Source organism: Cannabis sativa, chromosome 7, assembly GCF_029168945.1.
Source record: "Cannabis sativa cultivar Pink pepper isolate KNU-18-1 chromosome 7, ASM2916894v1, whole genome shotgun sequence".
Lineage (NCBI taxonomy): Eukaryota > Viridiplantae > Streptophyta > Magnoliopsida > Rosales > Cannabaceae > Cannabis > Cannabis sativa.
Window position 1 is genome coordinate 2,494,597 of NC_083607.1, and position 144,179 is coordinate 2,638,775.

Consider the following 144,179-nt stretch of genomic DNA (forward strand, 5'->3'; position numbering starts at 1 on the left):
GTTGCATGCTAGCTAGGTTTGCTCAAGTTTGAGTTTAGAACTCAAAGCTTGAGCTCTAATGGTGATTTTTGAATTCGTGCAATCTGGGTGGTTTTGTTGCCTTAGAAATGTTCTAGGGGAGGTATAGAACAGGTCTGGAAGGTTTCATGTGATTTGGGGTTGAATTGTGCAAGTTATGAATTTTTGATGTTGCCTGCGAGGAACCGGAATTCGGTTGAGCATCCGGAATTCGGATGGGGGTTCGAATTTCCCGAACCGGAATTCCGGTTGGGCAACCGTCTGTAGGTTGGGGGATTTTTCGAACCACTAGTTTTCCTCGTTTTTGGGTTTTTAGGGGTATTGCCATGCTTTTTATCGATAGGGAAACTTTTAGTTTCAAGTTTTAGTCCCCGGGAAGTGATTTAGCGTGTCACTTATAGCATTGTGATTTTTATGGTTTAGGAGCCGATGTCCGCCGTTCGGCTTCGGTTCCGGTCGGAGTTGGACCAAGACACTGAAATCGGAATCCGGGTAAGATTAGTATAACGGTATGCATATGTAGATTACATGTTTAGCGTGCATGTAGGAAGCTTTGTTAGATTACATTAGATATGTATTTAGGCTTCGAACCACCCAACCCCGTCACGTCGGTACGAGTGGAGTATGACCGGCGGCGGAGTATGACCGGTTCGACCGATCAGCCGACACTTGGTTGGTGGTTCAGATCTTTATTGACCTATCCCGTCGGTACGGTGAGTATGACCAGCAGCCGGAGTATGACCGGTTCGACCGATCAGGAGGATACTTGTCAATAGTACCGTCCCCTGAACGTTCAAAACTCAGTACCATGTTGGACATGGCAGTAGCGGGACTCAGTATCGTGTTGGACACGGCAGTCAGTTTTATGTATGATATTATTATGCTTTTCTTACTGAGTCTGTCGACTCACAGTTTACGTTCATGTGTAGGTAAAGGCAAGGCGATTCTTGATGGACCGTGAGCGAGCTTATGAGATTGTACATGTCGGGGCGGTTAGGCTGGAGCGTACGATCCTCGGGACGACGGGCCGAGATTTTTGTAACTGTCGTTAGACGACTTTCATTTTGATGTAAAAGTTGAACAGTTAAAAAGTTTGTAAATATTTTTATAAATCGGGATCCCGAGACTTTTTGCAAAATGGTTTATAAGTTTAATGAAAAAGCAAAATTTTAATTAATCACGTTTTTCCATAAACCTCGTTGACTAGCAACGAGCTGCACAGTACGTTTAAAAATCACGTAATACGCCTAAGATAGTTAGGGTGTTACATACACAGTCTCAGAATCATCCCACTTGACCTTCCCCAGGCGGTGTGGGGTTGCACAGCTTACCCGGTATTTCCCCTTACGGATCACGGGACTACTAACTGTCACAATCACCCCCCCTTACGGGGTCCGACGTCCTCGTCGACCACACTTCCGGCTGGGTCAAGGCTCTGATACCATTTTGTAACGTCCCCGCTTCAAGCCTCCATTGGGTCCTTACACCCACGGAATGAATGGCTCTTATACACGAGTACGTCACTTTGGCTGCTTCCTAGATTGATGACTGACCCTACAGATCAACACGAGTGTTTCTAGCGTGCTTTGTCCTCACTCGCAGGCTTCCTGGGAAAACTTCCCAGGAGGTCACCCATCCTGAAATTGCTCCATGCCAAGCACGCTTAACTGTGGAGTTCTTTCGTGATGGGCTACCGAAAAACAAGATGCACCTTGTTGATATAGGTAGTACAAATCAATCCATTTAAGCTCTCTTCAACTGTGTAGTCCCATACCTACACAATCTCAGAATCATCCCACTTGACCTTCCCCAGGCGATGTGGGATTGCACAGCTTACACGGTATTTCCCCTTACGGATCACGGGACTACTGACTGTCACAATCACCCCCCCTTACGGGGTCCGACGTCCTCGTCGACCACACTTCCGGCTGGGTCAAGGCTCTGATACCATTTTGTAACATCCCCGCTTCAAGCCTCCATTGGGCCCTTACACCCACGGAATAATGGCTCTTATACACGAGTACGTCACTCTGGCTGCTTCATGGACTGATGACTGGCCCTACAGACCAACACGATTGTTTCTAGCGTGCTTTGTCCTCACTCGCACGCTTCCTGAGAAAACTTCCCAGGAGGTCACCCATCCTGAAATTGCTCCCAAGTCAAGCACGCTTAACTGTGGAGTTCTTTCGTGATGGGCTACCGAAAAACAAGATGCACCTTGTTGATATAGGTAGTACCAATCAATCCATTTATGCTCTCTTCAACTGTGTAGTCCCATACCTACACAGTCTCAGAATCATCCCACTTGACCTTCCCCAGGCGGTGTGGGGTTGCACAGCTTACCCGGTATTTCCCCTTACGGATCACGGGACTACTAACTGTCACAACCTCCAACCAAACGCCACCTTAGAGAGCAAATTAAGAGCAAAATTGTGTACGAAAGAGACCTATATATATAGAGAGAAAGTTTTGTAAACCATGTTGGTGTGTTGAGAGCTTGAGTGTCTTTAGGGTGGTTTCTTTCTTAATTGTCCCATTGGTGTACACAATTGGATTATTGGTGTTGGTAATCTCTTTAATTATATTGGAGAAACTCCTTATAGAGAAAACTGGACCTTGACCTTGTTCTTGAGATTAAATAAGGAATAGCAAAACAAGTTTCCACACGGCATATGAACACGAACATGATACGAATTTTATGATTTAGAGTTGAAAAAATTAAGTGCAGGTCGACACGACTTAACACAAAATAAAAACAGATCAAATACAACATGATTCGTTTAACACGAAGTTGACATGTTTGACACAATTTTTTTAAATAAAATAAAAAAATTATTTATAATAATATAACTATGTAAATATATATAGTGTTATTTTTTTTTTTTTTGGAAAGATTCAATATTAAGTTAAAAATTATAATTTTTATTATATATAAAAAAAATTATATATCTATAGATAAATTTTTAATTGGAACCTCAAATTTATTGTTTCCTCTACAACTCTAGCTTCTAGTAAAAGTGGGTCAAAGTGGGTCAATACGAATACGATACAATTTTTTTAGAGATCGGATCAAAGTTTAAAAAATTAGACATGGGTCGACATGTCTATCACGAAATATATAAGCGAGTTAATAAATAAAATATGACACAAACATGAGATAATGACGCATTTTTCCACCCATACATTGAACCATAATAAATTTTCTTATTCAATTGCTTTTACTTCTTTATTTTACATCCATTAATTTAGAGATGAAGGTATTCAAACTCCTTTAAATTAATTTTCATGATAAGTTGAGAAAAATATATATATATATATATTTTATATTTTATTAATAAAAAATATCCTCATATGATATTTTATTAAAATATACCTACTTTTTTGAGTGGGTTGCCTCTCTTTACTTAAGTTTAGCATATAATTTACATTAACATAAAGAATCTAATGGGGATATCATCTATAAAAATTGGCATATTTTAAAAAATATGAAAATAAAGGTCAAAATTAAAATAAGTACAGTAAAGTGAGTATATAATGTAATTTTCTCTTAATTTTCGGCAACAACACCCGTTTAGAGGCGAGGCACAAGAGGATGTACTGGGCCAACATTGTGGCTTTAAAAACTATTTTCAAAAATACTATTTAATAATAATTTTGATTTTACCAATTTTAAGTTCTCTTTTTCTTTTCATATAAAATTTGAAAGGGTTAACTCTATTTTACTTTTCATTTATTTTTATATGATAATTATTTATGGACAAAAAATGTATGGAAAACTAAAGTGAAAAAATTCACCATTATTTCCTACCTTATCCTTCACTTTTATTTGTTTATTAATGCAAGTTGATCATTTTATTTTATTTTATTTTTAAAACAAGTTAGTTTGTAGTCATATCATCTCATGTTACTATACTTTACATAAAGTACACATTTTCATTTGATAGGCATACTTTCCACCACACACATATCAAACTTACATTATGTTTGGTAAAGTGTAAAGAATTGACATAATAAAGAATATATTACATAGTTTGTTTAGTAAAAAGAAGGCATATTTGGTTAATTTATTACAAAATTACTTTTGTATACGTGCATTATATTTAATTAAAATAAATAAATATAGATTAATAAAGCTAATGAGATCGTGGTATGTATGTAGACAGATCATAATTTAGTTTTAGTTCATTCCTATTTATACCATACCAATGTATTCATACTCAATTATCTACCAAATATATAAAGTTAGGGAAAGGTTGATATGGGAAAGAATTTGAAGAGTATTTTTTGTTTTATACCTTAACAAAATTTACATCTAAATAAAATTTAATTTAAATATATTTCTTTTTATAAGTATTATACTCAAATTATCCTCATACTCCTACATAATTAAGACATAATTTCAAACATAATAAATTTATATTTTTTAGAAATAGATGTATAGGTTTGTGAAAAAGTTTGAGCAAATTTTTTATTAGAAAAAAATGAAAAAATATCGTGAAATGATAGGAGTAAAATTAGTAGAATGATTGAAAAAAAAAAAGTAAACATAATATATGTAGTGTAATTTTCTCCATATGAAGTATCAAAAAGACCCATGGGTTTGTTTTTAGTGCAATAAGATAGTGACATGTCATCTAGTTGTTAATGATCCTTTTACTTTCATTGGCCAAAGTGCCAAACTTATTAGTTGAAGAAGATGATGATAGGAAGGTTTTTTTTTGGTTGGTCGGTGTGTTTTCTCCAAACCGGTGAGGCGCGTCTCAATTCAGAGATGAGATTTTTGATTATATCCATTCGGACCTTGAGTTACATCTAGAACAAAAATCAAAGGTGGAGCAAGCTACTTCTTAAGTAGAGTTGATGATTGGGTTTTCTTACTCATTAAGTTTATCGTTTATAAATGATATGATTATGTTATATGATATTGTTTAATTGTGTTGGCTTGCTTTTATAATTATTATTTGGTATTCTATTACTTTTTTTGTTGGGTCTTTGTGACTTACAGATTTTTTGTGGTGCAGGTAAGAGCAAGAGTTATTCGGTTCAACCATGAGTTAAAGAACAGGACAACTTGTGTACATGTTCTGGTCTACTTAGCCTATGAGGCTGAGTTAGTTAAGGAGAACAATTTCTATTACTACTTTTGAAAATCACCAAAATGTTTTGTACTAGGCTTTACATTTGTGAGTCAAAATGTTTAGTTTTTAAAGGGATCCAGAGACTCAAAATTTTCCAATTGAAGTTTTATTATAAAATGTATGATTTATGATTTAAATTATTAGTTTATTTTAATTAAATCACAATTTTACTATTTTAATCGGGTTTATTATTGTTATACCAATATTTCAAGTAGTAAATAATAGGATGACACGTGCACAACAAAGGGAATAAATTGACTCGATTAATTTAAGAGATGAAGTATTAATTGTTAGACTTTTATTTGGGCTTACATTAAATTTTATTGGTTTTATTAAAACTTGGGTTGATTGGATAGTTCTTTGCTGTGTTAGCCCATGTTGTTGGTAATCAATTGTTAATGGGCTTAGCATCTGTGAGTAAAGTCTAGGTGAAGCAGAAGTGTGGGCTTTTCTAGTTGACTGAAGCCTTTGATGAGCAGGCCCAGTCCAACTAGGGTTTTGTAGCTAAGTCCCCTCCCTAACTCTATAAATACATATTGTCTCATCACAATTGTATACCTTTTGATAATCAGATAAAATAAACTGCTTCTGATTTAGAGATCTAGGGAGGAAGACTTAGTTGATAGTATTGCACTATCGAATTGGAGTAACTGCTGTGGATCAATCAGAGATAATTGCTATGGATCAATCAGGTACACATACCTAATTATTATATCTTATTATTGTGTTCTATGTTATATACAAATAGATCTTGGGTTAATTGTTAATTTATATAACATGTGGTATCAGATTGCCTATTGTATATGATTTAGAACCTATAATTAGTATAATTAATTTTTATATGTTAATTATCCATAATTTCATATTAATTTCGTTATTATTTTATGTTGAATTTTTTGTTTTTAAATCTTAAAACTTTAGGGGTTTTGTTTATCATTAAATTCTTGTTCTATTGATATATTATATGCATGAAATCATTGTGTATATTAAGAGAATTTTAAATTTAAAGTTTTAGGGTTTATATGATTATAATATGAAATTATAATTTGTGTTTTTTAATTTTATAGTTTTTGATCTAAAATTGATAATAGATTTCTCATTCTTAATTGTTTAAGAATGTTCCTACATAATTAATTTCGGATTTAACTAAGATTAGCATTACAATTTTTTTTTCTTTTGTGTTCTTCAATTTTGGGATTGATTTTAGCCATAGATCTACTCATTTAGTTTTTAATACACGAAATTAATAGTGTAAATCAACTAGAAATTGATTCCCGATCGAAACCCATCCAAAATCCCCATCTTTTCGTCGATTTTTGGCCGGAAAACACAACCAGACCCGAATCGGAGAGAACCGGGTCGCGTGACCCGCTTTCAGACCGGTATGCAGATGCTGGAGGTTGAAGGTGACTCCCAGCCGCGAAGCCCACTCGCGCAGGCGGCGCGTGGGGGCGCGTGGGGCCGGCTGGGATGTCGTTTTTCGACGTTTTTTTTTCAGCGTTATTAGAATTTAATTTCTGATTTTTCTATGATTTTTAATTAATTTTTTGACTCCGTTTAATAATTATTATTATTTTAATGATAATTATGTAGTTAAAAAATTATTAAAAATATTTTTTGATGATTTTTTGAAATTTGTCAATCATAGAAATTTTTTTGAGTTTCTTCTCGTTCCATAAAACATAGTCACTCTCTTATTTAATTTATTTTGACTATGTAGTCTCCACCAATTTTCTTATATTCACATCTTTTAATTATTTGTTGTTCTGACATTATAAAACTTGGTTGTTTGATCCAAAAATAATGTGTTATGGTGGACACTTTATTTTTTGCTTATCAATATAATAAAAGCAATTATATATCTCTTTTGGAAATTTGGTTGAAAATTATTAATTTTCAATGATTGTTTTATCACCAAATTTCACATGTTGAAGAAAATATTATTTTTTTGGTTGACTATATGTGTAATTACTTGCCCAAAGGTAGTATTTACATATATTAGTTCACATTCCATGAAGTGAGTTAATATTAAATGTATATATTTTAATTATTTGCCCAAAGGTAATAATTTAAATATATAAATTTATTATTATTTTTTGCTTGAATTAATACATATTTTTAAGAAATTTATTTGCCCAAAGGTAATAAAATTCTTAAATGATATGTATTTTTTCTTTGTTGTTAACTTCATGAAGGTAGATCATGTGTGTGTTATATTCTCACCCCAAAGGGGAGTTTATAATGACCAGTTGATTCTACAATATTTTCTAATACATTGCTCATATTGCTTATTCAAGTTTTAATTTTTGAATTTTTCAGTCTCCTTTTCTGTGAACAACAATAATGCTTCCATCCATATTTTGAATGCTTCCAACTACAAGACATGGAAACGAGATGTGGAATTTACTTTAGGCATAATGGATTTGGACTTGTGCCTACGAGAAGAAAAACCTGCTGATCTTACTGACTCAAGTACAGCTGCCGAGAGAACTCATCATGCACAATGGGAAAAGTCAAGTCGTCTTAGTCTTCTTACTATGAAAAGATCCATTCCTGAACATCTATTGAGTGGTTTGCCAGACACTACAAATGCCAAAGAGTTTTTCAATGCTGTAGAAAAATTATACGACACTGGTGAAAACGCTGAAGCTGGACATCTTATGGATGAAATGACAACCATTAAGTATGATGAATTAAAAGGAGTGCGAGATTTTATTCGAAATTGGTGAATGTTCGGTCCAAGTTAAAAGATCATAATATTCCTCTTCACGACTCTTTCATTATTCATCGAGCTCTTCATGCTCTTCCCGCCTCTTTCACCTAATCAAGACGACCTACAACACTTACAATCAAACATGGACTATCAGCGACCTAATTTCTCAGTGTGTAGCTGAAGAAAGCAAGCTTAAAAGGGAGAAGAATGAATCTGCTAACTATGTTTCTCACCTCAAGCCCAACAAAGGAAAAGGAAAATTCAAGAATAAAAATGATGGTGCTACAAAACAGAATGGTAATGGTAAGGAGCATAAGAATAAACAGAAAAATAACAATGGAAAGTCCAAATACTCTAATGTGAAGTGTTACTTTTGTGAAAAATTGGGGCATCGGAGAACGGACTGTCACAAATTTAAGACTTGGTTAGAAAAGAAGCAAGCACAATCAGGTAATCCATTAGCATGTGTTTGTTTTGAATCTAATCTAGTTGATGTTCCTATTGATTCTTGGTGGTTAGACGGTGGTGCTACACTCATGTTTCGCTTCCTTACAGGGGCTAAGGGATCTCAGGAAGCCAAGTGAGAGGGAGTCCAAGCTTAAAGTGGGCAATGATGTTGGAGTTGACGTTATCTATGTTGGAACATTTATTCTTGAATTACAGTCTCGTGATAAGATTATTCTGAACAATACTTTTTATGTTCCTACTTTTAAAAGGAATTTAGTTTCGCTTCCGCTTTTGGTTAAACAAGGATATTCTTTTCATTTTGCAAATGATAATGTTGACATTATGCTTGACTCTCGAATTATTGGAAATTGCTTTTATTCTGATGGTCTTTACAAGTTGTCATTGGCTCCTTTAGATTCCTCTTTTAATGTTGTGAATACTGTGGGTAAAAGACCTCATATTAAGGAAACATCCTTATTGTTATGGCACAAAAGATTGGGTCATATTTCCAGAGAAAGGGTTGATCGTTTAATTAAATCTGAAATACTTCCTCCTCTTGATGCTTCTGATTGGGATACTTGTGTTGATTGTACTCGTGGAAAATTAACTAAAACAAGAAAGAAGACTGCAAACCGCAGTCAATATTTATTGGAAATTATCCATACAGACATCAGTGGTCCTTATTCCACCACGTTGTGCAGAAATAAGTATTTTATCACTTTTATCGATGATTTTTCTCGTTATGGATTCACCTATTTAATTAAAGAAAAATCTGACGCCCTTGATAAACTCAAAATTTTTCGAAATGAGGTTGAGAAACAATTAGGAAGAGTCATCAAAGTTGTTCATTCTGATCGTGGAGGAGAATATTATGGTCGTTATACAGAATCTGGACAACACATGGGGCTTTTTGCAGAGTACTTACAAGAAAATGGTATAGTTGCTCAATACACCATGCCTGGTTCACCAGAGCAAAATGGCGTTGGTGAAAGGAGAAATCGCAATCTCATGGATATGGTTAGAAGTATGATGAGTAGAACAAATCTTCCGTAGTTTTTATGGGGTGAAGCACTTATGACCGCAACTTATATTTTAAATCGTGTTCCCGGTAAATCTGCTCCCAAGACCCCTTTTGAGTTGTGGGTAGGCGGAAGCCTAGTCTAAATCATCTTCGTGTATGGGGTTGTCCAGCTGAAGTAAAGATTTATGATCCTAATTTGAAAAAGTTAGATCCGAGAACAAATCGCTGTTATTTCATTGGTTATCCAATGCGCTCATTTATGATCCTAATTTGAAAAAGTTAGATCCGAGAACAAATCGCTGTTATTTCATTGGTTATCCAATGCGCTCAAAAGGCTATCGCTTTTACTGTCCCACTCGTGGTACGCGAATTGTTGAATCTCGAATCGCTAAATTTCTGGAATTTGATGTTGCTGAAAAAATTCCTTCAACATCTCTTGAAATGGGGGAGTCATCTAAAGGAATTTGTATTCCTATGTCATTTTCAAGAGATGATAATAGTAGTCTCAATCCTACTCCAGTTGGTAATACTCCCATTGTTGATGAATACATTGCTCCCGATATCGAAGATGATGAAGGTCCTATTATTGATGAAGGGCCTATTAATGATGAAGCTCCTATTGTTAATGAGAATCCTGTTATTGAAGAAATTCCAGTTCTGGAAGATGTTATTCAAAACAATGATCAACAAAGAGAAGTTATTCCAGAAGTACCTCCTCTAAGAAGATCTCAGAGACAAAAGAAGTCAACAAAGTGTCATGATAATTTTGTTTATCTTGGAGAAGGAGAATATGAAATTGATCATTTTGTGGATCCTGTCACTTTTAGTGAAGCACTTAATAGTCCACAATCTTCAAAATGGTTAGCAGCTACGGATGATGAGGTCGACTCCATGAAGAAAAATGGTGTATGGGAGCTAGTTTTATTACCTGATGGTTTTAAACCAATAGGTTGTAAGTGGATTTTAAAGGCTAAAAGGGATAAAAAGGGACAGATTGAAAGGTTTAAAGCGCGTTTAGTGGCTAAAGGCTTTACTCAAAGAGAAGGTATTGATTACACTGAAACTTTCTCACCTGTTTCCACTAAAGATTCATTCAGAATTATTATGGCCTTAGTTGCGCATTTTGATTTAGAGTTGCATCAAATGGATGTTAAAACTGCTTTTCTGAATGGAGAATTGAATGAGGAAGTCTATATGTCTCAACCTGAAGGCTACAAGGAGAAAGGAAAAGAACACTTAGTTTGCAAGTTGAAACGATCCATTTATGGTCTCAAACAGGCATCTCGCCAGTGGTACTTGAAGTTTGACAAGGTTGTGACTTCGTTTGGTTTCGTAGAGAACAAGTCTGATCAGTGTATTTATATGAAGATCAGTGGGAGTCGTTATATTTTTCTTGTTCTTTACGTAGATGACATTTTACTTGCCAGCAGTGATTTGTCACTACTAAATGAGACCAAAAATTTTCTGTCTTCCAATTTTGATATGAAAGATCTTGGAGAGGCATCCTATGTTTTGGGGATTGAGATCCATCGTGACAGGAATCGAAAAGTTCTTGGCTTATCTCAAGAAGCTTACATTAATCGTGTGCTCAAAAGGTTCAACATGGATTTGTGTAAAGCTGGTTCTGTTCCTATTCTGAAAGGGGACAAGTTCACTAAGCAGCAATGTCCTAAGAACGACTTGGAAAGAGGAGCAATGAAGAACATCCCTTATGCAAGTGTAGTAGGGAGTTTGATGTATGCTCAGATTAGCACTCGACCTGACATAGCTTTCGTAGTCAATGTTCTTGGGAGATATTTATCTGATCCTGGCCATGATCATTGGGTTGCAGCCAAGAAAGTTTTGAGATATTTGCAAAGAACGAAGAGTTTTATGCTTGTGTATAAGCATGTTGACAATCTTCGAGTTGTTGGTTATTCAGATTCTGATTTTGGTGGTTGTGTAGATGATTTAAAGTCAACTTCTGGCTATATTTTCACCTTGGCAGGTGCTGCTATTTCTTGGAAGAGTATCAAACAGACTTTGATCACATCATCTACTATGTATGTTGAGTTTGTTGCATGTTATGGGGCATCTTTGCAAGCTTTGTGGCTGAAGAATTTTATTTCGGAGATACGAGTGGTTGATTCTATTTCCACACCTATGCTAATCTATTGTGATAATGATCTTTCTTGTTTTCTTTTCAAAGAATAACAAGATTAGTAGTGCTTCTAAACATATGGAAATAAAGTATCTCACTCGTCGAGACTTGGTCAAGAAAGGAGACATTGTCATTGAAAATTGCAAGACCGAGTCGATGTTAGCCGATCCTCTAACCAAAGGGTTAAGTGCCGTCTTTGTTTAATAAACATGTTGTTAATATGGGCATTTTAGAATCTTTTGATCTTTTGGGTTAGTGGGCGTTTTGTTTTCTGTTTGTTTTTAGAAATTATTATTTATAATTTTCTGAATAAAGTTATGAACTACATTTTATGTTTCAATATTTTTTATTATTGAATGGATATGTTTTCAATTATGTTTTGTTATATTCTCGAGAATGATTGAATTGAAAGCATGTGGTTCATATTGTTGTGATCATTGTCTTTTAAATTTATTTGCTTAATGACAATGATATGTTGTTGGCTTAATTCTTTAAGCTAGTTTAGTGACACTTACTTATTTTAAGTGGTGTATGTTTAATTTCACTGGCTTATTTATTAAGCATCACGGTATCAGTGAAATTGAGGACTGATAAGGATATTATGTTATTTTAAATTGATCACATGTTGAACATAATTCCTTACCACACTACTAGACTTATTGACCATGTCGATTTAATACTTTGGTATTTGTGATTATGAATGTCTTTTGTTGAGTTAAAAACAATATGACTGTCATAGTTCATTATCAAAGGTTAAATTAGACCGGTATGTTGAGATGCTATCAGAGAACTATCATTTTTTAAAGTGGCCACAAATGTTTTCCTGTTGTTCAACCCATGAGTCGTTTTCAAATAAAATTATTTTGATATATAATATATATGTATTAAAATCAATGTAGCCCAAGTGGGAGAATGTTAGACTTTTATTTGGGCTTACATTAAATTTTATTGGTTTTATTAAAACTTGGGTTGATTGGATAGTTCTTTGCTGTGTTAGCCCATGTTGTTGGTGATCAATTGTTAATGGGCTTAGCATCTGTGAGTAAAGTCTAGGTGAAGCAGAAGTGTGGGCTTTTCTAGTTGACTGAAGCCTTTGATGAGCGAGGCCCGGTCAACTAGGGTTTTGTAGCTAAGTCCCCTCCCTAACTCTATAAATACATATTGTCTCATCACAATTGTATACCTTTTGATAATCAGATAAAATAAACTGCTTCTGATTTAGAGATCTAGGGAGGAAGACTTAGTTGATAGTATTGCACTATCGAATTGGAGTAACTGCTGTGGATCAATCAGAGATAATTGCTATGGATCAATCAGGTACACATACCTAATTATTATATCTTATTATTGTGTTCTATGTTATATACAAATAGATCTTGGGTTAATTGTTAATTTATATAACATTAACCTCCTCGCAATATCAAGCCCATACATGTTCTTCTCAGAGTAAACTGATTTCTACATCATTAAACGCGAGACACTCAACGTAATCCTATTGTCTAACTGAAGATGCTAAATTTGTCAAGGCATTAAGGAACATTTTTGGTGTTGACATTATTAACGTTGAAAAGCTTAATTTGCTTAAGCTTAGTCTTGATCATCACCCCAGAAATATAATTAATATGTCCTCCTAGCTCCTCATGTCTTCTGTGTGCATAAGCAATGCACCCAAAAGCCCTCAAGTGATCAATTCCTGATGCATGACCTGTCCAAAATTCTTGTTGTCTTTTGAAATTTTAAGCTGTAGAGGGACACCTATTAATGAGATAACATGTTGTCTTCAAGGTTTCTCCCCAAAATTGTTTCCCTAACCCTGCACCATTTAGCATCTATTAGATTCTTTCAATCAGGGTCATGTTCATCCTCTCAGTTAACCATTTTGTTGATGGGTCTTGATAACAGTTTTGTGTCTTTTAATCCTAACTTCTTGACAATACATGTTAAACTCATCAGAACAAAACTCCAAGCCATTGTCAGTTCTCAACATTTTAATTTTCTTACCAATTTAATTTTCAATTAATGTTTTCCAATTAACCAAGGTGCTAAATCAATCCTTTTTATTTCTGAGTAAAAAAACCCAATCATCAACATATAATCAAACTTCCATGTTGTTGTGTGCCTTGCTTTTGTGAACTTTATATTGCAACTTTGACCACAATCACAATTTTCACAAAATTTTAGTTTATTACCAAGTTTATATTTGTTGAGAATCATGGAGTTCCATCTCAAAACCAATTGGCAATGATTCGAGTAGTCCATGTTCTTTATATATGACTCAATACTTTTACATTTAATCCATGTGGGATAATGTTCTCCAATAATATTTTAGAATACCTTATTTCTCAAGCTCATACAATCCTATTTCACTAACATGTCCAAACCTCATGTGCCATCACTTTATTTGATCCATCCTTGCACTTTTGGCTACTTTGCAGCCTTTCCAACCACTGTCTGACCAGATTTTAGGATTATGTTACAAATGACTTTAAGGCTTGACTATAAATAGCCTTTAATCTAGCTATTAACTGTTATAAATGACAGTTAGTTAGTATTTCATCTAGATAATTAGTTGTCTTGTGGCCAAAAACAACAATGGTCAGACTAAATATAAGCATTAAATATGAATCCATAACAGGTATAATGAGCCATATCCAACATGGATGAAATGTTTAAAGAGGATAATGTTTCTTTCTCCAATTAATTAATAATTTCACTAAAATATATGAAAATATATATAGTCAGAACATACAGAAAGTATATGTATATAAATAAACATTGCTTTAAATTCTACTCTCTACATTTATTAAACACTAAGCAATCGGCCACAACTGGTTTAAGTTTAAGAAGCAGTAACATTCACTCTTTCTCATCAATTTTTATTAAATACTGTTTTTTTAATCACCATTATTTTATTCTTTTTATATCTATATAAGTTGTGAATAAATTAAGGATTGTTTGATTTATTTTACTTTTATAAGGATACGGCTGAGATGAAAGTACATAATAATATATCTTGTTAAAGAGTAAAGTATATATTTTTAAAGAAAAAAGTACTATTTTAACATTTAAATTTTAATCAATTTCAAAAAAAAAAAAAAAAAAAAAACAACTACACCTTCTACTCATAGAAAAGTACACAAAAATTTCACTTCTAGTTCTATTTATATAATGAAAAATAACAATTATTTTGATTGAAAAAAAAATTAGGTAATATTGTTTTAGCTTAATAGTAATTTCAAAAATTATTGAGGAGAGAGCTGAGAGCCTAAGATTTATACACAGACTTTAAGATGGTTGCTAGCTGATGGCCTACCCTGTAAGGTACATTGGCACCTATTGCTCCTAAAGAAAGTACCACTTTGAAGGCAAAGATTAAAGTGTTCCAACTCCAAAAGATAACCAAGTGAGGAACATTTTGCGAAGTATCTTAACCATTATACCATACACTTGGCAAATAATAACAATTAAAATAGAAGTTTTGGTGTTTAAGGTAAACATTTGGTGGGTTGGTATCAGAGTTGACCTTGAGAATATAAGAATTTAAGGTGAATTAGATTTTAAGCCCTCAGATATATAGATATAAAATATTGAAAAAGAGTATTATGGGATTTGAACCTATAGCATATGTTATACACCTCAACTAACTAAGTTATGAATATTTGTTGTTTACAATAAACTTAATTTTACTTAAATAAAAGTTCTTTTTATTTTTCATTTTAGGCACGGGCCCAGTCCGCCTATGCTTAAAGTCGTCCTTAATTAGTATGAGAAACTTACAAAAATACTGAAATTTTGGTTAACTTTTACAAAACTACTGCCACAGGATGCTTTTTTTTTTCAAAAATATTGTGTTTTATAAAAACAACAGTAGAACACAAAATAAAACAACTAAAAACAACAATGAAACAATTAAAAAACAACCGAGAACAACAGTAAAAACTGAATACAGTACACAGTATAAAATTTCAGTATGTGATGTAAATAATTCTATATATTTTATTAAATAACAATTCATATTGTATATTTTACAAAATAAATTAAATTGATTTATTAAACTTAATTTCGGTAAAATAATTATAACTAAATTAGAATCTTATCAACTAAAATTTGTTAAATAATTGTTTAATTAAAATGGAGCTAAGGTATCAAATATTTAATATATTTTGTAAAATATAATATTTAATAAATTGTTATATAATTTTACACTAAATACGAATGCCAAATAAGTATTTTCCCTATAATAAGATGAATTGAAATACATTATATATATTTAAGGAAGCTATATAATTAAGCTAGCACAGCAAAATACATACATGAAATTAATTAATTAGCAAGCTAAGTACAATTATTGTTTTGAATTAATAATACAAAATGTGGCATTTTTTTGTTCACATGAACAACAAACGGCGCACCTTACTTAATTTGATTGTAACATTATTAATAATAACCCTTTAATCAAACCAATTCTTCCATGTCTAAGCTATATATAATATCAATCACTATATATACACACATATAATTATCATAACATATATTATACATACCAAATTTTAAGTTTTAATTAGTGTCCAAAATCTATATGGCCACCAAACTAAGCTTGTCACTATTTCTTTGCCCATTACTAATATTGATCAACTCAACCCTATTTTGTGATGCTGCAGCATCTTACAATGTTGTCATGAGGTTCGGGGCCAAATCGAATGGCCAAAGTGACTCCACCGAGGCGTTTCTTCAAGCATGGGCTGCAGCGTGTGCCTCTACTGAGTCTGCTCTTATATATGTCCCGAAGGGTAGGTACTTGCTTCGGCCTCTTATTTTCTTAGGGCCATGCAAAAGCCCTCACATAATGTTTAGAATCGACGGAACCCTAGTGGCTCCGACGGACTACCGTGTGCTTGGTGGAGTTGAGAATTGGATTAATTTCAAAAGAGTGAGTAGTGTTACTATTCTTGGTGGCTCACTTGATGCCAAAGGACCTGCCTTGTGGGCTTGCAAAGCTAAACCCAACAACTCTTGCCCTACTGGAGCTACGGTACGTATGTAGATTCATATAATAATTACTATATAAGTAAAATCCTCATAGATCTTTTTTAAGTAGTTTTAGCTAGATAATGAAGAGTGTTTATATCCAATCTATTTTTTTTTTTTTTTGTGAAAAATATTTCATTTTAAATTTTTTTGGTAAAAAAATATATAAGTATATATTTTTAGTATTTTCAATATATAGCTAATTTTGTATTAAACGATGACAACTAAACTTTTTAGACTGTTATAAATTTTTTTTTATTAAATTATTGAAATTATCTAAATTTTAGTATGTATCAAATTGTACCCTAAATTTTCATTTACACTAAAATTTTTCTTTAATAAAATTGAATAAAAATCCTTAAATTCAAAAATTTCAATAGTTCAGAAAAAAAAAAATTTAACGACTTGAAAAATTCAAAAATAAGTATGATTTTACAATATAGTACATATCAAACTTTAGAGAGCAACAACTTAAATTAGCCTACTTTTTTTTATATATGTGAATATTCAAAACAGTTAGTCCCATCTTAGATAAATATAATTGATTGATTGGGAAAAAATAGTATGGTTTAATGTATATTTTGGGTTTATATGGTTTAAATATTACGATTTTAATATATATATATATATAGATTGACTAATATTAATCTATATTTACAGACTTTGACCATTACATACTCAAACAACATCAAAATCGTGGGACTCTTATCATTAAACAGTCAAATGTTCCACATTACAATAAATCATTGTGAAAATGTAGAGATAAAAGGAGTTAGAATATTAGCTAAGGAAAATAGCCCTAACACAGATGGCATTCATCTTCAATTTTCAAAAAACATAGCAATATTTAACTCTTCAGTTAAAACTGGTGACGATTGTGTCTCAATTGGTCCGGGCACTCAAAACCTTTTGATTCAACGCATGGCATGTGGTCCTGGTCACGGCATTAGCATTGGAAGCCTTGCTAAAGAATTGGAAGAAGAAGGTGTTCGAAATATTACGGTTAAAGAAGTTGTTTTTACTAAAACCCAAAATGGGGTTAGGATAAAATCATGGGCTAGACCTAGTTTGGGATTTGTTAAGGAAGTTCAGTTCTTCAATATTGTCATGAGAAACGTTCGAAATCCTATTATTATTGATCAGAATTATTGTCCTCACAGTATCGATTGCCCTAATCAGGTATAATAAACTAGTAAGTTTATGCATTATTGTATTTTAGAATCATATATCTATACATATTAGGGGCTCAATGCATTTTTTTTTGTCTCTCGTAACTATTTTGAACTCTATTTTCTTTTATAAATGTGTAATTAATTATTTAGAACTCTATTTTTATATAAATTATATAATTTTTTTTAAAAAAAAATGGTGAAATATTTATTATTCCATCATATAAAATAATTTAAGTTATTCCTATTAGTAGAAGCAAAACTGCGATAAAATATCCTATAATAATTTTTTTTTATGTTGAGTCGGTCTTGAAATTGAATGGACTTTAAGAATAAATAAAATTATTGAGCCCTTTATTATATAAATATATAGTATTTTTAAAAACTACTAAATACTATGTATTTATTTTCGGTTCCTAAGTTGGGTAGGTCATAGACACAGACTTAGCCTAATTTAGCCCAAGTATCATCTAATCAAATACAAAATACATTATATATGAAACTAATTATGTCTTTCTTCTTCATACTTTCGAATTGTTAGGTATCAGGTACAAAAATAAGCGATATAGTATATCGAAACATCAAAGGAACATCTACAAAACCGATTGTGATGAAATTTGATTGTAGCAGTAAATATCCTTGCACTGGAATTGTACTTGAAGATGTGAATCTAACAAGTTATGATGATACTAAGGTGACCCAGTCCATTTGTGCCCATGCTCATGGAAAGTCTGTTGGCCTAGTTCTACCAAGTAGTTGTTTATTAAAGTGATAATCATAATTAGTTATTAATCATTGTCAAAATGCAAATAAGCTTTTTTATTTATTCTAGTAATTTGTTGTGTATTGTTATTTATTTATTTATTTATTTTTTTTGTAATTTTAACATCATATATATACATATAGATTACTTTTTATTATGAAGTAAATATACTTAATTTAAATTGAATAATTAGGGTTTTGTTCCCGAATTTACGATAGTACCAGATCATGTCCCTTAAAGTATAGTGAAAAATAAAATATGGAAAAATAGTATAGAAAATATAAGATCCATTTTATCATTTAACAAAATAGAGAATCCAATTAGTAACTTTTACAAAACACGGAATCTAAAATTGCTGATTTGGAATCATTAGTAATGTGATTTTTTTTTTTCCAAAAAAAGAATTCATTCAAGAGCAACCAAAACAAAATCACAAGTTACAAAGGAAAATGCAAAGTCAATATCAGCTAGATGATAAGCAACAGACGAAAGATTCTCATTCCACCTAGCAATGCTTTAATAAGATCAATAAAATTAATTAATAATGTCATTTGTCAATACTAAAACTCACATCAAGAATATTAAAAATAACATGATCACACAATAATAAGTTATAGAGTAATTTGCGTCGAAATTTCTTTATGTTTTAATTTTTATAAACTTAATTTTTTTATCTTTATTTTTGGTGGTCAAATTCCTTTAATTTATTTTCCTTTACAAATTTGAGGCGCCAATTAAATATAATTGTTAAATATTATCTGAATAACTATTGTATATAATTGTGTATATGTGACAATAAAATCTCGAAACTAATATAGTAGTAATTCAATTGGTATTTAACAGTTATATCTAACTGAAATTTCAAATTTATGAAAAAAAAATAAACATAAGGGGATTAAGTATATAAAAATTAAAACATAAATCGCAAATTACCTTAAGTTATATTAATCTAATTCACTTATCGTGGTCTCTGAAAATGCTATCAAGTTGAAGGATACATAGATATGATAATTGATCATATTTTTTCCAAATAATAATAATAATAAACTATATAAAAACATATTTTTCTTCAAGAGTAAAATAACATACGAAGAGATTTTAGATAACAAGATCTTAAAAAAAAGAAGAAAGAATAATTCTTGAAAGAACGACAACATTCCACACAAAACGATAACTTCATAAAAAACGACAATACATCTCGGTTTTTTTTTTCTTTCTAATAAAACGACAGTATGTTGGGAAAAACGACAAGTTCCCGTCTGAGAAACGACATTCTTTGGAAAATAAATAAGCCATAATATCTGAGAAAACGACAAAAATAGTTAAAACTAAAATAATATTTATTATCTATCTTGTTCAAACAAAAAATTATCTATATCTCTCTTCAATTTGATTTATTTTATTAATATTATATTTTTTTTTCTCCTTTATTAGACTAAAAATATCCATTAATATTATTATTAATAATTAATTTGAGTTTCTTGATAAATTTGAATGAAACTTGTTAAAAATATCTGCTTATTTGACTGAAAAAAAATCATGAAAATTAAATAACGTATCAAAATTATATAGCAAAATTAATATATATTAAAAAACAAACCCTATCCTAGCTATAATTATATAACATATATCTATCACCCCTTATATGAAGAAATGCTAATCCTTTTCAAATTCAAATTGTTATACCAAATAATCTTATTAATATATATTAAAAAACAAACCCTATCCTAGCTATAATTATATAACATATATCTATCACCCCTTATATGAAGAAATGCTAATCCTTTTCAAATTCAAATTGTTATACCAAATAATCTTATTAATATTTAACACACCCAAACCATAATTAATTAATAATTTTAAAAATCTTTTCTAAAGCAAGAACCTAACAATGGCCAGTGTTTAAAGAGAATTTTGAACAATTGATGTCTAAGTTAAAATTAGGGCACAACAAGAAGAACAATGCTCATGGAAATTAGGGCATAACAAGAAGAATAAGGCTCAAGGAAAATTTGTCTCGATTTTCATTGGTGATGAACAAAAACGATATGTCGTTCCAATCAAATTATTGTCATTAAAATTTTTCGAAGAACAATTCAATGAAATTAAAGAAGCAATATCAATATGTAGTGTTGATGATGAACCGATCACTGTACCATGCTCTACTCACATGTTCGAATCTATATTACACTTTCTTCAATCTCAAGAAATTATTGTAACTGCTACGGCTGCGATTACTGATGGTTTTACCCATGAAGATTTTTTATTTGCATGGAGAAATTCTAATTTATATGATCACATTAAAATTATGATTTAAAAATACATTTTATTTAGTTATATATAATTGTGAAATTAAGATTTTTTTTTGTACATGTTTAAATTATTAATGATACTTTTTAATTCATACTTTTGTTTATTGTATTTTTTTTTGTTATCTTACAATTAAGTTTAGAAATTATATATTTTTCTGACTTTACTACCATACAGTCGTAAGTCATAACAAAGATATATAATCTTGATTTTTATTTTTTTTTTTTGAAAATCTTGATAATATTTTTGGAAATATATATTTTGGGCACTAAAATTTGGATATATAAAAATAAAAATAAAATAAAATAGGAATTTCATTCATTTGTACATTTCCTCTCCAGTTGATGGGCTTCTCTTGGGCCTTGGACATACGTTTCGGGTCGGAAATGATATGGCCCAAAATGATGTCAAGGCCTTCTCTTCTATTAATTGATGACGTTATGGATCAATATGTGATAATGGGTAAATACAATTTTACACTGCATTTTACATAAGTTAATAATTGGAGTTTTTACACCAAGTACTGAAATTATTAATTTTTCTTTTCTTATTGTGAGATATAACTTTTTTAAAAATATTGTGTACTGTGTTAAGTTTTTATTATTATTTCACGGTTATTTTTTAGTTGTTTCACTGGCTTTTAATTAATTGTGTTGTTTTGTTGTTTTACGGTTGTTTTATAAAAAGATAGTATTTTTATAAAAAATTCTGTATGACAGTAAAATTGTAAACTTTTACTCAAAATTTAGTATTTTTGTAAAAACCCTTATTAATTAGACTATCTATTTTAAATCGGACTCTATATTTTTCCAAATAGTACAAAAAAATAATAATATCATGATCTCAATTTTCATTATTTTTTTAAATATAAACAACTTGAAGTTAGTCTAATTATAATACTTCCCAATTAGGTTTATTATTAGGTTTTAATTTAATAAAAATTGAACTCAAAGTACTATTTTACATCATTCTGATCATAGTATAGTTTATTTTTTGTGAATTTCGAGTCGTGTTATCGTGTTTGACTCATTTTATCGTCCCTACAATTACCTACTATAATTATAATGTACATCGTCTGATGAAAAACATTTGAGATATAATTTTTCTAAATGTCAAAACTAGAATACATTCTAGAAACAAAAGTGAAGTTTTTTTTTGAAGAAAAGCGAAGCAATACATTCTAGGAACTAAAGTGATGTTACTAGTTAAGATTTTTCTCTCTCATTTATGTATAGGATAAGATTATAGTAGGAACATTATTTTTTTTTTAGCACGTGGGAAGAATTATAATCCAATTTTTTTTATATGAAAATGAATAGTAGGCATTCTGCCAATTTTCAAAATATTCAAAAAGTTTACAGTGTTGAAAGTAAAGTTCAAATAATCAGTTGTATGCGTGTTAGTTTTTTTTTTCACACTTGAACTATAATTTATTTTAAATTTTATTTTTAGTACTTTAAACTATTGAAAATCGATAAAATATGTGATATAACTAATAATGATTTAAAGATTTAGATTATAATTTGTTTATATACATAAACATTCCTACCAATAGGACAAAAATCAATTTTTTAGTTTAGTGATTAAAGTCTTTCTGTTTTTTTTTTTTGAAGGAAAGAAAAAAAAAAACTCTTATGTGTGTTTTGTTTGTGGAGACCAATATATGTCAAAAATTTGTTGTTGACCTATCTATGTTTTATTTCTTAAGATTCTTCCCAATTTAATAATTGGGATTATTTTTTTTAAAAAAAAAATATATTTACAATTAATTAAGGATCTCTTAATTAATTGGTGATTAGTCTAATTAATATAAGATATTATCCAGAAGTTATTGTAGTTTTCGAAATATTATTAATAATACAATATATACTTTATGACAACAACAATGAATTAATTAATATGTATATAAATTTAAAAAATAAAAATGAAATAATTTTAAGTTCAAATTAAAACTATAGCTTATCACATTGAACCTGACTACTTACTTTAATTAATTTGAGGATAATGATAATATATATATAAATTACATCATTGTTAATTAATTAATTAATGTACAAAACAAAGTCCTAAGTAACCAAACCAATATAGTGCCAATCATCATGCTGTTTTTATTATGTTACCCAACGTGTTTTCTGCCTTTTTTTATTATTTATTTATTAGATTTAAATAAAAATATTATATACATTATAGTATTTAATTATTTATTAATTAATAATATATAATCTCACTCTAAGTAGTAAGTAATCTCTCACTCACAAATTCATGAATCCAAAAGTATAAGAATCCAAGTTAGTATTTTATATATAAAAATAATAATTTTTTTTTCTAACATGCATGAGAGGAATTACATATATATATATATAAATAAATTATAAATGTATATATATATATATACTAGGTGAATGTACGTGCCGAGCCACGTATTGCTAGTTTTATTTAAGATTTTGGTCTTTTTAAGATTTTGAATGTATTTTATTTTTAAAGATTACAAATTTTTTGTTTGAAAAAATTAAATATTTATATTTGAAATATTATTTAATAATGTATTAAAAATAATATTAGTGTAATTATAAAATTGTAAATAAATTTATTATTGGAGTAGTAGATTATTCTATTTAGTTCTTTTTTTAACATAGCATTGTAATGTAAGTTTATATCTATAAATATTCTGTAAAGTGTTAATATTATATAAACATCTCCATTTATAAAGCTAAAAAGTGGGTCAATGACAGAAGTGGTATATCTGCAATCACACAAAGATAGAAGTGGTATTTCTGCTTCCTATGCTTATCCAGAGAAAACATTAGATAACGTGAGGTTAACTTTAATATATAAAGATTTTTCTTTTTTAAAAAATAAATAAAAAAAATATTAATATTCTCCCAAGATAGGTTTGTTAGAGAGATATGTGGCTAAGATGATTTTTTTTAATTTAAAAAGAGATTATTAATATTTAAAAGATTGTTTAATTTTTTGGTTTTAATTATTGGGTTTATTTGTTAACGGGAGATCAAACCTAATCGTTAAATTTAACAGAATATTCTTTTTTTTTTAAGTATATTCTGTTAAACCAAGAATTGCCGTTAGATAGACACTTTTAATATATAAAGATACATGTTTTGATACATATGAATAGATATTAACTCTACAAGTTAATCAAAGGCCATTTCCTAAAAAAAAAGCAGATCAGAAAGAAAAGGGATTACGTACTTAATAATATAATTACCAATGTTTACTCTAGAGTTTGCAAGCTCTATAATAATCTATCATACAAATATATATATATATATATAATGTAGGAAATGTATGTAGTAGATCTATTAATGTTAGAAAAAATAGAGAGATTACAATGGAAGAATAAAAATAAGATGAATAAAGACTAAGACAATTACAACTCTAAACAAAATATTACAAGGACAATATATTAAATAAAGAGTTACAATCCCAAAGCACAAAATACAAATAAAAGAAAAGAGTTACAACTCAAAACTCAAAGATACAAGTAAATATAAACTATATAAAAGCATATAGAAATAATAGTGTATATATATATGATATAGAATATATATATAATAGAGTATATATATATATAATATAGAATATATATATATATAATAGATGATATATAGTAGAGATTAGAGGAGGACAAGAAAACAATATAAAACTTGAGAATAGAACAAAATAAGAAAGAAGAACAAACACCCAAAGTGGAGATGGGGATCACCAAAAGCTTGAACAAAGTTTCTACACCTTTGTCCAAGAAGATTATTTCCCCCTCTATGAAACACTTAGGGCTTTGTGGAAATACTTCTAGGAATTATCAAGCCTTAGAACTCTCTAGCTTTGTGTTTGAAAGATAGAAGAGAAGAGTATGTCCCAAAGGATGAACCAAGACCTCTATTTATAGTGTTTAGGATCACAAACTTTGAAATTCAAACATCACACACCCCATGGCTGTTACCATTTCTTAATGGGGTGTAAATGGGATTAAATGGGTGATTTGGAGGTTATGGGAGTTGTTCAAAGCCATCCCAATAGCAAAAAACGTTCTACTATTAATGCTGAAAAAAATAGTAACTAGTTACTAGTTACTAAATTTTTCAGCTTTTGCAAATAACACTCCAACATATTCCAAACCATTCCCACTTTATTTTATATCACTTATACACATTATAAATGATAAAATTCAATCCCCAACAACTATATTTGAATTATAGTTTTTGAATTTCAAAAATTAAGTTGTGTAACCACTCTTTACACACTTAATTAGTGATCATGTGGAAGTTACAAAATATTAACTCCACCTCTTATATGTTACAACTATATGTAACTCCCAATCACATAATATTGTGATTATTACATGCATATAATTCCCAATTATATTATATGTAATAATATATATAACATATCACAATTTTAATCTTAAACATTATATTATATAATAAATAATATAACATTCCCCCACTAGATTAAAATTTGTGATACCTCATTGTAACACTTTATTTAATCAATCAAATATATCATATATCCCCCACTTTGATTGAATAAATCAACACTCTCTATAGAGTCATTGCTTAAGTGCATAAAGTTAAGTGTTTTTCAACTTGAACTTAACCATAGTGTAATCATCACAAATTTTATTGAAAATTTGGTTGACAAAGCATTGAACCAACTTTTCTTTATAATAAAACGGTAATGACACACACACCTTTGCTAGGTTCACCCAAGACCTCATGTCTCGCTTTGCACTGTTAATGGCCTTGTGCACATTCCATTCATTGACCTTGTTGAGAAAATATACTCCCTATTTCTCATTTAGGGCGGCACCACCCTCAGGTCAATATAGGTAGAATTCTTACAGTATTTGTTACCAAAATACTTGTTTTCCAAACTGAATTCTATTAAAGACTTTTAAAAGTCTAACCCTCAAATTGGTAACTCACTAAGTACTTCACAACTTTATAGGATGGGACATATAGTACTTATCACATTTGTTCACACATTGATTTGTTCTTACCTATTGAACCTAACACTAGTAAAGTTACTAGTATTAAGATAGGTTACCCTCAATTGTGAACCGGTTTAGGGAGTTTTAGTCCCATCCCTTTAGAAGTCTTTTCCACTAAATCTCTAGTTAGTGGCTTCGTAAACGGATCCGCCAAGTTTTCACTTGATCTCACATAGGATATTGAGATGACTCCTCTTTGAATCAACTCACTTACATATCCATGTCTTAGACTAATATGTCTAGACTTCCCATTATATACTCCACTATATGCTCTAGCCAATGTTGCTTGGCTATCACAATGTATCGATATTGTAGATACATCCTCTTTAATAATTGGAATCTCAATTAAGAGATCTCTTAACCATTCGGCCTCTTTCCCAGTGGCAGCTAGAGCTATAAACTCCGCTTCCATTGTGGAATGAGAAATGCAAGTTTGTTTCTTGGACCCCCAAGAAACCGCCCCTCCACCTAGGGTAAATACCCAACCAGTTGTGGACAAATTATCCCCAAGGTTGGCTATCCAACTTGCATCTGTATATCCTTCTAAAATTGAAGGAAATTTGGAGTAGTGAAGGCATAGGTTTTTGGTTTTCTTTAGATAACCCAAAACTCTCCCTATTGCCTTCCAATGATCCACACTTGGATTACTAGTAAACCTACTAAGTTTACTCACCGCAAATGATATATCGGGCCTTGTACATTGAGAAGCGTACATAAAGCTCCCTATAGCACTTGCATACTCCAATTGAGCCACTGCTCTACCACTATTTTTAACTAGTGGTTTACTATGATCGAATGGTGTGTTGGCCTCTTTAACCTTTATATGGCTAAACTTATTCAACACTTTCTCAATATAGTGTGCTTGCCCTAAAGCAAAACCCCCACTATGCCTTGTAACTTTGATACCCAAAATAGTATCGACTTCTCCAAGGTCTTTCATTTTAAAGGTTGAAGAAAGAAACCTCTTAGTTTCTTCTATTCCTTTCATGTTATCACTAAGGATTAACATGTCATCCACATATAGGCAAACAATTATCACATAATTTTTACAAGTTTTTGAATACAAACACTTGTCTCCATTATTATGCCTAAAGCCATTTGAAAGAATAGCATTGTCAAACTTGACATGCCATTGTTTCGGAGCTTGCTTTAATCCATATAAGGATTTCTTCAACTTACACACTTTATGTTCATTGTTTGGTAGGACAAACCCCTCGGGTTGTTCCATATAGACCTCCTCATCAAGGTCACCATTTAGGAATGCCGTTTTTACATCCATTTGATGAACATACAAGTTGTGTAATGAAGCCAATGCAAACAACACCCTTATGGTAGTTGTTCTAGCAACAGGAGCATAAGTATCAAAATAATCAATACCCTCCTTTTGCCTAAAACCTTTAGCTACTAACCTAGCTTTAAAGGTTTGTATAGAGCCATCAGTGTGATATTTCTTTCTAAATATCCACTTACACCCAATTGCTTTGCATCCTTGCGGAAGATCCACAACTTCATAGGTGTCATTGGAGAGAATTGAGTCCATCTCATCATCAACTGCTTCTCTCCAAAATGCACTATCTCTAGATTGCATGGCTTCTAGAAAAGTCTTAGGATCATTCTCAATAAGAAGTATTAAAGGAATTTTCCTTATTACTTCTTCTCTAGTTCCTTCTACCACATAGAAAGAAATTAATTGAGAATCTATTTCATCCTTATTTAGACTTTTCTCTTTTCTCACCCTTTGACCTCTCCTAGGTTCAATGGGTTGTTCTACAACTTTAGTAGAATTCTCCTCTTGAGATCCTCTTTGAGAAGTAGAAGCTTGAGAATTATTTTTATATAAAATATTCTCACCTAGAGGTGTAGAATTTTGAGAGTTGTCCTCATACAACTTATTCTCAAAAATTCTACTTCTCTTGATTCAATTACAACATTGGATTCCACATCCAATAGCCTATATGCCTTACTATTGTTGGCATAACCAACAAATGCACATTTTATGGCCCTTGAACCCAACTTGGTTCTATTTGGTTCGGTCTTCTTACAATAAGCAAGACACCCCCACACCTTGAAGTAACCAATATTTGGTTTTCTTCCTCTCCATAACTCATATGGAGACATGTCATTTTTCTTCATAGGTATTCTATTAAGAATATGACATGCGGTTAAAAGTGCCTCCCCCCATAAGTTGTTGTTCAACTTGGAGTACACTATCATAGAATTGACCATTTCAAGAAATGTTCTATTCTTCCTTTCAGCTACACCATTTTGTTGTGGTGTATGTGGTGCCGAACTCTCATGAATTATACCATTTTCCTCACAAAAATGAGTAAATTCATTAGAGAAGTATTCACCTCCTCTATCACTTCTCAACACTTTTATTTTCATGTTAAGTTGATTTTCAACCTCCGCTTTGAAAATCTTAAAAGCACCAAAGGCCTCATCTTTTTGCTTTAACAAATATACATAAGTATATCTACTATAATCATCAATAAAAGTAATAAAATACCTTTTACCACCTCTAGTTAGAATACCATTTAATTCACATAAATCACTATGAATTAAATCTAACAATTTTGAATTTCTCACAACATTTGGAAAAGGTTTTTTAATCATCTTTGCTTTTACACAAGTTTCACATTTACCATAATTCCTTATATCACAATCAATCATGCCACATTTTTTAACTCTTTTCATAGTAGAAAAACCAATATGAGCTAATCTAAGATGCCACAAAAATAAAGAATCATGCTCAATCATATAAGTGGAACTAGAAGCTTTATTATTGCTAACATTAAAAGTTACATCATTGGTGCACAATTTCACCATTCCCTCACAAGAGTAACCCTTGCCCAAAAATACATTAGACTTGGTAAGTATGAGCTTACCGGATTCATAAACGGCCTTAATGCCGGGCTTTCCAAGTAAGTCACCACTAATCAAGTTTCTATTCATGTCGGGCACATAAAGCACATTCACCAATGTGACTTTCTTACCGGAGGTGAAAAACACATCAATGGTACCTTTGCCTAGTACCTTTGATTTGACCTCATTGCCCATTTGGATCTCATGGTTACCCTTTGACTCTTCAAAGGTCTTGAACAATGATTTGTCATATGTGACATGAACAGTGGCACATGTATCATACCACCATCCCTTCACTTTCCCTTGCACGGAATTCACCTCACTAAGAGTAGCAATGATATCCTCCTCGATAGCATTTACTTTGGGTCCCTTAAAGTCTTTTCTATGCTTACAATCTTTAGCATAGTGTCCAAGTTTGCCACACACAAAACATGGACCTTTTCCACCTTTGAATTGGTTTGGTTTAGACTTTGGACCCAAGTTATTACCCTTTTTGGTCTTTCCCTTGTTCTTATTAGGAACTTTGGAAGTTGCATTTGCTTTGGAAGTCTCTTCATTAGACCCCTCCACAAGCTTATCCCTACATATCGATTCCTCTTCGATTCGAATATGTTTTTGGATTTCTTCCAAAGAGTAATCCTCATTTTTATGAAGGATTCTCTTCCTATAATTCTTCCAAGATGGTGGCAATTTTGCCACTATTGCACCAACTTGGAATGCCTCGGGAAGTTCAATTTTGAGCACTTTTAATTTATTAACAATAACTTGCAACTCATGAATTTGAGGTAAAAGAGGTTTACCATCAAGAAATTTTAAATCAAAATATTGAGAAATTAAAAATTTCTTGGTACCTTCCTCCTCGGCCTTGAATTTCTTTTCAAGGTGATCCCAAATTTCTTTGGCATCCTTAGTGTCGGTGTATAGGTCATAAAGCCTATCCGAGAGTGAGTTGAGGATGTGTCCTCTACATAGAAGATTGTCATCTTCTCTCTTCTTCCTTTGTGCCTTGACCTCATCGGTATCCTTGTCGGTAGGTGCGGGTAAGGGCTCCAAGGTAGACTCAAGAATATAGGCAATCTTGAGTGTGGTTAGGAGGAACCTCACCTTGTCTTGCCACCTTGTGAAATTGGTGCCATCAAAACGGTCCAATCTCACCAAGTCTTGGTTCATCATCTTGATAGTTTCTCCTTCCATTGAAAACAAAAGCTAATCTTCTTGATTGTTAGAAAAAATAGAGAGATTACAATGGAAGAATAAAAATAAGATGAATAAAGACTAAGACAATTACAACTCTAAACAAAATATTACAAGGACAATATATTAAATAAAGAGTTACAATCCCAAAGCACAAAATACAAATAAAAGAAAAGAGTTACAACTCAAAACTCAAAGATACAAGTAAATATAAACTATATAAAAGCATATAGAAATAATAGTGTATATATATATGATATAGAATATATATATAATAGAGTATATATATATATAATATAGAATATATATATATAATAGATGATATATAGTAGAGATTAGAGGAGGACAAGAAAACAATATAAAACTTGAGAATAGAACAAAATAAGAAAGAAGAACAAACACCCAAAGTGGAGATGGGGATCACCAAAAGCTTGAACAAAGTTTCTACACCTTTGTCCAAGAAGATTATTTCCCCCTCTATGAAACACTTAGGGCTTTGTGGAAATACTTCTAGGAATTATCAAGCCTTAGAACTCTCTAGCTTTGTGTTTGAAAGATAGAAGAGAAGAGTATGTCCCAAAGGATGAACCAAGACCTCTATTTATAGTGTTTAGGATCACAAACTTTGAAATTCAAACATCACACACCCCATGGCTGTTACCATTTCTTAATGGGGTGTAAATGGGATTAAATGGGTGATTTGGAGGTTATGGGAGTTGTTCAAAGCCATCCCAATAGCAAAAAACGTTCTACTATTAATGCTGAAAAAAATAGTAACTAGTTACTAGTTACTAAATTTTTCAGCTTTTGCAAATAACACTCCAACATATTCCAAACCATTCCCACTTTATTTTATATCACTTATACACATTATAAATGATAAAATTCAATCCCCAACAACTATATTTGAATTATAGTTTTTGAATTTCAAAAATTAAGTTGTGTAACCACTCTTTACACACTTAATTAGTGATCATGTGGAAGTTACAAAATATTAACTCCACCTCTTATATGTTACAACTATATGTAACTCCCAATCACATAATATTGTGATTATTACATGCATATAATTCCCAATTATATTATATGTAATAATATATATAACATATCACAATTTTAATCTTAAACATTATATTATATAATAAATAATATAACAATTAAAGGGTAAACTAAAAAAAGTTATCGTGATAATTTTCTAGTCTCAACATAAATTTTTTATGACTAAATGTAACTTTTAGTTACAAAAAAAAGTTACTTGTGACTAAAATATAGTATTTAGATACAAGTTGTCACTAATTTAGTTTTAATCACAAAAAATATTGTGACTAAAAATACATTTAGTCATAACAAATTGTGATTTTTGTGACTAATATATTTAGATACAAACTTTTTAGTCACAACATATAAAAATTATTATTTATAATTAGTCGCAACTTATTTCGTCACAAATTTTATTGTGACTAAAAATAAAATTGTATGTAGCGATTGTTCTAGTAGATTTTTCATCTGTTTCGACATTCAAAAATATTTTTTAGTGTATTTTTTTCATGATAGCGTATGTTGTAGCTTTGACCACATGTAAATGTTAAGAAAATCTCGAACATTTTACAATGCCAAAAATAAGCTGTAAACAGTTACTTACCATGCGTATAAAAAAACACAGTACTGCGTACAACATAATATGTATATCTTTTTTTAGTATTGTAAAGTGCTCAAAATTTTCTAAAAATTTGCAGGTAGTTCGAAATAACTATAACATATACGATCATGAAAAAGAAATGAACTAAATTTTTTTTAAGTACCGAAATAGATAGGGAGTCTAACAAAACAACCCTTAGGTGTACTGTAAACTTACCCTATAATGTGTATATATACGGAAAATTTTACAATGCACCCTCCTAAAAGGGATGCAACGATATACTCCTATCTATTTCCGCATAAGAAAACTTTTTAGTTCAGTTTTTTTATAGTCATGTACGTTGTAGCTATTTAAGATATTTTACAAAATTTTGAGACCTTCGAAGAAATTTACACGCTAAAAATATGGTTCAAACAGTCTGTTGCACGCGTGATTTTTTTATTTTATACGTGCGAAATAACTATTTGATTTTGAACACTACTTTCTATATTCTATATTATAAATTATTTTGAATTTAATTCTTAAAATTTTATAATATATCTTAAATAATTATATAACATAGATAATTATTAAAATAATTACACTAATTTTTTTTTTAATCCCAAAATAAATAAAAAGTGTATCGATATATATATGTTAAAATTAATAATCAGTAATTAATGGCAAGTTGAGTCTTTTATAATGGCAGGGATTTGCATATGCCAAAGCTTTGGTTGGTGGCAATAGGCATATTCGTCGTACGGACACATTTTAAAAAAAGAAAAAATATATATCTAATTTTTAATATTAATTATTATAATTTTTTTTAACAAGTAATATTATTATAAGTTGGTCCCAATTAATTAATTTAATTAAGTCCAAACATGTCACTGTGATTCTCGTATTGCACGCCTTAGTGTCCTTAAATATGGATTATATATCAAACTCTGTTCTAAATATATATAATTCATAAAGTATTAATTAACAATATAGTTAAAAAAAAAAAAAAAAGCAAGAGTAATAATAAATTAATCGTGATTTTTCAGACTCTGATACTATTTTGTAACGTCATCGCTTTAAGTTTCTATTGGGCCCTTATATTTTCATAAAATGATGGCTCTGTTAGGATTTTATGTCCTAAATAAAACATATTTTCATATAATTTTATTTGTTATCAATAGAAGATTAGAAGTCATTTAAGTTTATATATAGTTTTCATATTTATGGTTTGACATACAATTTCTGTTAAATTTAAAATATATTGTAACTCACAATTAGAGTGATGTCAACACAGTAAAAGATAATTGTGATTATATGTTTCAAATTTTAATGTCTCGTGATTCATTAGTGTGCTGAATTTACACTGATGTAATAGTCAGCGATAAAGCTTGCTTACACATTAGATAATTGTTATTATGTCCTTTCTAGGGCATCGGTAAAGTATGCTAGTATCGGATGAATGGAGAGTGGATCGATATTGATCTTGGTAAAGATATTATAAACTTACGTTGTATCTTTCTAAGTCAATATCACTTGGTTGATCTTAGATCAAAAATCTTAATCTTGATATGATTGGGTTCGATCTCAAGAGTGTTATTTATGTTCTTAGAGTTGAATTCGTTAAAGCTTACCAAATAATTCGGGCCAAGACATACATCTTGGGAATATGATAGTACAATTAAGTGGGAGCGCTAATCATAGATACAGAATCTATAGCTTCTATCTAGACATAGAAGTGAAATGATGATTTTCTTCGAGCTTGGCTTAATAGAGATAAATGGAAGAGCTCTTATCATTTATAAGAAACTAAGTGTTTTAAGGATAAAATACATTGAAGGATAGAACAGTAAATTTGTCCCTACTCGATATAGATCATCTATAGAGGATCGATCTTTGATTATTTGGATTAGAACAATAGATAACTAATAGTGTCTGTATATATTGGAACATATAAAGCGTTCTATATAATTGATTATTTATTTAATAACCTCTTATTATGTATTAATTAAACACATATATTATAAGGTTCTTTTATAATGTATCCACAAAAATGTGTGTATTGGTGCAACACCTAATTGTTTTGGCATTTAGAAAAAAAAATTAATCTAATTTTTTCATAATCATGAACGTTATAGTTATTTAAGATATACTGTAAACTTTTGAAAAATACAGAATAATTTACAATAAAGTAAAAGTCATGCATGCAACAAACTCTTTGAACCTTATTTTTAGCGTGTTAAATTTTTTCGAATTTCTCAAAGTTTTACAAGATGTCTTAAATAACTATAACATATACAAACATAAAAATTCAGACTAAATTTTTTATTAGAACCGAAATAAATAAGAGTGTATCGATGCATGCACCTCTTTCATCAAGAGGTACATCATAGAATTTTCCTATACTATATCACTTTAGAAAATTCTGTAATGCACCTTTTTAAAAGGGATATACCGATGCACCCCTATTTATTTTGGTATCCGAAATAATTTTTTTGTTAATTTTTTTTTCATGGTCATGTACGTTATAGTTATTTAAGACATCATGCAAAATTTTAAGAAATTTATAAAATTTTAACACGTCTAAAACATGATTTAAACTCATGTCAAAAAAAAAAATATGATTCAAACAGCATGTTGTACGCATGACTATTTTATTTTATACGTGTGAAATAAATTATTTGAACACTGCTTTTTATGTTGTAAATTATATTAAATTTTTTAAAATTTTATAAGATTTCTTAAATAACTATAATATATACGATTATAAAAAAACAAACTTAAAAATTCTTATAAATGTCAAAAGTAAAAGATATATCAGTGCATCATTTTTAAAAGAGTATATTGTAGAAATATCTCATACTTTTTTACAACTGTAAATTATTATTAGTGGCGGGAACTTTAGAGCCGAAAGGGTTAGTAGTTACTCTTCCACTCACATCTCACATATAGTTAAATTTTTTCGTTCACATAAAGTAATAATAATAATAATAATAATAATAATAATAATAATAATAATAATAATAATAATAATAAGGGAAATTTGACTTTCTATACTTACATATACCTAATATTTTATTTAAACTAATACATATCATCATTGAAAATGTATGACCACTTTATCTAAAACCCAAAAATACCCCTCTCAAATTTTCCATACTTTTTTTAGTGCAAAAACATAAAAAAAAAATTAAAAAATTGGTAGCAGATCTGGTTCGATGGGGTCCGATGGTAGTCCGATAGTGGTCTGATGGTCACCTGATGCTACTTTTGTATGTACAAAAACATAAAAAAAAAAAAAATTGGTAGCAGATTTGGTCCGATGGTAGTCCGATGGGTCCGATAGGTGGCCCGATGGGTCCGATGGGTGGCCCCATGGGTGGTCCGATGGTGGCCCGATGGGGTGGCCTGATGGATGGTCCGATGGGTGGTCCGATGGTGTAAATGGGATGATGTAAATGGGGGTATTTTAGGGATATCATAAAAATTGTCATATTTTACAAATATTAGTTATTATTTGTTTAGAAAATTTTTTTTAACCAAATGTAAGCATAAAAAATCAAATTTCCCTAATAATAATAATAATAATAATAATAATAATAATAATAATAATAATTTTATGTCTTCATAAAGGGACTTGTTTGTTGGGTTTTATAAATTAGTTAGTTATGTTTTAAAATAATTAATTAGTTATTCTAATATTTTAGTTCGATATTGATGACATGCAGGTTCAATGTTCCATTAATTTATATATATACTTACATTTTATTATTTATCTTTTCAAAGATATTTTCTTCGATATCTTATTATAGTTGAATTTTATATCCTTTAGTTTGTAATGATGGTGATGGAGATGGTGGTCTTGCAATTGAGATTATAAGTAGCAAGTAAATTAGATTTATTATCTAGAGTAATATGTCATTGATTTATTATATACCATAAAAAAACATTAGTCTTTTTTTTTTTTAAAAAAAATGACATTCAATAAAAATTAAATTCAGTACAAAGGAAATGTCATTATCAAGCTGAATAGCACAAGGGGAGGAATCCCAATTGTTGAGGAAAGTTTAATATGCAAGTGCACGTGTAGTTTATATGGGAGCAATACTTGAAATGACAATCTATAAAAAAACACCAATATTCAGAGATGCTAAAACAAGGTGAGATCTAAAAAACACTACTGAGTTTAGAACGTTCATACGACAATACCATCGACCATAATGTTAGTCTATACTCAATATGCTAGTCATACTCTAGCCATATTGATGTGACATCATCGATTAGTATTTTAGCTAACATACATTTATCAGTAATCAGTACAACTCTATGTATAATATTACTGCTATCAATGTAATCTAACAGGCAATAACACATGTACGCTAAACATGTAATAATATATGCATGATATTATACTAATCTTACCTCAATTTCGAATTCAGGTGTGCTGGTCAGCCTGAGTGGAACAACTGCTCGGCGAATTATAGACTCCTAAATGACATCGATAAAAACATGCATAAGTGACCCACTAATATCACAACCGGGACTTAGGTTTTAAACCAAAAACCTATCTACAGCAACTTAATATGGCAATATCCCAAACTAGCAGGGAATAAACCAACTAAAAACTTGAAACAGATGCTAAACGACAAGCTGAAAAACTGGTTTTCGCCCCTGCTGCAAAATTCGGGTAACCGGTTTTACCAGCAGTGTAAAACCGGTTAGCCGGTTTTACCTGTTGTGGACATTGTCCCACATAGAATAAATGGTAGAGAATTGAACCATATATAAGAACATGGGCTACTCCACTCATTGTCAATTGGTTTTGAGATAGAACTCCATGATTCTCAACATGGTATCAGAGCCATATCCCCTGCGGGCAAGTGATCATATCCGATCCGGACCTATACAGATAGTGACCATGTCCACTCTGATACGGTTCAAGATTGATGAGCAAAAAATAGCCATCATCTTGAGGGGGAATGTTGTGGACATTGTCCCACATAGAATAAATGGTAGAGAATTGAGCCATATATAAGAACATGAGATACTCCACTCATTGCCAATTGGTTTTGAGATGGAACCCGATGATTCTCAACATTACCCATAAAAACCAACAAAGCCTCAAACCCTAACCAAATCGTTTCTAAATCCAACCAAACTTTTTAGACCTGCATTTCACACCCCAACAAACATATTCCAAGTGATAAAACAACTACCCATACACAGAAACAAATTTCACCATTAAAGCTTCAAGATTGAGTTCTAAAACTCAAAACTTGGCTAAACCTTTAAACAACTACCAATTCATGCTTAAAACAACATAATCTAACATATCTAAACTGCAGAAAACAAAAATCAACACTAACAGCAACCACAACAGCTAATTACACCATTTCATGCAAAATTTCCATTTTCTTACAATTAAAGAAACTAAAGAGATTGAAGCTAAGAACTTACATTGGCTCAAGAACATAAGAACCTAGCTGTAACAAGCTTGAATTGAGGAAGAAAAATTTGAGTTTCCTAGCTGGTTTCTAGGGTTCACGAGAGAGAGAGAGAGAGAGAGAGAGAGAGAGAGAGAGAGAGAGAGAGAGAGAGAGAGAGAGAGAACTTGGAGAGAGAGAGCTTCTTTCTTAGCTTTTTCTTTATTTTGAAATAAAATGAAATAAAACTTAGCTTTTCTAAAATAAATTTCAGCTAAGATAATTAATAAAAAATCAGGTCATTACTAATAAATTAATTCACTAAGGACAAAAAGACTAAGGAAAATTTTATTTACACCTCAAAAAGTTTTAAAGGCACCCCATTTTGATATTTTTTTATTTTATATAAAATTTATATTTTTAATTGTACTAATTTCTTTTAACTTTTTTCTTTCAATTCATATTCTTAAAAAATATACCTATCCAACAAAAATAAAATGTATTTTAAATATTATGACAAAAAAATTAAAATAAAAAATTATGTGAAATTTTTTAAGAAAAAAATAAAAAAAAAACACACGAGTTAGAAAAAATTATAAAAATAAAATCAAAATAAGTATTGAAATTAACATAAAATAATGTGAAGAAAAAATTTTAAAAAAATATTAAGATTAATTTTAAAAAATTATTTAAGTTCATATTTTTTTTAATAATGGGGTGTATTTATAAATTTAAGGGGTGCAAATATCACTCCCCAAAGACTAATGGCCAAATGACTTTTTTACCCTTTTCCCACAAAAATAACATAAAAGGGCACTTATAGGTAATTTGGGAAACTCTAAAATTCCGACTATTCCCGACATTCTCAATGTCTAAATTATTGTCCCACTATACTAAAAATACTAAGATGTGATTCTAATAGCCATACACCGTGTTCCAATGTTGTCGGGCACAAAAAATGCAAAATCATAAAATTTCTATATGTGACATAAAAATGCATTCTGAGTTCAAATAAATCATCATAAATAATTAATTCAATATTAATAAATAGTTTTCATAATAAAGCCCTAATTATCTGCTAATTTCTAAATTAAAGCTAAGCGGTCTTTACATCTCCTTAATTATTTACCCTTCTTCTAACTAAAGGATAATCAATATGTATAAACTATACTTAATAATATCTAGCTTAGCTTAATGAGTATTTTCTTTTGTAATCGTTTGAATTGAATGAAATCTGTTTAAAATAAAAAACTTTACTTAATTAATATTAGTATATATATAAATTTGGCAAATTATGATTTTTGCCCTTAAATTTTGACATGTATCAAATTATGTCCCCTGAACTTTTAAGATCGTTAAAAATGCCCCATGAACTATTGAGATTGTTGGATTTAAGAACTTTTACCTAATTTTAGTTAAAAAATCTAACATAGATGAAAGTTCAGGGGGTATGATTTAATACATGTCAAAGTTCGAGTGGCATGATTTGGTAGATATTAAAGTTTGGGGAGCATAGCTTAGTACATAAATAATCACTTAAATAGTAAAATTGAATGAAATTAGACAAAAATCCTTAAATCCAACAATCTCTATAGTTCATAGAGCATTTTTAACAACCTTAAAAGTTCAAGGAGTATAATTTGGTACATGTCAAAGTTCAGGGGACAAAAATACTAATTAGCCTATAACTTTATACATAAATTTTTAAAAGACTTAGGCTCTAATCCTTTGTATTTAAATAACTTTTAAAGGACTAATTAACTTTGTCCTTAATTAGAAGTTAATGAAAAGAATCTCTTGTCTTTTTACAAAGTTTTCCAGCTAATTAAGTAATAAGGATATAACCAATTGAAATATACTAACAATGTGTGAGAACTAAATAGGAAAGAAAACTAAGTTCCAATGTTTGTTTAATTTTTTTTTTTTTTTTGGATAATTAAACAATAGTTTAGTATGTACTTAACATCTAAAAGGTACATCACTAACAACAACAACAATTACAAAAAAGCATGAAAACAAATAAACCCTCTTCTAAAAAAGTTGGCTTTTTTCCCCCTTAAAAAAAAAAAGGAAAAATAAATTACTTTATATTAATTAATTAAACATTGTAGTTATGGTGGGGTAATCAATAACCTCCCCTCGTGGGTAATTAATTAACAATAATCAGTCCACAAAAAGAGTCCTACAAAGGACACACAAACTTTCTTTTTTTCTTTTGTAAGGACAAAACTTGTCATTGTTAATATACAAAAATTTTACTATGATTATTGAACTAATGGGATGGGCCATGGGGTACCATTTGTAGTAAAAAGTGATTATTATAGGTACTTTTAAATAAATTATGATTAATATTATTTTTTTTACATGACGGTGTATAATACAGTTACACGATATTATTAAAGAATTTTCATAAAATTTTAGATAAATGAGAATATAATGAAATTAGGATTAGAATAGTTTTGTTTTGATATTTTCACGAGCGTGTAACAAATAGGATTTTGAATTATAATTTTGGTATCCTAAATTTTTACGAATTTTTTGAAAATTTATAAGTGGTCTTGTGTAACTTATCCATGTACAGAAAAATATCAAAATACCTAAAGTGATTGAAAACAATTACTATAATAGAGTAAGTAGTAGAGGTACCTACAAATATATATGATATATACATACCTCAAATAATATAATTATAAAAATTAGAGTTTTTTTATAGCTAAATTTACTCAACTATCATTCACTTACGTTTAACTTTCTCCAAACTCAAATTTAGGTGGTTAAACTCTCTAAACTATTGAACTGTTAGTAAATTTAAGGTTTTATCTATTTTTTACAATCGACTGCCAATATTATGGATTGCCTAGGTGTACACTCTTGTACATGTGGAACGTTTATATATATTAATACATAATACTATTATTTAAAATTATAAAAAAAAATACTTCAAAATTAATAATATTTATTTTTTTATTTTTATAATTTTATTTAGTTTTAAAATAAATTTTGAAATAATAATATTAGATGTACCAATAATACATTCCACGTGTATAAGAGTGTACACATAAATATAGTCTATAGTGACAGTTAATCTGATGACACTTTAAATTTACTAACAGTTCAGTAATTTAAAAAATTTACCATCAAAATTTAAACTTCAATAATTAAATGCAAGTGAAAAAGTTTTAACTGCTAAAAACTCTAAAATTTACTGAAATTATATATAACTCTAGCTGCTAATGCTATGATCTAGGGCACTATAACCCAAATTAAGAAGTTGATCATTAGACCTAACATTTTAGTGCTTTGTCTTGGGAACAGCAGACACATGAGAATGACATCCATCATTTTGTTTCAACACCCACAAATAATTGATCTAACTAATTAAGCTTAAATAAGTATTAATATTAGTTTTAATTAATTTATCATTTACACCAACAATAATTTATTTTTTTCTATTACAAATTAATACATATATATTTACAGCAAAAATTTTGATTTTTAGTCACAACAAAATTTGTAACTAAAAATAAAATAATTGTGACTAATTATAAATCATAATTCCTATGTTGTGACTAACACTACAAGAAATATCACTTTTGCCAGCACATTTTTGTGCTGATAAAAATTGATATTGCGCTAATAAAATAGAATTTACTTGTGATGTGTTGGCAAAAGGGGTTGGCAAATCAATATTGACATTAGAACTTTTGCCAGCATAAAATGAAAAGCGTTGGCAAAAATGACTTTTTCCAGCGCGTACATGTGCTGGTAAAAGTTAGATTTTAGCTACTACAAATTTACGTTGGTAAAACTTTGACCTATTTGCCAGCACAGTTTGTGAAATGCGCTGGTAAAAGTTACTTTGGTTAAAATTACTTTTACTAGCGCAGTAACGAACTGTGCTAGTAAAAGTGACATTTATTGTAGTGTAAGAGGTTCGTAGCTAAAAATATTAGTCACAAAAAGCACAATATGTTATGACTAAAAGTAAATTAGTGACAATTTGTATGATTTAAATACTATATTTTGTTACAAGTAACTATTTGTTGTGACTAAAAGTTAAATTTAGTCAAAAAAAAAAAAGTTATGTTGTAACTAAAAATTATCACTAAAGTAGTTATTAATTATTTGTGGGAATTATGTACCTCTCCAACTTTTTCCTTATTTTTGAAATCAAATAAATAATAACACTAATAAAATAAACATGATGTGCATCATTTTTTTAAAATTAGGAAATTAATAAGTAAACTAATTTGCCAAAGGAAAAACTAAAAAAAAAAAGTTGTATAAAGAAATATCTTAAACTTTATTAGTGTATATTGCACACACACATATATAAATATATACATTTATAATTTTTTTTCTTTTGAATAATTATTTATTTAATAAAAATTCCCATCCTTTTTCTATTAATTTTGAGTCAAAAGAATAATATTCCATTGCCAAATATAGTGTTGCTTATAGAGTTAAAGAGTCAATGAAATCCTCTAAATGAAAAAGGTACCGTACACATACAGCTCATACATAGAATTGATCACACATATATATATATAAATATAATATATATATATATTTAATTATATATAACCTATAGTGTTATGAAAGGGCCACATTAGAAAAGTGATATATGATAGTATTATTAGAGAACAATTAAAAGACAAAATGAGAGATAAAAAGATAACCTTTTGAAATGAGTTTGAACTTTGAAGGCAAAAAGTTTTTTTAAGTGACAAAGTGGAAAAGTGATACATATATATTTATATATATATATATATCATATGTGCTTGAAATAATTGAGTTAATTATATGTTTGTTTTTAATAAATTAAATTAATTAATTAGGGTAACATTAATTTATAGTATTTGTCTCTTTTGGGTTTTCATGCTATATAGCTAGCTAACTCCATTATTATATATATATATAAATATATTTATATATTTATAGATAGATAATAGAGCATTGAGTTAATTGATCTTAATAATCACATACATAATTAACTCATGATTTTAGCTTAAAATAAATTAAAATGTTTTTATAACAGTTTTTTATAGCATTCATGTTCTTGCTTTTGAAATAATGTTATATGGTACTACATTATATTTTTAGTCATGCACTAAATCTAGCTACTTCTTCTACGTATTATACATATTTTTTTTTTTTTACAATTTTTTTTTTTTTTTAATTTTAGTGAATCTAATTAATCTTAATTAGGATTTGTAAATTAAAGATGTATAAAAAACAAGCTGGTATGAATAAGAGAATAAGACAATGCATAATTGCAAAAATTATTACCTCATTTATTTACAGTAATTATAATGAAATAATTATTATTTTTACTTGAGATTTGTAGTACTTTTCACTCTTCATTAACATGCATTTAATTACAAATTTTCGTTTTTTTTTTTTTAATTTTTATAACAAGTTTTTTTTTTTCTTATTATATGACTGTATTTTTAAAACACATTATATTATCGTGACACTTGATATTGATAAACACTACAAGAAATATTACTTTTACCAGCACATTTTTGTGCTGACAAAAGTTGGTATTGCGCTGGTAAAATATAATTTACTTGTGATGTGTTGGCAAATCAATGTTGGTATTAGAACTTTTGCCAGCATAAAATGAAAAGCGTTAGCAAAAATACTATTCCCTGCGCGTAAATGCGCTAGTAAAAGTTAGATTTTAGCCACTGCAAATGTACGTTGGTAAAACTTTGACCTCTTTGCCAGTGCAGTTTGCGAAATGTGCTGGTAAAAGTTACTTTTATCAGCGCAATAGTGAACTGTGCTGGTAAAAGTGATATTTCTTGTAGTGAAAGTTATGTATATTTATAGTGTTCACATAGTTTTTTTTCATAAAATTTTTTATAAACTTATTATAAAATGTGCAAAAATTTAAGTTTTTTCTTATTTTTTTTTTTGTATATAAATATATTGTAGGAATATTGTGCAATTACCAAACTGCCCTGCACTAACAAATAAACTAATCAGTTTTACCAAGGTCAATTTCGACCTTTACCAGACCCTAGGGGTGCACATCAAACCGCTCAAACCGCTCAAACCGCCCGCACCGCAAAAAAAAATGCGGTTTGAAATTCTTCGCGGTGCGGTTGCGGTTTGAATTTTTCCCAAACCGCGCGGTGCGGTGCGGTTTGCGGTTTTGAATTATTAAACCGCAATTCAAACCGCACCGCACCGCATCTTTTAAAATTTCAATTTTTATATTTATTTTATTAAGCCCATACATATGAGCCCAACCCAAGCCTATAAATCTTAGGGCAAAATCCATAACTCTTCACAAACCCTCTCTTCTTAGCAACAAACCCAAGTCCATACATGTACATTAAAATTTGGAGTTGGAAGTTTGTGTTTGTTTTATTTTTAATCTATTGATGTAAGTATGTTAGTTGTACATTTATATTGTTGTTAGAACTTAATTAGTTTCAAGTTTGTTATTTTGATTTAAGTGTGTTGTTGAAACTTTAAAAAGATTATTGATTTATTGTTGTTGTTATAACTTTTATTAGTCTCAAGTTTGTTGTATTTTCTTAAGTGTTTTGGAATAATTATATTAATGATAGTTTAATTATTTTATGATTATTTCAAAAAAAAAATTGTAATAGTTCAAACCGCATAAACCGCAAAAACCGCACCGCACCGCATCATTTTTTGCGGTGCGGTTTTTGCGGTTTTTTAATATCGCGGTGCGGGTGCGGTTTGGAAAATTAGAAAAACCGCATGTGCGGGTTGGTTTGAAAAAATGGTTAAAAACCGCACAACCCGCACCGCGAACACCCCTACCAGACCCTGACTTTTCAAAGTCAGCAGGGTCAATACGACCTCGTTTTGGCTTTGAACAAAACCAAGAAGGGATTCGAGAACCTTCTCATTCAATCCCTCAGCTCAAGCTTTGCTCGAAACCCTAGCAGAGAGTTTCTCTCTGAGAAACTCGAAGCTAACCCTCAATCAACCCAGAAATCCCAGATCAAACACAAACCCTAGATTAGATCTAACAAGATCTGATCTATACACAAACACACACACAAAAAAACATAGAGATTAGGGTTAGAAAACACCAGATTTTTCCCGAGGTTCACCAAATAAATTTGGCTACGTCTCCGTTGAGCTGCTCCTCAGATTGAGAGCTCGATTCCACTATGAAAATGATGTCCAGAATTACAAGGATGAGATTCCAAGTCACAGGTATGATATTCGACTGGTAATCTCTTATTTTAGTACATAATAAGTGTTTAATCCCTTTCTCTCTCACTATACTAACTCCCTGTTGTTTTCTTGTGCATGTGAGAGCTTTCAACTCCTCCTTCTTCAAGCTTTTCACCTCTGGATCTTGAAGAAATTCTCTCAATCGTACTTGGTTGTGTTTGATGCAGGTATATATATAGATCTAGGGTTCTGATTATTACCCGTATTTAGTTAGTTACAGAAATTAGTTAGGTGTGGATTAACCTAATCCATTCTAACTAATTTCTGTTAGGGTTTTTAGAGGCCGAAGGCCAAATTAGGAATTTGCTTGTATTTACTATTTTGTCCTTGTATTAAGTCTATTATCAGTGTAAGTGAAGGTTTACTCCAACATATATTTTTAATATAGTATAAAAATAGATATGTTTTTAAGGGATAATTTCAAAAAAAAAAAAAAACAACAACAACAACAACAACAACAAAAAAAAATTACAAAATACAGTAAGTATAGAATTTTTAACATTTTTACAGTTTTTAGATTTTATTTACATAAAATGCGGTCTTTTATGTATTTTTATGTTGTACTTTTGTTATTTTGTTGTTGATTTTTTGTTTATTTGTATATTATTTTAATGTTGTTTTCTTGTTACTTTCATGTGATTTTTTTTGTTGTTGTTATAAAATACTGTAAAAATGTTAAAAAAAAAAATTTGAACATCAAAATGTAAAAGTTTTACAAAAATTAATATTTTATGTAATTATTATTTTTTTAATTAAGTAGTTAAATTAATTATATTGTATTATATTCGTTATATTTTTAAAATTAATATTTATAGTTAAAATTATTTTTCAAAATTAGTGTTATATATACATGCATAAATTAGCACTCAAATTGATAATTTTTTTTATGAATTTCAATCACTAGCTAGTAATTAATCAAATTGATAATTACATAATTTTTCTTTTGATAAATTTAATTATTAATCATACAAAATACAAAATACAATTTCCCATATATATCAAAACTCTATAAACATTCATAATTATTTTCATCTCTCTCTTTCAAAAACAGCAAATAGTATGCATTAATATATATATGTATATATCTATAATATATATATATATACACGATATGACTACATATATCTAGAAATGAAATAAAGTACACAGTTTTGGCATAATCTTTTGTTAATTCGTTTGGGAAAATCATTCATGTAGCTTTTCTCATTTATATATATTCACTTATAATATCCTTATAATAATTTGAAAAGTATAATTATTGCGTGTATCTTTATATATTAAAAGTGTCTATCTAACGTCATTTCTTGGTTTAACATTCTTGGTTTAACAGAATATACTTAAAAATAAAAGAATATTCTGTTAAATTTAACGATTAGGTTTGATCTCCCGTTAAAAAATAAACCCAATAATTAAACCAAAAAATTAAACAATCTTTTAAATAAACAATCTTTTAAATATTAATAATCTCTTTTTAAATTAAAAGAATCATCTTAGCCACATATCTCTCTAACAAACCTATCTTGGGAGAATATTAATAATTTTTTTATTTATTTTTTAAAAAAGAAAAATATAGATAAAATATTTAGAAAATATAATATAAAAGAAGATTGATTGTGTTGTCTTAGAGATTTTTGGGCTTGGGCTTAAAAAAATAATAATAAAAAAAGATAAAATGGGCTGTAATTAGTATTTACCTTATATGTTTGTGCTTATTTTTAGTTTTATTTTTAATTTTACCACTAAGAGGAGAAGGTTAAAAAATATTAGAATATGAAAATATTATTGGTGCTTATTAGTAATTTGCAAAGAATGTGAAAGTCTATAAATATATAGTTGTGTAGCTATTATTAGATATGAAAATGAGATAATAGAACTTTTTTCAATTAGAAGATTAATGTACATTTTACTATTAATAACATACATTATTATAACACAACTATATTTTACTTACTAAATATACTGACACATATTTTATTTTTATAAAACAAATCGTTCAAATAATTATACTATTTTAATTATTAATTCAAATAAAAAACTAAAATATTAAATAAAACTAACACTACGCGCGCACGTAACAATCACCTAAAGTATATATATATATATATATATAGATATTAGTATTACCTGTCCAAAAATGTTGAGCTTTCACGACACATCAAATAAAAATCTAATATATATAAGATTATATATATGTACGTAAGATCGATCGATTGATTATACGATCCTATAATTATTATATATATAATATTTATATATACGATGACAAATATATAATATTATACATATATGTACGTACATATATAAATATATAGATTCCTCGATATATAACACATAAATTTCCAAACTTTTTAAAAAGAAGAAATAAATTTTCTTACATTAATTTTATAAATTTTATTTATATAGTTTTTCACATATTTGACCTATAATATATCATATATGTGTATATATTTATATTTATTATCATATAAATTACTCTCTAAAACCAACAAAACATGTAACTTAACATTAATTATTAGCCGGTAATTATGGTATAATATATATATATATATATATACATATGATATATCTTCTCAATTAATCCAATTAATATATGTATATCATCTTCAAATCGATCACTATATTCACTACCACACACATTTATAATTATTACTTTTAAATTGTAATTAAATATTAATAAAAATACTAAACACTATATATATATATATATTTATATAGTGTGTGTGTCTTGATTAGTCAAAGGAGCAAGTTCAGTAATAATTAAACAGTTTTATTATAATTTTTAATAATAATAATAATAATAATAATAATAATAATATAATTCAGTTGGCTAATTAATATTTACATATATTTATAATGATATTCTATAGCATCATCGATCACACGTACTCTAATTAATTAAAGACAAAAACGCACATACAATTTTTTTTTTTAAAAAATAAATATATATAAACTGATGAACACAAGAATTTTTGTTTTGTTTTTGTTTTTGTTTTTTTTTTCCTTATTTCTAAAACAAAACGTAACTTTGTCGGTTAAGCAACCAACAGTCCAACATAACCTAATTTATAATTAATAGTAAAAAATTATACATTTTTTGGAATATAAATAAAAAAAAAAATTGATTTGTACATATAAATATATTAATGTGTTTTTTTATCTTCAATTTAAAATTCTTTTGTTAATTAATTTATAGGGAGAACACCAATAATTAAGCTTTAAAAGAGGGGTCCACAATTGATGATCAGTTCACTTCAATACTTAATTAGGTTTTTATTAATTATGAGCTATAGGGTACTCAATAATTTGAAACTCCAATGTTTTTTTTTTTTCTGAAAAAAAGGAAAAAAAAAATAAAGCTACACAATTAGTACTATATAATATTAAAGCAAACCTAGCTATTAATAATTAATATTTAATGTACTATAATTAGTTAATTAATTAGTGTGTTTAAACTTTAAACAAATAAATTAATAGTATTTTGGTTTTTGGTACTTATATTGTCTGGCCACTCTTCATCAATCAAGAGTCATTAATAATTGAATTAAAGGTGATTTTTTTTTTAGATTTAAAAAATTTGTTATAGGAAATGAATAGATATGTATATATATTATTGTTGAAAGTACATGTATAAATATATGTATATATTATTGTGTATTGCACATATATTTACTTATATTTTTAGTTTTATTTTGTTATGTGTATTTTGAAAATTTATAAATTAAAAGAAAATGCTTATTAATTTTTTATTTTTTTAAAAAAATAATATTCAAAGTTATAAAAATTTTAAAAAAAAATAAATATAAAATTTAAAACTATTAAATTAAACACATTCTTAATATTAAAAGTAACAATAAAAAATAATAATATTATAAATAATATATTAATATTTATATATTTAAATTAATCTAAATAATTAATTGGTGTACAAGTTTAATTAACTTAAAACAATTAATATTAATATTTATATCTATTTATAAAATTAATTTTTCTAATACCGTTAAATTGAACAAAATATTTTCTTATATTCTAAAATACTTTCTTAAACCATTAGATAAATATATATATATATATTCATTTATAAACATAATTTCTGCATATATAAATAAATATACATATAATATATATACATATATAGTACTTATTAGCTATAATACGAAGCATATAATTATACATTTAATTATTATATTTTATTTTTAAGTAAATATATAAACCCTAACTCGTAAAAAGGAGTAATTTATTGTATTTATATCATGGCCCATATTTATCTACATTAAGTTAAATAAAAAATAAAAAGTTTCATTAAGATTTTATTTAAGTAAAATTAAATGTATTGTAAATAAATAAATATTAATTCGTGATAGTTTAGTTAATTGAAGTGTATAACTTTAGGTTATTTATACATTCTCAAGAGTAACTCTAATTATTAGTGCAATTAAATATCGAAGATCTTATATAATTTTATGTAATAATTTTTATAAAATATAGCTAACTAATCATAAAGCGTCACTTCTAAATAGTACTAATTGTGACAGTCAGTAGTCCCGTGATCCGTAAGGAGAAATACTAAGTAGGTTGTGCAATCCCACATCGCCTGGGGAAGATCGAGTGGGATGATTCTGAGACTATGTAGGTATGTGACTACACAATGGGCTTAAATAAATTGATTGGTACTACCTATATCAACAAGGTGCATCTTATTTTCTGGTAGCCCATCATGAAAGAACTTCACAGTTAAGCGTGCTTGATCTGTGATAATTTCAGGATAGGTGGCCTTCTAGGAGTTTTTGCAGAAACTGTGCGAGTGAGGACAAAGCATGCTAGAAACACTTGTGTTGATTTATAGGGCCACTCGTCAGTCCAGGAAGCAGCCAGAGTAGCGTACTCGTGTATAAGAGCTATCGTTCCATTAGTGTAAGGACCCAATAAAAACTTAAAGCGGAGCCACTAACTAAACATCACTACTGCCAAATATCTTATATATACATGTACATTTGACTTTATGATGTGTATGTGTGTGGATTTGTCCACTACTAATGTCTTATATATATATACACACACAAAATCAACAAATTCTTATATCCATGTGATTGGCATTATTACATGTCACCAAAATAATTAATTAATAAGAATTAATCTTGAAGATAACATTTGCAAAAAACAATTAGTGGGGATAACGATTCTCTCTAACTCAAATATTATTAACTAATATTTTCATGCATTATATTATATAATATATATAAGTGTATATAGTCAGCTAGAGGTAGTATATATTTGACACTTTTGTTCTTGTTCCAAAAAACCATATAATTCTTCTCTTCTCAAACCAAAAAAACCCAAACAAAAAAGTTTCTCTCTGATCAGATCAACAAAGCTATAGTACTCTCAATACATATATATAAAAGGTTTGAACTATATATATATATATACTTTGGAGTTAACGATATCAAAATGTACTTTTATATATAAATTATAACAACATTCACTTTGGGCACAATTTGTTATGTAAATACATGACACTTTTTTTTATATCAAATTGGTACGTAAAAACACATATAATATTTATATATATATATATATAAATATATGTTGTGTATGTGTTTTTTTTTTTAAATCTCAAACATGGACCCAAAGTAGTGTACTTTGTTTGGTTATTTTTTTTTCTCTGTTAGCTCATGAAACTCTTCTTTTGCTTTTTGTGAAAACTATACAGATAAAGAAAGAGAGAGAGAGAGAGTGAGATATATATATAATCATATCATGTGCCCTAATAGTAGTGATGAATCTCAAACAATTATAAATGGGTCTCTTGATGAACCTTTGTTACCTAAACAAAATGGAATAAATATGAGACCACTCGTCGTTGAGGGCGGTGGAGATGGCGGCGGTGGCGGCGGTGGTGTTGGTGGTGCCGCCACTCGCTTTTTACAAGGCTTTCTTCAAAGGTTTTTTCCGGCTAATAGTCTTCTACGAACTCTACCCCTTAATGAGGTATTTCTCTCTCTCTCTCTCTTTCCTAATAAAATGAAAATAATTGTAATGTTATTATTAATATTTTGGGTTTTTTTTTTTTAAGTATGGCAATGACATAAATAAATTACATCAAAATAATAACAATTAGGGCAAGGGAATAATGCAAATATATATTAATTTCTATTTCTTTCTAACCTATGTTTTTCCTTAAAAATAAATTCTTCATATTAATTATTACATATGTTGAAAATTCTTCTATTTTGTAATAAATATTTCTTTATAGTGTTGTTCCAAAAAAAAATAAAAACAGAAAATTAAAAAGAAGAAGAAGAAGTGTTTTATGTTATTGATAGTGTAATTAGAGAACCAGTTAATATTAATCCTTAACCCAAAGTAAGCAAAGAAGTTTTTGGATTTTATATTTTATTATTAATATTAATTATTAATTGTTTTATGGGGAAAGTAATAATTATAACAAGCTTAGCAAGCATGCACTAATTATATTCTCCAAAACCCAAAAATATTAATGTATGTCTTTTAAGGAAACAGTACTACTACTCACTAAAATAATTATTAACTACTATAATAGTTACTCAATTAATAATTAATTACCAATCTAGGGTTTAGTTAAACAAGTTATTATTTGATCATATGAATATATTAATCAAAAAGCTAAAGATATATAATTAATATTTTAATTAAATTAAATAAAAGGCGTGCTTAGAGCTGGACTACAAGCCCTCATGAGCCTTTCTTGTTTATTTTCTAAAACCATATAATAATAACTTGTGAAGATCAAGATTCTCCCTTTCTTTAAAAAAAATTAATTAATTAAAAGAAAGATGATGTATTATTTATATTTTTAATTAATTAATTAATTAGTAAAAATAATAGCTATACGTACCGTTAGATGCCAATAACAGTACTTGTGTTGTCCTAATTAATTAATTATTATTATCTTGCTAATTAATTACTTAAAATTATCTCAGTCCATGTAATTTTATGTAATAACATTTTAGTTACAATATATTTTTTGTACTAAACATGCATTACTTTTTTTTTTTATATAAATTACTAAATTCACTTTAGTCACAACAAAAAATTAATTTATTACTAAAATATAGTATTTAAATACAACTTATTATTAATTTATTAATTTTAATTACAATAAATATTGTGACTAAAAACACATTTAACGACAACAAAATATAATTTTTGTAACTAATAATTTTTTAATGATAACATACAAATATATAGTGATTTATAGAAATTTTTGTAGTAATTATATAAATTAATATATTAATATTTATTGGAAGTTTCGTATGAGGTGGGGCATTTTTTGACTAGCTAATTAAAATTTCTCTTTTTTTAAACTTTGACATATATAATTAAATTATGTTTCTTTAACTTTTTAAACTGTTAAAAATTTATCCTGAACTATTAAAATTGTTAGATTTAAGGATATCTATCCAATTTTGTTTAATTTTACTAACATACGTGCGCTTGATGTGGATGGAAGTTCGGGTATACGATTTGGTATATGTCAAAGTTCTAAAGAAATCATTTTGTACATGTCAAAGTTTGGGATGTACAATTTGATACATAGAGAATCGTTACGTTAGTAATTTTACCTGTTTTTAAGAAATTTTGAATAATTTATAACATAAAAAACAAAGTTTAAATATAGTATGTTTCACACGTACAAAAAAATTAATTTAACATGCATGTTACTAACTATTTAAAAAAAATTTAAAAGTGATTTTTTTTGTTTTTAAAATTTAGATTCTTAATTAAAAAATTGAAAAGTAAAAACAGTTTTATAGAACACAATTTTAAAAAATATTTTCACTTTTTTACTTTTAAAAACAAAAAACTGATTAAAAAAGTGTTACCAAACGCACCCTATATTTTTAGCATTGTAAATTTGTTAAAAAATTTTGAAAACTGACAAAATACCCATTATAAGTATGACAAATAATAAAAGACACTAGTGATGTGCCTTCTCCTAGGTGTTATCTGTGATAGTCAGTAGTCCCGTGATTCGTAAGAGGAAATACTGGGTAAGTTGTGCAATCCCACATCGCCTAGGGAAGGTCAAGTGTGATGATTCTGAGACTGTGTAGGTATGGGACTACACAGTTGAAGAGGGCTTAAATAGATTGATTGATACTACCTATATCAACAAGGTGCATCTTCTTTTTTGGTAGCTCATCACGAAAGAACTCCACAGTTAAACGTGCTTGACCTAGGGTAATTTTAGGATGGGTGACCTCTTGGAAAGTTTTTCCAGGAAGCGTGCGAGTGAGGATAAAGCATGCTGGAAACACTCGTATTGGTCTGTTCAGTCATCAGTCCAGGAAGCAGCCAGAGTGACGCACTCGTGTATAAGAGCCATTATTCCGTGGATGTAAGGACCCAGTGAAGACTTGAAGCGGGAATGTTACATTATTGCTATTGGCAGGACTGACTCTAGGCTAAGGCGAGCTAGGCACACACTTAGGACTCACCTATCTTAGAGGCCCAAATAAAAAAAAACTTTTAAATATGCATATGTTTTTAATAATTCTTAAAAATATTATTTATTCTTATAATAAGGCCCCATTTTTTTTCTAAGACTCATTTGAATACAAGATCGATCCTATTTTATTGGTACAATTAAGTATCGAGTCTTATATAATTTAATATAATATCTTTTAATTATCATGAACCATTTATAAGACGCCAACTTCAAAATGTGTTTTCACATAAAAGAAAAGTTGTAAATTCTACAAGTACCCAAAACAAAAAATGCACCCCATAATAAGAACAAAAGTAATGTCAACATTCCCTTTATTTATATATGTAAGGGGCTTCAATAAATCTCAGCCGAAAGTCACTTTATCTCTTCATCGATTCTTGGTTTTTTGCTATGAATTTTTTACATTATCTTACACTTACCAAAATTTTTAATTTATATAGAGATAATCTTCTTCTCCCAACAAAAATTTCCATTATTAATTTTAGTCTCTAGTAAAGTTTTTTCCTTTGGCTAAAAAGTAATTGTATTTAATTAATTTTATAGATATTTATATTATATACTTAGTTAAGATTAAAATATATTTAGTCGTACATACACTAAATTATTGTTTTTATCATTAAGATAACATTCTTTAATTTTTATGATTTTTTTACTAGACTAAAAGTTAGATTTGTTTATTGTGATGTGAATAAGCTTGATTATATAATAAAATTAGTATAGGAAGCATATTGTGTAAATATATAAATAATTATATTGAAGATTTTTTTTTTAATTTTTTATTTTGGAATTATATGAAGATTTTTATGGATGGAAATATATAATATATATGTGCCATTTCATAATATTCTCCTACTTTTTTCTTTGGCGTTGATATTCTTAATTAAAGTCAAAAACAATTAATTTTTCCATTTCTCATATTAACTTTCACTAATGGTGTAAGAATATACATATAATTAAAATTAATTAGCTATTTGTTCAAAAAAAAAAAAATTAATTAGCTATATATTTTGTTTGACTACTCTCCACAATGTAATATGATTAGACATATTATATTTAAGAGTATATATATAGGTAGGATTTTTATCCCAAACTTTTATCACTTAAAATATTATTTAGAATCATTTGTCCAAAAAAAATTGAATCATATTTTTTTTTTTATATATAAATATTTAAAATGCTTAAAATTATATATAATTTAGTAAAATCCACTAAATGGGACATTTAGATTCTTTTTCTTTGTCTATATTCAATTGACTTTTAGGAGAGCCAATACCCTAGAAATATTATTCTTTGGGACATAATGTCCTAAACAAAATTCACCCACTTCATACATATATTTATATTATTGCACTTGTTTGCCACAATCACAATTTTGATAATGGTCAAAAAGTGTAAATTAATTTGTTTGTTTTATTTGAGAAATAAAAATAATTAATTATATAGATGCATTAATTCTCCATTTTTATGTCATTAGTAACATTTAAATCTTACCTTTAATAATCACAATAAACAATGTTGTTATACTTATATGGTTACCAAAAAAAAAAAAAAATACATAAATAAATATTTTTTAATAGGTAAATAATATTTTAAATCTGATTAGATCTTTTGTTTTATAAAATAATAAATTAGATTCTACATTTTTTAAAATAGAACCCTAAATTAATTTTTTATTAAAATAAAATTTAATAATAATCCCGATATAGATGTGTTATGACAAAAATAGTTACGTTTTTTACATTTGTTCGTACTACAAATTTTCTTCAACTTGGTTATATTAAAAAAAAATTATCGAAAATTGAGCTCAGAAAAAATAAAAAGCTTTTTTATTATCATTTAACAAATCAGATAATCTAACTGATGATTTTTACAAAATACAAGATGGAAAATATTATTAACTTTTCTTGGGTTGTTTTAATTAATTGAAACGATGTCGTTTTGTGTTGTGGTGCAGGTGAGTGAAGAGCTAAAATCATTGGTGAAAATAGCTTGGCCTATAATAATGACAACCTTGCTAATCTACTCACGTTCGATTGTTTCAATGCTCTTCTTGGGCCGACTTGGGAAAACTGAACTGGCTGGTGGATCATTAGCATTGGGCTTTGGAAACATCACTGGTAACTCAATTCTTCGTGGGCTTTCAACTGGAATGGACCCAATTTGTTGCCAGGCCTATGGGGCCAAAAGATTTTCAGTACTCAGCCATGCTTTCCAAAAAACTTTCTGCCTACTTTTACTCGTTTCCATCCCAATTTCGGCCCTTTGGCTCAACATGGAGCCCATTTGCATCTGGTTGGGCCAAGACCCAGCTACCATTCGAGTTGCCAAAATCTATATGGCCTTTTCAGGTGAAAATAATTACATTTATATATACACTAATTTTTTTATTTCAAGTTGAAAAATACCTAATATTATCTGATTTTTTCAGAAAAATATCACTTTTAAGTTCAACCTTAAATAAATTATAAAAGCACCTAATTTCTGTACACTATATATTTTTAATTAGGAAACAAACCGCGCTTCGCGTGCAGTTCTATTTTGCTTAATAATAAATATGCCAATAGAATTTTTAAAAAATGGTTCAAAAATAAGGTTTTTACAAAAATACTAGATTTTGGGTAAAAATTTTCAATTTTACTACCAAACAGAATTTTTTACAAAAATACTATCTTGTTATAAAACAGCTGTAAAACAACAAAGCAGAACAATTAAAACAACAGTGGAACAACTGAAAGACAACCGTGGAACAACAGTGAAAATTTAACACAGTACACAGTATAAAACTTACACAGTATTTTTGAAAAAAAAAAACACATAGCATTTTTTTAAAAAATTTGCTTCACAGTAAAAAAAAGTTAAAAATTTCAGTATGTGGTGTAAAAACTCCTTTTTAATTAGTACTCACTTTTTTTTCTTTGTTCACATTCTAAAAAAAACACATTTATTTGAAATTTATAAAAAAAATATTTGAAATATTAAGAGAAAAAAATTATTACAGTAACATTACTAATATATATATGTATAAAAAAACAAGATAAAAGCATTATTGTAACAAAATAATGTAAAATAAAAAATGTATATATTAAGTGAAAATTTTAAAATTAATGTATATTGGATATTTTTTTACTTTTAAGTAACATTTCTCTTATCCATTCATTAATCTTCAAATTTTGTTTTTATTTATTATGTTTAATTTTGTTTTTTTTTTCACTTTCTAGTTCCAGAGCTTCTGGCCCAAGCCCATCTCCACCCTTTGAGAATCTTCCTCAGAACACAAGGCCTAACTTTCCCACTCACAGTGGCTGCCACGTGTTCAGCAATCCTTCACTTACCCATAAATTACTTTCTAGTCTTTCATCTAAAATTGGGTGTGGCTGGGGTGGCCTTGGCTCTTGCTTGGAACACAGTGAATTTGAATTTGGGCCTATTGATATACATTTTGTTCTCTAATAAGCCCTTAAAGCCATGGACTGGGCTTACAATTTTCTCAACATTTCAGGGCTGGGGCCCATTACTCAAACTGGCCTTACCCAGTTGTGCTGCTGTTTGTTTGGAGTGGTGGTGGTATGAGATAATGATGTTCTTATGTGGTATTTTAAAAAATCCTCAAGCTAGTTTGGCATCTATGGGAATTTTGATCCAAACCACTGGACTTTTATATGTATTTCCTATTTCATTAAGTGCTGGCTTAACAACTCGTGTTGGGCATGCTTTGGGCTCAGGTCAACCTGTTCGGGCCCAATGGACTGCCATTCTTGGGCTAGCTTTTGCATTTGGATTTGGGCTTTTGGCTTTGGTTTTAATGATTATGGTTCGATCTTGGTGGGGGAGATTGTACACTGATGAGCCTCAAGTTCTTGATTTGCTTTCAAAAGCTTTACCAATACTTGGGCTTTGTGAGCTTGGGAATACACCTCAAACTGCGGCTTGTGGGGTTTTGAATGGTATGGCCCGGCCCAATTTAGGTGCTAGGATAAATTTGTGTGCTTTTTATGGTGTTGGATTACCTGTTGCTGTTTTAGTTACTTTTAAATTTAGGTATGGGTTTTTGGGCTTATGGATTGGGCTTCTTTCGGCCCAAATATCTTGTTTGGGTATGATGGTTTATGTTTTGGTCCAAACAGATTGGAAACATCAGAGTAAACGGGCTGAAGAAATGGTTTCGGGTACAGATGAGGAAAATCAGAAGAATCCTGAAAAATAACAAGAATTTATTACATAGTTTTTTTTTTTTAATTATTATTATTATTTTTTATTTTTGGAAGAGAGTTTTCAGGGAAGAAAAAAAAAAGGTTATAATATCTAACTGAGTCGAAATTTGCACCATTTTTTTAATAATTTCTTTTCAGTGTTGAAAAAGAAAAAAAAAAAAGAAAAAAAGGAATTTCTAATTAGTATTTTTTTTTCTTTTTTTGAATTTGACTTGTTAGTATGTACTTTTGTTAATATATCACCTCCTCTAGGCAGTAAATCATTATCTATATCCTTTGGTTTTGTTTTGTTCTTATTATTATTCTTCTCTCATTTAATTTTATTAACTTCAAATATGTCACTTCTTGTATATTGTTTAACATTTATATCACTTGATTTGAAGAATAATTGTGGGTCACACACACCACAAAAAAAAAATATTATTTTACATTTTAAAAATGTCTCATTTTTTTAAATGTTATTATGTTACCTATTAATTATTTTCTTTAACAAAAAATATATTTTAATTTCTTGAATAATGTTTGTAAACACCACATCTTACAAAAATGTTTTATAGAAGTAGAGTTAAGCCAATACATGGGATTAATTATCTCAACAAAAGAAATCAAATATAGGCTAATTAAGCCATTAATGAAAGAGATTAATTAATATTTCTACACTAATTGGTGATTTCAATTTTCTTACTTATGACACTATGGTGGGTCAGCCAACAATACATACTACAAATTTATAAAACCTAAACCGAACCATATCTATAAATAAAAGATAAATACCAAATATAAAAAATGAAAGGTGTACATACAATCTTGATCAAGACCTCAATAGAAACTTAAATTTAAGGGTTGATTTGGTACGAAAGATTACATTAGATTAGATTAGAAAAGATTAGACTAATTCAAACAAGATAAATTTATACTAAATCTGGTAATGTGTTTGGTGTTTATGATGAATTGGAATTTTTTTTTTCTTTAAAAAAGAAAAAAAAAACTTAAAAAACTTAATTAAATGACATTTATATTTTATTGGTAAAACTATAAAATTGAAAAATATGTATTTTTTTTAAAAAAAGTAACAAATTAAAAAAAATTAAAAAATTTTGAATTATAATTTTCCTCTAACTAATTGAATTTTATAATTAACATTATAAAAAAGACATATATATTTTTTTTTTAAAAAAATGGTTTTATCATTTTATTAATTTTTTTCTTTGTATTATCTATGCATTAAAATATTTGTTTTCAAAGAAAAAGAATATTAAAATATTTTTTATATGCTTAAGAAAATTTATTATCATTTAATAAATTTATTTACATAATTTACTTTTATATATATACATATTAGACTAATAAGAACACCATACATATCTAAGAATCTATCTCTTAAAAAAAAAAAAAAAAAAAAAAAAAAAAAAAAAAAAAAAAAGAAACCATCCAAATATATCAGTGAAATTTATCCTACTTAATCCCATCTATTTTGTTGCAAGAGTTTGATTATTTTTTAGTCAATAAATTATTTATCTAATCAACTATTACCACCAAATATAACATTAAGATTCATTCAAAAAAAAAAAAACATTAAGATAATTTATCTTAATCCTAATCCTAATCCTTATTCCACTAGCAACAGGCCCTAAGAATTTACTTAGAGAAAAAGAGATATAATAAAGCATCAAGAAAAAAGAAATTTTTACTAACATAATTATTATTTACTAAAATGGAAAAATATTATCCCCAACTCAAGTTCTAATAAGCAAAGTAAGTGAATTTTTAGAAAGACAAAAAATAAAATAATAAAATAAAATAAATAAGTGTATTAGATATTACATTAACAACTAACGGTTGTTCAACTACTGAATTTTTCCTTTAAATTCTTCAACCCTTCAAGATACTTCGGACAATTCATTTTTCTGTGTCCCTTGACTTTACAATAAAAACATTTTCCTTTAGGGGTTGACTTAGCTTTTTTGTTACTTTTCTCCACAAGTATGTTCTTATTAGGCTGATTATTTCCCTCGAATTGCTTCCTTTTATTAATTGTACATGAGGGAAATTCATTGTGAACAACATTTGCTTCATTTCCCTTTTGCTTAATTGTACATGAGGGAAGTTGGATGTCAATATTTGCTTCACCACCATTTTGCTTAGTCTCATAAACAACATTTGCTTCATCACTTTTTTGCTTAGTTTCAAAAACTACAATTGCTTGATCGCCCTTTTGCGTAGTTTCATACACAACAATCGCTTTATCATCCTTTTGCTTAGTTTCATGAACAACATTTGCTTCATCACTTTTTTGCTTAGTTTCAAAAATGACATTTACTTCATCAGCCTTTTGCTTAGTTTCAAAATCGACATTCGCTTCATCACCCTTTTTCTTAGTTTCTGAAACAACATTTGCTTCATCATTTTTTTGCTTAGTTTCATAAACAGCAATTGTTTCAACACCATTTTGCTTAGTTTCATGAACAACATTTGCTTCTTCATTACTCTTTTGTTTGGTTTTTGAAACAACATTTGCTTCTTCATCATCTTTTTGCTTAGTTTCATAATCAAGAAGCGCATTCAACAACTCATAAACACTAAATTTACACTTATTGATAACATAGATGGTTCGAAATTCATCAAAAGTTGATGGCAAAGCATGTAAGATTATAGCCACTTGGGTGGCTTGATCAATTTTCGCTCCATTAGAAAGAACTTCATGAAAATTTTGTATCATAGAAAATACATATTCATGAACATATTGACCCGGCTTCATCCTGTTATTTATAAGATCATCCATAGTCTCATGTATGGCTATTTCAGGATGAGCAAACATATTTTCTAAAGATTTCATAATTTCATGTGCAGTTTCCATGTGTTGATACATGGTTTTAAACACGTCGGACATGTTATTCAACAAGTAAGAGCGAGCAAGCTCATTAGATCTAATCCAATGATCATATTTCTTTTTAGCATTGTCAGAATCATTTACAAGAGGTTTCTCAGGACAATTCTCTATAAGTACAAACATGATTTTCTCAAGTGTGAGCACAATTTTCATGTCACACTTCCATTTTCTAAAATTACTACCATTCAATATGATATTATTTGACTTTGTTGTAGAAGTTTCACCAACCATATTTTCTGAAAATAATAAAAATAAATAAAAAGTAAAAAAAAAAATGATTTATGGCTTGTTTAATATGTCATATTAAAGTATTGTTTTATATTAAATAAGGTAACATATTATATTTTATATAATATTATGTTAAATTTAGTTAAAAGTAATCAAGTAAGAATTTGTAAATAATTTCTAAACTAATACCTCTTAAATATTATGATTAGTTATTACCAACTCTTGAAAATAACTAGCCTAATACACACAATAATTCAAGAATTGTTATTTTTTGTAGAATTTAATATTTGAAAAACCTAAAATATAAAAGAACCCCATGTTATATTAACTTATTCATATTATTACACTTGTCAAACTCTTAACTCATTATAATAGATCAATCAGCAACAATTATCACTAAGAATTACTATTAACATCTCACCAAGATCACATCACATTCATTCATACAAAATTGTTCGCATAATTCATAAATTATGAAAATTTCAATAACAAATTCTTTATAAACACAAATATCAATCATATTCATTAACCCCTAGCATAATATATATCTTAATTATCATTTAAAATATCCATCCCTATTATAAAATCAAATATATATTATTGCATAAAACCACAATATAATATAACAAAGATTAAACATATTAACTCGATCATACCTTAATTTGCTTTTCTTGAATGTTAATGATTTCTTTGGCCTTTTCTTGGTCTTCTCTTCTTGAAGACTTTTAGAAGGGTTTTACAAATAATATTAAATGGTTCTTCTAGGGTTTGGAGGTAAAAGGCTTTGGGGTTAAGATATGTATTTATAGAGTTCCTTATATATATTTTAGACGTGGGAGAATATTACCTAAAATAAAAGTTACCAATAAAATTCGAATTTGAATGTAATTAGAGAAAGTTTCATGTTATTATCTTTTTTTTTTCAGAACCGACTTTATTGGTTAAATTTTTAATATATACAGGTAGATATTTTTTTATTTTTTTTTTTACTTATTGTTATCTTTTTGGTTTTAAGTTCTAACCGATAATTCCTTTTCAAAGTTTTTTTTTTTTTTGAAAAATTCCTTTAAAAATTGATTTTAATCTTTTTTTTTTTTGTTTCAAACATATATATGGGTGCAATCTATTATTATCTATATATAGGTATTATTAGAAAAATTTGAATTTCTATAATAAATTTTGCTATCAAATTAAAAAAAAAAAAAAAAAAAGCCATAAAATGGATGAAACACATCATTATTAAATTTCATTGTTTGAATGTTTTACTTTAATAATAATGCTTCTATTATTACTTCAATAATAATAATAAAGTGGATGAATGTTTTTGTAAATTGGCTTAGTTGTTGGTTGTTCCATTACAGGTCAAGATAAAAAAAAAAAAGTTAAGTTAAAGAGAGAGATAAAAGTAATACTAAATACAAATATATTTTTAATATAGTATAAAAAATATTTTTTTTAATTAAATAATAAAATTAAGTACAAAAATTAAAATTTTTTATTTATTGTTAGATTAATTTTTTAAAAAAATTAATATTTTTAAGTTGACATTTAATTATAATTATTTTTTAAAAATTACAAACAATCACATATATATTCATTTCCTTTTTGAAGATGATGAAAATACTCAAATATCAAACAAATAGGGATGTATCAATGCCCTAAAGGGGGCATTGAAGAATTTTCTTAAATTTTATAATGATACATATGTTGTGTTGAACACCATAAAATATAAAAAAATTCTACAATCCATTTCTTAAAAGAAATACACCGATGCATCCTATTTATTTCGGCATTCGAGAGAATTTTTTAATGTATTTTTTTTCATAATCGTGATGTTATAATCATAGGACATTCTACAAAATTTTGAAAAATTCAAAATAATTTAACATGCCGAAAAATATGATTCAAATAATTTATCACACGTAACTTTTATTTTATACGCATATAAAATAAATTATTTGAACATTACTATTTATTTTTATATTATAAATTATTCTGAATTTCTTAAAATTTTACATAATATTTTAAATACATTGAAAATAATTAGGCTAAAAAATTATAGTAGATGCTGAAATAGATAAGGAGTGCACCCTTTCTGCTGGGTGCAGCATTCTAGAGCACCCTGAAATATGTATGGTGGTCCACTATAGAATTTTCCAAATATGTATATATATATATATTGTGTATATATATATTGAAAGAGTAATTCTTAGAAATTGACATATAATACCAATTAAGCTATTTTTATGACCATAGAATGCCTTATTAAGATAATTCATAATTGTTTTTAACTTTTTTTTCCTTTTAAACAAAACTAACTGACCATAGAATGCCTTGTTATGATAATTGAGTTTTCAAAAGAAATTGAAGATAAATGAGGTAGCACTAAGACATTAAAAAATTTATATAATTTTAAGGCAAATTAAAGGAAGATCACTAGTTCCCAATGAACCTCAATTGACATTATACTACCATATTTCCACCCATAGTGAACACAAATTTTCCATGTCATGTATATGTTTGGTACATTACAAATCTACCCCAATCCCATTAGCTCTATTCTGAGGAAGTTTACACACAACAGAGGGTCAGTCCAAATTCGGCGAAACTCTTACAGTAAAGCAGCCTATCAGCTCTAATTAGTTCGTTTTTATAACTCTGTCCACCCATGTGTAACTCCTATGTAATTCCCTTTCTTTTTGACCTCTAATATAGCAAGAACTTCTTCCTTCAATCGATTTCATTTCCTCAATAGTTATACATAACAGATTTTCAGATGAAAACCAACCTTTTCATTTTCGAGGAGTTGTATCATTCATTCGACCTTTGCGATGCCTCCAGCAGGCATGTTGTTCTCTGCTACAGTTTCCTTCACAAACCTGGTAAGACGGGAAATGCTAATAAATAACATGACAATAAATGCACAGTTTCTGCATAAGAAAAAGGTCAAACCATAGTTCAGACATACCTTGCCAACTTGTCCTGGGATGATTGCAAAATGTAGATGGAGAGTATAAAAGAAAGAATGAGACCTGTAGCATAGGGGAGACTTTTTAAGAAGTCGAGATTGGGAGAATGACCAACATGAGTAAGCTAGTTTTATACAATTTTAGCATTCGTGATTTGGACATCTCAAGAGAACTAAGTTTAGTCCCCAGAACTATGGGTTTCAAGATATGTCTACTTGTTATGTCATTTCTCAAAGAAGAAAATTATCTACCCTCTATATTTTCCACACAATAAGCAATTAAGATATAAAGGCATTTGAAAAACATTCCATCTGATTAAGGGGAAATCTTATTCTTAATGAGTTCCTATGCTTTTATCTCATGTCTACAACTCACTTCATGTGATTATTAATTTATTCAATTGATTGATAATCCATAATATACCATCTATGATCAGGGAAATTTGAGAAATCAAGTTCAATGATCATGGGTGACACAATAATATGGAAATCCTATATACACCTCAAGCAAAGTTCTACCTGATCCAAAGAGAGCGTAAAATCCAGAAGTCACATCTATCTCTGATTGCTCCTCCCTGAATAATTAAGCAAACAGAAAAGAGAGAAAAAGTAAAAGCATCACATCAGCACTCAAACACTCGTGTAGAAAAAAAAAATAACTAACAAAATTCTCAGTGAAGTTAATGCTCAAATACTCTATGAAACAGAAAAGAACACTAATATAAATGCAAACACATTCAAGCCTCGTAATCAAATCAAATGATAACCCACAAGAAAAGATGTAAACTGAAAATCTCAAAAGATTGGCCTACTAAATCAGAAAAATACAAGAGTGAAAATTAAAAGCAATCTTGGTTGCCTTAAACACATATATAAATACAAGTGCATGGTCATGGTCACTTCTTTGTTATTTCTATGAGTCTAGTTTTCTTCAGCATGTTCAGAATTGGCGTGTAATATAAGAATACCCTAAAAGAAACTTCATGCTTCCAGATGTCTCATATAATTGATGATGCTAATGCTAGAGTCACAATATTTATGTGAACAAAATTTCAATTTCTAACTAAAATCATATGTTAAGAACAATAAAAATTTTATAATTGAAATGATACTAACATTGGAAGAAATAACCAACAAACATAATGAAGCAAGACCGATTAGATCTTATTTACCATGTATATCTGACAAGTACATGCTTGGGCCAGTGTTGAGAATCCCAGAATTGTTGACGGATGTTTGGATGAACCTCAGTGTCTGTTTGGAAAAATGATACAAAAGGCTATGATGAAAACAGCCATAGAACAAAAAGGAACTACAACTTTATACCTGAACACCAATAGTTCATTATAAAATACAAGAAATTCCTACTTACTGTTACAGTAATAAAGAGCCCCAAAACAGCATGATTCATATAGGCCCAATTCAAAGGGCAGTGGAAAATTTTAAACAATAGGAAACAAGATAAAACCCCTACTCTTTAAGACAAGCTCTCCAGGGTAAACTTTATGGGCAAGCTTACAGAAGTGAAATTCCAAGTAATTGCCAAATAATATCACAGTTCTATTTGGTTACATACAATATTACGATCCATGCAAAACTAACTTAAATGACACTTGTCTATTATAATTTCTCAACAAATTAAGTGCCATATCATTTGGTTTCTACCATTTATTAGACAAGTAGATAGAATAGACGATAGTTGTTCATGTAAAGAAAATATAAAGCAGCAGCTAGTGACATGAAATTACATACAGTGGTGAGGCATATCCACTACTTTAGCAGTGACACCAAGCAAATCGCCTCCCGAGTACCTCTGCATCGCATAAAAAAATCGATGAAATAACACATTAATTTTGAATTACAGCGTCAGTATTTGTTTTCTTTTGACATACACTGGCACTGATAACAAAGGGGGAAATTATATTATATCTGTCAAAGCCACAAATTTTGGAGTAAAAAATTACCAAATTCACATCAATCATTGGAACCTCTGAACTCTTACGGTTTACCACAAGAAGCCACGGAATCAAAAACTTCTCTCTTCCAACTTGAAATGATCTGAACATAAACCAATTCATATTTTCATATGATATTAAGACCTTCCCAATTCAAAATCTTCCATCTTTATGCAAATAATGTCATATGGGATCAGTTTAAATAAATTGAAATCAAATTACAGGACCGGAAATCCACATTCTACAACTTGAAAGAAAGAGGGTTATAAATTGTTCATAATGTATCATTAAACCTAATTCTTATTCAATTTCTTAGTGAAGTTTGACATGTAAACTCTAAATCAACTAACACTTTATGAATCAAAACAAGAAACAAAACTTCAAAATTGAATTCATTGCACAATTATATCAGCTATGGTAGTAAAATCTATACTTACATTTTGTACGGATCAGCACCAGTGTAACCCGTGGGCTTCTGTATAGGAACCAGAACCTATGCATAGAAAAATAATAAAAAAAATTATTCTCAGAAAGACATAATCAGTAATAATAATCGCAAATGTAAAGGTTGATTTACCTCACGATTGACGCCGAAGATTGGGCAATGGCGACCGATCACGTCTTGCCATACAGTTCTAGACTGAAATAACAAATAAATCAAAAAGAATAAACAAAATTGAAACTCTAAACACCATGAATTGCCGATAAAGTATAGAAATGGCAATTAAATCTGAATATTCGATAAGAGATTACGAACAGAGTGGTATTGACCCATCTTGCTCATGGAAACTATGTCGCCAGGCCTGTAAGCCATCGTAGAGTAAGGAAAGTAAAAGAATAGTAGAAAAAGTAATGAAGACACCATTGAAGTTGTTCCATTTTCCACCATCGTTCTGGAATTTGCCTCTGACTTCTTCTTCTTCTTCGTCTTCTTCCAAAAAACGATACAGAGAGAGAGAGAGAGAGAGAGAGAGAGAGTCTGAAGCTATAACAGACCAACTCACTGAGCCACCAGAAGATGGTAATCGTGTGGGCCGGACCTTTATATTTCAGAAGAACAACTTTTTTTTAGAGATTATTTCACAAATACACAAAAACAACAAACAAATTACAAAAATACGGTTTCATAGAATTTTAAATATTTTTATAATTTTTTTGATTTTATTTACATAAACGATTTTTTAATGTTGTACTTTTATTAATTTATTGTTTTTTTTTTGAAGGAAAATGGTAACTTTATTAATAAGAAGATTCAACCATTACAATAGAAAGAAAATCAGGAGGAACATCATCCTCACTAAAAATACGATCTGGATACAAACAAGAGCTGCGAGCAAGACAATGTGCAGCTTTGTTTACAGTTTATTAATTTATTGTTAATCTTTTGTTATTTGTATTTTTTTGTTATTTTTATGTATTTTTGTGTTATTTTTATAGTCTTAAAACATGAAAATATAATTTTTTTATAAAAAAATGGTTTATTTATTTATGGATAATTTCATAAATACACAAAAACAACAAAAGAATTATAAAAATACGATTGGACAAAATTTTAAATAATTATACGGTTTTTGAAATTATTTTTATGAAAAATACAGTTTTTTGATATATTTTTATGTTGTATTATTATTATTTTGTTATTGATTTTTTATTATTTGTATATTATTTTTTATGCTATTTTGATGCTATTTTTTTTTATACTTTCATGTAATTTTTTTTTGCTTTTATAGGATACCGTAAAAATATACAAAAAAAAAAAAACTTTGAATATAAACGTATAAATTTTTTACTTAAAATAATAGTTTATGTATTTTTTTATTTTTTATTTTTTCATTGGGAACTTTTTCGCCTGAGTTTTGGCATGTACTAAATTTTGCCTCTACAAAATTTTTCAGATCATTACAAATTTCTCCGAACTATTGAGATTATTGAACTTGGTATATATGTAAATATAATCATCCTGTTAGGCATCCGTTAGTAAAACTGAATAAAATTAGACAATCTTTTTTGAATCCAAATAATACATGACAAAGTTTTTTTTTTTTGAGATACTTTTGTTTGGTTTTAAAATTAAAATTAAAATATGACGTCAACCTCATATTTAAGATATTATTTTGTTTCATTTTAAATCAAAACTTTATTTGATATGCTATCTTGTGCCAATACAAAGAAATTTTAAGACCAGTTGTATAAACTTTTTAGCTAAAGAATGAATTAGGTAATAATACCCATAAGCTTAGTTTATCAAGTATCATAACAATATGATCTTACATAATTAGCTTTAAATTTTCATGAGAAGGACTTTTTTTTTTTTTTTTTCATTCATGGAATTCCATTTCAGTAAATAAAACATCATTTTTAACCCTCAAAGTATAAAATATAGTCTCATCCCTTAATTAGAAATTGAGAAATTGAGGTGAACATAAAATATAAGAAAAATACCCTTTTAAAATACAATAATACTCCTTCTCATATACATAAGGAGCAAAGTGGTAATATGCAAAGAATTTGAGTTCACAACTTCACATACTCAAACACTAAACATATATGAATAGAATAAACTTATGAAAATAGCTAAATTCTCCAAAATTACAAAAGCAAATCAAAAAAACAAAAACACTAAAGTTACTAAACAACACTATAAGATCTTCACATTGGTGACTTTTTGTGCTTCAAAAATCAAAACCATTATACCTATTTAACACTATTGTTGTCCCAATGGAATAAGCTGCGCCTGTGTAACAAGATTGTATAGTCTTTACACTTAAAATCACTCAATTTTTTCAACTTCATAGTCTTCAAATCAAAGAGATACAAACAAAGGGTTTTCACATGTTTGAAGACAATGACTTGACCATCCTCTCTTAAGCAACAAATGGGCATTAGTTTCCAAAATTGAGGTAACCTATTGTCAAACTCACAAGGCTTCTTCAAATTAGGAATTGGTAAGTATGTTATTGAGTTAATGATAATACTAAACTTCTTTTCCCAACTATGGTTATGAAAATCTTTCAAAACCCAAATATGATAATCAACTACAAATGAGAATCTATACATGAGTGAAAGATTACCCGCCATTTCGAACAACGACATGTTTTCTCTATAAAACGACACATAATGACTCCATGGCAAGCTAGTCTCCCTTACTCTTAACAAATCATCATCTTCTTCATTCCATGTCTCCATTGACAAAATAGCCTTGTCTAAAGAAACATCCCAATGTAGAAATCGACCATTTGAGCATGAAATTGGGTCAGTCCAAGATTTATCATCATAGGGTGTGTTTTGCACTATTGGACCTGAAATAACATCCCATTCATTCTTATTACTCCCAAGAAGAAAAGTCTCTATACCAAAACTGTTGGAACTTTGTATGAAATATGTAAAAATAGAAAAGTGAAGTGTGTGAGTAGGAGTCCCACATGGGATAGAAACACTACATTTTAAGTGTATATCTAGTGCAAGTTTGAGATATGGGTTTGGGCCCCAAGGGGTACCCAGTTTTGCGCGCATGGGTGAGGACTCACACACTGGACCACCACACACGCGCGCGCGCGCCGCCGCCGCCGTCCGATCCGGGCCGGGTTGGCGGGTGAGGTGTCACTTTATTTTTTGAAGAAAAATTATTTAATTAAATAAAGATTTATTTTTATTTATTTATTTATTAATTAATTTTTAACACGTGATCAGAAGAGGTAAAACGTTCGATCGACTTCTATATAAGTCGTATCAGAACAACGTAAGAACATATCTTTTCTACATTAAAAAAATTCTTTTCTTTCTTTACGATTTTTCTGAGAGCAAACAGTAGGGTGTTACAGAGCGATACAGTTCGGTGCAGAACGTATCGTACTTATACAGAGGCTGTTTTATCCTGGGGACGCCGTGGTTGCTAGACTGCCGTGCACACTTCGGGCAGAGCCGCGAAACGTCTTAAAGAGAGCGACATTGTCCGCGACTCAGCCAGATTATTCTATCGGTAATTCGTTCCAATTTCACTGTATTTAATTTCGGTATAACAATTTTAAGACGTTCAGTTCTGCTATGGCTGCTACCGATGAATTTTCTGGTTCTGCTTCTAACGGTATTAACAAGCCTTTCCGTTTTGAGGGATTACATTTTAAGCGATGGAAACAAAAGATGTTGTTCTACCTGACGATGAAGAAAGTTGCTTTCGTTCTCACTGCTCTGAAGCCAGTCGTCTCTGAAGCTTCTACCGACAAGGACAAAGAGGCTGAACGCGAGAAGCAACAAAAGGATTTGGACTCTTGGGTCGAAAATGACTTCCTCTGTAAGAATTTTATTCTTAACGGTTTATCTGACGATCTGTATGACTATTATAATTCAGATAAATCAGCAAACGAAATATGGGATGCTCTGCAAAAGAAATACGATACTGAAGAAGCTGGAACTAAAAAGTATGCTGTCAGTCGCTACCTCAAGTATCAAATGGTGGACGACAAACCTGTGGAAGCCCAATCTCACGAGCTTCAGAAAATTGCACATGAGATCATCTCAAAAGGTATGACTTTAGATGAACAGTTTCAAGTTGCTGTATTAATTGATAAGTTACCCCCTTCCTGGAAGGATTTCAAAAGTACTCTCAGGCATAAGACTAAGGAATTTTCCTTAGAAAGTTTGATCACCCGCCTTCGTATAGAGGAGGAAGCAAGAAAACAAGACCAGAAAGATGAAGTGCTTGTTGTTTCAAACAACAACACTAAGAAATCCACACCAGCGGTTCTGAAGCCTAATGGCAAAAATTTTAAGAATCAGAACCGCAACTCGAATTCTAATTCTAACCGCAACAACCCTCCTCGTAACAATAATCAGAGTTGGAACCATAATAGGAACCAACATGGAAGGCAGCCACCTCCACATAAACAGAATGACCCCGCACAGTTTTTGTGTTACAACTGTAACAAGCCGGTCATATGGCACGAAAGTGTCGGAACAAGCCTAGCTCGCTCCGCAGCAACTTGACTGAAGAAGCTTTTATAGCTATGATCTCTGAGATCAATATGATTGGTGGATCAGAAGGATGGTGGGTAGACACTGGCGCCTCTCGCCATGTTTGCTATGATCGTGCTATGTTTAAGACATACACTGCTGCTGATGACAAGAAAGTGTTGTTGGGAGATTCCCACACCACTAATGTTGCTGGAACTGGAAACGTGGAGCTAAAGTTTACCTCGGGAAGAACCTTATTGCTGAAAGATGTAATGCACACTCCCGAGATGAGAAAGAATGCGGTTTCGGTTTTTTGCTTAATAAGGCCGGGTTTACTCAAACAATTGGGGCTGATTTGTACACCATCACTAAGAATGGTACTTTTGTGGGGAAGGGTTATGCTACTGATGGAATGTTTAAATTAAATGTTGAATTTAATAAAGTATCTTCTTCTGCTTACATGCTGTGTGATTTTAATGTTTGGCATTCTAGACTTTGTCATGTTAATAAACGTATCATTAAGAATATGAGTAATATTGGCTTAATCCCGAAAATGTCAGAAAAGGATTTTGAAAAATGTATCTTTTGTAGTCAAGCAAAAATAACTAAGACACCACATAAATCAGTTACTAAAGAAACCGAACCTTTAGATTTGATACATTCTGATATATGTGAACTTGATGGAACGCTAACCAGAAATGGTAAACGTTATTTTATTACTTTCATAGATGACTGTTCTGACTTTACTTATGTGTACTTGATGAAAAATAAAAATGATGCACTTGACATGTTTAAATTATTCGTAGCTGAAATTGAGAATCAATATAATAAGAAAATAAAAATGCTTCGTAGTGATAGAGGAACTGAATATGAATCAAACTCGTTTATTGAATTTTATAATTCACATGGTATGATACACGAAAGGACTGCACCATATTCACCTGAAATGAACGGTAAAGCTGAAAGAAAAAATAGAACTTTTACTGAATTAGTTGTGGCTATTTTGTTGAATTCTGGTGCTGCATCTCACTGGTGGGGTGAAATTTTATTAACTGTTTGTTATGTTCTGAATAGAGTTCCTAAAACTAAGAGTAAATTTTCACCTTATGAGATCTTGAAAAATAGGCAACCAAATGTGTCTTATTTTAGAACCTGGGGTTGTTTAGCTTATGTTAGGATTCCTGATCCTAAGAGAATAAAACTAGCTAGTAGAGCCTATGAATGTGTATTTATTGGATATGCGGTGAATAGCAAAGCATATAGATTCTATGATCTGAATGCACATGTTATAGTGGAATCTAATGATGCTGAATTTTATGAACATAGATTTCCTTTTAAATTAAGAAATAGTGGGGGTACATCTACTAGCAATGTTCCTACCATTAGGGATAATGAGCACACTGAGAGTAATGATATAGAACCTAGAAGAAGCAAGAGAGCTAGAGTAGAAAAAACTTTTGGTTCAGATTTTTGTGCTTACACCTTAGAGGAGGATCCTGCCAACATCTTAAATGTGTACATTTAGATGGGCAAATTGGGAGACTAATATGAGTCTTGGTCATCACATTAGTCACAATCATACCATATATTCTTGGACGTTCTCTATAGACATAACCACCATGATGAGCACATGTTGTCCTATAATACCCAAATCTCTTTGTGTGTTCAAGTAAGATCAAACCATTACAACTTGACCTAAATTTTCCCATTCTAGTCATACCAAATTTTGTCACATTAAATCTCAGCCCTTCATCAAGATGACCATCATCATCATCATCAGCTAGCTCTAGCAGTTTTGACTTGAATTTCTTTCTAACCCCAGATGTACTTTGGATCAACAATGAAGGTTTTGATTGAAGGAAATTTTGATTGATGAAATTGGTACAAGATATCAAATTAAACCACCTTTTACAAACTAACCTCACTTCTTCAAGATCAAATTGCAAATTGGTGAAAGTTTTGTACAAAACATGTTCTGGGAGATTTTCATAATCACTTTCATTGTCAAGATCATCATCATCTTTCTCTTCTTTGTGGTATTTCATAATCTGGTTTTTCTTCTCTTTTCTTGTTCTGTTTATGATCATCATCATCATCCAAGAAAACAAAAGAGAAAATCAAATTGTTAAGAGAAAAATTAAAAAGATTATAACTTTACTAAAAAATGAAAAAAGGGTAATGATAATTAGGTAGCTTTAATTACCGGTGTTGGAATGTTTGATCCATTGTCATTGTTGTTTATCTTCTTTTTCAACTCTCAGTCTCAGTTCTACAATTATAATATTCTGTTAGATTGTGATTTTGTCTCTATGAATTATATGTTATTTATTTATAGAGGTTTTTATAGTACTCTGTTTTAACAATGGAACAACATTTTTTACTATTTTACCCCCATTACAAGATATTAAATTTTTAAAATCAAAATAGATAATTTTTTTTTTTAATAAAAATCAAAATAGATAATTAAACAAACAAAATAATAGGCTTTGAGTTCTGTTTCCTAATTTTTTTTTAGGTAAAACAAATCAGACCATAACAATAATCCATTTTTTAATTTTTTTTTTTTTTTATAAAAAGGAATTTCTCATAAAATGTTTTTCTTATTCCTATTTATAGGGGTTTTTTTTTTTCTTTTTTCTTTCATGTTTTTGAATTTTAATTTCTTTTAAATTTTACGACTTGTTTATTCTCTTCTATTACTTAGAAGATTACAGTAAACAAAAATTTAATTTTTTTTTGATAAAAATCAATAATTTTCATAAATTAAATTCTTACAATTTAAATAAGGAATAATTTTAAAAAACATGACAAAAAAAATTACAAAATTACGATTATACATAATTTTAAAAAAAAATTACAATTTTTAAAATTTTATTTACATAAAATATAATTTTTGATGTATTTTTAATTGGATGTGAGAATGGGGTGGGCGTGCTACAAGGTCACAGGCAAAGGGGAGATGGGTTCCTCCTCAGGTGGGGACGCTAAATATGAACGTTGATGCGAGTGTCAAACAGAACATGGAAGGGTTGGGGCTACAGTGTGGTTTGAAACAATGAAGAGCAAGTGGTTTATGCTTTCTGCAATTGTACCGCATCATACTTTTTAACCTATCCAAGCTGAATTACTAGTTATACAAGCTAGTTTACAAGCAGGAATATAGTAGCGACTACTCCAATTTAGTGTCGAATCTGACTGTCTTAAAATTGTCCAATAAATTTAGAGAAAGGAGGAGAATTGTCGAGACATGGATGACATTAGATCATATTTACCATTTATTGTTATTTGATAATGTTGTTAGTGTTTCCTTTGTTTATAGGGAAGTTAATGGAGTCGCTCATGAGTTAGCCAATTATATTTTGACACACAAAATTCGAGCTATGTGAACTTAGTAAAAAATAAAATTGTAGGTATTTAAATTCTCAACTTCTTAGTTGTTAAACTAATCAAATTACTACTAAACTACAACACTTACTTAATATTATAAGTATTATTATTTATTTTATTACTAATTATATATTTTTTTTTTTCAAAATACGAGTCTTAAGTAGTGGGAGGCTAAGGCGGTCGCATCATTCGTCTCACTTTAGGACTGATTCTTTTTTTGGGTAAATTTTGCTTTACAGTTAGATTTACCTTTATAATCTCTTTTGTTGAATGGATTTTGATTTTAAAAAAAAATGTGTATTATAGAAGTTAGATGTTGAATAAATAAATAAATAAAAGTTTTGAAAATACAGTTGAAAATTTTGTAAGAGTGTTTTGCAAGACTTGACCCAAAATTATACAAGTTGGTATTTATTTAGTAATTCGTACTATTTTATGTATTCCAATTATACAAAATACAACTAAATTAGTTATTTTAATATATATTTTTTTACATCACCAAAATAAATTAATTATTATAAATAAGAAATCTGTTTCATAAAAATAAAATACACTTAAAGCAAATATAAATAAATAAATCATAATAATTAAAAAAAAAAAAAAGACGGGGCGAGTAGGTGAAAGTTGAACATGTGCAATATTGAAAAACCACATATGCCAAAATTTAATTAATTAAAAAAAAAAATAAAAAATACAGAGGAAAACCAAAACGGGAGGTGGGAAACCAAAAACAAAACAAAGAAAAAAAATAAAACAAATTCATTTAATTTTATCGTATTTATTTTGATTTTTAATAATTTCATTTTTAAAAATAAAAAATAAAAATTGGAGTAAAAAGTTTCAATAAGGACTTTGGGATCCAACCCTTTCAGGAATCTGCAACTTCGTCTTCCCATCGTTAAAAGAAAGAAAGAGTTTTTGGTATTGAGTTGTGTCGTTTTATTCCCATTCCTGTGTCGTTTTGAAGGATTCCTCCTTCGTTTTGTAAATCGTCTTATTTTGGGATCAAAAGCTCCATTATTAACTCGATCAAACAACCTCAAACCCTTAATTGCTGCTTCCATGGCCGTTCCCGGACTTCATCGGTTCCGGTAGAGTTGAACTAGGAGGAAATTCCGGTCTTTGTTTTCGTCGTTGCTGTTTTTTTTTTTGTTTTTGTTTTTGGTTCAGGATTTTGTTTCTTTCATGGGCGATCTTCGGGATTGGTCGCCTGAACTAAACGGCGTCGTTTTGGAAGATAGGCCGTCGTCTTCTTCGTCTTTGTCTTCGTCTCCACCGCCGCCGCCGCTACTTCAGCCGCCGCCACCGCTTTCGTTGAATCAAACGGTGATTGGTTTGGAATACTGGCAGAGAGCGGAGGAAGCTACGCAGGGGATTATAGGTCAGGTTCAACCAACTGTTGTGTCTGAGAGGAGGAGAAGAGCGGTTATTGATTATGTTCAGAGGCTTATTAGAGGTTACCTTGGTTGCGAAGTGAGTATCTATCTATATCTAATATGTGTTTGTATATGTGTATATGTATATGTGTATGCATTCGAGCTTTGGGGTTTTGTTCTGACATTTTTGCGCTTAGTGCTAGTGAAACTATTGTTGTATTATTAGCATTGCTATTGAGAATTGAAATATGATGATTTTGAAGTGTTATTTAACAAGAAATGAAAATAAAATTGGGAAATGCAATAATAAATTTTAATTAATTGAAGAGATATGAAAGCTTTCCATTAGATAGATTTTGTTTGATTGGAGTTTTGGATCTTAAGTTCTAGTGCTTGGGGCTTCTCAACAGGAAAAGTTTATTAGCTTGATAGATTATGCTTCATAAATAGGAAAAAACAAGAAGAAGAAGAAGAAGAAGAAGAAGAAGAAGAAGTAATTTTGTGGTACTTTGCTTGTATAAAAGTAGTTTAACTTAAAGGAAATTCAAGTTGACCGACTATGTTATTGAGGTAGCTTGATTTCAGTTCAAAATGTGTTATGGAACAAGACAAGTAAACTTTGGTCGAATGATTAATTTGCTGGGTCACGTATACAAGTGCCTAAGAATGTTTCATTTGGCTGGTGAAAGAAAGGTTTTGGCTTGTTATACCAGTTTAAATCTCTCATGTCTTTGGCATCATGGGCATTTGGGAGGGTTTTGTTCAAGTGTTTTCATTTTCATTAGCTGTCCTTTTTATGGTACCCAAGAGGGGTAGCTCCCACAAGGTTTGAGGTTCAAGTCCCTCGTGGTATCTAGATAGCAGTTGCTATAGTTTTCTGGTTCCCAAACATTGTTGTGGGCTAAGGCAGGGCTCCTCGTTTAAAATAAATGTCAATTCATAGAATATCGCCTTTTTTTTATAACTGGTTATATGAAATCAATAATGCTGCTGGTGGTATTACCTAAGCTGTTAACTAGTTTATTCCCTCCATACTATCAACAAAGCTTGCTAAGAAAACTACATATAACTTTTTTGCTGATTGATATCTATGTATAGATATATAAATTGTCCTTTCACGCTCTAGTCAGTTTTGCGCGGCATCCTTTTTCTTTAATCTTCTAATTTATAATTTTTGATGCAATATTACTCTTGGATTTTTATCTCAATACATATATTTGTGTACATGTTTTCCTGTGCAGGTGTTCCCATTTGGATCAGTACCTTTAAAAACGTATTTGCCTGATGGAGATATTGACTTGACTGCATTTGGTGGCCTAAATGTTGAGGAGGCTTTGGCTAATGATGTGTGCTCAGTCCTTGAAAGAGAAGAAAAAAATAACGCTGCAGAATTTGTGGTGAAGGATGTGCAGTTGATCCGGGCTGAGGTTTCTATCTTAATACCTAACTTAAGTTCTTTGGTACATTTGAACTTTGATGATATAGATTCTGTTGGTTCTACTTCAAACATGAATCAAGCAAACATTGTTAACCTAGTCTATGTAGACATGTGGATGCTATTCAATTATTTTATTTTTTTAAAATATTATAAATCATTAGTGAAATACACATGCCATTTGTTATTTTAAGAGATTGCAAAAGAGAGTATAGTCTAGAGTGCATTTAGCATTTCTCGTCTCTTAATTGCTATTTATTTTTAGTTGTTGTGCAACTTCCTCCTCTTCTTCTTTAATCTACATATCCTTGCATCTTTCAAATAGACTGGCCTTCAGTGAAATTTATTTGTATAATTTTGTCTTTTATATAAATATATATAGATAATTTAGTAATTTAATACTTAATTACTAATTTAAGATACATATATCTGATTTGTTAAAAAAAAGTTACATATATCTGATGATTATCGTAATTGTTGTGCTATGGTCTTTTCTTAGATTTCCTAGCTCGAATAGGGATTGCATATCTATGCATATGGTTAATTACTTTATTTCATTTATGGATTTATGGCTTAATTATTTTATTTTATTGATGGATTTATGAAACGAGCATATTATTTTTTCTGTGCATATGCTCTCTTTTATCTAAGTACACCTCTTTCAAAATTTGTTTTTTTTTTCCTGCCTTGCTATGGCTGAAATCTTACCAACTTTCAGATTGCATTTCTGCAGACATTTCAGAGTCAACGAGTCTATTCTTTTCATTTATTATTATTATTATTATTATTATTATTTTTATTATTGGTTCCTTTGATGTGCTAATTCATTATTTTTCTATGATGTTTGGAAGATAAATATATTCTTTTTCAAAAGCATTTGGGGTCTCTCTCTTCTGCATCACTGGTACTGTTGTGGTTTCTGGGTGACCTTTTGTTGGATACTAACAGTCCCTTACTGTAGCAATAATCGTTTCTTTATACTTAATATTGAGTGGAACATCCTAAGGAATGACCAAACTAATTAAGATTTGGGGCTAAACTTAATTGAGTTGTTTATATGACACCATCATATCTGACAAGTAGTCACCTCAAACTGCAAGTTTTCTACTACTGTAGTTTGGTGGTTTGGAGGTGTTATGGTACATACATGAAAGCTTTTGTATTTAAGTGTTGTTTAGCTTTTAGTAATGTTTTATAACCTTCTCTTCCTGTATGATAAATGTCTATTTTTTTCCGTCCTTGATTGACATTGATTTTCCTATTAGTCACTTACGCTGTCATGTTTTCTGTAAGAACTGTGGCTTTCGTGTGGCAGGTTAAACTTGTAAAATGCCTTGTACAGAACATTGTGGTTGATATTTCGTTCAATCAGTTGGGAGGGCTTTGTACACTATGCTTTCTCGAACAGGTATAATTAGATGTTGTCGTTTCCAGGAATAGAAATATATGGTGCACTATTGAAATTTCATTTGTATTATGATCTTTCGTGGCACTTTTGCCTTTGGTCTTCATTTACTCTTCTTATTTTGTGTTTCAAAATACCGGTACTTCTGGAGCATCTACTGATTGTTTGTGTTTCTAAGATTATTTTTTACAGCTTAAATAAATCTTAATGCAAGTGTGTTCTTTTTTGAAACGGGTGCTTTTAAACATGTGAAGGCAATTTACATCCCTTCTGCAATTTATACACTTGTTGTGACAGGTTGATTGCCTCATTAGCAAAGATCATATTTTCAAACGGAGTATTATACTCATTAAGGCTTGGTGCTATTATGAAAGCCGTATTCTTGGTGCTCATCATGGTTTGATTTCTACATATGCTTTGGAGACATTGGTCCTATATATCTTCCATCTCTTCAACTCATCCTTGAACGGTCCTTTAGCAGTGAGTGCTTGATAACATTGGTCCAGCACGCCTTGTATTGTTGTGAATTAAAATTGACTCTTTTCTTTTCTCCCTTCATAACTCAGGTTTTGTATAAATTCTTGGACTATTTTAGCAACTTTGACTGGGATAATTACTGCATTAGCTTGAATGGACCAGTTCGGATATCTTCACTTCCAGAACTCATTGGTTAGTAACATCCTTCTACATTTTCCTTATTTACTTGCTTTTTTTGATACTTATATCATTTGGTCCTTCTGCAGCTGAAACTCCTGGCCATGACCTACTGCTTACTGATGAATTTCTTAAAGGATGTGTTGAAAAGTTCTCAGCTCCTTCAAGGGGATATGAGACAAGCTCCAGAACATTTCCACAAAAGCATCTTAACATTGTCGATCCATTGAAAGAAAATAACAACCTTGGGCGTAGTGTGAGCAAAGGTGTTATTTGCTTCCTTTCAATTAGAGAGAGAATCTGAGATCGCCTCTTTTCTTATTAGACTTGAGTAGGAAGTACTATTTTGTTCTTCCCTTTTCCTAGAGGGATATTCTGATCTTGGTAATATGCAAATCAAATTTGCTTAGGTATCATGACTATTATTTGCAAGATTTATTGGGATTTGAGGAAATTCTGTTAAACTAAATGTTCTTTGACCAAACTAAATAGCCAGTTAATGATAAAATTCTCTTTTTATGATGCAGGAAATTTTTTCCGAATAAGGAGTGCTTTCACATATGGTGCTCGAAAACTGGGGCGCATCCTTTCCCAGCCTGAAGAGAACATTGGAGATGAAATTCGAAAATTTTTCTCCAACACATTGGAAAGGCATGGAAAGGGCCAAAGGCCTGATGTTCAAGATTCTTTTTCCATGTATGGACATGATGAGTTTAGTGCTGCATCATTCTCGGATATAGAGCTTCAAGAAATTCAGATAGGTTGTGATGCCGAATCAAGTAGCATGACTGGGGATATTAGGTTAAACCACGAGAGATCACTGACTGGTGGAGACCCTGATGTTCAGATATCAGGGACTGAAGTCATCTCTGAAAGGTATGTGGATGAACAATACGAAGCCTCTTCGAATATGATGCCATCAATGGATTTGTCAAAACCGGACAATTCCTCGGATGGAACTGCTGTTTCAGATAATCGTCTTCATGGGGATGCACAAGACCTTGCTACATCAAGGTTTCAGAGTCTTACTATTTCTGATGATTCGCCAAAATCTTCCCACACACATCATGCTCCTCATCTGTACTTTGCTCATTCACCAACTCCAAATGATGAAATAAATGGTAATTGTCAAATCAGACAACAAAAACACAGTGGTTCTACTGAGAATCCGGCTGGTGATCAGGATGAACACCACTTCACCAGTAATCATAAAATTGTCTCACCGGTTGCATCAAAGGAACATCTTTCACGCTTGAGTTCGATTGCGTTGTCCTCAGAGGACTTCTATCCTAGCTCTTCTGGTTACAGGCTGTCTACTGCCGTTGCTGGAAGTCCCGAGCCTTTCAACACTTTGTCAGATTTGAATGGAGATTTTGAAAGTCACCTCAACAGTTTACATTATGGTAGGTGGTGCTATGACTGTGCCCTGAATGTATCCATTGCTCCTATGCCACCTATGCTTTCACAGTTTCACAGCAAGAAATCATGGGATGTAATACGGCGATCTCTGCATCTTAAGCATAATGTTTTTTCCCAAATGAATACCAACGGAGTTGTCCACAGACCAGCTTTTTACCCCATAAGTCCACCACTATTACCTGGCGGTGTAGGATTTGGGGTTGAGGAAATGCAAAAGCCACGAGGAACAGGAACATATTTCCCGAATATGGTATACTCATTCTATCTTTTAGATTATTGAATTTTACACTTTTCTTGGAAACCTGAATCTTTTGTTGCGGGTCATAATTCTGTTAGTCTTGGTGCTACTGGTGGAGTTCAGGTGGTGTGGTGACCTTCTGATCTTATTACACTGTTCTGGATATGTTATGCAGAATCATTACAGAGATAGGCCAATTACACCAAGGGGAAGAAACCAAATGCCTGCTAGGTCTCCCCGGAACAATGGTCGTATGGAGAACGGTTTGGTCGAGAGAAGTAGTCGTGACACTACACAAGCACATTTTTCTTCTCACAAAGGAAATGGGAAGTCTGCATCTGCAGATGACCTTTCTGGTTCCCCTCGGAGGAAGGCAAACACTAATAATGCCAATGGTTCAATGCATCCGTCTGAGCGTTTGGTTGAATTTGGTTCCATGGGGCATCCACCACCCGAGGCACCCTTACCGAGAGGAAGCTGGCAAACAAACTCTGTGTTGAGTCCCATTCAAAACTCAGACACTAGCCTCGGTTCACCAGGATCAGATAAGCTTAAACCGGTACTGAGTATGGATAAAGATAGGTATGGGAACTTTAACATTGACTGATACTTATATTAATCATTCACTCATTGTGGCTCGTTCTGGGCCCCGATTAAGCTTATATTCTTTTGGCACATGTAGGATTGCTGTAAAATCATACCATTTGAAAGATGATGATGATTTCCCACCTTTATCCGTTTGACACCGCAATGGGGGAAGTGAGTGATTATCTGTTTTTATTTGGTTTTAAGGCAAATCGAGTGATACAGTAACAAAAAAAAATCTAACAAACAGCTTGAGCTTGCGCTGTTTGCCTCCCGGGCTCGTTAAACTCTTTTCGGAAGCTTTATGTGGAGTTTAGTATTCTCTTCTCTACATGTCTTAGAAAACAAAAAAAAGAAAAAAGAAAGATAAAACGAAGGGAATTTTCTGTACATTTTTACTAATTATTTGGTTCTCACAAAAAAAGAAGAAGAAAAAACACCTAGCATCTTTGCTTTGGTTTGAGGTGTTGTTTATACATAGGATGTTTGATTTTTATTATAATTTGCCCTAGTAAGATTTTGCTCTTTAGGTAGATGATGTTTGAAACACAACATATTGTTTTTGATGATGATAATGTTGTTGTTGTTGATGACTGACGTAGCTTTGTATTTAAACAAAAATGTTTGGTCCCTCTTTTTCAGTGTTACATTACAAAGGCATGTTCACTTATATCATCACTTCACAACTTATTGCCCCTTTTCTCTTCTCCTTCACTTATTTTGTTCATAAAACACATATATATATTAGGGATGTAAACAGGGCGAGGCGGGTGCGGGGATCGCTCTCCCACCCCCATACCCGCTTCTTAAATTCACCCCATACCTGTCTTAATACCCGTTTAAATTAAAGCGGGGGTGGGGTGGGTTTATCCGACGGGGGAAAGGATCCCCATCGGGTACCCATTAGATATATATTTTTGAAAAAAAAATGATGTCTTAAAGAGAATTAAAAAAAAATAATCAAAAAAACTTAGTAAAACAATAAACTTAAGTGGAATAGTGTATATAGTAAAAAAAATGTATTATCAATAAAATGAAGTTATTTTAATTGTAATAGTTATGATTTTAAAATTTAAATATATACATATATTATATCGGGGCGGGATCTATTCTCCCGCCCCCGCCCCGTTTCCAACTCGGTAGGGGTGTTCATCCGATCCAATCCGCACTTTTTTGGTCAAACAATATCCAATCCGCACTAAGTGCGGATTTCATATTTTGGATCCAATTTGATCCGCATAAGAGTTTAAATCCAATCTAATCCGATCCGCAATAGTGCGGATTGAATCGGTTATTTTTTTAATAATAAATTATTTAATATTTCATAGAAAAAAAATTAAAAAAAAAAATTATTGTTTCTTAAACTCCAATAATAATCTATTTCCATCTCTATTTATATACAAATCAAACCAATATACATATATCAATATATATGTACTTATCTTTAGATTTATACTAAAATATATATGTATCTATTACTAAAATAAATAAAATAAATAAGTTAGTATATATATTTAAATTTATATATGTGTCTATGTGAATAAGAATTATTTTTGTTGTGTTTTTTATTATGAAATAAATAAAATGCACCAACTCAATATATTATTAAAAAAGATTAAGAAATTAGAAGTTTGTGTCTTTTTCTAATTAATATATATTATATATTATAATTTTTTAAAAATATATAATTAAGTGCGGATTGGATTGGATCGGTTACTTTTTGAGGTCAAACAACATCCAATCCGCACAAGTGCGGATTTTAGTTTTTTCAATCCAATCCAATCCGCACAAGTGCGGATATCCGCATTTTGCGGATTGGATTGGATTGGATCGTGCGGATTGGATTGGATCGGATAATTTGTGAACATCCCTACAACTCGGGTATGAATCTTTAAACCCATACCCGCCCCCGCCTCCGAAAGTCTATCTCGTACCCGCCCCATTAGGGGCGAGTATCCGCGGGTACCCGAACTCGCGTGTATAATTGCCATCCCTAATATATATACATATATTTATCTAGGGTTGGAAAATACAACAATAAATATACGTATAGGGTTCTAGTTGTATTATTTAATACATAATAAATGGTCAGTATTACTTTGTATTACAATATTTACAAAGAATCTGGATCTCGTACCTAGATCGGAACTTAGATTTGACTTGTGATTGAGTTTATTGAAAATATATTATAATTTTACTAAATTTATTAATACAAGTCAATATCAAACATAGTATTATATTAAATAATACTAAAAAAATTTAACATAATATAATATAATGCAACATATAAAATATAAGGAAGTTATGGTATGTGGACAATGTGTTGGATTAATTAGTCTTAATCTTATTATCATTTAGAATGACGATAAAAATTTGAGGCAGTTTTGACTTAATAAAGTTTGCTCTTATAGAAGAAAAGTTTTAAGAGAATTGTGAAAAAGAATGAAGAAAAGAAATAGCACATGTATAATTTGGTAAGAAAGAAAAGTGGAGGTAAGAATATTGATTGTGGTTCACAAGACAAAATATGTTTTCTCTAAATTAGAATTAAAAATGGTACGAACGTAATGTTTAGAGAAGTAAATTATTAAATTAATTTTACAAAAAAAAAAAAAATTGAAAAACAAGATAAGAGTAATTTTGGTATGATTTATACTATTAAGACAATTGATAGGCTTTGGTAATGAGGAGTGAAAAAAAGTTATGTTAGTGGTCAAGATTGTCATTACGATATTTTTTTTTTTTTGTTTGAGTCAAGAGTTTGAAATTCACTATAATTTTTTTTTAGAAGAGATTATGTTTGGTCTTTAAAGACTAACTTATTGTAGGTGGTGTCATCTTAGATAGAAATTCTCGAAGTATTACTGATAACTTAATTAAGATAGATTGATGTATAAGACTCCTATAATTAGTACATGATTTTTGAAATTATCAAAAAAAAAATTATGAGAAAGAGATTTGTACCACTTAATTCTTTTTTTCCAAAAAAAAAAAAAAAGTCATGTTGCCACGATTTTATTATTTATGACATCATAAGCCACGAGTCACAAGCTCACAACCTATTACTCCACTACACTTGGTTCTTTTAAAAATTGCATTAATATGATGATGATGATGATGATGTGATTGATTATGAACCTAATTATATTGACAAGATGAGGTTGATAATTATAAGTAGAGTTTAAAAGTATAAATTATTGAAGTTGAGGTCAACAATAATTCATTCTAATAAAATCAAAATCTCAGTGGGACAAAATCATGCCAATGGGATTCAGCCTCAAACTAGAGGTGTTCCATAATAATTCATTATTTTTTTTTATGCAATAACAAATATAAATATAAATATGTTAGATTTTCATTTTAATTTATCTTTTTCTTTTTCTTTTTGACTTATTATTCTTGGTTGAGAATATATAATTATAATTATACTTTGTAATTACAATCTTGGTTAGACAATTTACACACCTCTAATGTCTCATCAATTATATATAGTAACTTAATTAATGATTTGATTCATGCACGCTTGCTTGAGTACTTATGAAAATTAACGGGCCTTTTTTATTTTTACAATTCAAAATAATTTTTTTTTTATATATATATTTTTACGAAATTCTATATAGAAATCCCTATTGCAACCAGCGCTGCAACTTAAATTGCAACAAAAAATCGTATAGAAACCTCTATTGCAACTAGTCCTGCAACCACTTTAGAAACTCAAACCGTAAATTTTAAAAAAAAAAGTTGAAAAAAAATATTATATGAGGTAATTCCCCTAAATTAATTAAATATATAAATAAAATTATTATTATTATTATTATTATTATTATTATTATTATTATTATTATTATTATTATTATTATTATTAGGGGCTTAAGTATTAGGTAGTTTGGGCTGTTACATAAGGTTTCATTTTTCAAGATTTTTTTTTAGGATTATTTTTCAAATACACAAAAATAATAAAAAAAAAATTACAAAAATACGATTGTATAGAATTTTAAATATTTTTACAAGTTTTATGATTTTATTTATAGAAAATACAGTCTTTTTATGTTTTAGTCTCGTTAAGTTGTTGTTGATTTTTTGTTATCTGTATGTTATTTTTTGCTATTATTTTCCTGTTACTTTTATATAAATTTTTTTATTATTTTTCGTGTTAATTTTATAAAAAATTGTTAAAATATATATATATATATATAAAAAAAATTAAAACGTAAAAATATAATTTTTTTTAAGGAAAATAGTATTTTATGTAAATATTTCTTTTTTTAAGAAAATGCCTATTATATATACAATATATATACATAAATCAAAAATTTATAACTGAAATTTAGGAACGTATCTTAAAACAAAAAGTTGGTAATGAATTTATAGTTTTAATGTACACAATTTTTATTTTTAATAATAAGCTTAATTTTAAATTTTTGCATAAGGTTCAGAAAATACTTAAACCGATCATGATAATTATCTAAATTTTGTATGTGTCATCATTTAATATTGGTATCTTATCTAATCTTATGTTTTAATATCATTTATCTTAATTTTGATTCGATATTATGTAACAAAAGTAAACTATACTTATCGAAAGTTCGAACAGATTTAGAAGATTTGGGCAAAAATTTAACTGGGGTCTTTATAAAAATGAGTACAAAATAATATAATAATTTGTAATAAAATGATTACTAATTTAATTTATCAAATATATATGCTATAAAACTATAGATTGCAAAAGTTGATGGAAAGAAAAAAAAAATGGTCCCATAATGAACTGTTGAGAGTTGAAGTTGCATCATTACATAAATTGATTAAAGAGAAATTGGAATAAACTTTTAGAAAAAGAAATATTATTGGGATCCAACTTTATATATGTCATTATTTTTATTTATACCAACATCATTAATGTCTCCAAAAGAAATAATCATTCCCTAGAAAACTATATGATATGTATAACACAATTCAGAAAATTTCGAATCTGTCGTTCGGTAACACTTTTTTAATTAGTTTTTTATTTTTAAAATTGAAAAAGTAAAATTATTTTTCAAAAACACGTTCTATAAAACTGTTTTTACTTTTCAATTTTTGAATTGAGAATCAAAATTTCGAAAACAAAAAAAAAAATCACTTTTAATATTTTTTTAAACAGTTTTTTTTTTCTTAGTCAATATCTTGGACTTTGATCATGAGCCGGACCCAAATCCCCCACGGTCCTGGAGCTAAACGCGGCCTTTGACTTGAACCAAAATCCGATCCCGAACCTAGATCCGACGTAAATAAAATTAAAAAATAAAAATAAAAATAAATTTTACAGAACATACTTTTGTTTTCTGTTTTTAAAATTGAAAAACAAAAGTAGTTACTGAACGCATTTTTGTTTTTCAAAAACAAAAATTTTTAAAAATAAAAATTTTATTTTTTATATATATATATAATTAAATCCAATTAAAAAAATTACAAAATCAATGACTAATTTTACGTAAATTTTACTCCGTTCTCACACTGAAGAGTTATTTAGGTTAACATTAATTAGCTCATAATCTAGGTTGTTTCCTAATTGACAATAAAACTTAACTTTCCATCTTTTTTTTTATTTAAAAAAAGAAGAATAAAAAAATTTGTACATTTATTCAAAATATCTTTTGAATTAAAATTAACAAAAATGAGATTTACCGAGATACACTTATAGTGCTAATACATGTTGTAAATTAGCTTAAAATTGTTAAACAAAAAGAGATGACCAAATTTATAATTGTTTTTGTTTGGCAAATTATGTGGATTTCTAGTGTTCATTTTACTATCTTAGTATATTTCATTAGACATCTAAGTTGTTATTAGTCTCATCTGTTATGTCTTGAGGCTCGCTTGGTACGCCGTATTGTAATGTATTGTATTGGATTGTGTTGTATTGTATTGTATTGTATTGTATTGTATTAGTATTATTTAATACAATATAATATTTGGTATTGACTTGTATTAATTGATTGTGTAAAGTTTTAATATATTTTTAATACACTCAATCCCAACACCAACTACGGGTCCGGGGTACGGGTTCGGGTCCGGGGTCCGGGTGCGGGTCAGGGGTCCCGGGTCCGGGTCCCGGGTCCGGGTCTGGGGTCCAGGTCCAGGTCCGGGTCCGGGGTCCAGGTCCGAGATCCGGGTCGGGGTCCCAGGTCCAGGTCTGGGGTCCGAGTCTGGGTCCGGGTCCAGGTCCGGGTTCGAGTCCGGGGTCTTGGGTCCGTGTTCGGGGTCCGGGTCGGGGTCCCGGGTCTGGGGTTCAGGTCTGGCTCCGGGTCGGAGATTGGTGTTGACCCCAAATTCTTTATAAATATTATAATACAAGCTAATACATACCATTTATTATGTATTAAGTAATACAACATACATTGTATTAAAAAATTTGGTCGTAATAATTAATACAATACATTGCTTAATCCAAACATAGTGTTATTTATTATGTAATACAATACAACCCTTATACGGCATACCAAACGAGCCCTTGGTATCTTCTATTGTATGCCATGTAAGCTTTTTATTGTTTTGTTTTTCTTGGTTTAGTGAGTGCCAGCTGGTCTCAGCTGGGTTAGTTAGTTAGCTGGGTTGATTCTTCTTCAATAGGTTATATAATATTTGAATTTTTTTCTTAACTTACTCTCATTTTTGATAGAATCGTTTTCTTGATTCTTGCTCTGCTAGGGCAAAACATTTCTATTGTGTTTTGTCTTTTTTGGTTTATATGTAGATGGAAATTCAATGAATCTTTAAGAGGTTGGAGAAGGAGTTCGTATTTGCAAAATTTGAGGAGAGTTCAGAGTGAATTGCTGAAGGTTCTTTAGCTGGTTGGATGCAAGGCGACCTTGTGTTCTTTGATCTAAGTGTGTTTAGATCTCTTATCTTGAGTTTGTTCAAGTGTTAGGTAACATTGTGTAAAAGTCATTTTAGATTACATAGTTTGGTTTGTTAAATCAAAACTAGTGTTTGTAATTGATTTGATTTTATAGTGGATGTTACTTTACACGGTTGGAATGCGTTTCCAATGCAGAGGAAGCTTGTAAATTTTGGTGTTCATTGATTTAGTTTTCTGTTTCAATTCACAATAATAAGCATTTAAGATCAATTACTTAGTTATCGGAGAAATTAGAATTTTCAAAATGTAAATTATAAATAAATAAACAAATAAAAATACCATTATATATTCAGAATTAGAGAGTTTGTGTTGCCAAAAAATTAAAATTGGAAAATTAATTTGTCAAAAAATAAAATAAAATTTGAAAACTAATTTGTGAAAATAATAAAAATTTAAAATCTAGAAACCAACCTATACAAAAACATAAACCAATAGAGATAAACTAATTATTTTCAACCAGCAGATGAGTTATAATGATGTTATTACTATATATTTCTACTGAGATGAGTAATTTATTATAAGTGCATCAATAGAGCCAATGATCAAAACTGAAACTGAATTGGTCTGAATCATGATGATATCTGATGATCCCCTCTTTCCAATAAAAACATTGATATAAATATGTATATATATATATAAATATATATTTATATATATGATCAGTTACTATCTCATATCCAACTCATTACTAATATATTCATTGTTATTGGACTGTATAATATATATTTTTAAACATATTATCTTGCATGATTTTTTTTTATAAAATTATTATTAGACTTAATACTTAATTATATCAATAATAATATTGACACGTAAAACAAATATATAAGACCTATGATAAAATTTAAATTAAGGCCCCTATATAAATATTTTAAAGGTAAATAGTGGCATAAGTATCCAAAGTTTTGAGTTTGTAAGCGGCATAAATTCAATGAATTTTATTAGTGGCATAAGTACTTAATGTTTGTAAAATTGTAATTTTTTTCTATTTTTGTTAGTACAAGCTTTGTTTTAAATTTATTAAAAAAAGATTTAGAAGTGACTGATACTACATATATATTCTCGTCCAGAGACTAAATAATCTAGAATTTGGATCTTATATGTGGCATGTTTAAGAAAATAACAGAATCTTTACTGATGAAACTGGAAGAAAATTACAGTTTTATAAACATTGAGTACTTATGCCGCTAAAAAAAAACATTGAATTTATACCGCTTATGAACTTAAAACTTTGGGTACTTATGCCACTATTTACCCATATTTTAATTATTATGAAAATAATAATTTTAATATTCTATATAGTGGTAAAAAAATTTAAAACTCTCAGAAGCTAGAAATTAATCATTTAATTTCTTTGCTTAAAATCACACTTTTTACTACTATACACTAAAATTTATTTTGTTATATTTTCTTATTATTCAATATTTTATTTATAAACTGATAATTTTTTTTCATAATTTCGAAGTGTTTGAGAGTACAAGGCCCGAAATACATGTCTGACTGGCCTCACCTCAGGGCAAGACTACTTGCTCACAGGCCCGGCCCTGGGCATAGGCGGGCTAGGCCTATGCTTAGGGCCCACCTATCCCAGGGGCCCAAAAAAAATATTTACCTTTTAAAATTATACTATTTTTTTTATTGATTTTGAAAAATACCATATTTTTTTCTAAATAAGGGCCCAAAATAATTTTTTTTCTATGGCCCACTAAAAATCAAGACCGGCCCTGCTTGCTCAATTATTAATTTATTATAAATATAAAAGAGAGAAAGAGATAATTAAAGTCAATGAGTAAATAAATTAAATAAATAAATAAATAAATAATAAAAACTTGTTTGGTGGATGGTATATAATATGATAGTACCCACCATATAATATGAACATATTAATTCAACTTTTTATTTTTGTTGTTGTATGTGTATATGTGTTTGTTTGTATCTATATATCTTTCCAAACTTGTCATTTTTAGTTCTCTCTCTCACACACAATATTTTTCATATGAGATTCTTTTTCTTAACAAACAAACAAATAAATTTCTTCTTCTTCTCTTTCTTTCTTTCTGTATAGATCAATATCTCAAACCACAAATGGTACAACCAAATCGTGTCCACAGATTTTTCAAATTCAGATTATTAACCCCAATACTTCTTCTTCTTCTTATTATTATTAATTAATTTCTTCATCTAAATTTATAAATATATATATATAATTAATAAATGGTTGGAAAAGATATTATGGGTTGGAATAATATTATGCTTAGTGTTGATTATTCAAGGCTTTTTTGGTTGCTCTTTGGAGTTTTCTCTTATGAATATCATCAATTAGGAAAGCCTCGGATTTCTTAACCCAAAAAACCAACACTACACTCTATATACTAAATATTATTATTATTATTATTACAAACTTATTAGTTATAATTATTTCTCTAGCTATAAATATATTTATATAAAAGATGAGAAGATCATCAAGAAGGAGTGTGAATGGAGGAGTTAAAATTACAGCTGAGGTTGCTGGTTATGTTGAAACTGACCCTTCTTCTCGTTATGGACGAGTAAGCATTAATTAATTCATACACTACTTCTTTTAATTTTCTTCTATATATATATTGACATGATCATATATATTACAAGAAGATATATAAGAGTATTTACATTTTTTTTTTCAAGAGAAAGATTAAATATTTTTTCTTCAATTTTTTCTTTGGTTATGGCCTTTGCAATTTTTTATTTTTCTAATGTTTTTTTAGAGATTAATTAATTACTTAAAATTGAAAAAGAAAAATGTTTTTGTGTTCTTTGTGTGTTCTCTTTCTCTCTATGTATTAATGGCTATAAAATAGTGTCAACTATATGTCTAATCAATAACTTTTTCTTTAATAATCATAAGGTGGATTATTTCTTTAATTGCAAATAGTAAACTACTTTGGACATTATTAATTATATGATATTTATTTTAGTATCTTTAATTAAACTAAGTTCGCAATTAAGGGTTTTGTGTTGACCTTATTCTCTAATTAGTTTAATAATTTAATAACCAATTAAGTTCCGGCTTAATTAAGCTTGTATATTCATTCTTTTATAAAATTAAGAGAATTGCTAAAATGTTACCTAGCACTCTCTTCGGTTTTTCATCGTTATTAGTGTAATTAAGTATCGAAATTTATATAACTTAAGAAAATAACATTTAAGAAATATTGCTAACTAATCTAAGGAGTCATGTTCTAAAATTAAAAATTATACATAATTGATTGAAGATGGGAAAATTATTTTTAATTCTAATAAGTGTTGGTCAACGTCTAGATGATCTAGTATTTTTTATTAGTTTTGAAAGATAAATAAGTATTATACTTAAACCCAATTGGGATATATTTTTTTAGTTAAATACTTAATTAGTATCTCTACTCTGACCTTTCTCTCCTAAATTGTCTTTTTAGAGCTACTTAGAGTCACTTTTTTCATGTATACATGACTTGGTTTAACTTAATTATGCTAATCAATATTATAATTAATATTATATATCAAGTTAATATTTGTTCAACAAAAATGTCTTTACCTACAATGTTAATAATATGATGAGAATACTATAATATTTTTACTCTTTTTTTTTTTTTGGTAATATTGCTTAACAAAAATTTATAGTTTCTTCAATATATTTTTGATTAATTACTTAGAAATTGATTTTTTTAATTGTTACTAATAAATTCAGTTTCTTAAATTACATTCTCTTCCTTTAATATAATTTGACACATGAATACTACTAATCATTTAGACATTTACTATGGTATAAAAGAGAGAATCTATTCCTATAATAATTATTAAATTAAATTAAATTTGTATATCTTGATATTTAATTACAAACATAACGATATGAAATCTCGTAGTGCATGCCTATAAACATTTTCATTATAGCTTATCATAATTAAGAAGATTACATATCCAAATCAATAACTTAGCATAATTAAGTTCAATAATTAATTATGAATTAACTTTCATTCATTTAAATGCAGTTTAGAGATGTATTGGGGAAAGGAGCAATGAAGGTAGTATACAAAGGATTTGATGAGGTTTTGGGAATAGAAGTGGCATGGAATCAAATAAAGTTAAACGATGTGTTTCGATCACCTGAAGAAGTACAAAGACTTTATGCAGAGGTTCATCTCCTCAAAACTCTTCACCATGATTCCATTATCAAATTCTATACTTCTTGGGTTGATGTTCATCGAAGAACCTTCAATTTCATCACCGAAATGTTCACCTCCGGAACCCTAAGACAGTACGTAATAATAATAACAATAATAATAATAATAATAATAATAATAATAATAATAATATTTCTATTCTCTCTAATTTCTCAATATTTTTTTTGATTTAATAAGCGTTCATATATTACATAATATTCGAACTCATGACCTTCAATACACACGTACTCTCTTATAGCCACTTATGCGCTAACCTCAAGTGGTTGTCTCTCTTTCTCAATAATAAATTACGATATCACTCTTATTAATAGTGAATGATCCTAACCGCTTATTAGTCAAATAAACAGTTAATTAAGATCGTGTATTATTGATAAGAGTGAACTTCGTAATATAATTATTTGAGAAGAAAGATTGTTATTTATAAGGCTAATTAGTAATTTTTTCCCCCGAACTTTGACATGTACTAAATCATGCCCCTGAACTTTTATGGCCGTTAGAAATTACCCCTGAACTATTGAGATTGCTAAATTTAAGGACTTTTGTCTAATTTCATTCAATTTTATTGTTTTAGTGATTGTTTAAGTACTAAACCAAGCTCCCTAGACTTTGATATCTACCAAATCATGTCCCTCAAACTTTGATATGTACTAAATCATGCCCCTTGAACTTTTATCCATGTTATAATTTTTTTACTAAAATTAGACAGAAATCCTTAAATTTAACAATTTCAATTGTTCGGGGGGAATTTTTAACGGCAAAAAATGTTCAGGGAGCACGATTTAGTACATGTGAAAGTTCGGGGGGGAAAATTACTAATTGTCACTTAGGAAAATAATGTTGCTTTCTCTATAATTTGTTTTACAAAATACAGTCTTTGCATGAAATCTACACAAAATTATTCTATATAATATTTATCAAAACAAAATTATTATTGTGCAAATAGCCAAGTAATAATTAAAAAGAAAAGGTTATTCTTTCAACTACATATTTTTGCATACATCTTTCTATGTCACCATATATATATATATATATATATATATATATATATATATATTTTAATTATTATTGTTATGTTACATCTTTACAAAATGATATTTCACACAAATATTGAGTAAGTGTGTCTAAAATGCTAATGTTATTTATTAAAAAAGGAAAAAAAAAAAAATTACTTAATTGTTTAGCTAATTTTTTTCAGAATTGCTATGAATGAAGTTATTATATTTTGTGGAAATTAACAACATTAAATTCTTACATTAATATTTAATATTTAATAGGTACAGACAAAAGTACCAGAGAGTAAATATAGAAGCTGTAAAGAATTGGGCCGGACAAATCTTACGTGGGCTTGAATATTTACATGGGCTTGATCCACCTGTGATCCATAGAGATCTAAAGTGTGACAACATCTTTGTGAATGGGCATCTTGGACAGGTCAAAATTGGTGATTTGGGTTTGGCTGCCATTCTTCGAGGTTCCCAACATGCCCACAGTGTAATAGGTAATAATTATACAAAATTTATGTCATTTTTATTAAATGATAAACTTTGTTGTTTTTTGGTATTAATTATGAAAAATATTAAATTATATTATAGGTACACCAGAATTTATGGCACCAGAACTGTATGAGGAGGATTATGATGAGTTAGTAGATATTTACTCATTTGGTATGTGTGTTCTTGAAATGCTCACCTCTGAGTACCCTTATAGCGAGTGCTCTAATCCTGCCCAAATTTATAAGAAAGTTACTACTGTAAGTTTTTTTTTTTTATTAATTATTATCATTATTATTGGAGTTAGTAGTGTGCATGCTCAGTTAGACATCACTGATATTATGTATAAGTGGTATTTAGTACTATTTAGAGGTAATATATTGTGCTTAGTTAGTGATATTAGTTAAAGAAAAATATTAAAAAATACTACTAGTGCTTAGTACTCGTTTCGGTTTTATATAGCTATTAGTGTAAATCGTATATATAAATTAGAGAGCCTAGTAAACAATATCTTAAATTGTTTTTGTTTTTCTTAATAAATAATAAAGTAAATATTTTTTGTTTAGTAGAAATTATTAATTGAACTCTCTATTTTATAAATGACAAAATAGATTTTATACTTTTTAAAATTGTACAAATAGAACTCTGAACTGATTTTTTGTCAAAATAAAACTTAATAAAATCTAATCTAAAAATGATATGATAAAACTAGTTACATTTTTTGTATTTGTTTGTGTTAGAAATTATTTTAAAATTGATTATATTAAAAAAAAAATTATTGAAAATTGAGTTCAAGATCTTATTTTTACTATTTTGGAAATTACAGAGTCTACTTTTTCATTTAACAAAACAGGAAGTCTAATTGGTAATTTTTACAAAACAATAAATCAAAAATAACATTTACTCTAAATAATATAAAAAAACTATTAATTACTCCCATTGAATGAATACTTTTTAAGTTGCCTAATAGCATAACATACAAACAATATTTCAATTCTAAAATCACACTCGAATGTGTTATAAATAAATATTTTTATTGCATATTTAGAAAAGAAAAAAAGAAAAAAAAAACATATTTTTGCATGAGTTAAGATTTACGAGAAACAATTTATTACAGGGGAAATTGCCGGAAGCCCTAAATAGGATTGAAGATGAAGAAGCAAAGCGATTCGTGGCCAAGTGTTTAGACAACGTTTCCAAGAGACTCCCAGCTCGGGAGCTCTTGCTTGATCCATTTATAGCTTCTTCCCACGATGATTATAATGATAATGATATTGTCAATGAAGAAGAAGAAGAAGAACAAAACTCGAGTATTGAAAATGGAACTGATATTCAGGAAGAGCAATTAGTGGAACCTGATTTACAGAGGACTACGAATATGTCAATCACTGGGACCATGAATCCAGAAGATGATACCATTTTTCTCAAAGTTCATATTTCTGATGATGAAAATGGTACGTATATATGTTATGCTAGCCTACAACGTGTTTGATAATATGCCTCAAAGAGTTAAGACATTTTAATTATTTCGTAAGAGCATCTCCTTTTGAAACTTACTCCCCATCTTAGCTAACGAGTGTGTTTAGATAATATGATTAGAGATACTCTAATGATTTAGATTATTTGTTAGAGATAGAGACGGGTTCAGTATGTTTTTATGGAGCCTACAATTCCCACTCAAAAAATTCCATTTTAAAAATTAATTATTTTGCTTGTAAGTAGATAATTATACACCAAATTAGTGAAAAAACTATATAATTTTTTTTAAAGTAGGCATAAATATTTTGTATAACAATTAAGCCTGCTAAAATTTTGAGTTTCGTAAGGCGTTCTTAATTCATGTTCGTAAGGCCAATCTTGTTATTGTTAAAAAAAAGAGCCCATTTGAGAGGGAGAAGAACTTTTGCTTAATTGAATATGTTAATGTTATTTTTTACAGGGAACAATGCTAGGAACATTTACTTCCCTTTCGACATTGTAAACGACACTGCCATTGATGTGGCGATGGAGATGGTTAAAGAAATGGAGATTAGTGATTGGGAACCGTCTGAGATTGCTGTGATGATAGAAGAACAGATATCTTCTTTGGTACCCAATTGGAAGGATTGGATCTCGACGCCATTAGAAAAGGGTAGTTGTTTTCCTAATAGCTATGATGAAGTAGAGGAAGAAGAAGAAGAGGAAGTAGTTGAGGAAGAATATGATATTGCAAATAGACCTTTCTATGCTTCATCATGTTCTTCCTCTCATAACTCTCTTTTGGCTCTTAACTCTTCCAATTTTCTTCGTGGGAACAACATGGCTTCTTTTGATCGTAGTTGGTCTCAAGGTACATAATTTGATTGATCATAGTTACACTATGTCTTATAATCTGAGATTCAATCCTATGTTTTGGCATATTCACTCTGTAAAAGTGGCTCAACAATTCAACTTTGCACCGAATCGCTCCACGTTTGACTTAGGCCTTTTTGGTGTAATTTGTAATATTTGAGTGCACATATCATTACTCTTTTAAAAATACCCGAGTTAGATATTTTTTGACATTGGAGAGATTTAGCAAGAAACATAACTTTGTGGTAGGTTTTTTTGAGTGAATTGAAGTACTTTAAGGCTTGAATCTTTAGTTATTCTCTTATTTAGAATACCGTCACCCATAGTTACTAAGAAACTGAAATTAATTTTACTTGGGATTTTATCACTCACTTGAATGTAGGATCATTTATGATTCACTAACTACATGGATTCTTGTTTATTATACAGATGATATGTATATGAATGATGATTCAAGCTCTATGAGCTCATTGAATTCCTTCAACTACTCCAACCTAAACTACTGCTCTGGCTATGAAGAGGATTATGATTCAAGTCTCAGAGGTAATAACAATGTTGAAGCTACAATGGCACAAAAATCTACAAGATTTCGGCCAGCGAATAGTGCTGAAGTTGCTTCTTTAAGAGCTTGTCCTCACTTAAAACATAACCATCATCAACAACAACACCACTATCCGCCGAAGCTAACTAGGATTCGATCACTGGTTGATGTGCGAAGCCAGTTGTTGCACCGGTCTTTGGTTGAGGAGATAAACAAAAGGCGATCTTTTAAGACGGTTGGAGCTGTTGAGAACATCGGGTTTCAGAACCCCGGTGAGGATTTTTCGAGTACTAAGATGTTCACAACTGGTGATTTTCCAGGAAGGTCTTCTTCCAAAGATCATAGCTAGATATAAAAGCAGGGGATTCTCAAAATATGATCATGTTGTAATGAATGAAAAGGTCTTTTGTTTTTGTTCATTTTTTCTTATGTATAAGAAGGCTTGTTTTTGTCTTTGTAAAAATGATGATGATGATGATAACTTGTTGTATTTTATGTACAATCATATATTATTTCCATGATTAATGGAATTTGTTGGAACAATTAGTGTATATAATCTGATTTTGATCACTGTGAAGCTTAAACTTGTTCTGTTACTAAATGAGTCACTTAATTATAGTAATTACTTAATTTATGTGGATGGTTTAGACTATACTTAATTTGTAGGGTATGTAAGGGAGGTATAACACGCTTTTATGTTGTACTGATATGGTGTGCTTTTAAATTGTCATAATAATTTAATATTTTAATCTTGACTGGATTTCATTCTTTCTTTTTTTTTTATTAACAAAGATTGCAACTATTGGTTCTTGAGTCTGATGCTTTGGTTGTGGTTTAAGCGATTAACAGCTCAGTTCATATGCCATCTCAATTTAGTTTGTGAGTTGAGGACTGTCGTACTATTTTATCTACTTTAAATAATGTCCTTGTCTCTTTTGTTAATCGTTCTGCAAATAAGGCTACCCATTGTGTTGCTAGGGTCTTTTATTTATTGTCAGATCGAATGTTTAATGAGTTGAATGCTCTTTCTTTCTTGTGTGACATTGTTCAGGCTGAGGCCTGATTTTAATGAAACTTTTTATTCAAAAAAAAAAAAAAGATTGCAACTATTAATGCAAATTAGCTTTTAAAATAGCTTTCAAACCAAAGACAATCCCCTACTGAAAATACTGATCAGGATATGAACTAGAAAAACGAGCTAATTAATTAACATGTTGGTTCTTTAACAAATAAACTGAAGTTTAATATAAAGGCTCGTTTGGAACGTCGTATTAGGTCGTATTGTATTGTATTATATTGAATTGGATTATATATCATATTTTTATATATTACTATGTTAAACTTTAATTTATATTAAAATATTATATATTTAGGTGTCCATAAAAGTTAATACCACATATAGTTTTACATAAAAATATTGCATAAAATACAATTCAATATAATACAATACGACTTAATACGGCGTTACAAACGAGCCCTAAAACAACTACATAGTACAATCTGAAAATAAATTAAGTATAGTCTAAACCATCGTACATTGATACCCCCAACACTTATTTTTGTAACTAGTTAGTCAAAAAATTTACTTGTTACTTTTCATACGATGAGTGTAGAGAGAGATCGATCCAGGCATGGCATGGGGCCGGTGGAAAAGCGTGAGGCGCACGCATATATCCGACGTGCGAATGATATAATTCATTATGTCCCGCCACCACCACCACCACAACCATAATCTCTTCTTCATTCAATTTTCAATAATAATTTCTTCTATTGCGCCTCTATGGCTAACCTGCGCACCAACAAACTACTACGCACCACCAACCCCATAACACCACCTCCCTCACCCATTCCCACCGGCAAAGGCTCTCGCTCCGCTTCCAACGACTCCTTCGCCCGATTTCTACACCACTCTCTTCGCGTCCCCGGTCTCTTCTTACCACCTTCTATTCAACCACTCCCCGATCTCACTCCTCCTCAGGTCCTCCATCTCCGTGACGATGACCACGATCGGATTCGAGATTCGGTTAAGGATTTTGGGTTGGTTCGGATCGGCGGTCATGGGATTTCTGTAGATGAGTTACGATCGTTGTTGATTCGTGGTGGCGAGTGGAATGGGAATCGGGAAGAGGAGATGTTGTTGTGGGTTTCTTGTTCTCCGACTGAATGGACGGATTCGGTTCGGGTTCCGATCGGGGACTCCAGCAGATATCGGGTACTAAGGTACTCTGCTGTTTCATCTCTTTTGGGCTGGGCTAGTGGCCCATATAAGGCCCATTACTTAAGTATAGAAATAGTTTTGATTAGAACTAGTGAAAATTACATGAAATATGGGATTTCAGAACAAAGTTAGAAAAATATGACATTTTTAGGTTTGCCACTTTTCTATGGCATTTTTTTACATTTAAGTTTTTTATGGTATTTGATATGCCATATTTTTATAAACTTATTATCCAATCCCATATTTTATGTTTTTATTTTTAGCTTAATTAGTTTTATTTATTTTTTTTAATTTATTTTACACTTACATTTTAGGGTTTCTTTTTATTTGAAAAATTTACACCAAATACTACATTTTTTTTCAAACATTACATTTTTAATTGGGAGATTTTTAATTATATACGTAATATTAAAATTATTAGCATATATACCTCTAATTATTTAAATTATATACATACCGCTAATATTGTACCGTACATATAAAAAATGCATATAATTCTTTCTTCCACGCTACTATCAACTCAATGGCACTTTTGCCTTTTTTTTTTTTTTCTTCTTTTCTTTTTATGCGTGAATGACTAATTTTTTTTTTAATTAATTTTTCCACTTATTTTTTTCTCTTTGCTAAAATTTAAAAAAAAAACATATATATAGTAAACCTTTTTTTCCTTATTTTTTTTTTCTAATTTGTTATTGTTTTTTTTTTTTTTGAGGTTTTTGTTTTTCTAAGTTTTTTCTTTTCTTATTTGAGAATAACTTTAGTGTTTCTATTGAGAATGGGGTCTATGCTATTGTCTTTTTACAAATATTATAAAATATGTTGGGAAAAAAGAAATAAGAATTTTTCTTTTGATGAAAAGATACAATAAAAAATTACTTGGGCTTTTCTTTATTATTTTTATTTCCTATAATCAAATTTGAAGATTTTATTTGAATTTCAGAGATAAAATTATATTCATTATATCTGAAAGTTTGAGCATGATTTTTTTTTTTTAAAAAAAAAATTCTTCTTTTGTATCTTGGTTATTTGATCTTGAATCTCTACAGTAAAACTTAGTTTTAAGTCACATTATGTTATCTTACTGCTAAAATACTTTTGAGTTATTTTTATTTTTAGTAACATTTTTCTTACTTTCTAAACTAAATTGAGAATTTTATGGTAAGATGCAATAAAGTATGTGTACTTATCATATAACTTATTAATGAAATTATTAGGTGTAGTAGTTTTTATAATATAATTAATTTTATAATGTTTATGATATTTTTTGGCTGCTTTATAAGTTTTGCTAAAAATAAATTAAAATAATTCTATTAATTAGATTTGTTCTAGCTAAGTATATCATTTAATAATTTTTAAGTAAAAAATAACAAAATTTTAGAGTAATTTATGGGGTTTGTATTAATTTTTAAGATACTACGTGGTAAATTATTTTAAAAACTTGTAAAAATTATTCTATATATAAAAAATAAAAAAAAACTATGTAAAATACAACTTATTATCTTTTAAATATTAAATAATCAAATACTTTTAAGTAACTTATAAAACTAATTAATGAGTTTTGTTTAATTTATATAAATATATTTATTTATTGGTTAATTAAATAGAAAGGAAACTACAAAGTTACTTATTGCTAATTATCTTCTTAGGTGATAGCAAAAAAATATATACTTCCCACATATTAAAATGATCATTTTAAAATATAGATTGGTGCAACTTTTAAGATAAAATAATTACCAGTATAACCAAAAAAACTTTTTAAAGTTTTGATATTAAAAAAAAAAAAAGTAAAATATGTAGAAAATATATATTATGTATATAAAGTTAATCACTAATAAAACTAAGAGAACATGTCAAAAAAAAAAAAAACCTAAGAGAAAATAAAGTAGTAAAATAATGGAGAGATGTCTCTCGGTATACATGTTTATATTGATACATAAAAATTGACGATATTTTATACAATAAAATAACTAATCACATATACGCAAATAATTTGATATTTACGTTGTATAATGTAAATATCTCTTTTTAATTTGACAAGAACATTTTACTTTTATACTTTTATTAATTTTTTTTTTCTTTTTTACTTATTGAAACTTCAAAAAGTTTTATTTTTGTTTTTTTTATATATTTTTTAGTCAATTTTGACTCTATTTTTTCTTTTCAACTTTTAAGTCAGTTGCTACTTTTTTTTTCTTTCTTTCGCTTATCTCTCTCTATTTTTTTTTTCTAATTTCTCTTTGTGTCTCTCCTTTTTTTTTTTTCAATTTTTTTCTCAACCTAATTTTTTTCTCTTAATATATATAATAAGTGTACATTTTTATATTTCATTTTTTTTTTACAAAAATTAAACTTGTTTTTTTATTTAAACTACTATTCGTTTTTTTTTTTTTTGTTAAAAACTAATTATTCCATTAAAAACAGCAGAAAAAAAAAACCAGTTTCATCAATATCATCCTGAAAAAAAAACAATATAAAAAATCATAATCTAAAAAGAATCCAAACTTTAAAAACTAGTTTTATCAACATTGAAAGAAACTAATAATTTCATTTAAAGAATACAAAAAATAGTTTCATCAACAAGATAATGAAAAAAATTACAATCTAAAGACGATAATAACTTTAAAAACCAGTTTCATCAATATTAAAATAAACGAATTATTTCATTAAAAGAGGCAAAAAAAAAAAAAAAGTTTCAACAATAACATAATAAAAAATACACAATGCCTAATAACTAAACTTTTACAAATTAACGATACTAAATTTAAAAACCAGTTTCGAACATATAAAATTTATATCAATACCTAATAATCAAACTTCTAACTTCATTCTTTATTTTGGCATTTAATTTTTTATTTGCTTGCTCAAAAATTAGAGTTAATTTAAACATACAATATGCAGCAAATATAACAAAGAGAATCACAAATTAAAATCAAAGAAAAAAAAAAGAAACAAAGAAAATTAAAGAGACAAAAGTGCAATAAAAACCATAAAAGAATAACAAAAAAAAACAGTGGAATGTGAGAAACCAGTTAGTAAAACAACCAAAATAAAAACAAACAAATAAAAACCAGTTTCTTGAGATAAATTAATAAAAAATTGAATAAAACTCAATTATGAACAACAATAAATAAAAAATTAATTACTTAAAAAAACCAGTTATGAAAATAATAAAATAATATGTATGTCAGAAACTGATTAATTAAAATAAAATAAAAATTGTTGTTCAAATATCATACAATAATAAAACTGGTTTTATACAAACGAAAAAATATATAATAATATCATAAAAATTGAGCAACCCCATTACAGAATAGTTAAAACATGTGAAACCAGTTTCGACATGTGAAACCAGTTTTGACGTTATAAAAAATCATAACAAAATACAAATGTTAATAATAAAGTTAATTGAAACCAGTTTCGTACAATCAAATAAAAACATACACACACAAATATACAAAAAAAAAAAAAAAAAAAAAAAATACTAATCACAAATATAATCAAAACAACACATAATGCCTACCAATAATTTAATAACAAAATATAAGTGTAAGTTTCCAACCTAGAAACAAAATAATAAAAAGTAACTTGAAAAAAAATTCTAATAACATAATGAAACTATTTTTTTTTATTCTTTTAATGAAATTAATAGTTTCTTTCAATGTTGATGAAACTGATTTTTAAAGTTTATATTATCTTTAGATTATAATTTTTTATATTGTTTTTTCTTCAGGATGATGTTGATGAAACTGGTTTTTTTTTTTTTTTTTTTTTTTTTCTGTTGCTTTTAATGAAATAATTAGTTTTTAACAAAAAAACAAATAGTAGTTTGAATTAAAAAAAAAACAAGTTTAATTTCTGTAAAAAAAAAATAATATCTATAGTTGAGATCATTTTTTATTTATTTTAGTATTTTATTTTTTTAAAAAAAAAAAAATAAATAAAAAGAAACACAAATTTTAAGTTTTTTATGGCATTACTCAAGACTTTTTCCCATATTTGTAAGTTTTTTAAAAAAATGCCATATTTAGTGTAATTAAGTTTTTATGTCATATATATCAAAACTTATCTTTATTTTCCCATATTTTTGTAAATAGCCCTTAGAACTACTAGAAATATTTTGAAAACATCAGTATACAGTCATATAAAATTAGGAAACTTACACAAATATTGGATTTTTGGTTAACTTTCACAAAAATACTGTCACACGGAATTTTTTTTAAAAATACTATGTTTTTATAAAACACCAGTAAAACACAAAGCAATATAACTCAAAACAATAGTATAATACTAGTAAAACACCAGTAGAACACCAGTAAAACTTAACACCAGCATGCTGCAGTATGAAACTTATAAAAAAATACAGTAAAAAAGTAAAAAAATACCGCCTGACAGTATTTTTGTAAAAAAATAGTAAAAATTAGTATACCATATAAATTTCTCTAAAATTATTAAGTATAAAAATACAAAATTATGAAAATATATATATTTCTTATATTTACCGTAAGAAAAAGAAATTGATATATTAGTGGGCATATTATGATTAATAGTTGCAATAAAATTATTATTATGACATTAACAAAGAAAAAAAAATTACCATTGGCATTTGGATGTTTGGGGGCATAGTAAACGGCTTCAAGTTGTTGTGTGAAAAATCTTTTAACTAAAAATGAAAATAAAAGCATTGAAAGAATGGTGTAAGATGTTTTAATCGTAAAAATTTAGTTACATTTGAAATAAAAAGTAATTTTGTGATATAATTATATTAATATTAGTTTTTATTATTGTACTTAAATAATTGTAAATCTTAATACAAAATTTTATATTATTGTTCACTTAATAATTTATTAAAAAAATATAAAATAATAATAATAATAATACAAAGATAAATATTAAATTTAATAATAATAATATAAATCATTTAATACAAAAGAATATTTTATTAAAATCTAATAATAAAATATTAAACATAACATAATGGTAAATATAAAAGCATACTGTTTATTGTGATATAAATTTATCATGATATAAATTTAAATTACTTTTATTATGACATATTTGCATCATAATTTGTTACATTATTGAAATAGACTTTTAACTAAATAAGTTATATTTTGTATTTTCATAACTTATTTGCTTAACAAAATGCTTCTAAAATTGTTGATTATATGATTTGACAGTGCATGCATAAATCTTTGGTTCTTAGTGTGCATTTGGTCAAGGTAGTGAAACTGGAAAAACTCGATTATCATTTCACTCTTTTAATTGGGGTATTATTCCACTAAAGTTCTATTTGAAGATACAAGTGAAGATGGTTCCAATGTCAAATTGATTTTTTATTTTGTTCATATAATAACCTTATTTAAATAATAATGATCTCCATTGTGTTGAATTTTATAGACAATAGGTATAACTACAAAACTTTCTCAAAACATTAGTCAAGATTTATCCCAATACAAGCCAAGAGCGGGTCGGGCCTAGACTATGAGGATTAGGTTTGCACTTAAGGCCCAACAAGCGCAGGAGCCCAAAAAAGTTATTTTCTTTTTAAGAATTAGAAAACTATAAATTACTACAAAAAATTACTACTTTTATTGACAACATTTTAGTCACAATATAATCTTTTTTGTGACTAAATATGACTTTTAGTCACAAACAAAATGTTACTTGTAACTAAAACAATAGTCTCTAGATACAAGTTGTCACTAATTTAGTTTTAGTCACAACAAGTATTGTGACTAAAAATACATTTACTCACAATAAATTGTAATTTTTGTGACTAATATTTTTTGCACGGACTTTTTAGTCACAACATAAGAATAATAATTTATAATTAGTCACAACTTTTTTATTTTTAGTGACAAATTTTGTTGTGACTAAAAGTAAGATTTTTTATAGTGAATACTTAAATAGAAGGGACTTGAATCTCAAAACTTACGAGAACAAACTATATATTTGACCATTTGGGCTACTTCGACTAAAGATGTTTATTGGTGGTGATTGTAGGAATGGAGTCTTCAGGATAATTTCAAGTGTGTGACAGAGAAAATGATTTTTGTGCCAGATGAAAGCTCAGATTATTCTTTCTCCATAAAACTCAATTACTTTCCTTCAAATTCAAATATTGGTAAGAGTAAGAAAATCTCCATTGGTGATCAGATCGTTATTGCAATCATCATTACTCTCCTATACAAAATTTTGATGTTCTTAACATCAAAGATTTTCGGAGCATAGTTTTGGGCATATATATTTTTTTTGGTGGTGAAGGGTTTGGTTTTCATCAATTTATTTTCTTTTTCTTACTCTGAAAATTAATTTTATAGAAAGGGTCCCCTTTTGATGTGTTGGGGATCTGTGAATGGCATGGCTTGAAGGATTGAATTGAGTGAAAGTTTGGTTATACACACACACAATAAAAAAAAAAGACTTGTACAAATCTTCATGGACCTAAATGTAAAAGAAAGAAAGAAAAGTTACAAAGAAATTTGATGTATAGGGTTTGGAGTTTGATTTAGCAATATTGGTTTCTAGTGTTGTATTTTCATTTTTGAAATAATGAAAGTTGTATGTAAACAATAATTCTTTAAAATAATTAGCTTGAAAAAAATTGAAACTTTCATTTCTATTTGATAACAAGTTCGAACTTAATCTAAACTAGGATTGAACTGAAAAGAAAAAAAGAAAAAACGTAAAGTGTAAATTCTAAAGAGAAATTTGAGTTTTTATGTTTCATATAATACTTCATGTCAAAAAATATCTTACATATAATATCGATATTTTAAAAATTTATTATTATTCCATCATTACCAAAATTACTCTTCTCACAACTCAATTGTCATATAATTGTTGTTTTATTTCCATCAAATTTACACTTCCATCATTAACGGTATACTATTATTTTATGTAATTTTAACTTTTATAAAAAATACTTTTGTTATTTGGTTTTTTGTCCAAACCTTCTAACCATATTATTAAAGAGTTAATTCGCTGTTTAATTGAGTTGATTAAAAATAGATCATTGTTATTAAGTATTTGTAGTGCTTTAAGTTGGTGTCTTACACATAGTTAGCCACATTATATTAATAATTTTTAAATTAAATGATGTAAAATTTAATATTTAATTATATTAATTACGATATGTCACATTATACTTAACACCACTACTGCTACCTTTTACCATTTTATTTGAAAGTATTTATTGGACTACATCTAATATTTGTAGGTCTATCTAGATCTGATCCAATTATATATTGGATGTTAAATTTTATCATTCGATTTGATCAAATCAATTTTAGTAATCCAATTGATTCAATATTCGTTAGATGTTGGATTGAATCAGTTTTATCTATTAAATGTATTTCACCTATAGTTATTGGTTTAGTTTGAGTTTACTAAATATTTTAAACTTAGTATTTTTTTAGATCGGATCACATCCATTTAATATTTTAAGTCCAGTATATATTAGATTGGATCAATCCAATCCAATCTAAAAAAAAAAAAGAGTAATAGTTTAATATTAATTTTTATACATATATATATTTTACTTATAAATAATATAAAATCTAAATACTCATATAAAAGTAAATAAAAATACTAATTAGCTAAATCGATTAAATATTAGATGTATTAGATTTTTGAACCCCCATTTAATATTTGAGCCAATAAAATATTTAAAAATAATATCTAATCCGATCGGATTACAATTAAATATTTAATATTTGACAGTGCTAATTGTATTGAATTGCAAGAAAAGAGAAGATAGATAGTAGATACAAAGTAGTATTATGCATATGCACACAGCTAATCATTTAAATGAAACAATAAAGAGAGGATATTATTTTTCTCTCATATATCTCTAAATCTGTGACTGAATTCCTCACCGGCAAACGCCGACCACCGCCGCATCGTCTCCCATAGTCGCCTGAACCAACCCTCCTCCACTCCCTCGCCTTTTCACTCTCATTCATATTCATATTCAGGTTTATATATATAATATAATTATCTATATTCTTTCTCAAATTGTATCTATATTTGTGATTTCTCAAGTTTATGGAAAAAGAAAATCCCACTGATTATGTGAAAATTGTGACTGTGATTTCTCAAATTTCTGTTGGTACTTGTTCGATGAAATGCCTGAGAGAGATATTTCAAAGAATTTCATTAACTCACAATTATCAAATGGAAGCTAGCCAAACCTAAACACCATTTCAATTTATATCTGAATATTTATTTTTATATAAATATCATGCTGGAATTTTTGTAAATATAGATGAAATTTCATTGAAAGATCAATTCTTTACATCTTGTCACTGAAGGACTTGGAGTGCTCTTATTTATGACACCTTCTTGATTGAATTTGAATCTGCTCTTGATGATTAATTATATAGACATTTTTTGGGCTTAAGGTTTTTCATATGATTTTAAGTTGGAATTGTATGCAATGTTATCTTTGTTAAATTTTAATCTTGGTTGCTATTACAATTTGATGTTGTAATGGTATAAGTTGTTTTTTTAGTATCTTTGACTATGTATTATTATGATATTACAATTTTAATGGTTTTGTTTGTGCAAAATGTTGATATTATTTGGATTGTCTTTATGTCTTAGATTTATTATTGTAGTTTTCAACTTTTCAGAGTTTCATCTTCAATGGCTCTTACAGATTTTCTTATATTATATATTACAGCAGCTAAAAATGAATGGAAGTTTTGCTGAAGAGCTATACTCAGAAAGCTTAAAGTTATCGAAAATAGAATTGGATTCTACTTCTAGTACCAAAAATCAAGCTTTGGATTTTCAAGGTATCAAATCTTATTTTTATGTGACAGATTACGTATCTTTTCTTTGCAGTTTCAATTGTCTAAATTTATTTAGGATGTGATAGGCATGAATTTTCCCTTGCCATCTCTTTTTTCGCTTATGATCTGTTCTAGTCACAGACTCACAGCTGGTGTGAAGTCTATGAGTAGCTATTGGGGCCATTAACTTTAGATATAGAGAGCAATGATTTTTTTTTTTTTTATCTTTTTCTACCTAGACGATTCTATTAGCTTGTTAAGAGTGAGTTCATGTTAGCTCTTTGGTGGAAGTTCTTGGGGGAGTGCAAGTTGGTTTGGTCTCCAAGGAATTGCTTAGTTCGGGTTTATGATAAAGATCTAGTTTTTGCGGACTTGTGAATTGTTGGCTATTATTTTACCAGTTTAATTGGAGTGGAATGATAGAAGCTTTCAAAAGTCCACTAGAGCAAAATTATGGATGAAGATCAAGTTTTGGGTAGTTATGTGGTCAAAAAATGAGGCTAACATTTTCTTTTTCAGTTCTTTAAGCTCTGTTTCGAACTTCGATTTTAACAAGGAAAAATTTTGTGAGTGGAAAGATATTGTGTAATATTTGTTTGAATTCAAATAAGAGAAAATGAAATATTTTGGAATTAATTTATTTTCTTTCTAAAATCCAAGATCCAAAGGTGATGTTTGTTTTGTTTTGTATTACAAATTTACAATGCTTTTTGGTTTCTTTTCTTATTTTTGAGAGAGTATAGAGTTCTTGAATAAAATGAAATCAAATATAATACAATGGAACTGAATCTTCCATTTATATATTTCAGTAACTTCTTTATTTACAGTTTGAGATAACGCAAAAGGAAAAGCTTCTGCACTAAATTATTTTAGTAAGTTGAACTTGCAAAACTGAGTTGTAAATTTAATTTTCAATTCCAGATTCTGACAGGGATGCTTCATTGCTTGATGATGAATCTTTATGGAATGGTTCTGATGTGGAATTGGATAAATCATCCGATCTGGACAGGGAATGGCAACAGCGACGTGACCAATTTCATACGGTATTTTTTCCCCCTAATCTAAGTACCCAAAGAAAAAAGGAAAGCAAAATCATCACTTGTACTAGCTTCTTTGGGTGCTTTTATTATAATTTGTATTGTCTTAATAAAAGAAAAAAAAATATTAGATGGGATATCGAGATGGCGTTATAGCTGGAAAAGAAGCTGCTGCACAAGAGGGATTCAATATTGGGTTTAAACAATCAGTCCCCGTCGGATACAACTGGGGCGTTGTTAGAGGTGTTACAAGGTAAAACATAGCAAAATTGTTAAATCATGTATTCGATTTTTATGTTCAATTGTTTATTAGAACAAAAGGATGGTTTCGATTCATCATTCATTTTCTTTGTTTTCCTTTTTGGCGATTTGCTATTCTTTGTGAAGTGCGGTGGCGTTACTTCCAGAAGGATTGAAGGAAAAATTGATTGAAACCGAAGAAAAGAGAAACCAATTTCAGAAATTGTATAAATCCGTGCAATCCCTTTCGACCAAGGATGCTCTTAGACTGTTTAATGATGCTATTGTGGCTGAAAGAAATAGAGAACAGGTTGGAAATGCTGAGATTAGTTCAACAGATGAAATTGAAAATCAGCTAGAAAGTTACTATAGAGAGCTTCAATCACTTGTTTTGGGATCTCCTTTAATCAATCTACAGTTAAAAGAGCAAGGTACCATTCCATGAGATCAGATCAGATCTGTACTCTTTTCCTTTGTGTTCTGCATTTGAATTTTCGGGTTGTACTGAAATGTCTATTAAGTTTTTCTCATGGATTTATTTTCTCATTTCATTAGTTTCTTTTGTATGTAATTTTCATTATAATGATTGTATAGTTTATATAGTTCTTTAGATAAAATTAATTGAACATGAAAAGTTGTTATGAATGTTCCCTAACCATAACACCAGAAATTATGTTGGGACATTCAATTTAAATCCAAAATAATTAAGTCAAAATACTATTGCATCATCTTCTTCACTGCTAACTAAAATTCAAGTTCTCTTTTTTTATTTCAATTTTTTTTTTTTGAATCATGATTAGTTGAAAAACAAAGTGACAAAAGCTAATATGACAAAGCTTAATAACCATCCTACTATTTAAGATAGATAGGAATTTTTACATAAAATATCTAAAATGATATTTTTCTTTTTATATTTTTACGGTATAACAATTTCAGCAATAATTTCTGTGCTAAAATATACAAACTCTTAATCATGAATGTGCTATACACTAGTGGAGATGATGATACTAATTTAAATTTAAAAGCTTAGTTGTGCCCTAATACGACTCCTTAGCCTCTTCAACAATTTCTTAAGAATGAGAACCAAAAAAATAAAAATCAAACTAAATAAATAAGTTTTCATCTTCATTTAACATTATTTAGTTTGTTATTATATATTAAAAAATACATAATTTAACAATAATTTAGTTCGAGGTGATGAATGGATCTTTTTATTATATGATACTTTTGAACTAGTTTGTTTGTGCTTATCTATCATACTTTTAAATTTATTATAGTAACTTCTCACTACAATTAAGTCCATCATAGATTCATAGCTCACCACACTATGGAGTACCATATTTACAAAGTGTAGCTTTAAGGATACAATACAGCCTCTTTTTTTTTTTTTTTGACAAAAACAAACTTAAGTACACTAATAAACAATTATTATTTTCAATTTATAATATAAAATATTGGGAAATTTACACTCAAGTACATAAATTGTAATTAAATTTTAAAAATGTGGTGGGTCTATTATAAATTAAAACTATACCGTTTTATCTTACCGTTTTTAAAATAATTAGTTTTCCTTTACGTCAGCACATCACGTCCACCGAAGTCAAAGAATCAGCAAATGCTTTGATGATAACTTTTTCCTCAGGTTCCATTTCCAAAACCATAAAACAAAACATTTATTACTTCTTTTTCCAAAAAAAAAAAAACTGACGATCGTAACAGTCAGTAGGATTATGGTTTTTGCCATTAACGATTAAAATTAAAACTTAAAATGAGTTACACAGTTTCAAAATAAAAAACATAAAAGTAAAGAAACATGCAGTGCTTACCGCAAATATTTTGTAATGGAAGTTGTCAGAAACGAGAGCAGTAGAGAAATAGAAAGGATGAAATTATGGGAGTGAAGTGGTGAGAATGGCGACTGGTGAGAGTGGTGAGATAGTGTATTTATTCAAACATATTAATAATAAATACTGAATTTATTTATTTTTATTTTATATTTAAGGGTTATATTATCTTAAGTATACTAATAGGTTTATTTGTGTAGCGTATATCATTATGTTTGATTATAATTTACTATGTATTGAAAAAAATTCCAACAAAGAGAAACTAGTAGGTTTATTGACATATATAATGGTAGGCTATATAAAATGAAATGAATTGTTATTCCAATATACGAAAAGAAATAAAAATTTATTTTAATATACCAAAATAAACTAATAGATTTATTAGCATATACGATAGTATAGGCTATACGAAAATGCTATTATGTAAACAAAGAATGAAATTTGTTTTAATATGCTAAAATAAACTAATTTATGAGTATAGGCGTACTATAGCCATATATGTCAAATAAACTTATGAGCGAGAAATTTCATGTGAACAAGGTATTTCATCATATCCAATTTGACAAGTGCATATATTGTTATCCAAGTTTACTATGTAAGACATGTTATAGTCATGTACTTTGTATACAACCAAATTTGATGTCTAGACTTGAAAAAATAGACTAATTAGTTTGTTTTTTTTATAACACACATTGTACGTGTTTGAAATAAACACTTAATTGTAGTTCCAATATGCGAAAAATAGACTAATAGGTTTATTGGCGCATATCATTATATTTGATTATAGTTTACTCTGTATTGAAAAATATAAAATGTTGTTCCAACAAACAGAAACTCGTAGGTTTATTGACATTTATAATAGTAGGTTATATGAAATGAAATAAATTGTTGTTCCAATATACGAAAAAAAAATTGTTTCAATATGCCAAAATAAACCAATAGATTTATTAGCATATACGATTGTAGGCTATAAGAAAAATGTAAACAAAGAATAAAAATTTGTTTCAGTATGCCAAAATAAACTAATCCGTTTATTTGGCATATATGAGTATAGAATTTTTGGTATGATCATCATCTTTTGATTTTAAAATTGATGATTTTATCAAAAGTTACTAAGTAGTATCTTATCGAAATCATAATTAATTTGTCCAAAAAATATGTCTTATTAGTAATGATTTAAAAATTATTGTAATTTCAATTTTTATTTAACTAATCAAAATGCATGTATTAATTTATATTTAAAAAATATGGGTGACTTAAACATTTATGATATATATTTTTTAAAAAATACAGGTTACTAAAATGATAACTTACTGGATGACAACTTATTATTTTTGAAAATAAACTTGAAAGTTACTCAAATGTATTAATATAACTTAAATAGTTAATTGATTATTAAAGTGTATACATGTAAGTTATAGTAACACATTTGTAACACATTAGTTTTTTAAGTAGTATGGAAGGTAACATAAATATTGTTACACAAAAAAAAAACATAAATTAAAAGTATATCTTAATCAACATAATATAAACTAAAAATGAACATATAAACTAAAAATGAACATATAGTTTAAAATAACTAATCCAAAAATTAAAAATTATCTATAAGAGATATTTTTATTTAAAGTGGATCATTTTATAAAAAGTAACTAATTGATATATTATTGAAATCATAATTAATTTAAATATTACTATAAAGTATATTAAATAAAATTATTTCATATTTATGCTTATTTATTATACTATATGAAAATTAATTAGTATCTACTGTAAACTTAAAAGGTAACTAAAAATATAATTTTAAAATAACTAATTAGCAATTTCTTATCAATTTTACCAATAAGTGCTGTGAGTTTTTTTTTTTTTTTTAAAAAAAAAAAATTCTTGTAACTTATTAGTTTTAAATATACTTGAAAGTAACATAAATATTTTTACATTTACAAAATAAAAAATAAGTAACGTAAAAGTATTTAAAATAACAAATTAATTTCATATAATTTAAAAATAAACACGTAAGTTTCAAAGTAATAAAAATGTATATTAAATAATTGGTAAATAAAAATAGTAGCTTATTATAGTATATGACAACTCATTAGTTTTGAAAATAAACTTTAAGGTTACCCAAATATATTTTAAATAATAAAATAACACAATATAACTTAAAAATAGCTAATTGATTATTAAGATGTTTACAAATAAGGTCTTAGAGGTAACTAAATTGTATCTCAAAAGGAAAAGTAACTAATTAGTTTTTTATCAGCGTCATAAGTAACCAAAATGTTACTTTTGAAAACAAGGAAAAATAATAAAAAATAGAATTTGAGATTAATTTCGTTTCAGGCATATTATTTTAAAATTAAGGTATTTTTTAATGACGTGGCAAGGTATTATTGTAATTGAGATTTATTAAGGTATTTTTGTAAATAATTTATATTTTAAGTATATTTTTGAAAAAATCCCTAAAATATTTGTGGCGTAAATAATTAAGTTTAATTTTTGATTATAAATAAATAAATAAGTTTAATTTTTGACAGTAATAATATTAAAGTTATATTTATGAAACTTTTGTAAATATCTGACCATTAAATGAAATTATTATCCACATGTTATTTTTTTGCTTTTTTATTTTTACACTTTTAAACATTTTTTTTTGGACTTTTACGAAATTTTATATAAAAATCCCTCTTGCAACTAGCGTTGCAACCTAAATTGCAACAAAAAATCGTATAGAAACTCCTATTGCAACTAGTGCTGCAACCACTTTAGAAACTCAAACCGTAAATTTAAAAAAAAAAATTAAAAATAAATTCCCTTTTATTTATTTATTTATTTAAATTAATTTTTCAATAAAAAGTAAAAATTTAATGACATGAACAAATTAGGGACTGCCACGTGGTCATTAATTCGACACTTAATGACCAATTACTTACGGAAGTTCCAAAAATATAAATAGGTATTATTATTGTAAAAAATTATAACTGAAAGTTAAACTTAAATATTTATAGCGTAAATTATTTTTATAATATCTTGGTGTACATCGAATGATTGAGTTAAGTGTCTTCTTCATCAATTTTAAATCTGAATTTACCTCCACTAACTACTTATTACCCACTATTCATAATGATCATATCTCAATTAAACCCGTACAAAAACAGATGATTAAGTTCATGAAAATATATATAATTAATTAAGTGACCCAAAATTTGTATAACCCAATTTAATCATTGACATTATGTCCTTGCAAATAGAAATTTTCCCACTAGACACATTTAGAATTAATTAATACTTTTATGTTTGACACTTTTAATTAATATTGAAATTGCTTTAACAAAATAGTAGAAGACAAATCACCTTTTTTTCTTAACCTATTTTTAACAATGACATTGATACATAGCTCTTACTTGATAGTTTATACTTTATACTAAATATATAATTGGTTGAGTTAAGTTGAAGGGTCACATTTTAAAGAGACCCCACATAAATCTTTTCATAAAAAGAGTTAGATTTGTTATGCCACCATATTTATATTTTAGATCCAATACTCAAAATCAAACACCTTATGTCACGGCTTTAAATATAGAAAATAAAAATAAAAAAAATATTAATCCTAATATTTTTTATTTTTTATATTTTTATTAATTTTGCTCTTAAAATGAAAAGGTAAAACCCTAATTTTTATAGTTATATAGACTTTCATTATTATGATTGTCGGTGGTGAAAACTAAACTTATTTATACTTATGAATTATGAGATCATCACTTGTTTAATTTTTTCTTTTTTTACTATTACATATTTAATTAAGAATATACAATTTTAATAACACATGAAAATATGTCAATAATTCATCTTTAATATATAAGCTCATTTACAACTTAACTTTAAAAAAAAATTATCGATTTATCCTCTTCATAATTCGAAGGGAGTAGACATATACCACACTACTGACTACACTACCAACACAACTTCGAAAGGATAAGAATAAGACCACCAACATTTGAGACACAATCACTACTATACAAAATTCTTATTCTTGTAGTTTTAGCGTTGATTCTCCCAACCGATGTACATATAGTAAACACAAAAATTACAATTTTTTTTAATAGACGCATGCATACATATAATACAAATCTTTTTTTTTTTTTGGCAATTTAAAAAAATATTACATTGATTGTAAGACGAAACATGATTGGTCACGAAGCGAAGCTACATTTGGAACCCTATATATAAATATGTATAATAGAAGGGTGAACATGACTGGCTAATTGTGCAAATTTCTGTATACACCCTTGAAATGTTAGTAGATTAGTTATAATAGCATAGAAAACTTATAGAACTATTTCTTTTTAGGAAGAGAAAATCTATACTTAACCAATTGTAATATTATTTTTGTAAAACGTATCATATAATAATTTTTTTTTTGTATTATATGTATATTGTTAAATATATTTGGGACCCATATATATACAAGTGGTTCCATCTAATTAATAAATAAATATAACTACTCCACCAAATATTTTGATATGAATGGGATCAATCGCAAATATTGCATATAATACAACAAAAGATTTGATTTTCCTACAACTGAAAAGACTTATGGATTCGATTAGCCCTTATGTAATATTTAGATTAAGTCTAAGTAGATCTTCTAAACATTATTTTGGTATATTTATTATTTGTTTCGGTTTTAGGAGAGCCTTTTAGATTTTTTTTATAATCATAATTATATAAGATTATCAGTAAATTTTTAAATATTTCAAATAGTACAATACTTATACATGTTCATATTCTTATTTATATCTTCACTATAAAAAATCTTACTTTTAGTCACAATAAAACTTGTAACTAAAAGTAAAATAGCTGTGACTAATTACAAATCACCATTTTTATATATGTTGTGACTAAAAAGTCTGTAGCAAAAGTATTAGTCACAAAAACCACAAATTGTTGTGACTAAATGTGTTTTTAGTCACAATACTTGTGACTAAAACTAAATTAGTGACAACTTGTGTCCAAATATTATGTTTTAGTCACAAGTAATTTTTTGTAGTACTTTTATCAATATTGTGAGCAAAGAATTTAATTGTTTGTGAAACATAATTTATTTTTAAATTTTTTTTTATATATATATTAAAATACCAGATAATTGGGATAAATATATGCCAACACACTAATGCCATTCTGCTATGTATGTTTTTCCTTTTAAAAATCTCATTCGAGATAGATTAGAGAGAGCACTACAACAATTTAAAATATTAAGAGCGACACATTTAAGGGCTACAAAAAATCGCCCCTAATAGAATAAGTATTATGGGTGACAAAAGAGTGTCACCTTTAAAGAAACTTAAATTTTTTCAGTACAGTATTAGAGGTGACAAATGTCACCCCTAAAAGTATTAGACGCAACAAGCTACTATTAGAAACGACTCTAATAAATTGAAAATTATCCATTGCCCAAAGGTAGGAATTTTCCTGCTTATACTATAGGGGCGAAAAAAGTCACTTCTAATACTCTACCACCTGACACATTCAAAAGTCACCCCTAATGGTCGCTCCTAATAATTTTGCATTTAAAGCTCAAATCTCCTTCCCCGACCCATTCTCTTCCTTTTCCCATTTTTTATCTGAAAAATCTCCATTAACGACCCCGATCCCATGACCACGAACAAGAAGAAGAGGAGGAGGAGAGAGCAACCATTAACCACCCTGATCTCGAGACCACGAACAAGAAGAAGAGGAAGAGGAGAGAGCAGCCATTAAGACCCCTATAGCAAAGTTTGTCTTTTACTTTCTTTTGTTTTTAATTTTAGAATTTTTTTTTTACTTTCATCTTCTTATTTTTTTTTTCTCCATTTCATTCTTTCTAAAAATACAAAGAAAAAAAAACCCATCTCCTAAATTGGTGTCCATATCACCCATCCGCATTGTTCAACTGCACATTTAACCAACGTTGTCCTCCACTCAATCTCGGCCAAGTTCTCTCTCTCTCTCTCTCTCTCTCTCTCTCATTCTCTTTATTGCACTTGACTAATTGTATTATTGTATTGAGATTATATAATTTATAAATAATTTTTTATTACATGTTTTATTCATATATTAATCTTATTAGTTTTTTATTATTTTTACAAAATAATTTGATTAATTTGTATTCATATATCACTTAAAAGATAAAATTAATTTATCAAAAAGTTATTTAAAAAGAAAGTAGATAATAAATTTGTAATTTTTTATGTTAGACTTTGATATATGTATTTATAGTGATATTTTTAATCAATACATATTTTGTGTATGTTATTTTTTACAATGTTATATATTTTTATATGTGTATATGAGTAGGTATATATGTATATGTGTATTTTTTTACAGGTGTATATATGTGTGAGTATGTAATTGTAAATGTGTATATGTATCTATGTTTATGTGTGTGAGTATGCCTAGGAATATATATTTATTTGTGTGTTTATGTATAGAGTGTATATATATGTGTTAATGTGATTGTTTATTATTATAATTGTTTTATATAAATTAAATATTAATATTTCTAATATTATAGTTTTTTTTTAATGTAAAAATCTTTAGAGCTATGTCGCCCTTAAAAGTCAAAAATTAATTTTTAGGAGCGACTTTTAGGGGTATTAGAGGCGATAATGTCGCTCCTAAAAGTAAACTTCGAGAATTTGTGTATTACTTTTAGGGGCGACTAGAGGTGACTTTTTAGTCACCCTAAATAACACTGTTATCCCAAAATTGGCACTCTGACGTGGCATCACAAGAATGGTGACACGTGGCATCAACTTAGAGTACCTGGTCGGATCAACATGCCGAGCAGGATGCCTCGCTGGCATGTCCATAATGGAATACTCAACGAGCCGTGCAGAATGAGCAACACTTAGCGAATTCAGCCAAGCACTTCGTGAGTCACCAGCTCAATCCCTATAACTCAGGGATCAACTTGCGTGGATATGGCATACACACGATTCCACTATCGGTGTATACGACCTCAATCCCACGATCCTAGCATTCAGCAATGATCCCACGATCTTTGTGTTTATGCGCTTTGTAACGAGAGAGGAAACTCCTCCTCCTCAAGTTTCCTGTCCTATAAATAGTGAGGAATGTTCACTGGGCAGGGGGACAAAAAAATGAGAGATTGATCAAAACTGTATAACAGAGATCATACGCCGAAACGCTATAAACTAAGGCTATCTAAGAATTATATATTTAGAGATATTATTGTAAGAGCATAAGAAAAGGAATCTTCTTCTTTATTCTTAAGTCAATACAACTAACGAGGATTAGGCTATTACCGAACTGCTCGGGACTAAACCTCTATAAAATTTCTATGTCTTCTTAATATTATTATTTGCTTTATTACATATTCTTATTACGACATATCGTTTATCGCTTATTAAAAGACTCATTGTCGTTGGCTAAAAGCGAAGTCAACAAATACTTTTAGAAACAAATTTTTAGATAAGACTTTCGAAGGTTGACTTTTTAGGATCGACTTGTCTCCTCTAATAATGATTAGGGGCAACTTTGAATGGTTTTAGGGGTGACTTGTCACCTCTTATAATGATTAGGGGTGACTTTTGTCGCCCCTAATACTCATAAATGTTGTAGTGAGGGATAAATTATATCTTAGCATCTAAAACTTAGAATTTTAGATTACTTGCTTAAAATTAAAACTAACGTTGATCAACTTGAATCTGTTGGCCGCCATGTCTGTTAAAGAACATATTTCTGTGATCTTTAAAGGATTACCTGTCGATTATGATACGTTCATCATATTTGTTAATACACAAAATCAACTATACACAGTAGCTGAAATCGAATCTCTCTTGCTCTCACAAGAGCATCGAATGGACAATCATCACAAAGAACTTGATTCCATTAATCTTGCAACTAATCGACCATCTCGAGGTTAAGGATCTAGTTTTGTCTTTCTCTAATGCAGATCATATGTCCAATCATGTGTCTTCTTCTGTCTCTGCTGGTAAAGGATGAGGATCTTGGAATCCTTATGTTGTTCCACTTCGTGCCACTGGTGGTCCAACTTCTAACCCCATGGATAATTCTCAAGGTCGTGGAGTTTTAGCCGCCTTCCCTAGTCAATCAACTTCACACACCTACTCTAATGGTGCTACTGGCTCTAGACATGTTTGTCAGTTATGCTCCAAACTAGGGCACATTGCAGCTCGTTGTTATCAAAGGTTCAATATTGACTTTCTAGGTGTAGGAGCAGCTAATGTGGAACATTTCTCAGCAAACACAGCCATTGTAGACACTGTTGCAAATGCCTCATGGTACCTTGATTTTGGTGCCACGAGTCACTGCATAGCCAATGCTACCAATTTCACTCACAAGGAGCCTTACTTTGGCTCAGATCAAATCCATATGGGAGATGGTGCAGGTCTGCAGATTCAAAATGTTGGTAAGACAATATTCCATACACCTCACTCATCTCAATCTTTAGGCCTAAATCAACTTCTTTATGTTCTTTAAATTACCAAAAATCTCATTAGTGTCTCACAATTTGCATCAAATAACAATACTTTCTTTGAATTCTATTCTAATCATTGTTTTGTCAAGGATTAGGATTCCAAGGCTGTGTTGATGGAGGGACATCTTAAACATGAACTCTATGTCATTCCTGCTTCTCAAATGCAAATTCAAGGCACTTCTCCTAGCCAGTCTCTCTGTAACATTGCCAACTCTAATAAAACTATCAATGATTTTTGTGATGCTTGTTGCAAAGGTAGAATTCACAAATTTCTATTTTCTAGCTCTCAAATAGTTTACACTAAATCACTTGACCTCATTCACTGTGATCTTTGGGGTCCATCCCCAGAACTTTTATCATCTGGCTATAGGTATTATGTTCATTTTACTAATGCCTCTAGCAGACACACTTGGGTATTTTTACTTAAAATAAAATTTGATGCTCTATCTACTTTCATTAATTTCAAGACTCAAGTAGAAAAAGAGTTTGAATGCTCTATAAAATCCCTGCAATTTTATTGGAGTGGTGAGTACCAAGCCCTAGAACTTTACTTTTTAAGTCATGGTATTAACCACAAAGTCTCTTGGCCAACAACACACCAACAAAATAGTGTTGCTGAGAGAAAACACAGACACTTAATAAAGTCTGCCCTTACTCTTCTTGTCTAGGCTTCTATGCCTTTGTCCTTTTGGGATGAGGTTGTTAGAGCCTCTACCATATATGTCATTAATAGGCTATCATCCCCTGTGATACAACACTCCACACCTTTCAAGGTTCTGTGTAATAATAACCTTGATTACAACCAGCTTAAAGTGTTTTCATGTGCACGCTATCCTAACACAAGGCCTTACAACAAGCATAAACTGGAATTTAGGTCTATCTAGTGTGTGTTCCTAGGATATAGCCTCAAGCACAAAGGGTATAAGTGTTTATCACAAACATGTAGAATTTACATCTTTAGAGATGTTAATTTTAATGAATATAAATTTCCATATTCTATCTTATTTCCCATAACCATTGCCTCTTGTCTTGCTGCTACTTCCACTACATCTGCTACAATTCCTGTACGTCTCTCCACACCTCATCAACACATCTTACCTTCTCCATCCCCACCTACTTCTCCATCTCTTTCCACCTCTACTCACGATCTTCAATCCATTAGCTCTAATTCCAGTCACATACCAGACTTGAGTTCTAGTTCCACAACCACTACCCCTGTTATACCAACTATTAATGAACAACCTCCACAAGCCCCTGATATTCCTACAAATCAACACCCCATGGTAACAAGGGCAAAGGCAGAGGTGTCAAGCCAAAAGTTTTACTAACTTCTAAGGAGCCACTAACCTTAGCTGCAGCTCTCAAGGATCCCAAGTGGCTTGTTGCTATGCAGAATGAAATCCAAGCTCTCACTCAGTGTAACGTCCTCGCTTCAAGCCTCCATTGGGCCCTTACACCCACGGAATGAATGGCTCTTATACACGAGTACGTCATTTTGGCTGCTTCATGGACTGATGACTGACCCTACAGATCAACACTAGTGCTTCCAGCGTGCTTTGTCCTCACTCGCACGCTTCTTGGGAAAACTTCCCAGGAGGTCACCCATCCTTGAAATTGCTCCAGGCCAAGCACGCTTAACTGTGGAGTTCTTTCGAGATGGGCTACCGAAAAACAAGATGCACCTTGTTAACATAGGTAGTACCAATCAATCCATTTAAGCCCTCTTCAACTGTGTAGTCCCATACCTACACAGTCTCATAATCATCCCACTTGACCTTCCCCAGGCGGTGTGAGATTGCACAGCTTACCCGGTGTTTCCCCTTACGGATCACGGGACTACTGACTGTCACACTCAGAAGAAAACTTGGATCAAGGTTCCCTTACCTCCTGGTAGAAAAGCTATAGGATGTAAGTGGGTCTACAAATAAAAATAAAAATTTAGATCGCAGTGTTTAAAAGTACAAAGCTAAGTTAGTGGCCAAAGGATTCCTCCAACAATATGGCTTTGACTTCACAGAGACTTATAGTCCAGTGGTGAAGACTGCTACAGTTAAAATTGTCATTAGAATTGATCTATCCTACAACTGGTCTATAAGGCAGCTCGATGTGAATAATGCCTTTCTAAATAGGGAGCTCTAAGAATAGGTGTTTATGGCTCAACCTCTTGGTTTTATTGATCCAGAAGATCCCCATCTAGTCTGCAAATTGACCAAGGCAATTTATGGTCTGAGACAGGCTCCCAGGGCCTAGTTCAACAAGCTAAAAGATGCTCTTATGTCATTGGCTTCTCTTGTGCCAAAGCTGATACTTCTCTGTTCTACAGACACACTTCCATCCATTCGACATTCCTTTTGATTTATGTGGATGATATTTTTATGACTGGCAGCTCCTAAGCAACTGTTACAGAACTTATTTTTAATCTCCATCATATGTTTGCACTAAAAGACTTAAGTTCTGTTAATTACTTTCTTGGAATTCAGGTGTCACTGTAGAAGGGTTGCACTTGTCCCAAAATAAATATATTATGAACTTGGTTGTAAAAGCTAAAATGGACAATGCCAGAGGTGAAAAAAGATCTGCAATTGGTAGTGATTCCCTTTACAGATCCCACATACTACATAAGCATTGTGGGTGCTCTGCAATATGCTACTATAACTAAGCCAGAAATCTCCTATGCAGTTAATAAAGTCTCTTAGTTTATGCAAACACCCCTAGAGGCTCATTGGAAAACTATGAAGAAAATTTTAAGGTATCTGAATAGGACACTAGACTGGTTTACATATGAAGCCATTTGCCTCACTCACCTTAACAGGTTTTTGTGACGCACATTGGACCAATTCAGATGACAGGTGCTCAACTTGTGGTTTTAGTGTCTATCTTAATTGGCTCTAACATTATCTCCTGGTCCTCCAAGAAACAAAGAACATTTTCTAGGTCTAGCACAGAAGCTGAATATCGAGGCTTAGCTCAAATAACAACAGAGGTCATTAGGATTAAGCTCTTCTATTTGAGATTGGAGTCAAGATTCTAAAGCCACCAACTATATGGTGTGAAAATCAAAATATTGTCCTTTTGGCAACCAAACCCATTCTTAGAACAAACCATATTGAATTGGACCACTATTTTTTTTCGAGAAAGGGTATAGTCAACAAACAACTGCTTATTCAACACACACCAGCCTGTGATCAAATAGCTGATATTCTCACCAAGGCACTATCAACAACACGATTTCATATGCTTTGATCCAAACTTAGTCTGGTTTCTTTATTCATACTAAGTTTGAGGAGGTGTTACTGATGTTGTTAGTTAAGTGTGTGGTCATTAATTTGTTAACTCTTGTAATTGTATATAGTTATTTATAAATGTAGTTAGTTATTTATGTTAGCATCTCTTTTCCTTTCTCTCATTGTATATTAATCGAGCTACTGCTCCATTAACGAACTGAGTTCATTTTCTCCATTCTTTTCTCTCTCTCTCTCTTACTCAATCTAACAAATCAAGCTAATCATAATGGCAAATCTTTTGTGTGTGATGTTAAAGCATTTTGTTAATTATGTAATTAATTAACACAAAAACTAGTAATTAAGTCCAAAAAGCTAATAATACGTTAATTGTTGAAATAAATTCCCATATTAACTGTACACAGGAAAACCAGAATATTACAAAGAGTTTTACAAAGCAATAAAATACTAGGTGGCCTTTGGCCTCTAAATACCTAGGACAGAATAGCAGTTAGTTACAAAGTCTGATAAACTTTGTAACTAACTCCTCTATCTGCATTCCACTACTACAACACATAAAAGGCCAGAAAATGCAACAACAACAGGGATAACAAAAATAGATCAGTATATACAACAAAATCCAGATCAGATACAAAGAGAGAAAAAATACAAATATCTGAATACATCTCCAGAATCAACACAGAGCAACAAAACAGGGGAGTTTGTGGTAGAGGCTTACAGCGGGTTTGCCTTGAAACCCTAGTTAGGGTTTGGAGATCCACAACTCAGGAAGGTGTTGTTCATGCAACAAAGAAGAAATACACAACTGTTAGTACTGATTTTGAGAGAAACAGAGAGAAAAATAGAGGAAGAATAACACTGTATATATATATTCGGATTACCACTCTTACCGGTGTGAGTTGGAATCCAAGCTTTGTAACTCTTGAACATTGAAGAATCATAGTGGAACGAGGCGAGCTCGAAGAGGACGTACCCAGATTTCTTTGGGGAACCTCTATAAAATCTCTGGTGCATTCTTTCCTTTAATTTTCTGCATTTACTATTATGTATGGTGTGTGTATATGATTTCTGGGATTTAATTCGGTTTGGAAGGGATTAATTTCTGGTTTAGATTTGGGATATTTCTGAGTTTTGTTGTACTTCTTCATGTTCTTCAGAGAAGAACACTGAAGAAGGAGATCACGGATAGGGAGGTGTAGTTGTATTTGTTGTTCTCTGCTAGGGTTTGATTTTTCTGGGTTGTGTATATATGTGTCGTGTGTGTGTGTGTGGCTGAGTGAAATAAGAGATATAAGATAATACAAATATGAGTGTAATTGGCATTTAGGGTTTCTATTGGGATAAACGATCTATAGCTGAAAGAATAGTGAGCTGTCGTTTTGTGTTTATATGTTGAGGGTCAAACACATGGGTGAATTGGGTAAATGGTCAGATTTGACCTTGGCTTTTATTGATTAAAGCTTGCTGTGTGTGTAGGGCAAAGAAAGGAATAAAATTCCTACATTAATTTATATAAATAATTGACTCTATGAAACTTTAGTGAAATTAGAAAACAAAGACTTAAAAATGTCGATAATCAAACTATAAGAAATTACATATAGTTAAAAAAAACAAAAAAAAAAAAAACAAAAAAAAAAAACAAAAAAAAGATGCATATATATGTCTCTAAGCAATGAATGTAGTTTTGGTATAAAGGGAGAGTTAAAATTATTATTATTTAACTATTAAATATTTATTAGGACAGAGACATGCATATGTAAATATAAAGTATATATAATATATATGATATGAAATGAGACAAGGATGGCCTAATTAATGAGGATTTCATATACAAATTTTGCACGCCCTCTCTGTTAGCTAGAAATGACTTTTTCTTCTCTCAAAAGATTATAAAAAATTCTCCACAGATTTTTGTCTGCTGCACGTGTATTTGTCCCATCATTAATTTTATCATCAATCATCATCAAATATATATTATATTTATATAAAGAACATTGTTATTATAAATATCAATTGTGTTTAGTACATTCTAGATATGTCGCGTTGCGATTAACTAGTGATACTTCTTAAAATTATTATGTTAAACTATATAGAAATTGGAACCCGATACTTTAATTTGACCACATAAAAAAATACTAGACACAACTAATACTCTTTTAACATTTTTACTAATATAAATATATTCGTTTTCTTTCTTTATTTCATTTTTGTCACTGCTTTTTTATTAATTTCTTTTAAAAAAGTTATCAATAATTATATATATATATATATATGTAGTTTCTATTCAATGTTTCTTCCATCTTGTTCTTATATATGTTTCTACTTGAATAATTAATTTGTACTAAATTGGGAAAGTGAAAGCTTTTATGGATTGTCAGTATATATGCTCGTGTAATAAAGAAAATCTTTGAATAATTTCGTAGTTTTGATTCATAGCTTTGAAATGTGATCTTATCTTTTTCAGTATTCTGCAGTGCATTAATTATATCTATATCACTTATTAATTTTGGACATTTGCCATTGTTTTGCATGCATGTGATATATCTTCATCTTTTAATTATGTTTTCAAGAAACTATATATATATTATATATATTGGATGTTAATTATAACAAAATTAAGTCATTGTATAATGATCAATCAATATTTCACTTAATTAATATTATTACAAGTGAGTAATTATTTAATCATTTTCCTTTACTTTTGCTATATATATATCATTTATTTAATAGTTATGAAAATTTGAACCATAATTATAACCTACTAAATGAAATTCATTAAATGTTATTTTTATCAAAAAAATAAAAATTATTAGGGCACTCTCAAGTCCTAATAATTTCTCTACTTTATTATTATTATTTTTTGGCTAATTAGTAATTTTTCTCCTCGAACTTTGACATGTACTAAATCGTGCCTCCTGAACTTTTTTGGACGTTAAAAATTCCCCTCGAACTATTGAGATTGTTAAATTTAAAGACTTTTATCTAATTTTAGTAAAAAAATTGTAACATAGATGAAAGTTCATGGGGCGTGATTTAGTACATATCAAAGTTTGAGGGGCGTGATTTGATAGATATCAAAGTCTGGGGAGCATGGTTTAGTACATAAACAAACACTGAACAGTAAAATTGAATAAAATTAGACAAAAGTCCTTAAACTTAACAATCTCAATAGTTCGAGGGGAATTTCTAACGGCCAAAAAAGTTCAAGGGGCACGATTTAGTACATGTCAAAGTTCGGGGGAAAAATTGCTAATTAGCCTTATTTTTTTAAATGCATCAACAAAACAATATTTTTTTTTTTTTTAGAATAACCTGTATCCATTAAGAAGAGCATGAAGTACAAGATACATGTTACAGAGAAGATTGGATAGAAGGGTTTATCCAGAAAGCTTCCTGCTCTAAACCTAAAGCTGTCTTAGCTAGACAATGGGCAGCATGATTTGCCCCTCTGGGGATGTAGCTAAGAGATATAATAGGGAAATAAGAGAGCAAGCTTTTAATCTCAGTGACAAATGGGTTAAGGTGCAGATTATGAGTATCATTTTTACAAATGTAATTGACTAACACATTACAATCTGAAACAATACTGTCCGGATAAAAAGAGTGTTCATGGCACCAAACTAAAGCTGAATGAAGTGCTTGAGCTTCCATAAGTAATGGTGTAGTGATTCCACTTCTAGGCTTGGCTAAATTGATGAGAACGTCACGTGTATTGGAGTGGATGGTCATGCCGAAGCCCATTTTGAGGAGCTGGGAATCTTGGGCAGCGTCCACGAAGAGGCGATGATGGAATGTTGGAGACGATGTGCGGCAATCATGAAGTATGGAATGATCCTCCTGAGCTGGTGAAGGTGTTGGGTTCTGCGTGGTGCAGTTCTTGTATTGCTCAAAGTAGGTGGAGGCTTCACGAATGATCTGGTCTGGGGAGAGGGATAGACCCTCATGAAGCCAAATGTTCCTGCAGTTCCAGAGCTTCCACAGCAAACAAACAAAGAGATGATAATGTCCAATAATAAATTCAGTGGCAGCAAGATATAATAAATCCATACAGCTAAGTGAAGAGTGTGTAGAAATAAAAGCATTAAAATCAGTTAGTTTCCATACCTTCTGGGCAGCAGGACATCTGAAGAGAGCATGTTCTAGGATCTCAACAAAACAATATTTATTTTATTATTTTACATCAAACTTTTACAACACATCGGTTTCTATTTTTTTTTTTCAATATCTTCTTCATATCATTTAAGTTAGATATCTTTTAATATATAATACATATTAATAAGAATAGTTTTCTGAATTAACATACTTCAAGAATAGATTCGTTTCAATATTATTAATGTGAAATAACACAAAATGACAATTAAAGAAAAAATTAGAAATTAACTAAAAACAACAAACATATGCTATGACAACTTATTGTAGCATCAAAAGCAGGAGACAACAAATTTAATGAGTTTCGATCTTAAACAATTTTTTGCTTCTATCTAATCCTTGGGAGGCAAGGGCGAACCTTCATTGAAGTGGGGGGGGGGCAGTTGCCCCCATGAAAAAAAATCAGGAAAAAAATGTATATACGTATATTTTAGTAATATTTGTATATTTGTAATAAAAAATGATATTTATAAATATAATATTAGCTTTAGTGTAATAATTAAACTAGATTGCATATATGATAGATGTCAAAGATTTAAATCCCACCAAGAACACCGTTTTTTCTTTTTAAATTTTCTTCTGCCTCTGCCTTACAAAAAAAAAAAAATACTACTCTCCCTAACTTTGAATCCTCACTACAAAAAACTGCTACTGTAACGCTCCCGCTTCAAGCCTTCATTGGGTCCTTACACCCACGGAATGATGGCTCTTGTACACGAGTACGTCACTCTGGCTGCTTCATGGATTGATGACTGGCCCTACAGACCAACACGAGTGTTTTCAGCGTGATTTGTCCTCACTTGCATGCTTCCTGGGAAAACTTCTCAAGAGGTCACCCATCCTAAAATTACCCCAGGCCAAACACGCTTAACCGTGGAGTTCTTTCGTGATGGGCTACCGAAAAAGAAGATGCACCTTGTTGATATAGGTAGTACCAATCAATCCATTTAAGCCCTCTTCAAATGTGTAGTCCCATACCTACACAGTCTCAGAATCATCCCACTTGACCTTCCCCAAGCGATGTGGGATTGCACAGCTTACCCGGTATTTCCCCTTACGGATCACGAGACTACTGATTGTCACAGCTACTTTTAGTGACAACATAAATTTTTTGTGACTAAATGTGATTTTTAGTCACAACAAAAGCTTACTTATGACTAAAACATAGTATTTAGCTACAAGTTGTCACTAATTTAGTTTTAGATATATTGTGACTAGCTAAAAACACATTTAGTCACAACAAATTGTAATTTTTGTGACTAATATTTTTAGCCACGGATCTTTTAGTCACAACATAAGAATGATAATTTATAATTAATTACAAATTTTGTTGTGACTAAACTAAACTTTTTTGTAGTGCCTGGATCCGCCACTGCCGAGACCGAGAGAAACCACCTTGTGTCGAATCTTTATTCAGAAGAATGTTACTCAGAGTTACAAAATTGATCATCAAAGATCAATAACAGAAATGGTTTCATGCACATACAAATCACTCACATGAGGGTGATGTGATCAAATACAGTCCCAGTACATCCCCAATCTCTCAATCTTTTTTTCTTAACTTTTCTCTCTAGATCGTCACTTGGAATTGATAACTAAATGCTCTATATATAGGCATATACCGAGCTTCAAAAGACTGAAAACAATTAATTTATAGTTAACTAATAATTAATTGCTAACTAACAAGTGGCTAAAATTCTAACAATTATGCCTATTTTAGTCACTTGATAACATTGTAAAATTGAGCTAAATGGATAAGAAATAATAAACAAAGAATTGATCAATGATTGAGTGCCTCTGAACAAAGGCATGCATCTATCTTCCTTCCATCTTCCAAAATTTTATTACTATCTAGGTTTCAATTAATTTTATGTGACAGTCAGTAGTCCCGTGATCCGTAAGGGAAAATACCGGGTAAGCTGTGCAATTCCACATCGCCTGGGGAAGGTCAAGTGAGATGATTCTGAGACTGTGCAGGTATAGGACTGCATAGTTAAAGAGAGCTTAAATGGATTGATTGGTACTACCTATATCAACAAGGTGCATCTTGTTTTTCGGTAGCTCATCACGAAAGAACTCCACAGTTAAGCGTGCTTGACCTGGGGCAATTTCAGGATGGGTGACCTCCTGGGAAGTTTTCCCAGGAAGCGTGCGAGTTAGGACAAAGCACGCTGGAAACACTCGTGTTGGTCTGTAGGGCCAGTCATCGATCCAGGAAGTAGCCAGAGTGGCGTACTCGTGTATAAGAGCCATTATTCTGTGGGTGTAAGGACCTAATGGAGGCTTGAAGCGGGGACGTTACAAATGGTATTAGAGCCTTGACCCAGTCGGAAGTGTGGTCGACGAGGACGTCAGACCCCGTAAGGAGAGGTGATTGTGACAGTCAGTAGTCCTGTGATCCGTAAGGGGAAATACCGGGTAAGCTGTGCAATGCCACATCGCCTGGGGAAGGTCAAGTGAGATGATTCTGAGACTGTGCAGGTATGGGACTACATAGTTAATGAGAGCTTCAATGGATTGATTGGTACTACCTATATCAACAAGGTGCATCTTATCTTTCGGTAGCCCATCACGAAAGAACTCCACAGTTAAGCGTGCTTGACCTGGGGCAATTTCAGGATGGGTGACCTCCTGAGAAGTTTTCCCAGGAAGCGTGCGAGTAAGGACAAAGCACGCTGGAAACACTCGTGTTGGTCTGTAGGGCCAGTCATCGATCCAGGAAGCAGCTAGAGTGACGTACTCGTGTATAAGAGCCATTCATTCCGTGGGTGTAAGGGCCCAATGGAGGCTTGAAGCGGGGACGTTAGGGCCGACCCTGTGAGTGCTCCTAGGATTAGAAAGAAAGAAGATATATATTAAGAGCTCGTTTGGAACGTCGTATTAGGTCGTATTGTATTGTATTGTATTGTATTATATTAAATTTTATTTTATACAATATTTTTATGTAAAACTATATAAGTGGTATATATTAACTTTTATGGACACTTAAATATATAATATTTTAGTATAAATTAAAGTTTAACATAATATTATATAAAAATATGATATATAATCCAATTCAATATAATACAATACGGCCTAATACGACGTTTTCCAAACGAACCCTAATAATAAATTTATTTATATAAAAAATAATAAAAGATGTATTCTTTTAAGATTTTTTTTATATGAATCAAGAAATATTATATTCACTACAAAATTTTTTACTTTTAGTCACAACAAAATTTGTGATTAAAAGTGAAAAAATTGTGACTAAATATAATTATGATTCCTATGTTGTGGCTAAAAAGTCCGTGGCTAAAAGTATTAGTCACAAAAATTACAGTTTGTTGTGACTAAATGTATTTTTAAGTTGTGACTAAAACTAAATACAACTTGTAACTAAATACTATGTTTTAGTCACAAGTAATATTTTGTTGTGACTAAATGTGACACAAGTAATATTTTGTTGTGACTAAAAATCACATTTAGTCACAAAAAAATTACATTGTGACTAAAAAGTTGTCACTAAAAGTAACAGTTTTTTGTAGTGATTGCCTCATACTTATATTGTATTAACTTTTTTTGGCATTTTAATTAGTGTATTTTATTTCTAATCTCTATTTTAATAGAGTGCCGATCTTAACTTTGATCTTAATTCCAAAAGCTTAGGAGAGTCCAATAACTTTGTTACTATTTAGGGTCCAATTAATTTTGAGAAAATTACATTGTATATCCACTTTATTTTATTTGTTTTAATTTTTACCATCAAATTCATATTCTTTAAAAAAATACTCACTTTTATAGATGATGTTCCTATTATACCCCTTAGGTTTATATAAATTATGTGCTAGAGATAAGTGGAGGGTGAGGATATATTGGATAACTCATTCATAAAAGTGGGTATATTTTAATAAAATATTATATAAGGATATTTTTTGTTATTAGATACAAAAAGGAGATATTTTTCAATTTCTTCCGTTAATTTTAGGGCCAACCCTAGAAGTACTCCTAGAATCAATGAGAAAGAAGATATATAATAGTAAAAATTTCATTATATAAAAATAATAATAAAAGATGAATTGTGATACGAAACATGTTTTAAGTTTTTTTTTTTTGATTAATATAACTTGAAAATTATGCAATATTACATAATACCATTAATTATTTGTAAATATGTATATGGGATATGATTTTGTCCCGTAATGTACTTTCACGGAATGTATTCCGTGGTACATTAGATGGATCTCAGAGTACATTAAATGAGTGTTAGGGTACGTTTCTACTTTTTAACCCTAATTACTCCTAGATTAATCTCAACCGTCAGATCAAATAACTCCATTATCTGACGGTTACCGTACATTACGGATTACAATCCGTGAAAGTACAATAACGGGACAAAATCATATCCCTATATATATATATATATTATTAGAAATTAAAAAGAAAAAGAGAATAATATTTATACTATTGGCACACGTGCAAATAGACTTAGGATATAGTAAAAGTCAATGATTAGAAATCCATAATAGTAAAAAAATAAAAACCCTAACCCTAACCCTAACCCTAGCTAATCTAATAACAATCCGATGAATAAGAAGAGAGAGACAATAATGACAATAATGGCAATGTCACCATGATCAGAAGAACCCCAGAATCTATGGTTTCATGTTTGTTGTCGGTCACTAAACCCTAATCTCCTTCTCTGTCGTTTCTTTCACTCATTTTATTTATATATATTTATATAAATATATATATATATATATTATTTGGCAATTAAGCAACGACCAAACTCTATACTTTCTTACATTTATTCAATCATTATTCAATCAATATGTACATTTGTTGTTCTATATATATAATACCCCACAATACGGCTCCATGCAATGTGTTGTCTATTTTTTTCAAAGACAAAAAAGCAAAGGAAAAATAAATAAATCGTGGGATATAAAAGATAATAACACGTACGTATAGACTTGCTTAATTTAGGGAGTGTTTGGCATAATTAATATATATATATGAAAAATATAATATTAATTGAAAATGAAAAAAAAAAAAAAGTTTTGGAATATAGGTTTGAAGCGCCGTACGTCGGTTGCTTTTGTATATTTATTCATTTATTTGAAGTTTAGGTCTTAAGTTATGTGATCTTTTGTCATTTTCATTTTATTAATTAATTAGTAATTAATAAAATATTATATCAATTAATTAATATGGAATTATATATTATTTTGAATTATGTTTGTGTGTCTTTCAAAAGATTCTTCTTTATGAAACTCATGTCTATCTACCTACCAAAACATAAATAAATTAATAAGAAACAAAGGCAAAAGGTGAAAATATGAGAGCATTGTGTGTTTTTTTTCTTTTTCTTACCCTTTTTACTGACTAATTTAGTAATTAGGTTAATTATTACCTAACTCATATATATTATATTGTTCTACTCATCAATTCATTGTTATATTAATATTATTTAGCAATCCATATTTAATAATAAATCTTTTTTTACATAAGATGTAGTTGTGAGAAGTAAACTTAAAAAATATTGAGAGAAATACTAATAAGTATTTTAAAGTGTCAAACACCATATTTTAATTTAACAAAGAGTAATTTATTATATAAATATCTAAATTTAATTTTTTATTGTATATAAATTAAATATATATAATTAATTTTTTACGGTAATAATACTTAAGTCATATTTCTGGAACTTCCATAAGTACTTTGCCGTTAAGTGTGTCCAAGTGTCATTTTCGTAATGGTATAGTTAAATAAATTTTTAAGTAAAAAATAAAAATTTAATGATCTTATAAATTAATTAGGACCATTAATTGGATATTTAACTGTAAGTACTTACAAAAATTTTAAAAATATAACTTAAGTATATAATTATCGGTACCAAAAATTAAATTTATGTATTTAATTACTAGAAGTTAAATTTGAGTGTATATATAACATTAATGGGGGTTAGGCAACTAATAATTTGCTCTTTAAAATTACACATATATAGCTAGATCAAAGATTTGTATGTAGAAATAGAAAACGTGGCTGAAATAGTTTTGTATAGAATATATATAGGTACACATTAAACTCAGCAAAATAAATTATATATATTCACAAACAAATATCTTGTAATTAATAATTAGTATCAATTCTCATGAATTGACCAAAATAACAAAAGGTAGGGTCCAAATTATGCAGCTTTGTTTATTAGACATAAATACATGCATGCACTGACTCATTTTGTTTTTATATATTAAATGGGCTCTTTCTAAGAACAATACAATTTTTTTGTTAAAAATAAAAACTATTCAATATATATTACATGTCTAATTTGTGAATACGATTTATCTATCTATATATTGCATTTTAATTTTATTGTTATAATCATATATATGTAAGAAATTAAGAGAATATTGTTGTAATTATTAATGGATGAGTTATTAGTATTAGGACTGTCTCAAGTTTTTATGACAAAATTTTAGAAAATGAAACGATTCAAAGAAGTTCTTAAACAAGTTTTTTAACAACAAATGGTTTTTAATTACTAGGAAAAAAATGATTGAATATTTTACTATCAAACTATTGTTGGCCTTATGCATTGGTCTTTCGGGTTGAGGGTTTTCGGATAATAGACCCATGCCGCCCCCACCAGTGACGAAGCCAGAAATTTAACTGAGTGAGGGCTTAAATAAATATTAAGTCAAAGCTCATAAAAGTAACTGATAAATGTATCCTTTTAAATTTTCATCTTCAACAAAATAAAATAAAACATTGTCAATAATATTATTTTATTTTTTAATAAAGTGTTATTTTTTTATTATTTGTATTGGACTACTTTTAAAATAGGCTTGATTAGAATGAAAGTAGGTTTATGAATTATAATTAAGATATTGAGTGAGGGCTTTTGTGGATTGGACTTTAATAAATTGAGTGAATTGAATTAATATATGTATATATCTACATGTGAAAAATTTGATGTATATATTTGAGTGAGGGCTTAAGCCTACACATAGGCATAAGTCCCTCCGTCCCTGGCCCCCACGCTAAAAACGACCTTGTTATGGTTGATGTATGTACGTTTTATGAGTATGAAACACTATAAAAAATTTTATTTTTAGTCACATTAAAATTTGTGACTGAAAATAAAAAAAATTATAACTAATTATAAATTATGATTCTTATACTGTGACTAAAAAGTCCGTGATTAAAAATATTAGTCACAAAAATTATAATTAATTGTGATTAAATATATTTTAAATTACAATAATACTTATTGTGACTAAAATCATCATTCTTATTATAATTTTTTGTTGATACATTTTGATGTACCACTCAGTTATATCATCATCTAACTTAAATGTGACTAATTTTTTAATTTCTTTTCTTATTTAATTCGTACAGTTTTGAATTTTTATTTAATTCTTATTTTCATTAATGAATGAACATCTAATTTTGTAAATCACTATATATATTCAAATAATGTTTTAAATCACTCCAATTGAATATATTCAAATATATTTAATAATTTATCACCAAGTTATTCTTTATACGTATATATATCAATATAAATAATAAATAAAAAAGCTATTAATATTGGGTACGTGCACCAAAAATATTTATATGATGCATTTTGTTGTTTTGCTAGGGTTGGTACGTACTCATAATAATAGGGTTGTCCATGCCAATATATATGTATTTATATATATATATGATTTATTTTAGTGGGTAGAATTTGAGTAGCCAACAATCTTCCAAACCTACCATCAATAGGTCTCTCGAACATGTCATATATATTAAAGTACGTCGTTGTTCAATTATTATTTTATCAATAGTATGATTTTGTTGACCCAAAATTAAATAAAAAAAATATATATATTTATAATTTTTTTTCTTCTCAATCGATTTTGTAAGGACAGTATTGTGTAGCTAGTACTTTCGAAAGATAAGAGTTATATGTAAGTACTCGATGAACAAACACAAGTGGTGGACCTTACCTTTTGCTATCTAGTTAGCTAAATAAATAAATGTATATATATCTATAATACTTACAAATTTTTGTAAATTAAAAAAATTTATCTAATTATAAATTATTATTTTTATATTGTAATTGAAAGATTTGTAGCTAAAAATTTAGTCACAAAAATCATAATTTATTGTGACTAAATACATGTGCACGTTGTAAAATTTTTTAGTTTTAGTCACAAATTAAAAAAATTTATGACTAATTATAAATTATCATTCTTATTATATTGATTAAAATATTTGTAGTTAAATGTATTAGTCACAAAAATTATAATTTGTTGTGATTAAATATATTTTTAATAAATTAATTACTTATATTTAAATACTATATTTTAGTCACAAGTAACAAAAAAATTTATTTCATAACTTTTTGTCACATTTATATATACCAGCAATAATAAATTTATTGGTGTCTAAAATTAGTGGGTATTGTTGGGTTATAGTTTTCAATACAACAAACTTGATAAAATTTTCCCTTTACACTAAAGTTGGTATAAAAATCTAATATCCCTAATTTTCAAGTACTATATTTATACGTGCATTCTTGAAAAAGGCTTGAACGATCTGACAATTACAATTGACCAATAATTCTGTTGTAATTAAATCTCTTCTCATGCATTAATTATATAATAAATTAGTTATATGGCTTTTCAATTATTATGTTTGGTTATATAATTAGAAGGAAGAATTAATTATCATAGGTCCCACTATTTTTTATTCTTACACTCTCACTTTTCTTGTCTTGCTATTAAATATATACATATATTTTTCTTCTACTTTGTTACATAAATGTTTATTTAATTAAGGTTGTCACCGTAAAATTATGGTGAAAATAAACCTTATTAATTAAGCTCAAAACCATATTGGTTTAGTGTAGTCCAAAATCACTTAAGCTAGCTTTTGTGTTTATATTTGTTCATCTTTGTTTTGATGATAGTTTGTGTTATACCCGTATTTTGAGCAAATAAATAAATTTATTTACGCTACACGTATATAAATGAAAGGTATTAAATAATCTCCTTGCAATAAGAAGACATACAAAGGCCTTCTCAATAACCGTTAAGCACGTCAAAGTTATCAACAAGACGTATATGACATTAATAACAAGATCTTCTCCCAAGTCTATACGGGGCTTGCCAATAGCAAGCTCACCCATTTTTGGTCCCGTCTCTCCAGCATAGTATCGATGACGCAATTCGGTTGTTGTTCCTGAGAGTTGTTAACGCTGATTTTTGTTAATTATATTTGAGCCTAAATAGTGATAGAATCGCACATAAAATAAAAGTAGTAAAAGAAATGTATGAACACAAAGGTTTTTGCGTGATTTTACAGTTAAAATTCTGCATAGTCCACAAATCACTCTATTAGATTTCTGATACAGCTCTCAGGCCTTTTTTCTAATAATTTTATCGTCCATTTTTCAGTGTAACTTGCCTCTATTTATAATTTCATAGTAAGACAGTTAATTACATAGTTGCACTGATATCTTACAACAATTATCCCCTGAAATCGTGGGGTTTGATTACATAGCACGTAAAATAAATGCGGTTAATACTTGAAAATCACACAGCTGTGATAGGTTCGCTTTTACCGGGTCAATGTAAACATGTATTAAATATGTTGTAAACCTTAACATTCTGGGATGTCTCGCAGGGAACACGGTAACAATAGCCTTAGTAGCGAGCTGAAACTTTTTCCATGTCTTTCTAAAGTTGATGATATAAGCCTCGTCGTTCCTGCGCTTGAAGACATAATGCTCCATCTGAAAATCGCAGTTTTGGGCGACAAGGTGGACCTCACCAGTCAACATCATTTGTATGTCAGGTTCTATCTAAGAGACCTGACTCGACGGAGCTGTGAACCCCATTGAAAGGTGTCTGGAGCTGATTAATAAAGGTACGACGGGCGCGTCTTCCTATAGCAAGATGGGTGCCTCGCTATTAGTTGTTTGGCTTTATCTGATTGTCATACTTAGTCTGTATAAGGTGTATTATACACTAAGCGTCTTACCAGTCACCATGTATCGTCTCCTAATGCGTAGCGAGGTTGATGTCTCGCCTTATGTACATCTGAAGTCGTATGATTTCTCGTTAACGTACGAGGCAACAATTGGTGTATCTTTATCTTGCATAAGACTTTTAAGTCTTCAAGTTGTAAATATACTCTACCAATTCCGCATAAATGAGTTATTTCATTTTCAAATATAATTACCGTTACATTCATTGATTCGTATTCCTCCTATTTTGACACGTGTCCTCCTTTGAAATGATAGCTGAATTTCGGGTATAACAGCGGATAATGCCCAAGGGTCCTTCCTCCAGTGGGAGGCGTCAGCAGAGGGTCCTCCCTTGGAGGCAATGGCCAATTTTTAAGATCCACCAGGATGTTTGTGTCACTTTGGCCAACTGTAGTGGCCAGATTCGAGGTGCCTATTGAGATGGCAGGATCGACCACATTTGTAGTGTTCATAGAATTCCAGTCGTGGGTGGAACACAGATCTCATCTGCAATCAGAGGGTCTTGAGAAAGACCCAATGATGCAGATGGTGCGACTAGAGTTCTTCTCGTGTTAATCATGACATTTTATCATATATGATATCAACTCGCTCTCCATGAAAGTACCAAACTCTTGACCTTAGATTTAGCCAACTAACAGTGGGGTCGTATTAACACTAATGCTTGACAGGTGTTACACAATAAGAACTAAAAAGTAAAAGAACACAAGAAATTTATAGTGGTTCGTCCCCATTCGTTAGCAGGTAATGACCTACTCCCCTTTTAGTTGTATTGATACTGAGAGATAACACTATTCAGATCACTATAGGTGGGATCTGAGATAGCTCTCTTAAGGTTACAAAGTGGGAATCAAGATAAATCTCAAGTTTAAAGAGAGGGCAATGGACATGTGTGTGTGTGTGTGTGTGTGTGAGAGAGAGAGAGAGAGAGAGAGAGAGAGAGAGAGAGAGAGAGAGAGAGAGAGAGAGAGAGAGAGAGAGTTCAGACTTAACACTTAATGACTTAGGGTTTTTTAGCTTAGCGTTTTAGATTTTTGTTAAGGCTTTTTATATATGAGGACTTAAACCCTTATTATCAGATAAAATAAGCAGATTAAATTAGTAAAATACAAATGACTAAAATGTCCCTTAAAAATAGATATTTTCCATCTACTTTCGTGGATTGTTAAGACCTAATTCACAGTCTAGCTTGTTGTCCACGTGTAATGTTGTGCACTGAAGTCCTACCAGACCAAGTTCTGGCCGGCCATGCACCTACAGGATGCAGGCTGGCCGGCCTAGTACTGTCCAGAAGTTGGCCAGCCAGTCCCGTTGGGGTGGCTAGTTTATCACTCATCATCCCGTTTGAGTGCTAGGACTCCCTATTTATTGAAGTGCGTAGATGACTTGGCCTTCTTGTTGGTGAGTTGTACTGCCACGTGGCGCTGAGATTGGCTACGTAGACATGCCACGTCAAGTGGGCAAAATTCAGGATAACACCAATTTTACCCTTGTCTTGGTGCTTAAATAGTTAAATGACTCAGGGGTAAAATAGTCTAACACCATAACCCCGCCTAACCTTAATATTACAAGCTCAAACATATAATTGTCCCCTTAAATAAAAAGGTTCTATGTTTACCTATGTGACTTTAGTGGCCATCAAATGCATTTTCTATCACCACCGAGCTAAAATCATAAAAATTGCATATTTCATATTTAGCATAAATAATACTCTTAGAGTTTAATAAAATCTCTAGAATTGAGAAATTATAAATTTAATGCCCATTTTTTAAAAATAGGACCCACAACATAAATATATTCACATATAATCATCAAATAACAATAACTAATGCTAATTGCCTGTAATGTCCCCGCTTCAAGCCTCCATTGGGTCCTTACACCCACGGAATGAATGGCGCTTATACACGAATACGCCACTCTGACTCCTTCCTGGATTGATGACTGACCCTACAAATCAACACGAGTGCTTCCAGCGAGCTTTGTCCTCACTCGCACACTTCCTGAGAAAACTTTCCAGGAGGTCACACATCCTGAAATTTCCCCAGGTCAAGCACGCTTAACTGTGGAGTTCTTTCGTGATGGGCTACCGAAAAACAAGATGCACCTTGTTGATATAGGTAGTACCAATCAATCCATTTAAGCTCTCTTCAACTATGTAGTCGCATACCTACACAGCCTCAGAATCATCCCACTTGACCTTCCCCAGGCGGTGTGGGATTGCACAGCTTACCCGGTGTTTCCCCTTACGGATCCCGGGACTACTGACTGTCACAATCACCCCCCTTACGGGGTTCGACGTCCTCGTCGACCACACTTCCGACTAGGTCAAGGCTCTGATACTATTTGTAACGTCGCCGCTTCAAGCCTCCATTGGGCCCTTACACCCACGGAATAATGGCTCTTATACACGAGTACACCACTCTGGCTGCTTCTTGGATTGATGACTGGCCCTACAGACCAACACGAGTGTTTCCAGCGTGCTTTGTCCTCACTCGCACGCTTCCTAGAAAAACTTCCCAGGAGGTCACCCATCCTGAAATTGCCCCAAGTCAAGCACGCTTAACTGTGGAGTTCTTTCGAGATGGGCTACCGAAAAATAAGATGCAACTTGTTGATATAGGTAGTACCAATCAATCCATTTAAGCTCTCTTCAACTATGTAGTCGCATACCTCCACAGTCTCAGAATCATCCCACTAGACCTTCCCCAGGCGGTGTGGGATTGCACAGCTTACCCGGTGTTTCCCCTTACGGATCCCGGGACTACTGACTGTCACAATCACCCCCCTTACGGGGTCTGACGTCCTCGTCGACCACACTTCCGACTGGGTCAAGGCTCTGATACTATTTGTAACGTCGCCGCTTCAAGCCTCCATTGGGCCCTTACACCCACGGAATAATGGCTCTTATACACGAGTACACCACTCTGGCTGCTTTTTGGATTGATGACTGGCCCTACAGACCAACACGAGTGTTTCCAGCGTGCTTTGTCCTCACTCGTACGCTTCCTAGAAAAACTTCCCAGGAGGTCACCCATCCTGAAATTGCCCCAAGTCAAGCACGCTTAACTGTGGAGTTCTTTCGAGATGGGCTACCGAAAAACAAGATGCACCTTGTTGATATAGGTAGTACCAATCAATCCATTTAAGCTCTCTTCAACTATGTAGTCGCATACCTACACAGTCTCAGAATCATCCCACTTGACCTTCCCCAGGCGATGTGGGATTGCACAGCTTACCCGGTGTTTCTCCTTACGGATCCCAGGACTACTGACTGTCACATTGCCCTACTAATCCATCACTGAATCATGTGGTCACACTATCTATATGCTTCATGGTAGGTTCTTTCAAAAAAAGCTTCATTAATTGGACACTATGAATATATCAAGTTCCCAATTTACTTGTGTAGTCTCATGCCTACATAGTATACATAAGTATGCCATTTTGGCTTGCACGCTTTTTGGAAGAGAAGTTACCTATCTTAAGATTGCTAAAGGTTAAGTACACTTAAGTTTTGAGTTCGTTAGTGATGTGCTACCAAAAAAAATACATCTTATTAGTATAAGTAGTACCCATTAATTAATTTAAGTCGCCATTAACTATGTAGTCCTTATACGTATATAGTCTTAAAATCTCATACTTAACCTTCTCCGAGTAATATAAATTCACAAAGCTTAATAAATTCTTCCTTTCTGAATTACCGCGAACTCTGAGTGTCAGTATAAAAAACATAAGAGCTTCCCACATATATTCCCAAGTCAATCTAAAATAGTGACATATATTATATGAAAAAGGATTAATTAATTACTAATTTGAAGCGCAAAATTAGGAAATTATAATAATAATATCTCATACATACATACTTATATTTAAAATAATGTTATGACTTTCCTTTATGTAATAGGCATGCCAAGCTTGTCAACACTCCTTGTCCCACAAAGAGACTACACTAACATTTATTTAATTGGTAGATTTTATATATACATAATAATTCTCTAAGCTAAAGACAAATAATAATCACTTTAATTACTCTTTCTTTAATAGTTAGTTTATTTTTAATTTCGGGAATATAATAATACTAAAAAAAAATCATTGGATTGCATATATAATACATGATTATATCATAAACTTGTGTGTAGAAAAATACAAAAATTAAAAAGTAATAAGTTCACATGAACTTCTTTAATAATTTCTTACATATCAGAAATTAAATTAATTACATATAAAAGTTTCACTAAATTTTGCATGCTTTTTTGAAACACTCAAAAACAACTTTTACTTTTGTAAAAAATCAACCTTCTTCAGCTTTAGACAATAAAACAGCTGCAAAATTTGAAAGCCTTCATTCATTTTTCCTCTAGGGTTTACCAAAGCTTTTCTTGGTACATTTTTTAATTTTAAAAAGAGTGTAACAACATAATAATATATATATATATGTATATATAATATTATTTGCAGCAAAACCTATTTTGATTTTTTATACTTAATTTTTTTTTAGCAAAATTCTTTTTATATTTATTTAATTTTTTTACAAATTTAAGACACCAACTGAATATTACCGTTAAATATTAACTGAATTATTACTATATTAGCTTTGAAGTTCTACTTTCACATATACACTGGTCATCTAATTAGTATTTAATGGTAATAAATAAATAATTAAATGTATAAAAATTAAAATACATGCATAAAGTTTTCTCATTTATTTTTTATTTTTACATAATTCTCCAAAGGCTGCTGCTAAATTAATGGTCATAGGAGGCATGTGGAATCCAAAAATCTGAATATCAGTACTCAGAGAAAGAGACAGTACTACCTTCTTTATTTAAATTTTCTCATTAATCAAATTTTTTATAAATCAAGAAAAAATAAACTTAGAAACTCAACATAATGTTCTTAAAGTGCATCTTCTTTTTTTTTTTTTTAACTACTTGGGGCTAGCTCAAGTGGCCATAGGTGGGTGTGTGAGTGTTGGAGGTCCTGGGTTCGAGTCCTAGTAAAACATGATGTAATATATAAACGCTTGAATCAAAAAAAAAAAAATAAAGTGCATCTTCTTTTGAACATGAAAAAAAAAAATGGAAAAAAAAAGTACTTATTGGTGGAAGCTGTCAGTCATTTTTGTATGAATTAAGGTCCCAAAAAGTTTACCTAATTTTAATCATTTTTAAAGTAATTTATAGTATAAATATTTAAGTTTAACTTTTAATAGTAAATAAATATATATTTAATTTTTATCGGTAATAATACTTAAGTTATAATTTTGGACCTCATGTAATTATCGGGTTGTAAAGTGTCAAATAAATTATCATATGACAATCCCTAATTAATTATTATAGTTTTATTTTTTAGTTAAAAATTAATTTAAATATACTAATAAAAAAAAGACATACGAATAATGAGTTAATACTTCACAATCATGTACTTACAAAATTTTAAAAATATAACTTAATTATTATTACCGTCAAAATTAAATTAAACATATATCTACAACAAAAAATTAAACTTAAATATTTACATCCCAAATTACTCTAATTTTTATCAAACATTATGCCCAAAATTGATTTGTATTTTTGGAGGGGCCCATATAAAGTACAGAAATTCACAATTGACCCACATTTATTTTTGTTCTTATTTTTAGTTTTTTACTAGAGAAGAAGACACTAGCAAAAACCACAAAGGAAAGCCACACACTACTCTATTTTTTTTTATATAAACAAAAAGATATATAGATTATTAGCTACCTTGACTTATATGTATCTATATGTTATAATAATATATACATATATAGGTAAAATTAAAAAGATAGTGTGAAAAACAAATTAAAGACACCTAATAAGATATGCAAATCAACCTTACTTTACATTATTACATAATTAAATAAAATAATTTATATATATGAATTTGTACTATTATCTATTTTGTCTAAATGTGTCATTTACAATTTTCATAAAGATTTGAGTTTGACACTCATACATATATATACAAATATTATTTATATATATATAATAAATAAATTTCAGTAAAATTTTAACACCTTGTTGTGTTTTTTCTGAAGGTTTTAACTTTATCTGTCATAATAATTAAATTGCTATAGTTGAAACTGCCCAATTAAATCAATAACCTCTTTGCATGTCATTTATATATATTATGATACATACATATACATATATATGAATTATATATATATGTCATTGATCATCAACTTGCTCCAAATTTAAGATCAATACAAAAATATCATGTAATTAAACTAAACTAAACAGCAAGATAATCTACATTAATAATAATTATAAGAAGAAGAAGAAGAAGATGATGATATACAATATTTAAAGATAATATATATGTATTTATATATATTTATTTGAAAGAAGAAGAAAGATCAGTGAGTTCAAACCAGATTTGCTTGAATACCTTGATAATAACATCATGATATTCATCTGAATTCAGAGACAAATAACATGCAAGAAGATCTTCCAAATCTTTAGAAGCTCTAATATTATTCTCCACAATCATTTCCACCATTGATTCTCTAAAATCCTTTTGAGGATCAAACGATGACTTAACAATGGCAAAACTCTCAGAAAGGCTTCTTTTCTTCTTCATCATCATCTTCATTCTCTCTTCATTCGACACGCTTTTCCGGCCACCGCCGCCGCCGCCTGAAATCCTTTTCCCGACGATTCTTGGGGAATGAATTCGAAGCTTAACTCCTGGAGAATAAGAAGAATTACTATTCCTGTGTTGTTTCTTCTTGGATTTGGTTATAATGGGAGGGAGTTCTAGTTCAGGAAATGAATCAAACACTTGGTGTTCATCATCATTATTATTATTATTATGACCCAAATAACAAAGAGAAGCTTTATCTACATCTATAACGACATCGTTTTCATCAAAAGTAGTGAGAATCCGGTCACATCTGAATTCAGGGTCATCTACAATCTGTTTGGGTTTGGCGAAAACGGATTCGATTTTGGCTTTACAACTCAAACCAGAGGAAGAAACTGAGGAATTGGTGAAGTTATTAGGAGATGGTGATGGTGATGATGATGATTTTGTTGTTGTGGGTTTTCTTCTCCTGTTAATTCTGTGTTTGGATGTTTTTCTTGGTGAGGAAGAGTATGATGATTTCTCCTCTTCTTCATTGTTGAGATCTCTTGTAAAATAGTAAGATTTTCTTGAAGGGCAATATTGGTATTGTTGTTGTTGTTGGTTGGGTTTGTTCTTCTTCTTCTTGTTGTTGTGTTTTTGGTTAATGGAAAACGACAACTTATTTGTTGTCGTTGAAGAAGAAGAAGAAGAAGAAGAAGAAGGTGGTGATGGTGATGGTGGTGGTGGTTTCTTCTTTTGGTTTTGGTTTCTGGGTTTGTTGTTTATGTCTTTGAGTTTGTAAAACCAAGCATTAGGTATCATATCTGATAGCCTAAACTTGTAATTCCCCATTATTACTTGAAAAAAACTCAAGAGTGAAAGAGAGTAATATAGAATATCATATCATGTCTATCACTTTTTTTGGGTTTAGGCTTTAGTGGTGAGATAAATAGATGAGGGTAAGGGGTGAAAGAAAAAGAAAGACTTTTTGGGGTGTGATGGTGTGTGGGACCCACAAAAGAGAAAAAAAGTTTAGGTAATAAAGGAAAGAAAGAGGTTAATTAAGTTGGGTAATCATCAACTTAATTAATCAACCTAACCACAACAATTAACTTTTTAGAAGAAAAGGGTTAATATTGTTTAGCAAAAATATGGTAATGCTATTAGGAATTTAGGAATGGGAAACTTCCTTCTTCCCCTTTAATGTATATGAAAGCTTTGGCTTTTCATAAGCTTATTAATTGATTTTGGTTGCTTAATTATTGAAACATTTTCATAGGAGCACTAGGTACTACTTTGTATATGGTTGCTTATGATGATTTTGATAATTTTTTAGTCGCAATATATATATTTTTTAATTAAATTATAATTAAAATATAGTATTTAGATATAAGTTATCACCAATTTTATTTTAGTCAATTAAATATTTTGACTAAAAGCACATTTAGTCACAATAAATTGTAATTTTTATAACTAATATTTGTAACTACATATTTTTTACACAATATAAAAATAATAATTTATAATTAATTATAATTTTTTTACTTTTAGTCACTAATTTTATTATGACTAAAAATAATTATTTTTTTTATAGTAGTTAAATATAACACTTAATTACAATATAATATTTTAGGTGGTACTAGACAGTGCAATATTGCATTTTTAACATTTTTGTTTAATAATTTTAAAACAAAAATGAGTGTATGTATAGTATGGATGCCACTGTTTCGTGGTACGGCTAATTCAGATAAAAGACTGTGTTGTGTTGCATGCTTTCTCTAACCGTTTTGTAAAATGTGGCTTACATGCTCTGCCATTAATCTAACTCATATA

At 29.5% G+C, this 144,179-nt stretch overlaps 10 protein-coding genes and 1 long non-coding RNA gene across 11 annotated transcripts; 8 read left to right on the forward strand and 3 right to left on the reverse strand.

Moving 5' to 3' along the window:
- The first annotated feature begins 4,527 nt into the window (after positions 1-4,527).
- Positions 4,528-5,315, forward strand: LOC133029117 (uncharacterized). Its single transcript, XR_009683324.1, has 2 exons — positions 4,528-4,848; positions 5,040-5,315. It is a non-coding gene; the product is annotated as an uncharacterized LOC133029117 (long non-coding RNA).
- A 10,699-nt stretch (positions 5,316-16,014) lies between these two features.
- Positions 16,015-18,799, forward strand: LOC115697671 (polygalacturonase-like). The gene is made up of 3 exons (XM_030624761.2): positions 16,015-16,509; positions 17,166-17,684; positions 18,216-18,799. The coding sequence occupies exons 1-3, from the start codon at positions 16,057-16,059 to the stop codon at positions 18,444-18,446; spliced, it is 1,203 nt and encodes a 400-aa protein (XP_030480621.2). The 5' UTR covers positions 16,015-16,056; the 3' UTR covers positions 18,447-18,799.
- A 30,932-nt stretch (positions 18,800-49,731) lies between these two features.
- LOC115697672 (protein DETOXIFICATION 53) lies at positions 49,732-57,028 on the forward strand. The gene is made up of 3 exons (XM_030624762.2): positions 49,732-50,061; positions 54,516-54,909; positions 55,780-57,028. The coding sequence occupies exons 1-3, from the start codon at positions 49,831-49,833 to the stop codon at positions 56,763-56,765; spliced, it is 1,611 nt and encodes a 536-aa protein (XP_030480622.1). The 5' UTR covers positions 49,732-49,830; the 3' UTR covers positions 56,766-57,028.
- A 5,242-nt stretch (positions 57,029-62,270) lies between these two features.
- On the reverse strand, positions 62,271-65,867 carry LOC115697870 (uncharacterized). Its single transcript, XM_030625032.2, has 9 exons — positions 65,571-65,867; positions 65,391-65,453; positions 65,251-65,306; positions 64,823-64,916; positions 64,611-64,671; positions 64,031-64,112; positions 63,378-63,433; positions 62,859-62,922; positions 62,271-62,769 (listed from the first exon to the last, which is right to left on the reverse strand). The coding sequence occupies exons 1-9, from the start codon at positions 65,700-65,702 to the stop codon at positions 62,706-62,708; spliced, it is 672 nt and encodes a 223-aa protein (XP_030480892.1). The 5' UTR covers positions 65,703-65,867; the 3' UTR covers positions 62,271-62,705.
- Positions 65,868-68,857: 2,990 nt separating this feature from the next.
- On the forward strand, positions 68,858-69,796 carry LOC133029197 (uncharacterized). The gene has a single exon (XM_061101686.1). The coding sequence runs from the start codon at positions 68,858-68,860 to the stop codon at positions 69,794-69,796; it is 939 nt and encodes a 312-aa protein (XP_060957669.1).
- A 1,406-nt stretch (positions 69,797-71,202) lies between these two features.
- LOC115698057 (uncharacterized) lies at positions 71,203-72,196 on the reverse strand. Its single transcript, XM_030625240.2, has 2 exons — positions 71,967-72,196; positions 71,203-71,836 (listed from the first exon to the last, which is right to left on the reverse strand). Exons 1-2 carry the CDS (start codon positions 71,993-71,995, stop codon positions 71,203-71,205), a joined length of 663 nt encoding a protein of 220 aa, XP_030481100.2. The 5' UTR covers positions 71,996-72,196.
- A 1,666-nt stretch (positions 72,197-73,862) lies between these two features.
- LOC115697183 (uncharacterized) lies at positions 73,863-80,895 on the forward strand. The gene is made up of 9 exons (XM_030624095.2): positions 73,863-74,623; positions 75,768-75,953; positions 77,277-77,369; positions 77,664-77,846; positions 77,933-78,035; positions 78,110-78,286; positions 78,548-79,689; positions 79,853-80,259; positions 80,360-80,895. Exons 1-9 carry the CDS (start codon positions 74,336-74,338, stop codon positions 80,418-80,420), a joined length of 2,640 nt encoding a protein of 879 aa, XP_030479955.2. The 5' UTR covers positions 73,863-74,335; the 3' UTR covers positions 80,421-80,895.
- An 8,144-nt stretch (positions 80,896-89,039) lies between these two features.
- On the forward strand, positions 89,040-96,261 carry LOC115697503 (probable serine/threonine-protein kinase WNK5). Its single transcript, XM_030624531.2, has 7 exons — positions 89,040-89,709; positions 91,165-91,430; positions 92,631-92,854; positions 92,949-93,106; positions 93,964-94,300; positions 94,786-95,175; positions 95,607-96,261. The coding sequence occupies exons 1-7, from the start codon at positions 89,611-89,613 to the stop codon at positions 96,065-96,067; spliced, it is 1,935 nt and encodes a 644-aa protein (XP_030480391.2). The 5' UTR covers positions 89,040-89,610; the 3' UTR covers positions 96,068-96,261.
- An 870-nt stretch (positions 96,262-97,131) lies between these two features.
- Positions 97,132-104,405, forward strand: LOC115698191 (uncharacterized). The gene is made up of 2 exons (XM_061101738.1): positions 97,132-97,938; positions 103,940-104,405. The coding sequence occupies exons 1-2, from the start codon at positions 97,499-97,501 to the stop codon at positions 103,971-103,973; spliced, it is 474 nt and encodes a 157-aa protein (XP_060957721.1). The 5' UTR covers positions 97,132-97,498; the 3' UTR covers positions 103,974-104,405.
- Positions 104,406-105,675: 1,270 nt separating this feature from the next.
- LOC115698323 (protein yae1) lies at positions 105,676-108,736 on the forward strand. The gene is made up of 5 exons (XM_030625542.2): positions 105,676-105,912; positions 106,620-106,734; positions 107,653-107,774; positions 107,900-108,021; positions 108,156-108,736. The coding sequence occupies exons 2-5, from the start codon at positions 106,629-106,631 to the stop codon at positions 108,451-108,453; spliced, it is 648 nt and encodes a 215-aa protein (XP_030481402.1). The 5' UTR covers positions 105,676-105,912; positions 106,620-106,628; the 3' UTR covers positions 108,454-108,736.
- A 33,126-nt stretch (positions 108,737-141,862) lies between these two features.
- LOC115698291 (transcription repressor OFP1) lies at positions 141,863-143,276 on the reverse strand. Its single transcript, XM_030625505.2, has one exon. The coding sequence runs from the start codon at positions 143,196-143,198 to the stop codon at positions 142,116-142,118; it is 1,083 nt and encodes a 360-aa protein (XP_030481365.2). The 5' UTR covers positions 143,199-143,276; the 3' UTR covers positions 141,863-142,115.
- Positions 143,277-144,179: the final 903 nt, after the last annotated feature.

Excerpts from the sequence above, each read along its gene's own strand:
- LOC115697671 (XM_030624761.2), top strand. The coding sequence starts at position 16,057 with ATGGCCACCAAACTAAGCTTGTCACTATTTCTTTGCCCATTACTAATA. Across the intron at positions 16,510-17,165 it reads CTTGCCCTACTGGAGCTACG|ACTTTGACCATTACATACTC; the intron begins GTACGTATGTAG and ends CTATATTTACAG. Across the intron at positions 17,685-18,215 it reads GTATCGATTGCCCTAATCAG|GTATCAGGTACAAAAATAAG; the intron begins GTATAATAAACT and ends TCGAATTGTTAG.
- LOC115697672 (XM_030624762.2), top strand. The coding sequence starts at position 49,831 with ATGTGCCCTAATAGTAGTGATGAATCTCAAACAATTATAAATGGGTCT. Across the intron at positions 50,062-54,515 it reads GAACTCTACCCCTTAATGAG|GTGAGTGAAGAGCTAAAATC; the intron begins GTATTTCTCTCT and ends GTTGTGGTGCAG. Across the intron at positions 54,910-55,779 it reads AATCTATATGGCCTTTTCAG|TTCCAGAGCTTCTGGCCCAA; the intron begins GTGAAAATAATT and ends TTCACTTTCTAG.
- LOC115697870 (XM_030625032.2), bottom strand. The coding sequence starts at position 65,702 with ATGGTGGAAAATGGAACAACTTCAATGGTGTCTTCATTACTTTTTCTA. Across the intron at positions 62,923-63,377 it reads TTACGCTCTCTTTGGATCAG|GTCTCATTCTTTCTTTTATA; the intron begins GTAGAACTTTGC and ends CCTATGCTACAG. Across the intron at positions 62,770-62,858 it reads TCCCAGGACAAGTTGGCAAG|GTTTGTGAAGGAAACTGTAG; the intron begins GTATGTCTGAAC and ends CCGTCTTACCAG.
- LOC133029197 (XM_061101686.1), top strand. The coding sequence starts at position 68,858 with ATGGCTGCTACCGATGAATTTTCTGGTTCTGCTTCTAACGGTATTAAC.
- LOC115698057 (XM_030625240.2), bottom strand. The coding sequence starts at position 71,995 with ATGACAATGGATCAAACATTCCAACACCG. Across the intron at positions 71,837-71,966 it reads GATCAAACATTCCAACACCG|AACAAGAAAAGAGAAGAAAA; the intron begins GTAATTAAAGCT and ends GATCATAAACAG.
- LOC115697183 (XM_030624095.2), top strand. The coding sequence starts at position 74,336 with ATGGGCGATCTTCGGGATTGGTCGCCTGAACTAAACGGCGTCGTTTTG. Across the intron at positions 78,287-78,547 it reads TGGGCGTAGTGTGAGCAAAG|GAAATTTTTTCCGAATAAGG; the intron begins GTGTTATTTGCT and ends TTTATGATGCAG. Across the intron at positions 79,690-79,852 it reads GAACATATTTCCCGAATATG|AATCATTACAGAGATAGGCC; the intron begins GTATACTCATTC and ends TATGTTATGCAG.
- LOC115697503 (XM_030624531.2), top strand. The coding sequence starts at position 89,611 with ATGAGAAGATCATCAAGAAGGAGTGTGAATGGAGGAGTTAAAATTACA. Across the intron at positions 92,855-92,948 it reads ACATGCCCACAGTGTAATAG|GTACACCAGAATTTATGGCA; the intron begins GTAATAATTATA and ends ATTATATTATAG. Across the intron at positions 94,301-94,785 it reads TATTTCTGATGATGAAAATG|GGAACAATGCTAGGAACATT; the intron begins GTACGTATATAT and ends TATTTTTTACAG.
- LOC115698191 (XM_061101738.1), top strand. The coding sequence starts at position 97,499 with ATGGCTAACCTGCGCACCAACAAACTACTACGCACCACCAACCCCATA. Across the intron at positions 97,939-103,939 it reads AGCAGATATCGGGTACTAAG|GAATGGAGTCTTCAGGATAA; the intron begins GTACTCTGCTGT and ends TGGTGATTGTAG.
- LOC115698323 (XM_030625542.2), top strand. The coding sequence starts at position 106,629 with ATGAATGGAAGTTTTGCTGAAGAGCTATACTCAGAAAGCTTAAAGTTA. Across the intron at positions 106,735-107,652 it reads TCAAGCTTTGGATTTTCAAG|ATTCTGACAGGGATGCTTCA; the intron begins GTATCAAATCTT and ends TTTCAATTCCAG. Across the intron at positions 107,775-107,899 it reads GACGTGACCAATTTCATACG|ATGGGATATCGAGATGGCGT; the intron begins GTATTTTTTCCC and ends AAAAAATATTAG.
- LOC115698291 (XM_030625505.2), bottom strand. The coding sequence starts at position 143,198 with ATGGGGAATTACAAGTTTAGGCTATCAGATATGATACCTAATGCTTGG.